The 107,673-nt window shown below is 55.6% G+C and overlaps 3 protein-coding genes across 3 annotated transcripts; 2 read left to right on the forward strand and 1 right to left on the reverse strand.

Moving 5' to 3' along the window:
* Positions 1-2,679: 2,679 nt before the first annotated feature.
* Positions 2,680-24,146, forward strand: REXO1 (RNA exonuclease 1 homolog). Its single transcript, XM_054717542.1, has 16 exons — positions 2,680-2,946; positions 12,660-14,446; positions 15,659-15,763; positions 16,667-16,877; positions 18,677-18,840; positions 19,188-19,319; positions 19,412-19,535; positions 20,218-20,331; positions 20,465-20,602; positions 20,764-20,877; positions 21,489-21,562; positions 21,781-21,891; positions 22,469-22,584; positions 22,735-22,873; positions 23,033-23,153; positions 23,254-24,146. Exons 1-16 carry the CDS (start codon positions 2,790-2,792, stop codon positions 23,340-23,342), a joined length of 3,696 nt encoding a protein of 1,231 aa, XP_054573517.1. The 5' UTR covers positions 2,680-2,789; the 3' UTR covers positions 23,343-24,146.
* A 3,460-nt stretch (positions 24,147-27,606) lies between these two features.
* ATP8B3 (ATPase phospholipid transporting 8B3) lies at positions 27,607-49,121 on the forward strand. Its single transcript, XM_054718367.1, has 29 exons — positions 27,607-27,638; positions 27,853-27,971; positions 28,438-28,529; positions 29,381-29,494; positions 30,569-30,667; positions 30,969-31,030; positions 31,532-31,604; positions 31,738-31,808; positions 32,254-32,336; positions 33,920-34,078; positions 34,487-34,575; positions 36,154-36,344; positions 36,443-36,656; positions 38,664-38,687; positions 38,773-38,937; positions 39,384-39,567; positions 39,651-39,763; positions 41,316-41,480; positions 41,614-41,725; positions 42,607-42,682; positions 42,909-43,026; positions 43,295-43,679; positions 43,772-43,995; positions 45,626-45,709; positions 46,335-46,568; positions 46,766-46,904; positions 47,108-47,235; positions 48,386-48,541; positions 49,098-49,121. Exons 1-29 carry the CDS (start codon positions 27,607-27,609, stop codon positions 49,119-49,121), a joined length of 3,729 nt encoding a protein of 1,242 aa, XP_054574342.1.
* A 6,285-nt stretch (positions 49,122-55,406) lies between these two features.
* ONECUT3 (one cut homeobox 3) lies at positions 55,407-73,460 on the reverse strand. The gene is made up of 2 exons (XM_028159315.2): positions 72,287-73,460; positions 55,407-55,696 (listed from the first exon to the last, which is right to left on the reverse strand). Exons 1-2 carry the CDS (start codon positions 73,458-73,460, stop codon positions 55,407-55,409), a joined length of 1,464 nt encoding a protein of 487 aa, XP_028015116.2.
* Positions 73,461-107,673: the final 34,213 nt, after the last annotated feature.

Below are 107,673 nucleotides of genomic sequence, written 5' to 3' on the forward strand. Positions count from 1 at the left end.
GGGAGGGGGGGGGGGCATAGGGAGGGAGATTAGCATCCCTTGGAGCATTGGAAAGCTGGTGTGAACTTTGAACCCCCTCCTAGGAAAAAGGCATCTCAGATTCAGGCAGTCTCCAAAGTTCTGAAGTAGGGCTGTGGTTGAGGGAGTGCAGACCCTCGGGGGGGGGGGGGGGCAGGATTCCCTGGCACCGTGGGCTCCCACCCAGCTTTCCTCAGGGTCTTGTCTTTGTGGCTGCCAGAGTCGCCCCTATTCTGAGCATGGGCTCTCACCTTTATTCAAGGACAGCCTCCTCCTTGCACCCCCTCCATCTTGTTCCACCCGTGTTCTTCTATCGGATTCTGTGCTGAAAGACCTCAGCCATCACTCCCTGGACCCCTGTCCCCGTCTGGCAGGCTTCCCTGTCGCTTTGCGGCAGAGTTCCTAGAAAGCAGGCTCAGAGCCAGTGTGGTTTTTCCCACTGCTGGCCCCCAGCAGGTGGGCTCTGCCCCACTCACCAATGGGCGCAGCCCCTCCCTCAGTCTCTCCTGTACACACTCCCACAGGCCCTGGAAACAGCTAGACGTCCCCTCCTGCCTTCTGGACCCTCCACTGGCACGCAACCACTGCCCCGCCCTGCTCAGGTCCCCCCTGACCCATCACTAGCCAGACCTGGCCTTCAACCCCAGACCCGACGTTCCCATCCCCTCCCCAGGCTGCCCTTCTGCATCACCCCTTTAGTCGGCAGCTCTATCTTTCCAAGGGTGCGGGCCAGAATCCTTGGGATTACCCTTGACCTTGATTCTTTGCCTCACCAACCACATGCAGTCCATCCGGAAACCTCCCTGAAGCTGTACCTTCAAAACATATCCAGAATTTGCCCATTTTGCCCTCTTCCTCTGCCTCCATCGGGCTCCAGCCTCCATCATGGTCCACCTGGAGCAGCTTAGCTACCCCAGCCCTGGTCCCTGGCTCCTACCCTCACCCTTACAGTCTGTCCTCATGGTATCCACCAGAGGGCGCAAGTGAGCGCTTGAGTCAGGTCCTGCCTTTGCCCATATCCTGACAGTTCTCCCACAGCAGCCAGCGCGTGTGAACATCTGAGGCCCCATCCCTCCTCTGACCACAGCTCTCCAGGGTTCTCTCTTTCCTCAGGATAAAAGCCCAAGTTCTCCCCGAGGCCCAAAAGGTCCTGCCCCATCCCACCCCCCTTTCCTCTCTGCCCTCACCTCCTCTCTTAACTCCTTGCTCACTGTGCTTCAGCCATACAGCCTTCCTCCACACTCTTCCTCCAACATGCCAGACACAGACCTGCCCCAGGGCCTTTGCATGTGCTGTGCTCTCCACTTGGAATGCTCTTCCCCTAGATGTCTGCTTGGCTCCTCTTTACCTTCTTCAGAACTGCTCAAATCCCACTTTCCCCATAGGACTATGCGGATCACTTCTTTTCCCAGCCCTACCCTGTTCTACTCCCCCCAATCCAGCACCTTCTGCCTTGTATCATGCTATCTCATTTACTTATTTCCTATGTCTGTCTTCCTCCATCAGAGTAGGGGGTCTCTGCTTTGTTCACCGATTTTCTAGCACTGTGTCTGGCATGGAGTAGATACTCGGTAAACATTTGTGGAATGAATGGCCAAGGCCCTTAAGGATGAATGGAGCACTTATGAGTGTGAGCACTCACTAGCATTGTCAGGACTCCACTCAACCCTTCTGTTGGTGGTGGAGAGGTGTGAGAGACCCCTGGGTGAGGGGTCTCAAGCTCAAATGCCCACAAGGCCAGTTAGCTGAAGTAAGGAGAGAGGTGGGCTGGGAGAGAGGGGACCTGCACAGACCTCCCCACCCTGTTCACAGGGGCTGCTTGGCAACTGCCATCTGGTGGGCCCAGGGTAGCCAACGGTTCATAGAGAGGGTGGGGAATGCAGTTTTTATGTGACATCTCTCCAAGTTCTAAACACGGGCAACAAGTTTACATCATTTAAAACACTAGTACTGAAACAAAGTGATAATCAAATATACCCACCCCTGTGTTCACAGCAGCACACTTCCCAATAGACAAAGGTGGAAACAACCCAAATGTCCATCATCGGATTAACGGCTAAACAAAATACGGTTCAGCATAGCATCTATAACAGCTGGCATAGAGCAGGTGCTCAGTATTTGGTGGAAAAATTAATGAATGAAAACAGGACTCCTCTGGGCCTGGGGATTAGAGTGCTGACATGAATACAGGTGGGAGAAATTAAGCACTGCTGCGAACCAACTGTATACCAGGGCGGAGGTGAGGGTTAGAGCGAGGAGTAACTGAAGCACTGGGGTTGCTAGGTGTAGGACTCATCTTTTCCAGCAGAGGGCGCTTTAGAAGAACATGCTAATGACGCAAATTAAACGCAAATGAGCCATAGGGGGGCTTTTCTCGTCAGGCGCGCCGTGGACAGCTCAGACGCCGAAGGGACCTTGGGCTCAAGATGGCGTTACTGCCGCCGCTGAAGACCGGGTGGCGGCGCCGGCGAGGCTCCCGGAGGCCTCAGGCAGAACAGTCTGCACCCTCCACCCCATCTCTCGCGCCTGCTTGTCTCGACCCAGGGGCTTACGACCCGCCTCGATTCCGCGAGATCAGGAGTTTCTGATCGGGCACGCTGTGGACAGCCTCTTCCCCGGAGCTTTACGGCAGCGTCCGGGGGCCTCTGGGGGCCTCGGAGCAAGATGGCGGCGTCGGGGTCTGTGAAGCGCGGGCGGAGGCGACCGCGACGCCAGTGAGGGGCCCGGGGACGTGGGCGGCTCCGGGCTGGGGCCTCCCCACGGGACGGACCATGCTACGCTCCACCGGCTTCTTCCGGGCCATCGACTGTCCCTATTGGTCTGGGGCGCCCGGGGGTCCTTGCCGGCGGCCCTACTGCCACTTCCGGCACCGCGGGGCCCGGGGCCCGGGCGCTCCCGGCGGCGGCGGAGCGGCGCCCTCCGCAGCAGGTAATGCCCGCCCGCTCGTCCGCCGCGGGCTAGGCTTCCCGGCCCGGGCCTGAACTCCATCGCAGGTGCTCCCCCGGCCCCCCAGTTGCAGCCCAGCCCCCTCCCCACACTCTTGCGGGCAACGTTCCTCCAGCCAGCACCGGGACCACCCACCTCGGGGCCCGGTACAAGTAGCGGGACCTCTGTAAGCCTCTGTTTACACGAAGTATAAAATGTAAACAATGGGAGAACATGCCCTCCTAGGGGTGTCGCGAGGGTGGAGTGAGATAACGCGGGGCTCGGGAAGCGAGCGAGCGGACACCGGTTGGCAGGCCCTGGACTCCTGCCCTAATTAGCGTCTGAGCTCCTGGGGAGCGGGGACCATCCCCACCGCTTCCCTGGACCTCACGTGTTGTGGCAGTCCTTGTTTATTTCCGCACTGATTCCCCGGCTGCGCCCTCATTAAGAGCACCTACTCTGTGTGCAGCCGCGTTGTCAGACGAAACTGTACAGGGAATAAGTCAAAACCACTTGACAAGAACGGGAGCGGTGGGGGGGGGGGCGGGGGGGGGGCAGGCTTCCAAGGAATGTCCTGCTTTGGGTTGAGCAGAGAATGTTAATGGACTTGCTTCTCTTTAGATATCATCGTGGCGATTGTCACTGTCATGGCAGAGTTTGGTGAGAGCTGCGAGGGATCTGGCAGGGCTGCTTGTAGGTCAGGAGGTGTGAGATTTGAGCAGAGACATTAATAACCTCTGGCCATAGGTTCTTTCTTTTCTCGCTGAGGCCACTTTTATCTCTGTGTTCCTCCCTGGAAGCTGTGCGTGCACGCCTGGCTCCAGCCCCCCAGGGAGCTGGGGCCACCAGGTTCCTGGGATTGAAGCTTGAGGCCTCCCAGAGGAGGAGCCTTCTCTGCTGCACAGGGTGGGTGGTTCTGTTGTTCCTGATGTTTCTGCAAAGATGGGAGTAGAAGTGAAGGTGCTGTGGGTTGTCAAAGCCGTCCTTTTTGTACTTGTCGCCAGCACTGAGTTCACGTCTCACACTACCTGTATCACTGGTAAAATGAACCCCAGTTTCTCCATTCAATCAGTTTTTTTCCCCAAGACTCAGAGTAATGTTCATTTCAATAACATTGGTGAGTACTGAAAAATCAAAAGACAAGGGCCAGCTTGCTCTTTGTCCTCCCAGCCTTAGAAACAAAAGGCATTGTGTCTTTTTACCAAAGTTGTGATCCTGCCACGCTGATTAAGTGGGATTTTGTTTCCCGAGGTGGCCCCTCCAGGTGGCCTAGGATCTGTAAAGACCTGCCTCTTGCCCGATCCAGGCGTGTGTATTTTGGGATTCTTTGCTTAGTGTTGATCCGTAGAGCAGTGAGACTCTGGGCACAGGCTTGTCAGAAGTGTGTGGTGAGTAGGTGGGATTTGTGGAGGGGCCAGGGAAGGTGGCTGCACTAGGAGGGACATGGATGTGTCATGTAGAGTGTGCATGTTACCTGGGCAGTACCTGAACGAGTCAATTCCCCCTCCCCCCTCCGCCTCCGCCGAGGGGACACTGGGCAATGTCTGGGCACATCTGTGATTGTCATGACTGGGTGCTGCTAGCATTGAGTGGGTGGGGGCCAAGGATGCTCCCCAACCCCCCACAGTGCCCAGGATGGCCCCTTTCCCTACACACACAGGTTTACCAACCCCAAGTGCCTGTGGTATCAATGTGATCAGTGTCCCAGCACTGACCTGTTATATATTTTGGGAATGTGATGGGGGAGCTAGCCAAGGCCTATAGGGATGGCAGACCCTGAAAAGCACCACCTCCCTTAGCTCCTTAGGCCCAGAGGCTAAAGGCACAGGAGCTCAAGAACCCTGGATGGGGTTGGGGACCACTGCTGTCAGGAGGGGGGGCGGGGGGGGCTTGGGTGTGGCACCCAAGTGAAGACATTTTGGCTTCACTTTCTATTGTGCAAAAACCCAGACGGAGGGGCCAGCCTGGCTTCCCACTGGTTAGTGTTATTTGCCTCAGGTATCTTTTCTGCAAACTAGATCTCAACAAAAGCAGCGCCGCATCCTCTCTGTCTGATACTCCTGAGCCGCTGCAGAAACCCTTTCTCCTGCTTTTTGGTCTTCCTCCACCCCCACCCCACCTCAGAATCCCCTTTACAAAATAATTTCCGTCAGATGTTTTTTAACCTGAGTGGTGGGTGCTCCGGAGTTGGATTTGTTATTCTTTGAGCTGCACATGTGCAGCAGGTGGAGCCTGGCTGGTGTGGTCTGATTTACGACAGAGAATGGAACACAGAAAGAAATGAAAAGTGGGAACGGAGGGGCCAGTCTGGGCAGACTCTGACTGATTCATGGAGGTGTTTCCTGGCCACCTTCCTCCTCTGTGATGGCCAGGTCCTCGGGAGTCCCTGCAGGGGTCAGCCTGCATCATTTGAGGAAGCAGGCACGTATGCAGGCAGTTTGGGGGAGATTGGTCCTGTGGCTTCTGGGCACTAGGTTTTCTGGGGACAGCTCTGTGGAGTGCCTGTCAGCAGAGCCTCAGGTAGCAGGCAGGATTGAAGGCATTCATGGGGGAACTGCTTTTCTGCTTGCTGCTTTGGTTGCTGAAGGAGAATAGGATGGGAAGCTGATGGGTGGGACTTGGTCATTTCGCAAGCTGTGGCCTTGGCCTGGACCCACACTTGCAGGTCATCTGTAAGATCAGGAGCTGGCCCAAGGGACCTCCAAAAGGGCTCCCCCAGGTCTGTGTGAATTCACTAGTATCTATGAACCAGGCTTTGAAAGCAAAGGGGGCGTGTCCAGCATAACAGATGTGGGCTGGGATCCAGAGAGAGAGCACTTGGCAGGTGGGATTGTAGGGAAGTTGGGCATGTGTCCCTATGCATGTGGTTACTGAGCTGGGCCTTGAAGGATGAGTACGAGTATTACCTGGTAAGCAGGTTGGGAGGCAGGCAGCAATCCAGGATTCTAGACAAGGAAACAGTACACTGGGAGACCTGGGATGTTCTTTTTTTTTTTTTTTAAATATATTTTATTGATTTTTTACAGAGAGGAAGGGAGAGGGATAGAGAGTTAGAAACATCGATGAGAGAGAAACATCGATCAGCTGCCTCTTGCACACCCCCCACCGGGGATGTGCCCGCAACCAAGGTACATGCCCTTGACCGGAATCGAACCCGGGACCTTTCAGTCTGCAGGCTGATGCTCTATCCACTGAGCCAAATCGGTTTTGGCAGACCTGGGATGTTCTTATGCTCTGTGGTTTGGAGGAGCGTAAAAGGGGGAGGAGCGGCTGTCCCCCAGCACCACTCCCATCCCTAACAGTCCTGGCAGGGGGCTCCATTGACACACTGACTTGTAACTTGTCCTTTTCTAGCACAGGCCCTGGGAGTGCCACCGCGGTCCAGCTACTCCGCCCCAAAGGTGGGGAGATGGGGGGACTCAGAGCCAGTTAATTTTGCTGTGTGGCTGCTGGTAACTGTCTGTCCTGAAGGAACTATCTTCTGATCACAACAGAGGCCTGTGTCCTCAGGAATGGACATGCCGCAGGCATTGAGGAGCTGTGGCTCTTGGCTGGTATTCCATTCAGTCATTCATCCCACAGACCTTTGCAGACATTTGTACTGGTCAGGGGGTCAGTGTGTTGAGCTGCTGGATAGAGGAGGCAGGGCCTGGAAGGTGATGGGAGGGTGTGTCTGGAGGGCCCTGGACCACATTCACTCCAGGCACATCCTGGTGATACTTGTCCCTCTGTGTCCTAGAGGCCAGTTCTGTCCCCACCTACTTGGCAGTCACACATCACAGTTGCTTGTCTGGAGAGACTGGTGTCCCCTCCTGTGGGAGCGTAGCCCAAGAGGGCCTTCACAGAGCAGGGGTGTGGGCTCTGTTTCAGGAGCCAGCCCTGTTCCCCCCTCCCCAGCACCTGCCTGCAGAGTCAAGTAATAAAAGCCACTGTGCTCATGTGTAACCCCTGTGTGTGGACTCTTTCTTAGGGGATGCAGCTGGCACCCCACTCGTCTTGGCCCCACGTCCTGTGACTGCCTATGGGAGTGCAGCCTCCGTCTCCCCTGACTAGGATGTGCTTTCCCGTCTTCACGCAGAACATGTGAAGGTGCTTGGAGTTGCCAGGTCACTGTTGGGGCGGGCGCTCCTGGGGGCCTGCACTGTAGAGGAGGTGACCCCAGAATCACCCATTGGAAAGAAAGCCCACGTGTCCCATGTGTTTGGGGAATTGGAGATGCACCGGGACCAGAAAGAGTGGGGGCACTCTGTTTTGAAGCTTTCTTTATTGGGCTCGCTGAAGTGATGCGTGCTGTCACGGACACGTTAGAAGGAGAAAAGGATACCTTTCACCCACCCCAGGGTGCCTGTCTGCCCTTGCGGCCCACCCCTCCGGCTCTTTCCTTGAGTTTTTATGCTGTCATGTATTTTGCATATTTTGAAGCATAGCCTGTCGTTAGGATCCAGGCTGCTAAGCCCCAGGCAGTGGGTGTTTCAAGGGCAGCCTGGACCCGGGATCCAGATTTGGGGAGCAGGGTGGTCTGGCAGCCAGTGTAATGACTGATGCCAGGGTGGCTCAGGGGATACAGAGTGGGTTTTGTGGTGGTCCCAGGTCTGGCCGGGCCCTCTTCCTTCACCTGGAGCTGGCTGTGTGGTGCCAGCTGCACTGAGGCCCTGGCCTTCCACTGTTTCCCTAGAGCTGAGGGTTGCTAGTTGAGGCTGTCCAGGGTCTGGGCCTCAAACCAGTATCCCAACTCTTCCAGTGTTACCGGCCCCAGAGGCAGGTATGTGGTCCCTGCCAAGTGGGAAGAAGGACCCCAGACCTGCTCCTCTAGATGCAGCCAGCCTTAGCAGGGGCATGTCTTGGATGTCCCCCATGTATACCTGGGAGCACATTCCTGGTGGCCTCCATGTTCCCTCCCCAGGGTACAATGGGCAAAATGGGGCCTCTCCTCTGGTTCAGAATGTGTGAGTCGCCAGGTGCCTTCACCCCTAGGCTTCATGCTCCTGGCCTGTCCATTGGAGTGGCCCATTGTCCAGGAGTAGAGGGTCCAGGAGCAGAGAGGCTGGGTTTGTGGGGAAGGAGTGGCGGCCAGCCCTCTAAGGACCTGGGGGGCCCTCCAGTGGGGATAGCCTTTGGGGGTACTACGTCTGCCAGATTCCACTTGCCAGAAAAGCCCCGAGTGTGGAGTACTCTGACCCTGAGCCCTTGGCCCCCCCCCTGCACCTATTCTACCACTGCAGCCTTGAATGTCCTGGGTCTTCTGGCTCCATCTCAAGGCCTCTGCCATTCAAGGAGGGTCTAGTTCCACCATGACTAGTCCTGTGTCCCCGCTTATCTCCTGTGCAGCAGGGACTGTCTCTCTCCTGGTGTCCCCAGTACTTCTGCTGGCGGTGGGAGGGCAGATCAACAGGCTGTGACTGCCACCTGGGTTGGAGGAGTCCCTGCTGACATCTTATCAGGTTTGAAGCTGGGGGAACCGCTGTGCAGTCCCGCACTTATCTTCAGTCCTTGGGCAGACTAGGGAGAGAAGGGGTGGGTGATGGCTGGGCTTTCAGAAGCCAGAGACAGTGGGTCACATCCTCCCCGAGTGGGGTCCTTACCAGTCCACTCAGTGTCTTGTCATTGGTTCCGTGTGCAGCAGTTAGGGAAGGGTGCCTGTGTTTTCTGGAATGGAGGGTGTGGTGGGAGCAGGGAGGAGCAGAGGCTGGGATAGGTCCAGAGCGGGGAAGCGTTTTTGTGCAGAGGAAAGATCTGGAGGGGTTGGAGGTGCCCGCCAGGACTGGGAAAGGCCTGTACCTGACTTGTTTGTGGGTCACCCTGTCAGGGTTCAGTGGTCAGCGGTGTTCTACACCGCCCCCCACCTTCCCCCCTCCATACCCATGCCCCGGCCTGTACATTTTTCCCATTCAGTGTCCCACGCCCCAGAAGATGGGGGAAGAGGCCTGATCTCTGCCATGCTAGACGCCTGTCCCAGAAACTGAGGGTCAGAGAGTCTGAGAGGGGACAAGGTCACTAAGGGAGCACCCTGGTGCTGGAGCCAGGAGGGGAGCCACATCGCTCTCTCCTTCAGCTGGGCCAGATCCTATGGGTGTGTGGTGCTGGGTGCACAGAGCCAAACACAAGGGGACGGTGAGCTGTGGGGGCTGGAAGAGGCCTCGGCTCCCCCTCTTCCTCCCTGACCCAGTGAGGGGCCTTCCCAAGGGACATCTCTCAGGTGACCCCCAGGCAGGCTCTCCACCTCACGGATGTTCCAGGAGCCAGGGAGCAGCCAGCCCCTCCCTCGCCCTGGAGTAGGGGCAGGAACCAGGTCTGGGCTCTGACTTCTCATGGAGTGTAACTCCTTCAGCCAGGCTTTTGGGTTTTTTGCTAGTCATTCCCAGATTGCTCCCTTTTCTGAACAACAGCCCAATTAATCTTGTTTACTGGAGGCATGCTTACTGGTGTGAACCCTCAAAGGAGAGATTTTGTCTTCCACCCAAATTAATCCCCAATAATTGGAGGACCTCTTCCAAGGTGCCTCTGGCCCTTCCCACCCTCAAGGTCACCTGTTGAGTTGCCTTCTGACTGCCCCCACCAGTGGGCTGGCAAGGCCCCCAGGGCATCAGGCAGCTGGCAAACGTTTTCTTGGGAGCTTCTCCAGTTCTGACAGGTGCCCCGAGGGACCTGGCCCTCCAAGGCAGGTGGGGCAGGGGGCTAGATGTCATGAACAAGTACCTTCTGTATTTTATCCCTCACCAACCCTCAGATAACCTTGGGGCAGCTTGGGGGAGGTGCCTGCCTCAGAGGCTGAGCTCTGGCCTCAGGCCTACAGCAAAACCCTTGGCCTGTGTGCTGGAAGCTCCCAGGCCTGTCTAGAGTTCTTCAGGCTGGTTACAATAGCCTTATGGTACAGGGGGGGGGGGGGGGGGGGAGAGACTGAGGCCCCAGAAGGGCAGGATCAGGAGCTTGACCCAAGCCTGCCTTGGGCGGTTTCTTTTGCTCTTTGGTGCAGTGGGTGGAGCAGGGAGGCAGCTTCTACCTGGGTCTGAGAATGCCCCACCTTAGGCGAGGAGCTGCATCCCTTCAGAGTGAGTGGCTCAGACCCCCCAGTGCGCTACCCTTCCTACCTTGCAAGCAAGTTCAGGGGCTTCCTGGGAACAGGAGGGGTGGAGCAGGTGTAATGGCCCTTAGGAAACATGCCAGTACAGGCTCCCATTGAGAAAGCCGGAGCTCTGCCTCCAGTCCAGCTGAGCCAGTGAGACCAGATGGTCTCAGGAACTTTGCAGGGTCCCCACCCTTCTCCCCTGCTTCCAGGCACAGTGCTGCCTCCACCTGGCTTCCAAAGCATAGGCTCCTGGGGGAAACCCTTTTGGTTCAAATCCAAAGTGGCTGAAAATCCCCAGGCTCTGCATTCTGACCTGACCTTGGAGAACCCTTTGTGGAATGGTTTTGCTTGGCTCCTGACCCTCATCCATTGGTCCTGCCAACCTGTCCTGGGAGAGGAAGGACTTCCCATTCGGTGGGCCCTTGCTTCCATTCCCCACAAGGAGGGCAGGAGCCGTCTTAATTGAAGGAGGGAGGTTAGGGAGCGAGGTGACCTGAGCTGGAGACCCCCAGAGACTAGCGCAACCTGACAGATCCCTCTGTGGAAATGCCCAGTAAGTGACCCCAGCTCTTGGCTGGTGGCCTTGGCCTGGGCTCCTGCACTCTGCTGGCAGCCAGGACTTGGGGGAGGGAGGGAACATTGGCTGTAGTCTGTTTATGCAGTTGGTGCTGGGCTGGGGTCGGTCTGCCGTTGGTGCTTAGGGACCCCTCCCGGGTTTAGGGTGGGCTGGGAGGGCAGCTTCAATCCCACTCCTGGGGTCTCTAGCCTTCCCTCAGGATGGTCCCTTTACCCTGTCCCTCACTGGAAGTAGAAAGATTGTGAGTCTTTTTCCTTCCTTCCTTCCTTCCTTCCTTCCTTCCTTCCTTCCTTCCTTCCTTCCTTCCTTCCTTCTTTCCTTTTTAAATATATTTTTATTGATTTCAGAGAGGAAGGGAGAGGAAGAAAGATATAGAAACATCAATTATAAGAGAGAACCATTGATTGGCTGCCTCCTGCACGCCCACCACTGGGGATCGAGCCCGAAACCTGGGCATGTGCCCTTGACTGGAATCGAACCCGGGACCCTTCAATCCACAGGCTGACGCTTTATCCACTGAGCCAAACCAGCTAGGGCAGGATTATGAGTCTTGACCCCGAATCCTTACACCCCAGCGTTCTCCACTGTGATAGGGAGGTATTAAGTGGCATCTCCTGTGAACACCCCACAAGGAGAGCCCCTGGGACTTTGGAACTTGTTCTGTCACTGGCATCTAGTCCTGTGTCCTTTTACCTCCCATCTCCCACCCCCCAGACCTGGCCTGTCCTCCGTCAGCTGAAGCATAGGTACATGGTTCCTTTCACCTTTCTGAATATAATTTCAAAAATGGAACGCAAGTTAAAAGCCAGATTACACATCTACAATGAATTCCTCCCTCATCCCCTCCCCAAAGGCAGCCCAGGCCCAGCCACTGTCCCCTGCAAAGCTTGTCACCTGTGGGCAGCCAGCCGCATGGACTTCTCCCTAAATGAGGCTGCATGAGTTTCCTGGGGCTGCTTTGGCAAGTCACCACACCCTGAGTACCTTCCACAGCACAGATGGATTCTCTGCCAGTCCTGGAGGCCAGAGGTCCACACTCGGCCTCACAGTCTAAGTCCATGGATGGGCAGGGCTGGCTCTGGGAGAATCAGTTGTCATTCTCCAACCACAGGGCATCAACTCTATTGGCTTTTTCTTTAGCGATGCTTGAGAATTATATCTGATAGAATTTCTAGTGATGAACACTGTAAACTCTGGAATACTTATGGTAGATTGGTATATTTGAATATGTACATTACTCCTTTCTTGCAATGTGCTGTATTTGCTCATATTTCATTGAAGATGTCTGTGCCTCTGTCGATAAGTGAGTCCTGAGGTTTGTGCCAACACTGTTGGCCCTGGGGTTGTGCTGAACTCTAGCATGTACTTTTTCCTTTTTACACCCTTGGGGTCACCCCATTGATTGCCTTCTGCCTCTTGTTTTCCATTAAAAGTGTGTGGGCGTCCCTTGTCCATAGTGCTCCTTAGTGGTGGTCTCCATTTCCTCACTTGTACAGACACAGCCCTGCAGGAGGATGTGTGGGACAGAGTCTTGCCTGCCTCAGACCCTGTTGGTTTTTGCTCCCCTCCCACCCTCAGCCCTGAGTCAGGGAGCTCTGGACACACTCCCATCCCACCCTGTCAAGCATCTTTGTGCCCTCCGACCTACCTGGATGTCAGGCCCCCTTCATCATTCTTCCAACTCCCAGATGCAGGAAGCAGTGTGGGGGTAGCTACCGTGTAGGGAATCTCATCACCATTTCACCCGGCTTCTGGATCTTCTCTGTCAAGTCTCCACCCCATTCCAGTTGTTGTCCCAGAGGCCATGACAGTCTCTTAACCTTGTGGCTGTCTCTGGGGCCAGGGTTCTATACCTCTCACCCCACTTACCAGCCTCTGCAAGGTAGGGCCTGGATGGAGGAGCGCTCTGGAATCCTTGTGCAGGCTGAGCCTCAATGGGGTCTGCTGGAAGCCTAGCCCTTGCTAGGTTCTGGAAGGCCAGTTATCTGGGTCAAGGCAGTGGCTGGTTGCTACCTCATGTGGCTGCTACTTCACAGCCTGCTCACCGCTGTTTCCTCCCTCTTCCTGTTTCAGGGCTTGGTTATGACCCGTACAACCCTGAGCTGCCCAAGCTCCCGGCACAGAGAGAAAATGGCATCCTGGGCAGAGGGGACGAGCCCCACTCAGACATCCTGGAGCTGGAGCTGGTCAACCAGGCCATCGAGGCCGTGCGCTCTGAGGTGGAGATAGAGCAGCGGCGGTACCAGGAGCTCCTGGAGACAGCCCGCGAGCACGTCTCTGCTGAGGTCCCAACCCTGGCACCCCATGGCCCTGCCACCAGCTTGGATGAGGATGCCTTCCCACTGTCCTTTGATTACAACCCTGGTGGCCGAAGCCTGTTAAGCCCCAATGCTAGCTACCAGCCCACCCCACTGGCCGCTCCTACTGAGCTGGGCAGCAAGTACTTGCTGGCTTCTCTGGACCCTGCTCAGGGCCGTGGCGGAGGGGGCAGTGGTGCTCTGGAGTACGTCCCCAAGGCCGTGAGCCAGCCCAGACGGTACAGCCGCCCAGTCTCCAGCAGCAAGTATGTGGTGGATGACTCCAAGCCGTCCACTGACCTGGAGTATGACCCACTGTCCAACTTCTCCGCTCGGCTGCTCAGCAGGGCCAGCTCCAAGGATAGCCGGGCCCCTAAACGACCCCGGGGCTCCCGTGCCAACAGTGAGCCCTACACACCCGCCCTCAAGAAGCCCTGCGACCCCTTTGGTGGCTGCGATGCCAGATTCTCTGACTCAGATGATGATACTACTGTAGCTCCGGGGGACAGGCCTGCCACTGCCACCCCCCTGAGGGCCCAGGCAGGAGCTGAGAGCAAGGGTCCTGGCAAGCCAGGCTCCAGGGAGGGCCAGGAGCCCGAGGAGGGCGGCCTTCGGGAGACCAAGGAGATAGCTGTGCAGTATGATGTGGGGGACCTTGGGCAGCCTCCCAAGGACCCTAAGGGGGCATGCCTGGCCAAGCCTGTCTCCTCCCCAGCCAGGGCCTCGAAAGAATGCAGCAGCCACAAGAAGGGAAGATCCAAGAAGAGGAAAAGTGGGGTGCCACCGGCCCCTGGCCCCAGGGATGGTGTTCAGAAAACAGACAGGAGTAAGGATGGAGAGCACAAGAGGCCAGCTGTGAAGCCCTGTGTGGACAAGAGGGTCTCACAGGCCAGCATCCCCCAGCGCAGGGCAGAGAGGCCCCAAGGGACCAAGAAAAAGCCATCTCTGGCCACCTCAGTGGTCAGCTCAGGGAAAGGCCGGACTGACCAGCTTCGGCTGCAGCCAAGCCCCAGCCCCACTGGCGGGGATGCCTCCCAGCTGCCAGACAGGACGGGGGGGAAAACCCCATCTGGGAAGCTGGTGGAGCGGAAGGCCCACTCGCTGGATGAGGGCACCTCCCAGGCTCCCAAGCTACAGAGGCGGACCCTGAGCCATGCAGACCTCTTTGGGGATGAGAGTGAGGATGAGGACCCAGGGCCCACGGCACCTGGACCGTGTCCCTCTGCCCTCCCCAACCTCAGCTCCAGCTCGGACTCGGACTCGGACTCGGACTCTAGCCTGGGCCTCTCAGCCACGCGGGGGCCGCACAAGCGCCTCAAGGCCTCCCCTCACCCCTCGCCTTGCCCAGCCTCCCTCTTGTTCTCATCATCCTCCTCCACATCCTCCTCCTCCACATCCTCTTCCTCCTCCTCCTCTTCCTCCTTGGGGGCAGGCAAAGATGTGGATTACTCTGCCCTGGAGAAGGAGGTCGACTTTGACTCTGACCCCATGGAGGAGTGCCTGCGCATTTTCAACGAATCCACCTGTGTCAAGATGGAGGACAGGGGCCGGAAGGCTCGGCAGGTGAGGGTCTGGGCTGGGCTCAGGAAGGCTGCTGGCACTCTGTCCTTAGAGTCTCCCTGTGACTGGAATCTCAGTGCAGAGGTGGAGATGGCTTCTTAACTCGTCCAAAATTAAGGGACCCTCGTGGCTGCTTGCTGTCCCCCTGATCCCTGTCTAGAAAGAGAACACTGACTTATGGCCCTCTGGCAGAGTTCTGGCTTACCCGGTGGGGCTTCTGTGACAGCGTCTAAGAGCATCCAGCAGTGGGGCACTGCCAACCCCCTCTCCCTCTTCCGTTTCTTTCTCCCTTCCCTACCCCCTTTCCTCCTCCTTCCAGACCCTCTTCCTGCAGTCCCTCCCCCTTCTTTCACTACTTTCTCTCTCGTCCCCTCTACCCTGTCTCCCTCTTCCCTGACCCCTTCTCATCCTCATCTCTTCTCTCTTCCCTCTCCCCTCCCTCCCAAACCTTTGCCAGCCCCAATCTGTTCATCCCATGTTCCCATATCAGCCACCAGAGGGAGCTTGCTTTATTTTATTTATTTATTTTAAATATATTTTTCATTGATTTCAGAGAGGAGGGGAGAGAGATAGAAACATCAGTGATAAGAGAGAAACATTGATCGGCTGCCTTCTGCACACCCCACACTGGGGATTGAGCCCACAATCCGAGCATATGCCCTGACTGGGAATCGAACTGTGACCTCCAGGTTCATAGATCATTGCTCAACCATTGAGCCACTCGGCTGGGCGAAACAGCAGGATAGATCAGCCCCTGCGTAGAAACCTTCAGCTTCTGTGTGGGGCCTCAGCGTCTGACCTCTGGCTCCTTGTTCCCTTAGTATTGTCCTCTTCACAGCCCTCTGAGGCATTGCCATCTGATTTCATCCCCTTGGTTCCTATGTTTCTGAACCCTGTCCTGGGCAGGGTCGGCAGACAGATGGGCGGAGGAGGGAGGGGAGCAGGAAGCAGTTGGTCTGCTGGGCATATCTGCAGACTCATTCCCAGTAAGGCATGGGAAGTTTGCTCAGGACTGGGCTGGCACCCAGGGTCCTTGGCTGGGAGGCATTGAGTTTGTTTCCTGAGCTGTAAGGTAGGGCTGGGTGAGGACCCACCCTTCCCACCCTACTCCCTATGTTAGCCTAGGAATCACACCCTTGACCCTCAGGCTGGCTGTGTAGGTATGGGTAGTGAGGCCAGGGAGAGAACCTTATGAGTGATGAACATGTATTCCAGCCCCCCAAAGAAGAGAAGGTGGAGGACAAGGAACAATTGGGTCTGACCACTCTGTTCCCTGGGCAGAAGAGGAGGATCTCTCATCTCACCAAGCAAGGCAAGGAGGTAAGGGTCTGCACTGGGGTCCTGGGTGGAGGCTGGCAGGACTCCAGCGAAAGGATCTCCTGTCTGCAGAACAAGGTCAATGGGCTTATGTGTCCTGGCAGAGAAGTGCCTGGGACCCACATCCAATCTGAGTTGTGCTCCATGCTGTGGGGAGCAGGGTCCAGAGCAGGGGAGAGAGATGCAGGTGAGCCCTCCCACAGGGTCACAGTGCCTGGTCCCTGTCTTGCTCCGAATTGTGCTGTGTGATCTTGGGCAAGTGGCCAAACCTCTCTGAGCCTCGGCTTCCTCCCCTTGGCCCAGAGACAGGAGTGGTTGTCAGGTCACTGTGGGGTACTCAGTTACCTGGCACAGGGAGGGCTGAGCAGAGGATGGGCCCCACGCTCTGGACTCGGAGCTCCCTCCTGTTGATTCAGTCCTGAGGGAGCCTTGGGATTCTGGAAGCCAGTCCAGAGAAGATCAGATTAAGTAGGGTTGGATCAGTCTGTCAATCTGATCCCAGGAGCCCTGGGATTCTGAAAGCTAGTCTAGAGAAGATCAGTCAAGTAGGATTGGCTTAGTGTGTCAATCTAATCAGAGGCAGGGATTTCCACTTGCCAGTGCCTGTTATCAGGGGTGAGGGCACAGCCTAGGCTCTTAGGCACCAGAGACCAGGAGAACAGGACCATGCTGGCACCCAGAAGTGGAGCAATGTGTGTTCCAGCCCCCCAAAGGGCCACAGTGCGGAGCTGGTTTCCTCCAGGGCATCTGCAAGCTCTGAAGGCGGAGCTGGGTGCATCCTGCCTAGCCCCTACCCTGGAGCCCCTGCCTCCCTGCCAGTGGCTCTACCATCAGCCTATTGCCCTTGGCGGACTGCTCTGGGTGCCCCTCACATACAGCTGGGCTCTGGAATTTCTCATCACCCAGTCAGAGCCCGTGAGGAGAGGCCTGGCCCCCCCCACCCGGTTCCCCACCGCCCAGGAAGTATGTTACCGGCGAGCTCAGCAGGCTCAGAAGGAGTCAGCCAGCTGGCTCCAGGCTGCCCAGCAGCCGGCCGAGAAGCCGACCTCCATCCACATCTCAGTTCCCGGAGAGAAGAGGAGGATTGCCCACGTCCCCAACCCCTGCCTGGCTGCAGGTGAGTCCCAGGGCAGGGGTCTCGGGAGGCGAGGCTCCCAGTGTACCTACAGTGGTGGCCTTGAGTAGGGTCTGGCCTGGCCTCAATGTGCTTGTCTATAAAATGGGAGAAAGTCTCCTGACTGTTAGCAGGAGCCTAGGGCAGGCCTGGCACAGTGCCCAGTGGCTTTGGGCCTCTCCTGGCTTTGGGGGGCTGGCTTTGGAGAGTCTGGGGGGTGTCTGTCTGCCAGACCCAAGCCTCCTCAGCACTGGCCTCCCGCCTCCTTCCCAAGCCCCTGACCCAGAGGTCACCCTGTGGCCCTCCCACTCTGTCCTTGCCTGGTCTTTGTGTCCCTGCCTCCCCCATGTTCCTGAGGTATTGGAGGCCTGTGGCCTGGCGGGGGCTGGTCTGAATGTGGGCACTGGGCTCCAGACAGTGGTGCTAGGAAGGGGGAGCTGGCCTGGGGATGTAATCCAAGGTCTCAGGCCCTAATTGAACTGAGCCAGCTGATCTGGGAGAGGGGCTGGGTGCTGTATTTGTTCCTCGTTCTTCTCTGAGGGGCACTTTTCTCCACTGGGCCTTGTCTGAGAGTGGGCCTGCACACTCAGTGGGAGTGTCTCTGTGGTGGTACCGGAGCTGAGGAAATGTGGCAGGTCAGGCTGTGGGAGCCACCTGGAAGCTCTTCAGATGCAGGCTCGGCCTCCCAGCCCACAGGTCTGCCCCACTCCGGGGTGTCCTTGCTGCTGGTTTAAAGACCCCCTTGGATAGCCAGCTGAGTGGGCAGTCAGGTTCCATGTGGTGGTCCTGCAGGTACTGGCATCTACAGCCTCCCCTGGTTTTCCCTGGTGTGCCCAGATTCTGATCCCTCCCTCCCCAGAGCGCCTGAGTTAGAACTTGACAGTGATAGGTATGGTTATGGGTTTTTAGCAATGGTTTAGGCCAGGGAATGGAGATTGCACTCTGAGATGTGTACAATTTCATAAACTTGCACTCAGCCATCCATAGTCACCACTGTGGCAGCCAGCATTCCTAGACACTACCTGGCTCTGCTGAGCCTTAGATGGTTCTCCTAGAGTTTTGGGAGACTCACCCAGTGCTATGCACTTGCACTGCAGGAAATTCTACATCTGCATGAGCCTAAAAGCTGAAAAGTGCATGTTCCTCCCTTTCTTCCCACGTGGCCTACAAGGCCAACCTTGGCATAGGATTCCCAGGAGCCAGGGACCTGGGCCCTCCATTCAGCGCCTTGGTCTCCTCGTCTGCTCCTGTTCCTTTATCAGGGCTGAGCCCAGGCTCAGAGCTGGTCAGAGGTCCCCTGCCCATACACTCAGGGATGCACCTTCCCTGGCCACACTGCCCTACCTGGGGCGGGAGACTGTCTGGTTTGTGACCTCATCAAAGGGAGAGAAGAACACAGAGGCAGCAGCAGACAGGCCGGCTGGGTCACAATGACCAGGCTGGGGTGTCCCAGACCCTCTGGTCCCCAGTCCAGGAACCAGGGCCTTTCCTCTCTCAGACGTCAATGCTTTGGAGTCAGGGGCCGGAACATGTGGCAGAGGCTCCCCATGCCCCCAGCCACTCACCGGACCACCCTGCCGGTCTTCACAGCCCCATTTTTGTGTCCCCCTTCTCGATGGACTTGCCCCAAAACAGATAGAACCTAATGTCCTTCCATAGCCCCTGTTCCCATCCCTTGCTCTTCCCCCTGTGCTCTGAGATGCACATCCTGCTGATGCTGAATGATCGCAGCTGCCTAGTGCTCTGCAGCTCGGTGATGGGTGCGCTGTCTTCCTGCACTCACATCCCCTGTCCCACACCAGCCTCCACAGGTACCAAGAGGACCCTCCCGGCCAGCAGCAGCCAGCCTCCCAATGGCCTCGAGCTGGGCAGCCAGCTCCTAAAGACGCGCACGCTGTCAGGCATGGCGTCCAAGACCACCAGCACCGTTACCCCCAAGCGCGTGGCACACAGCCCATCTTTACAGGTAACTGCCTCTCCAGCAGGAGCCAGGGCACCCCACTCATGATGCACCCAGCATCACAGTCTTCCTGTTTCCTTGTTTTCTCTTTAATTCACAGCCTCTCACTTTTTAGAGTAGTTTTGGTTCACAGAAACATTGAGAAGAGAGAGAAGACAGAGTTGCCATGAGCCCTCCCCCGCTTTGTCAACACTGGTGTGGTCATCTCTTGGCACCAGCCAGACCATGATGACCCCTGTGGTCACTAAGGCCCAGATTCCAGCAGGCTCTACTCTGTGTGGAGGGCGTTCCAAGAAGTGTGTCAGAGGGCCAAGCAGGGCGTGCCACCCTCGCTGTTTCCATGTTCCCTCCAGAGTTTAAAGAAGCCTATTATCCCGAAAGAGTTTGGGGGCAAAGTCCCCACCGTCATCCGCCAACGATACCTCAACCTGTTCATTGAGGAGTGTCTCAAGTTCTGCTCCTCCAACCAGGAAGCCATAGAGAAGGTGGGTGACCCTGGGGGTGTAGGGCCAGGTCCTGGGCAGGGGGGCTGGGACCCTCTGTCGGGGTGTCCGGGACTGAATGGTGTCGTGTGTAGGCGCTGAATGAGGAGAAGGTGGCCTACGACCGAAGCCCCAGCAAGAACATTTACCTGAATGTTGCTGTGAACACCCTCAAGAAGCTGCGGGGCCTGGTCCCCAGCACTGTGCCTGGTCTTAGCAGTAAGTTGGGCAGGGTAGGGCAGCTTAGGTGCTGCATCCCGAAGATCCAGGCCCTGAGGCTCCTGCAGAGGGTGGTAGGGACCCTCCCGGCGGCCTTTCTGCTGCTCTGAGTGCGAAGATTTTCAGACAAAAGGTCCCGGCTGTCAGGCTCTGTCTAAGCTGGCATTGGCCCCATGCCCTCAGAACAGCCTCTTCGCGCTCTTAACCACCCTGCTCCTCTGAAAGCGGGATCTCTCCAGCGAGGGCCTCCCGCCTGCTAATGGGGCTGCCTCTTCAAAGCTCGCCTGCCTGCTCTGTGCATTAACCCGGGAAGACGTTCGCGATGCCTCTCCAGGGCGCATTAAGCCATCAATGGGTGCTTCCCTCCTCTGTTCTCTGCTGTCCTCCCTTCCCCCCACCCACACCTCCTGTTCGAAATGGCCATTATATCTCTTTCCCTAGGAGGGTGAAAACCCCCACCCGGGGGGAGATGGAGGGAAGACAGGGGCTTCCAGGCAGCATAAGGCCTGCTGGTCCTGAGTTCATGTGGGGGTGGGGTAATTGGCCCAGGGTCACATGGGGTTGGGCCTCCCCTGTCTCTAGGTGGTAGGGAGCTGTCCAGGAAACAGAAGAGGAAGTAGGGGAGCTCTTGGGAAGGATGAGGGAGTCGAGCCTAGTTCACCCTTCCTCTCCCCCTTTCCAGAAACTAGTGGCCGGAGGGTTGTGTCCCATGAGGCGGTGCTGGGGGGCAAGTTGGCTGCCAAGACCAGCTTCTCACTCAACCGCCCGAGCAGCCCCCGTGTGGAGGATCTGAAAGGTAAACCTGGCTCCTCCAGAGCCTGGGGTCAGCGCCTGCCCCCCACCGCCACCCCTCCCTTCCACCCACGGCCTAACCCTTGGCTATCCCTAACCTCATTGTGGGCTGATTGCCTATCCTCGGTCATCTGCAGGGGCTGCCCTGTACGACCGCCTCAAAGAGTACCTGCTCACCGAGGACCAGCTTAAGGAGAACGGCTACCCCTTCCCACACCCCAAGCGGCCGGGGGGCGCTGTCATCTTCACTGCTGAGGAGAAGCTGCCCAAAGACTGTGAGTTGTCTCTTGCCACTGTGCTTCTCGGCGGGCACACAGGGAAGTCCATCTGGGCAGAGGGAACAGTATGGTCAGTGGGCGCAGACACAGAGGTTCAGGCCACGGGGGCTGGCCTGACTCCTCCTTCTCCCTCCTGTCTACCTCTCTGCACCCCACAGCCTCCTGCAGGGTCTGCTGTCGCTGTGGCACTGAGTACCTCGTGTCCCCTTCGGGCCGCTGTGTGCGTGATGAAGAATGTTACTACCATTGGGGGCGGCTCCGCCGGAATCGAGGTGAGATCCCAACTTGGCCCCCTCCCTTCTGACCGCCTCAAACCCTTTTTAGTTTCCCTTTGTTGTACTTGATGACAAAAGTAATGTAAATACCTTTCTGTCACAACATTTAAACACAGATAAAAGAAGGCCTCCCCACAACCTTGTCCCCCCCCTTTGCCCTTTCTTGATACATAGGCGCTTGTAGAAATACGTGGGCGTCTGGGAACAAAGGGTTTGTCCTGTCCTGCAGCTGCTGGTTTCACTTAATGGCCAATGTTACTGGGTTCTCCCCCGCAGGGACGCACAGGTCTGCCTGCAGACCCACCTCTGGGGACACATGGAGGGTTCCCTGGGGCACAGCATTCCCTTAGTCATGCCCCAAGGGAACCCACACTGCATGTGTACTCATTGCCAATCTGAGAAAGGGCCCTTGCGGGGTGAGGAGCTGTGCCTATCCCAAATCCTCCCCTGGAGAGCCCGCTGCCCCCAGGAGTAGGGCTGGAATCCTTGGCCTCACGGGCTGGGGTCCCCTCTCCTGGGAAGCCCCTGCCAGCTCAGGCAAAATGGGTGTCAGCAACTACCTGCAGGAGGCGTGGGGGCACTGCCACTGACCTCTGTCTCTCCCTCAGTGGCTGGAGGCTGGGAGACTCAGTACATGTGCTGCTCGGCCGCCATCGGCTCCACTGGCTGCCAGGTTGCCAAGGTAGGTCTCCCGGGCCCTGCGTGATACTTCCTTTCCCAGGAACCCCCACCCTGTCCTGGTTGGAGCAGGTTACCTTCAGCTGCCCTCTTCCTGTCCTTTGGTTCATCCGCCTTGGAAAGGGGAGTTCAGTCCATGCACAAGCCTGGCCCCAAGAACCCAGCCTCGTTGGCTTTTCTTCCCACCCTCTGAGCCTGCCACCCTCACATTCCTCCTCTCAGCAACACGTGCAGGACGGCCGCAAGGAAAACCTTGAGGGGTTCATGAAGACCTTTGATAAAGAGCTTCCAGAAGATGCTCACCCCGGAATCTATGCCCTTGACTGTGAAATGGTGAGTCGTCTGGCTGACCACAGGCCCTTGCTAAGGACTCATGGCCCTTATAGGGTGCAGGGGTCTTGCTACTCTGTGGGGCTGTCCCAGCATCTCTGCTTGAAGCTTTGGGCCAGTGCAGATTTCAGGATAAAGAGCAGATGAAGAGCTGTGAACCTAATTGTTAATTAGGTCCTCCTCCCTGTGGATCACGCTGTGTCTGTAACTCTAAGGCTCACTCACAGCCTTACCAGCATCTGCTCAGAAAGGGCTTTTCTCCGTTACCAAGTAGATGCTCTTACCTGACCCCAGCACACACCACAGGCTCTGGACAGCCTTATTCAAGGTGCCCTCTGCACTCAGATGTGCAGATTTCGTGCACACAATGCAGGTTTTGAGACAGGCGCCTGGTTCACACCTGCTCTGACCCCTAGGTAGGCCCCAGAAGGTCCTGTGGCCTGGGGCCAGCACCTCTGCTGCAGGGCTCAGGAACCAGGGGCAGCCTGGGTTGTGAGCACTGGGCTGGGTTGTCTGGCCGGGTGCCCGGGGAGGAAGGCGGGCCATGGGGCATGTCTGAACAGTGTCCTCTGGCCTGCAGTCCTATACCACGTATGGCCTGGAGCTGACACGGGTCACAGTGGTGGACACCGACATGCAGGTTGTTTACGACACCTTCGTCAAGCCGGACAATGAGATTGTGGACTATAACACAAGGTATGGTCTGACCCTCAAGGGCTTGGGATCCCAGGGGGATAACCCTACACCCCACTAGGATCCAGTCTCCCTGACCTTAACCCAGCTCCTAGGTTGGGGACCCCTGGTGTCCTCCCATTCACCCTAAGGTCCCTGCCCCTCCTGCCCCAGGTTTTCGGGAGTGACTGAGGCTGACCTTGCGGACACAAGTATCTCGCTCCGGGATGTCCAGGCCGTCTTGCTGAGTATGTTCAATGCTGATACCATCCTCATCGGACACAGCCTGGAGAGCGACCTGCTGGCCTTGAAGGTATCCTGCCCCCCAGGCTCTGGCCTCAGAGGGCGGGTGGGGCTGTGGGTCAGTAACCAGACAGACACTCTGAAATCCTCATAAGCCCTGGATGCCTTTGCAGCCCAGCCCTCCGGGGCCCTAGACGCTGAAGTCCCTGACAGGCTTGCCGTCCCACAGGTCATCCACAGCACCGTGGTGGACACGTCTGTGCTCTTCCCGCACCGCCTGGGCCTCCCCTACAAGCGCTCCCTTCGGAATCTCATGGCCGACTACCTCAGACAGATCATTCAGGACAATGGTGAACAGTGGGGCGGGGCGGGCTGGAGAGGGGTTGGTGGGAGCTCAGTGGGGCCCCAGGGCTGGCTCATTCTGACCTGCCCCCGACCCCCACCCCACAGTGGATGGGCACAGCTCCAGCGAGGATGCCAGCGCCTGCATGCACCTGGTGATCTGGAAGATTCGAGAAGATGCCAAGACCAAGCGGTGACTGCCGCCCGCCCCCGCCCGCCCTCCTGCTCCTGCCTCCCACTGCCCCTGGCACACCCTCTAGCCCCAGGCCTCTTCCAAACAGTGCAATAAATCTCGAGAGCTAACCCTGTCCACGTCACCAAGATGCGAAAGAGGAGAGCACAGGAGGAGCCACGTGGCACCCAGACCCAGCTCGGACCTACCTAGAGCCCAGGCCCTGTGTAGCCCCTTGTGCCTGCCCTGCGTCTGCCCAGATTGCTCTTTTCTGGAGCCTGCTGCTGCTGACAGTGGAGGCTGGACCACCCACCGGGCCCTGCTTGTGTCCCTAGCAGTGACCCTGTAGGCTGACCACTTGTTCCTCCCCCCTCACCTGCCGGAGTGTCCAGTGGGCCAGGCAGTCTTGTCATGGGTTTGTTTGGACAGGGGTTGTCTTTTTTTATTTTGTATGTTATTTTTATTATTTTTAATTTAAACCTGATGACTTGCAAAGTTGTCTTCCCCCCACCTGGAGGAGCAAGACCCTGGTGCTGCTTTCCTTCCTGGGGGATGGGAGTGGGGTAGGGGGAGCAATCAACTGGTGCTGCCACAGCCACCAGGACCCCAGAGTCCAGCCTAGCCTGGGCCTGGTTGGGTGGGAATTGGTCCCCCTCAACCCACCGGGACTCCCTGACCTCCAGGAACTGAGCCAGCCCCCAGGGCTCTGGCATCTGAACACTTCCCATCCGAGTCCCGCCTCTCTGGGAGCTGGCTGTCAAAGCCCACAGCCCCCTCCCCAATGCCCAACCCCCAGGCAGGGACAGAATAAATGTTTGTATGAATTTTAGATGCCGTGGGGTCCAGTGGTGTTCTTGGCGCCAGGTGTGACTCCACACGCTCCGCGGAGGTCATTGTCCCCATGGCCAGGACCTGCCCAATGGGGGAGCAGGACAGCCCGCTCTGGCTCCCAGGCTGCCCCTGCCCTGGGGGTGACAGACCGAGACCTCTGGGCAGTCCTGATGGTTGGGGCCAGTCATGCTCCCAGGCAAGTCCTGTGAGGGGCTGAATGTCAGAAACTGCATGGGGAGGTGCACCATTTGCCGATCCCCAGAAATGTGTGCGCAGTGCCCTGAATCCGCCCCGTTTGTGTCTTGTCGGGGTGGGAGGGCCAGCCAGACTGTTGATGATTCTGCTTTTAATTTATTCAAAGTGAAGAGTGAAGCCAGAAAAAGCCTTGTGATAGAAGAGATGCTGGGAATGCCCAGGTCCTGATGTGAGAGCAGAAAGGTGCTGGGAAGAAGGCTGCCAGGAGGCCCTGCCCCCTGCCTCTGGCTTTTGCTGAAGGCCAAGAGGGCAGCCCTGTGCCGAGGACATAGCAGCCCCTCTCCTAGGGCTTCCTGGGCCAGGGTTCCTCTCGGTCCCGGTGCCTGGAAGGTGACAGGGCTTGGTCCAGTCAGGCCCTGCCACTGTCACATCCCTCGGCGGCTCTTTGGTAAGCAGTTGGCTTCATCCTCCTCTTCTGTAAACGAGAGTTTTCTAGTTAGGTGGTGCCAGTGGCTTTACAGAAACCCGTTTCTGTGTGGTGTCTGTACCCCTCCTCAGCACGGAAGAGGGGAAGCTGGGAGAGGAGCTCCCCAGCTCAGGAGGCATGCTAGCTTTCAGCGTGCTAAACCTGTTGGCTCTTGGAGGCCGAAACAGGTTTCTCACTGCTCAGGAAGCTCCTCTCCCTGCCGTTCCTGTCCCAGGGAGGGGAACAGGTCCCCTGACTCCTCACAGCTGCACCCAGCAAGGTCTCCCCTAAAGCTCCTTTCCCAAGGTCTTTCTCATTAACCACTGGGGAGGGCAGGGTAAACATTTGTTGAGTGAGTGAATGAATGAGTGAGTGCATGAATGAATGAAAGAAAGGAGAGGTTTACTTGGCACCCCCAGAGGCCAAGCAGGACATGCAGACCCAGCTTCCAAAGAAAGTGAGTGAGAGGTTGCTGCTCTAATGGGGAAGGTGGGATCTTCGTTGATTGGTTCATTCACTCACCCAACGTGGGCTCACAGGTGATGCTGGTGCCTGGGGGCCTGCGCCCCAGGTGGGAAGAAGACACTAGGGCACAGGCACCACCACTGGGTCAGGACGGGGGCAAAGCGAGGGGCCCAGGATGGGGTGAAGTGCCCAGAGCCCACTGCCTTCCTAATTTCTGCATTTGAGGGGCTCCTAAGAGTGAAAATGTGATGAAACATGGAGCTTAATCATCTCCCATGTGCCCCTAAGTTTGTCCCTCCCCCTGAGTCCCGACTCTCAAGGGGACCCTAACTTTAGTAACCCCTTCCACACACCTCCCACCTTGGCTCTAGTTCTCCATCTCCGACCGAGGTTGCCCCAGCATCCACCCCCATCACCTCCTTTAGGAAAGTCCCCCCCAGAGCCCTGGCCGCCCGCTGAGTGGATGCACACCAGGGCGGAGCCCTATGGGTTTCCTCCTGGCATTAGGATGGTCACGGTGTCTCTAACAGCCTCCCCCGGCCCAGGGCCCAAGCCTGTGCCCTCGCACAGGAGGTGTGGAAACCTGCAGTTACCGCCTATCCGCGTGTCCTTCCTCCACCTCTGGTCCCACACAGCCCAGGGGAACCTCGCCATCTCCAAGCCCCTTCACTCAGGCCCAGCTTTACAAGGTCCCGCCCCTAAACGATAGGCCCCTTAATACTCCAGTGCTATTAAGAACTCCTCATCGCGCCCTGACTGGTTTGGCTCAGTGGATAGAGCGTCGGACTGTGGACTGAGCGGTTCCAGGTTCGATTCCAGTCAAAGGCATGTACCTTAGTTGCAGGCACATCCCCGGTGGGGCGTGTGCAGGAGGCAGCTGATCGATGTTTCTCTCTCATTGATGTTTCTAACTCTCTACCCTCTCCCTTCCTCTCTGTAAAAAAATCAATAAAATATATTTAAAAAAAAAAGAACTCCTCATCGCTCTAGCTGGGTAGTTCAGTTGGTTAGAGCATCATCTGGATATGCTAAGGTTGTGGGTTCAATCCCTGGTCAGGGCACACATAAGAAGCAATCAATGAATGCATGAATAAGCGGAACAACAAACTGATATTTCTCTCTCCCTTCTTCTCTCTAAAAATGTCAATAAAAACACCCCCTCTCTCCATTAGTGCAAGACCCCCACCCACTGACCCACTGCAGCCCCTCACCCACGGCAACACCCCTAGGCTGGCACCACTCCCGAGATGATCCCAGGCTCTGCTTCTTTCCTGGCCTCACCCATGGACCCATCCTACCTCGCCCCTACCCAGGCCCTCCCTGCAAGGCCCTGCCCTGACTTCTCTTGGCCCCACCTTCTGGAGGGGATTCGGACTCTTGTCTGTATAAGGGGATCTCTGTCTCAGGGAGGCCCCAGGGCAGGGAGGTTGGGCCTGGAATCCTTCGCTTTGAGGCTTCCTTATGTGTGTGTGGGGGTGGGGGTGGGGGGATGGCTAATGGGGTGATTGGGTGAGCTGAGTGGAAATGAGGACGGGGCAAGCACTAGGACGTCTTCCTACCCCAGATATGTTTTGGGTGAATTCTGGCCATCCCAGCACATCTCCAACCCCCCTCCGCCCCCCCCCCCAAGTCTGCACGGAGTCTTCCTGGGCTCCAGGTCCCACTGGCTGAACCTCACTTCTCCTTTGGGGAATAGACAAGGCACAGCTCAGGCTCCCAGGAGCTTTAGAGCTGGCCCTGGGCCAGGTCTCCCTCACGGCTCCAGGGAAACCGGTGACTCAGACACCAGCCATCCTGACCTAAAAGGGAGAGAAGCAGAGGAGAGAAGGTGAGAGATCTGGGATGGGGGACACCCCAGGTAGAGGGGGAGCCCAGAGAAGTTGCCTGAAGAAGTCCGGCCTGTCTGAGAACTGTGCACGGAGACCGGAAGGGTGAGGAGGCAGTGCCTGGGCATGCGGGAAGGGTGCTCCCCCCAGGGCAGGGCAGAGGGAGCAGCCCCGGCCAGGGCTCGGAGAGCTGCGGAGGGCCCTCTGGTGAGACCAATTCCTGGCACTGATGGGAGGCCGTGGGAAGTCTGGTGTCTGCCTCCACTACAGTTCACTGCCCTGAGGCCACGTGGAGACCTCTCAGAGCAGCCTGGCCCTTTGTACAAGCTTAGCAATTAATGAATAACTCTAGGGCCCATGTAATCAGTCCACAAACACTAACGGAGCCCCTCACTGGGCTGGGCATTGTGTCCTTTGTGGAAATGGGTTAAGAGGGGGCAGCAGGGAGACCCAGGGGGAGGTGGGTGTGGCCATCCCAGGAGAGGCAATGGTGGCCTGGCCAGAGGATGGACCTGGGGGTGGGCAGCAGCAGCCAGAGGTAGAATCCATTCTGGAGACCTGCTGTAATGGAAGTCAAGGCAACTTCAGCTTGGTAGCTGGAGGGACTGGTGGAATGGGGCTGTTGCAGGTGGACATGGGGATCAGTGGAGGCCCCAGATATTCAGGGAAGGACACACAGCCATCGGCTGGACCTTCAGATCTGGGAAGGTGGCAACCGATGGAGGTGGGAGGTGACATTTTGGAGAGGGCAGGGTAATGGACACTGTGTGGCAAGAGCTGGGCAACTGGTGTGACCTTGCGCCCTCTCCCGACAGCCCCACCAGCATGGGCAGCCTGGCCCACGGCGAGGACGTTGAGAAGGAGAACTCAGGTGCATGTTTTGGGGTCAAGGGTGGGGTGTGGGATCTGTAGAGTAAGCTAAGGGGCATTGCAGAGTATAGTGGCTGAAATATGGGGATGAGGAGACCCCCCCACCCAGTCCATTCAACAGGCCCAGCATGGAGTTCTCATTGGGTTACAAATAGTCCTAAGTCCCATAACTGAATGTGAGACTCCGGAATTGGGGGCTGCAGACCTGAAACAGCTGGGCCGCAGGCTGGGTGAGGAGCCTCCCCTCGGAGCCGGGCACCAGGCCTGTTGCGCCCCCTCTGTAGAAGGAGTGGCGTGAACGGATCTTCAGGGCCCGTCCTCTGAGCCTAGGGACTGGCCCAGGGTGGTGTTTGTTTACCAGCTCCCACATCCATGGCGGTTCCCCTGGGACCCATTAGACCTCCTCCGGGGATCCTTAGGCCGTGTTCACTGCACCCCATGCCACACCCTGCTCTCTCTGGCTTCAGCGTTCACCTGGGAGGTGAAGGCCAACAGCCGGACCTACAACGACCAGTTCAAGGAGAAGGTCTTCCTGTGTTGGCGGAGGAAGAAGTACAAGGTGGGTGGCCCCAGCCCCCCCCGCCCTCTGCTACCTCCTCCCAACCAGCCTCCTCTCCCGCACACACTGAGTGTTAATCACGAATGAATCACCAGTTTGGTGCTGGAGTTTCCACTGTTTCCTTAGCCCTACCCCAGTTCACCTCAAAATAAGAAAATACTGCCCAGCCGGCGTGGCTCAGTGGTTGAATATCCAATTGTGAACCAGGAGGTCATGGTTTGATTCCGGGTCAGGGCACATGCCCTGGTTGTGGGCTTGGCCTCCAGTAGGAGGTGTGCAGGAGGCAGCCAATCAATGATTCTTTATCATCATTGATGTTTCTTTCTTTCTTTTTTTTTTTCCAATTTTTTTTATTAAGGTATTATATGTGTACATATCTTACCATTGCCACCCCCCACCCCACTCCCATATATGCCCTCACCCTCATTGATGTTTCTATCTCCCTCTCGCTTCCTCTCTGAAATCAATAAAAACATATTAAAAAAAAGAAAAAGAAAATACGAAACCTTCAAATGACAATGTGTCCATCAGACTCTGCCTAAAATCCCCCTGGGTGTGTCTCACTTTGGGAAATACTGGGGTCACAGCCCTACTTGATGAATCTTTGCATTCAGTAGGGGCTCCATTACTGATGGCTCAAGGCTTTGCATTCAATTGGCACTCCGTAATGCTGCTGTGAAGGCTTTGCATTCAGCAGGCGCTCAGTAGAGCTGGCTCACGGTAGATAGTTAATACTGGCTCGAGGCTTTCCATGCACTCGTTGAATTATTGCCGATTGTGGTCAAAGGGCAGGGTGAGGCTAAGGTGGGGGCCTGGCCTGGGCAGCACCTCTCTGCTGGCTCTCATTCCAGGGCAACATCATCCACACAGCCAAGTACAACTTCTTCTCCTTCCTGCCCTTAAACCTGTACGAGCAGTTCCACCGAATGTCCAACCTCTACTTCCTCTTTATCATCATTCTCCAGGTGGGGCAGGAGAGGGGTGGCTCCGGGGGTCAGTACAAGCACCTGAGCCCATACCATTCCTTCCATCGGCTCACATTGCCTCCTCCAGGAAGCCTCCTTGACCAGCTTTGCCACATGGCTCTGTAGACACAGGGAGGTTCAAGTGTGTGTTTGTGCGATTGGGAGGAGGGGTCGGTGTCTGGCTCCTCACACACTGGGAGCACCCTCGTGGCTGAGTCTCCGCTGCTCAGTCCGCGGCCTGGTACACAGAAGATGCTCTCAGTGTATGTTCAATGATGAAGGTGCATGAGTGGCTCCTCTGGGTCCAAGGAGGGCACAATCCCTCCCGGGGATGGATAGCCGTGGCCACATGACCCTCTTGGCCTCAGCCCACTGAGCTGACCCCAAAGGGTAAGGAGGAAAGCAGGGTTGAGAGCAGTTCTCAGGACCTGCTGGGCCACTTCCCAGCACCTGGGTGGCCCTGCCAGGTGGGCAGATGTCCCACCTGGGCAGCTCCCTCTCTCAGTGAGTGGGCAGCTCACCGAGCGCCCGGACCCCCACTCAGTTCTCATTGCTCTGACCCCCTCTGCTTTTACCCATCGATGCAATAAACACACTGTGTGCCGGCCCCATGCTAGGCCTTGACGGTGGCCCTGACGCCCACTGCCATTAAATCACATGGAGGGGACCAGTGATGGAAAGCGGACCCTCTCCCCAACCCAGGCTGGTCTGGGCTCACTTGGAGCTCAGGCCTGAAGGGTGACTGGGAGGAGCAGGGTTACAGGGAGGGAAACAGGAAAGCCGAGGCTCTGGAGAGGGAACAGACTTGGGGCTGGTAGGGCTTCCTGGAGGATGTGACCTGGGAGCTGGGCCTGGCAGGGAGATGAGGTTGCTAGGGAGAAGAGGACACAGAGGGGCAGTTGTCCCAGGATTTGTAGGGGGAGGTGACCAGCCTGGAGCCCAGGGGGCTGGCAGGTGGGACACAGGATGCCAGGTTGAGAGGCTGGGTAGGAGGGCGGGGGGAAGGGGTTTGGGGCAGTGTTTGGGATGGTGGTTCAGTGTCGCCTTCCCGGCATGACCCAACCTCTGTGCCAGGGCATCCCCGAGGTCTCCACCCTGCCCTGGTTCACCCTCTTCGCCCCGTTCATCTGCCTCCTCATCATCCGGGCCACCCGAGACCTGGCCGATGACATCGTAAGTGGGGTCCAGGGTCAGTTGTGAGGGGGCTGGGGGCAGGGTGTGGTCCTTGACAGATGTCCCATAGCTCTTTGGCCCTCGGTGCCACACTGGGTAATAGGTGGACCGTGCTTCCTGTTCATAGTAGTTATCCCAGCAGCCCCCCTTCCTCCATCAGCGTCCCTGGACAGATGTGGCTGGTGTGGGCTCACTATCAGGTGGTGTGGGGCAGTTTAGGGGCATGGCTGGGGGTGGGATCATCCTGGGCGGGGGCAGGGCAGGGGCGGGGCCACCCTCTGACACACCTCCGTGGACTCAGGGCCGACACAGGAGTGACAGGACCATCAACAACAGGCCCTGTCAGATGCTGGTGGGGAGCAGGTGAGGCCGCTGGCGCTGTGTGCGGTGCATCCTGAGGACAGGGACTCCAGCACAGCTGGGGGGGGGGGGCATATCAGGGAGGGGTGCCCAGCAGAGTGCCCAGAAACCTCCTTCCCCAGGACATCCTGGTGGAGTCTGATGTCTCAGGGACCCAGCCCGCTGTCACCAGGCTAAGGGCTGGGCCCTGTGATGGGGAAAGAGGCTGGGACCTGAGCGTGATCCCTTGCAGGGCTGAGGGTTCCGCTGAAGGGTCTGAAGGGACTTGGATGCTGAAGGGGGTGGAGGAGGCAAGGTTAGGGAAGGTTGGACTTCCCGTGTGGGCTGAGAGTCCCCCACAAAGACCTGCCGGTGGGCAGGCAGGGAAGAAAAGCACCAGAGGGGCGGCTGCAGCCCCTGCCCCCGCTGTCCTTCCAGTTTGGGGGGCGGGGCGGGGGGAGGTTAAGGGTTCCAAAGATAGGCCTGGCTGGGCCCCCTCTCACACCTGCTGCCCACCCCCTACAGCTTTCTGTGGAGAAAATGGAAGGACCTGTGTGTGGGGGACCTGGTCTGTCTGCACAAAGACAGCGTTGTCCCGGTGAGCTGGTGTCAGCCGGGCTCAGAACGCCCCGCTCCCGGGGGAGGGCTGCCTCCCTGCTTGTCTTTCTCCTGCCCACGCCCCCCTCTCCCAGCGCTGTTTTCTTCCTCCTCCCCTCCCGCTCCCACCCCAGGCCGATGTGCTCTTGCTGGCCAGCACGGAGCCCAGCAGTCTGTGCTACGTGGAGACAGCAGACATCGACGGGTGAGCACAGGTCCTCACTAGGGGCTGGGGGCCTGGGCCGGCGGGCCTTCCCCAATGGCCACACAATGTGGTCCCCAGCCCACGGGGGTATTTGGGTCACATCCTGGGAGCCTTTGTGGGGGACCTGCAAGTGGCAGGGGCAGTCACATCCAGTCAGAGAAAGGGACCCACCTTCTTTGCACCAACATTTCTGGGGGCCCCCTGTGCTCCAGGTGCGGCTGTCCAGCACCGAGAAGGCCTGGGGTCCGGCCTTAGCCATTTCTCAAACGTCCTGCGTGAATGTGGGCCAGGCCCTCCCTCTCTGGGCCTCAGCCTCCTGATGGGCATCTGAGCCGCCGTAGGGGCTCCGTGAAAATGTCTGAGTGACTCTGGAAGGGGGCTGGGGGCGCCTTGCCTGGGTGCTGTCTGTCCCTCCCTCTCACCTCACTCCTCTTCTCGTCACCAGGGAGACCAACTTGAAGTTCCGGCAGGCCCCGGTGGTCACGCACCAGGCGCTGACCGATGAAAGGAAGATGGCTTCCTTCCAAGGTGAGAGGTGGCGAGTTCATCCACCCCATCTGGGCCTGGTCTGCCCCTCTGTGCCGCAGGCATGGGAGCTCCCCATTTCACTGGGTTTGGGGATGGTGACGGGGTCTACGGGGGTGTCGGGGGTTGAAATAATTTTTTTGTTGTTAATCCTCACCTGAGGATATTTTTTCCATTGATTTTTAGAGATAATGGAAAGGAGGGAGGGAGAGAGAGAGAGAGAGAGAGAGAGAGAGAGAAACATTGATGTGAGAGAGACACATCGATTGGTTCCCCCCCCCCCCCGCCCCCGCACACACCTGAACCGGGCCGGGGATCCAACCTGCAACCCTTCAATGTGCAGGCCGACACTCTAACCACTGGGCACACCAGCCAGGGCACAATAGCTTTTATTTTTTTTATTTTTTATTTATTTATTTTTTAAATATATATTTTATTGGTTTTTTTACAGAGAGGAAGAGAGAGGGATAGAGAGTTAGAAACATCGATGAGAGAGAAACATCGATCAACTGCCTCCTGCACACCCCCTACTGGGGATGTGCCCGCAACCAAGGTACATGCCCTTGACCGGAATCGAACCTGGGACCCTTGAGTCCGCAGGCCAATGCTCTATCCACTGAGCCAAACTGGTTTCGGCCACAATAGCTTTTAATAGGCCAGGTTATCCAGGCCCATTTCATGTCCTTTAAATCCATGTAACAGTCGGAGCGTTTGCTGTTATTGTTAGAAAACATGCTGCACCATTTGATCAGGCATTACATTTTACTTTTAAAACGTGATCACATTAAAGCAAATGTTTTTGGTTGTTTAATCAAAAAGGCAGCCTCTGTGCACACAGACAGGGAACCGACCCATCCGTCCCAACTTCTTATTTTCCACCGGGAAAGTGAGACTGTGGGTAAAGCTACTGCTCGCCAGAGCCCAGCAAGGGGGTTCCTTATTTTTTTTTTCCTGTCTTATTGCAAAGACAAGGTAATCAAATTGGGTCCTAGAGCAGAATCTTTCTCTCACACACAGCCCTTTTGCTCTTGATATTCAAGCGTTGGTTACATTTGTTTTCATGACATCTGAGAAAAAGCCTCGCTTACACGGAGGCCAGGCCCTGTGTGCCAGGTGCTGGCTAGGCCCCAGGGTCCCCAGCATGAAGGAGATGAGGCTGGCACCTCCTCTCACAGAACCCACAGGGATTCATGACACCACGGCAGGAACAAATGTCTGCTGACCTCCCAGGATTGTAACCCGGAGGAAGGGGACTCAGGGAGTGAGGTGGGGTGGGGGTGGGGACCTGATCTGGCTGGAGGGTCGGAGAGGGTTTCCCTGAGGAGGTGTGCGTCCTGGCACAGGGAAGAGCGTGCACAAGAACCCTGAGGCTTAGCAGAGCCAGCTTGGGAGCATCCAGGAGGAAGCTGCATGGCAAGGGGGTGGAGGTGCCAGTGGGTCAAGTTTGGGGCAGTGCAGGGCCCTTGAGGGTTGCTAGAGCCAGAAGGTGACAGAATGTTCCCCACACCCTGCCCCGCCCTGCTTTGGCGAGAGGTGGCCTGACCCCAGCCATGCCCTCGGCTCCCTGATTGCCCTGTCGCCCATAGGCAAGGTGGTGTGTGAGGAACCCAACAGTCAGATGCACCACTTTATGGGGTGCCTGAAGTGGAAGGGCGAGAAATATTCCCTGGACAGTGGCAATATCCTCCTACGTGGCTGCAAGATCCGAAACACAGACACCTGCTATGGACTGGTCATCTATGCCGGTACCGCCGCTCTGGGGCCCCTGCAGCATGAGCTTTCCTGGTGGGGGTGGGTGGGAACCCTGAAATTGTTGGCAAGAACTCACAAGGCCAGGCCTGGCTGCTGTGTGTCTGCTGCCATAAGATGTGGGGCTCCTGACATGGCTCCTATGGGGCCTGGGCTCTAAAACTGTGGAAATGTGCACATTGAGCCAGCACCCTTGTTACTTGGCTGGAAAAGTGGGGTGCTTGTGTGTAGATGGCTGGGTGGCTGGGCAGGTGAATGGATGAGTAGGGGGGGTGACAGAGGGATGGAAGATGGGATGGATGGATGGATGGAAGAGTGAATAGATGGACAGATGGATAGGTGTATATGTGTGCATGAATGAATGGATGTATGGATGGACAGACAGATGGATGCAAACCCTGCAGGTTTAGACACGAAGATCATGAGGAACTGTGGCACAATCCATCTGAAGAGAACCAAGATAGACCGTCTGATGAACAGGCTGGTGATCCTGGTGAGCTGCCTGAGCCCCAGCCTGGGGGTTGGGAGGACACAGAAGAGGGAAGGGAAAGGTCCCTATAGACAGAGCCCTGGTGTCATTTTTCAGGCCTCAGTTTCCCGCCGCTGCAAAATGTGCAGCCTGACCCTACAGATAGGTCTGTGGGCCAAAGACTCTTCTTAGAATCATGCTACGTAAAAAATGTCTTTATAAAATAAATGTTGATCCTGACATTTTTCCAAATCCACAGGAGATAATAAAATGCTCACCTACTCTCCATGGACATTTATTTAACAACTAGAGGCCCAGTGCACAAAATTCGTGCACGGGTGTGTGTGTGTGTGTGTGTGTGTGTGTGTGTGTCCCTCAGCCCAGCCTGCACCCTCTCCAATCTGGACTGCTGGCTCCCAACTGCTTGCCTGCCTGCCTGCCTGATTGCCCCTAACTGCTTCTGCCTGCCAGCCTGATCACCCCCTAACCATTCCCCTGCCAGCCTGATCAACGCCTAACTGCTCCCTTGCCTGCCCAATTACCCCCAACTTCCCTCCCCTGCAGGCCTGGTCACCCCCAACTGCCCTCCCCTGCAGGCCTGGTTGCCCCCAACTGCCCTCCCCTGCAGGCCTGGTCACCCCCAACTGCCCTCCCCTGCAGGCTTGGTCACCTCCAACTGCCTTCCCCTGCAGGCCTGATCACCCCTAACTACCCTCCCCTGCTGGCCAACTTGTGGCGACCATCTTTGACCACATGGGGGCAGCCATCTTGTGTGTTGGAGTGATGGTCAATTTGCATATTACCTCTTTATTATATAGGAATTCTCAACTCTTTGCCTAATCAATTTTATCTTTATTTTTTAAAATATATTTTTGTTGATTTCAGAGAGGAAAGGAGAGGGAGAGAGAGATAGAAACATCAAGGATGAGAGAGAATCATTGATCGGTTGCCTCCTGCACGCCCCCGACTGGGGATCGAGCCCGAGACCCAGGCATGTGCCCTGACCAGGAATCCCACCGTGACCTCCTGGTTCATAGGTCAATGCTCAACCACTGAGGGCTTCCATTGCTTTTTAGAGAGAGTGGAAGAGAGGGAGGGAGGGAAGAAGGGAGGAAGGGAGAGAGAGGGAGGGAGGGAGAGGGAGAGAGAGAGAGGGAGAGAGAGAGATCATGTGAGAGCTACACATTGACTGGTTGCCTCCAACAAGTGCCCCACACCCTGACCAAGGTGGGGATTGAACCTGCAACCCAAGAACGTGCTCTTGACTGGGAATCAAACCCGAGACTCTTCAGTGCCCTGGCCAACCCTCTAACCACTGAACCATGCCAGCCAGGGCTCAACTTGATCTTTTTAAAAATTGTTGTAATATAATTTTTAAAATAGCAGCCACAAAACCCCTGCAAGCCCCCCCGCCCCTCCCCGGGACTGCCAGCCACCTCCCCCAGCCCCACTCCCCCATCCTGATGGCAGGACTCGGGCCGGGGGCTTCTCATTTCCTGTTTGTCTTTTACGCTGGCTGTGTCCCTGTTGGCTGGTCCTGGGGTGTCTCGGTGCTGCCCTGGGCCCCTCCACATGCTCCACCATCTCCTGTTTGCTGAGCAGATCTTCCTGTCCCTGGTGCTGATCTCTGTGGCTTTGACCTTGGGCTTCTGGGACAAGGCGAAGGAATTCAAGGCCAAGCACCACTATGTGTCTGAGAAGCTCACGTATAGTGTGACCACCGAGTCTTTCTTCACCTTCTGGGGCTTCCTCATTCTACTCAGCGTCACGGTGCCCATGGCGATGTTCATCCTGTGAGTCCCTGCGGCTCCTCCCCACCCACCACTCAGCCAGAGAGAAGGGGGAGCGTGGGTGGGCTCTGGGCCAGGCCTGACCCAGCGTGTGTTTGCAGAACCGAATTCATCTACCTGGGGAACAGCGTCTTCATCAACTGGGACATGCAGATGTACTACGCGCCCCAGGACATGCCTGCCAGAGCCCGGAGCACCAGCCTCAGCGACCAGCTGGGTCAGGTGCAGTACATCTTCTCGGACAAGACCGGCACGCTCACACAGAACATCATGGCCTTCAAGAAGTGCTGCATCAACGGCATTGTCTACGGTGGGGCCTTGCCCGGACGTGTCCCTTCCCCACGGCGCTGCCCAGCAAGGACTGACCTTTGGGCGCAGGGGAGCCCTGAACTGCAATCACCAGGAGACCTGAGTGGGCCTCAGGGTCCGCTGACCCGCCCCAGCCTGGGCCCCACCCCCAGCACACCTCCCCAGATCTGAAGCTCAGAACTGCAGCCAAAGGCATCCTCTTTGGGGGTCAGCAAGCGATGCCTGTACCGGGCCAGCAAGTTAATATACATGTACACTGAGTGGCCAGATTATTATGATCTCTGAACGCATAATAATCTGGCCACTCAGTATATATATATATATAGCCCGGTGCATGAATTGGTGCATGGGTGGGGTCCGGCCAACCTGGCCAGGGGAAGGGGACATGGGCAGTTGGCTGGCCTGCCTGCTGGTCGAACTCCTGGTCGAGGGGACAATTTGCATATTAGCCTTTAATTATATAGGATATACACTGAGTGGCCAGATTATTATGCGTTCAGAAATCATAATAATCTGGCCAGTTAGTGCAAATTTAATCCTCACCTGAGGAAATTCTTTCCATTGCTTTTTAGAGAGAGTAGGAAGGGAAGGGGAAACGGGTGGGGGGAGAGAGAGAGAGAGTGAGAGAGAAACATGGATTTGAGAAACATTGACTGGTTGTCTCCTGCATGCACCCCAACCAGACTGGGATCGAACCTGCAACCCAGTTATGTGCCCTTGGCCAGGAATCGGACCCATGACCCTTCAGTGCTCGGGCAGACGCTCTAACCATTGAGCACACCAGTCAGGGTCAGCAAGTCAATATTATTAGCTTCCCCTGCCGCCCCGTCTCTGTGGAGACTCAGCTCAGCCCTTGTCCCCGGAAGGCAGCCTCCGCTGTGTGTGGACGCCGAGCTTCGAATGTCATAGCGGTTTACGTGTCACGAAATAGTGTTACCTTGGTTTTCACAGACCTCTGACGTGGATTCTGCCGTTTGAAATTCATGGCATCTTCACGTGTCACACAATAGCGTGTTCTGCTTCTGATTGTCACACACTTTCCTGAGGACACCAGTTCTGAATTTCATAGCGTTTTCATGTTTCACGAGACGATATTCTTCTTTCAGTTTCCCTCCAACCCGTTAGAAATGTGGAAACTCTTTTTAGCTTGCAGGCCACAGAGCCGCTGGTAAGGGTGCCGGGCGAAGTTCGCCAGCCGCTGGGCTAGTTTTTAACCAGGGGTAGAGCAGGAGCTGACCGAGGACCCGCTGGAGAATAATCTGTGCCACAGGCAGTCATCAGTATGAGGAATGGAAATGCCACCTGACCCCGAGCCAGGGCCTAGGAGGTGGGTGATAGCGAGCCCTGGGGTCTGTGGGAAGTGGCATCAACCGGGCTGGTTTCTCTGTTTTCCTTCTCTCTCTCGTGTTTCTGGGACCAGACTTTTATTTGAAATCATCCACTTTTTCAAAGTAGCCGGCCAAGTTTTATAAACCACCATGAATAGTTCAAACAAGATGTGCTCCCTGGGGCCGCATCCCTCTCCGGACAGTCTTTCTAAGACCCCCCAGGAGCCCTGGCCGTTTGCTCAGTGGTTAGAGCATCAGCTTTTGGACTGAAGGGTGACAGATTGGATTCCGGTCAAGGGCACCTACCTTGGTTGCAGGTCCCCCAGCCCCCGTAGGGGCACGTGTGGGAGGCAACCAATTGATGTGTCTCTCTCACATCGATGTTTCTCTCTCTCTTTGTCTCCCCTCCCTTCCACTCGCTCTAACAATAAATGGGAAAAATATCCTTGGGTGAGGATTAACCACAACAAAAAGATTCCCCCAGGAGATGGGGCCCCATCTTTCCCTCCTTTGTGCAGAAGGCAAAGCTGAGGCTGGGGGTCCTTTGTTGTTTAGGGTTCAGAGTCCAGACCCTAGGAAGACTGGCATTGGGGGTGGGGACGGTGGGACCCTAAGCTGTCTGGGGTGCTGAGGCCTGAAGCAGGGTCTTTCCCCAGGCCCAGACGAGGAGGGGGAGGAGGAGGAGGAGGAGGAGCAGACCCCACATAAGGTGAGTGCTGGCCCTGTAGCACTGGATGCGGGGGGAGGGGTGGCCGGGCAGCGACCTACCCAGAACCGGCTTGTCCCCACCCTAGCGGAACCCCTACCTCCGGAACAAATTTGCGGATGGGAAGCTGCTCTTCCAAAACGCGAGGCTCCTGAGTGCGGTGTGTGGCAACAGGGACAGGATGGTGCAGGAGTTCTGGCGCCTGCTGGCCATCTGCCACACGGTGATGGTGCAGGAGGAAGGCGGTGAGTGGGTGTGGGCCGCCCCCTGTGAGGGTGCTCAGACCCTGGGCTCCTGCAGGGTCTTCTGGTCTCAGAGGCTGTCCAGTCCAGCCCCAGGCCTCCTGTCATCCAGCCCAGAGGGTTCTCAGGCCTGTGTCCCAAACCCCACCTCTTCTGGACCCAGCGGGTGCCCACGCCCGGGGCTCGAGCTCCGTCACTGAACTGGGTGGGGAAGGCCATCTGGCCTGGGACGCAAGTCTCCACCTCCTTTCATTTGGCCCAGAGGTCGTACCGGCCCGAGAGACCATTGTCTTGTCGCTATCTGGTGAGCACCCACCGTGTCCACCCCGTCCCCTGGGCTACGGAGACGGAAGGGGAACCTGCCGCAGACGGGTGGGGGGGTCCCCAAAAGACAGCAGGCTCTCAGTGAACGTGCTCCCCCAGCCCACTCCCGTGGCCCCCTCCCCCACCAGACCAGCTGTTGTACCAGGCAGCGTCCCCTGATGAGGAGGCCCTGGTCACCGCGGCCCGGGACTTCGGCTACGTGTTCGCGGCGCGCACGCAGGACAGCATCACGGTGACGGAGCTCGGGGAGGCGCGGGTGTACCGGGTCCTGGCCATGATGGACTTCAACAGCATCCGAAAGCGCATGTCCGTGCTGGGTGAGCACCCTCAGCCCGGGATGGAGGTGGGCAGGAAGGGCAGTGCTTACCGACAGCCCACAGCCGAGCCTCTCCCTCCACAGTCCGAAACCCCGAGGGCGCCATCTACCTCTACACCAAAGGCGCAGACACTGTCATCTTTGATCGCTTGAATAAGAAGGGCTTGACAGAGGGGACCACGGAAGAGGCCTTAACGGTGAGTCCCTGTGGGGAGGGAGGGAGGGGGCGGGGAGGAGGAGAGGAGGAGGAGCGGAGGAGGAGGAGGAGGAGGAGGAGGATGTGCAGAGAAATTGCCTCAGGTGTCCAGGGTGCTCATGAACACATGGGCAGGGAGGAGCTGAACTCCAAGCTACACCTGCACGGGGCGGGGGCGGGGGGGGGCATTTTTTTGTAAGTCACACGAGGCTTCTCTCTGGTTAGGCTTTGGCCCTGGATACTGAGCCCCGTTCCCAGCCAGGCCCGGGTTCCGGGACACAGGCAGCCTTCCTGCCCCAAATGTTTTGTCTCTGTGGATAAAGCCCAAACCCCTCAGCCAAGCCTTCGAAGCCGTGTCTTTGCGCTTCCTGCTGACCTCTCTGGGCTGGCTCTTCTCGCCCCCCAGGGTGTTTCCCAGGATGCTAGTTTCCGGCTTGCAGTTTTCCTCATGCTCAGGTGATGCCCCAGGACCTTTGCACACACTGTTCCCTCTGCTTGGACGCCTTCCTCTACTCTGTCACTCAGGATCTTTTGGTCCTCAGGGCTCTGCCACCTCCAGGTCCCCACCTCCAGGGAGACTTTCCTACCTGACACTAACATGGGGCTGTCATGTCACGCCAGGTTACCCCTCTCTGGCCCAGCCCTGACCTTTTGGGGTTCCCTAAGGGTTTTGCTGGGTCCCCAGCATAGGGCCCGGGGGAGTGTTTATGCAAAAAATGCCCTGAGTGCCTCACTCAGGACTTCTCAGAGTGCCCTGCTCTGCAAGGATGGGGAGTCCGGGGCAGGTGGCTGGTCTCTGACTAAGAACTGAGCAAGTGCAGTCAGAACAATGGCCCAGAGCCCAGGAGCTCGGCAAGATGGCTTGGTTCAACTGCCCCATGGAACGGATAGGTAAACTGAGGCACAAGAGGAGCAAAGGCTTGTGTGGAGCTTCTGATGGCCAGGGAGCCCCTGTCATAGCCAAGCCCAACCTCTGAGGCCCACCTCCAGTCAAGAGCAAAAGCAAGACCTGGGGCAGAAAGCCTGGGAGATGGGGAGGTAGGAGGGAAGGAAGGAGCCCACAGATACCTTTCTTGGGGCCACCCAGTCCCCAGGGCATCCCCGGATCTCTGGGTCCTCTGGGGAGGGGGGTTCGGGGAGATGCTGGAGACCCACAGGATTCTGTCTGTTCCCTCTCCACCCCCAGAGCCCCTTGAAAAATGAGGCAGAGTGGGGAGCACTTTCCTAAGGAGGGTGCAGAGGCGGGGGTCAAGGGCTGGAGGAGCCCTGGCTGGGGAGGGGCCTGGCAGGGCTGCACTGAGCGTCTTCGGGGGTAGTTAGAAATGGCCGCACAGCGTGTAGGGAGCTCTGGAGATAGAATAGAACTGGACCTCTTGGGGGGCTGAAACTGCAACTAGGGAGCATGGCAGCACGTGAGCCCAGCCCCCTCTGGGGAGGACGGACTGGAGGGGATCAAGGTTTGGGGAGCCCAGGCAAAGAGAGAGGTGCTGGCTGGAGAAGTGCCAGGAGGCAGGGTGGTGACAGGGTGGCGCCTGCCTGCCGGGCGGCCCCAGTCCTTTGCCCGGCAGACCCTGCGCACGCTGTGCCTGGCCTACAAACGGGTCGATGAGGACACCTACCAGGAGTGGTGCCGGCGGCACCAGGAAGCCAGCACCCTCCTTCAGAACCGGGCCCGGGCCCTGCACCAAGTGTACGAGGAGATGGAGCAGAACCTCCAGGTGGGCGTGGCAGGGCGGTGGGGGGGCTCCAGCTCCCTGGTTCCAGCCCTGTGGGTCCCCAGCTCTCCCACCGCTGCCCGGGTAGCTGAGTCCCTGCTCAGTCTGTTCCCTGGGCCCCCACCTCCACCCCCAGCTGCTGGGAGCCACAGCCATTGAAGACAGGCTCCAGGACGGCATCCTTGAAACCATCCAGTGTCTCAAGCAAGGAAACATCAAAGTGTGGGTACTCACAGGAGATAAGCAAGGTAGGTCGCAGGGCAGCCATCCCCAGCAGGGAGGGAAGGGAGATGGGTGGGAGAGAAGGGAGATGGGTGGGAGGGAAGGGAGATGGGTGGGAGAGAACGCATATGGGTCCCAAGCATCACCACCAGCCTGTTCCACTTGTATGGGTTCAGCCCTGCCGCCCACCTTATCCTGGGAAAGGGAGAAATAGGGTGATCAGAACTGGTGGGGGTCCCCCAGGCCCCTCCCTCAGATGGGTAGCCCTGTGCCAAGAACTGCTGGAGTATCTGGCCCTCATGGCAACACCATGAGTTGGAAACTGGTTACCCATGCGTGGGAGAGGGGCCCAGTGAGTTCAGAGACCTCAGGGCACTTGCTGGAGGTTGCCCAGCCACTTAGGAAAAAGCGGGCGTGGAACTTCAGGTCCTTTAGCCCTGGCGCCCTGACTCTACCCCACCCACTGCAGGTTCTCTGGGACCCCCCTGGGCATGGGTGACAGCAGGGCCACATTAGCACTTTTGTGGCGGGAGGCACATACACGTGAAAGATTGAAAATGACGGTTTACAGCTGTGCTGGAATAAAGACAAATGTCCAGGCTGGAACACATTCACTTTTCTTCTTCTTCTGATTTTAAAAGAAATTAAGTCATTTCTGTGAGTTCCTAGAAGTGCCTGTGGGCTGTAGGCATGATATATCTAATGATGCCTGGCCTCAGACTCACTTCCCTCTAATAGCCCAGCCCCAGCCAGCCAGAGCTGCAGCCCAAGTCTCAGGGTTGGCTCTCATTGGACGGCCTGGGTCCCATGCCCTCCTCTGAACCAATCACCGTTGCCAGGGGGTGGGGCAGGGTGGGCATGGCCCTGGGCTAGGGGCTGCCAGGGGCTGAGCGAGGCTGGTTTTCAGAGACTGCAGTGAATATCAGCTTTGCCTGCCAGCTGCTGTCCGAGGACATGCTCATTCTGGAGGAGAAGGAGATAGTGTAAGGAGTGGGGGTGGGGATGGGGGTGGACGAGCTGGTGGGAGCAGGGTGAGGGCGGGGGATCGGGGACACCCATGGCTCAGATGTGGCCCTGGGGTCTGCAGAACGTCCTCAGCCTCCACCTGGCTGGATTCCCGGAGGGGGAAACTGAGGCACAGCTGGGGAGGGGATGGAAGGAAGCTAAGCTTGTGCCCGGCTGTGGCTGAGCCCCAGTGGGTCTCTGCAGTCAGATCCTGGAGGCCTACTGGGAGAGCAACAACAACGTGCTGAGTGGCAAGGGGTCCCTGAAGAACCGGTTCCTGCCACAGGTCAAAACGGCCATGGTCATTAACGGAGAGTTCCTGGTCAGTGTCAGCTCAGGGCTCACTGTGGGGCCTCCGGCGCGTGGGAGGGGCTGGGAGGAGCAGCAGACTGGGGGTGGGGTGGCGTGGACTATCGGAAAAGCTAGAGTGAATGCTACACCAAGAGATGGTTCTCAGGGACTGGAGCCATGAGGTCAAGGCTAGCCTGGGGTTGGGGCAGGGCCAGGAGGAGTGGCCAGTTGGGGTGTTCATGAAGGGAAGGGGTGCGGGCAGAGTGACGCGCCCCTCCCCCCACCTCCCTGCTGGCCAGGACCAGCTGCTGCTGTCCCTGAGCAAGGATGCCCAGGAGCTCGTCCAAAATGGGAACGTGGACGTGGCGGAGTCCCGGCAGGAGCCAGGTGAGCAGAGGGCAGACCTCCGGCAGGCGGGGCGCCCCTCTCTGACGTGGCAGACCCTGGGGATCCAGCTGAGGTGCCCGGGACTGGTGCCCAAGAACAAGCACCCCAACACCCCCGAGAGCCCCGAGGTGCGGCGGGAGCGGGCCTTCGTGGAACTGGCCTCGCGATGCCAAGCCGTCATCTGCTGCCGGGTGACACCCAAGCAGAAGGCCTTGATGGTGGCGTTGGTCAAGAAATACCAGAAGGTGGTGACCCTGGCCATCGGGGACGGCGTCAATGATGTCAACATGATCAAGAGTGGGTGGTGGGCACCCGGCCGGCCGGGGGGGGGGGAGGCCTGTGTGGGCTGGGGGTGGCCCAGGGCCAACAGGCTGCGTGTCCCCCCGCAGCTGCGGACATCGGCGTCGGGCTGGCGGGCCAGGAGGGCATGCAGGTGGTGCAGAACAGCGACTACATGCTGGCCCAGTTCCGCTTCCTGCGGCGGCTGCTGCTGGTGCACGGGCGCTGGTCCTACATGCGAGTGTGCAAGTTCCTGCGCTACTTCATCTACAAGACGCTGGCCAGCATGATGGTTCAGGTCTGGTTCGCTTTCTACAGTGGCTTCACTGCCCAGGTGCGCTGGGGCGAACAGCCCTTCGGGGATTCTCGGGGATGCTGGGCCCCTCTCATGGTTCTCAGGAGGGCAGCAGGCTCGCTCACACCCTGGGGTCCTGTGGGCAGGGCTGGCCTGAGGTCAAAGGGCCATGCAACCTTTTCCCTGGCTGCATCCGTCCAAGTACAGAGTCCAGGTAGAGGGAGGGCATCGTTCCTGCCCAGCCGGGTACCCAACAGTTTCCGGGGTATTTGACAGAGTTGAGCTGTGAAGCCAGGCAGGGCAGCTTCTCCAAAGGTAGATCTTTCTTGGGGAGACAGGATAAGCTTGAGCCCCAGAGAAGAGACGATTGTGGGGGCTGGGTCCCTGACTTCAAGACTCTCAACAGTAGCATGGTGAGGAACAGATGTGCCGCTGGCACCTCGGAAGAGCCATAGAGAGATGGTTTCCCCTGTGTGTAAGGGCCTTGTCTGAAGATGGATGGCCGAGGCAGGGAATCAGCTCCCCGTCACTGACACCAAGGCGTTTGAGAGGGAGCTTTACAGAGGCACCCTGGATAACTATACGTCGTTTGTTTTACTGTTTTGTGTCTAGATATCTTATTCTCTTAGATGCTGCTGCACCTGGGATTGTTTTCTGAATGGCCTTTGGGGATTGCTCATTGCCGGTGTGTGGAAACACAGATGGTTTTTCTGTAAATTTGCTGAATTCCTTCATTGGCTCCAGGAGGTTTCTGGTGGCTCCTTTGGGGCTTTCTGCATGTCATCTGACAATAGAGATAGTTTTCCTTCTTCCTCTCCAGTGTGGGTGCCTTTTATTTCCTTTCCTTACCTACTTGCTCTGGCTGGAACTCCCAGTGAGGTGGTGAGGGCTGGCATCCTTGTCTTGTTCCTGAGCTTAGGGAGGACAGAGTTCCATCTTTCTACTTTTGGTAACTAGAATTCTTCTGTAGGAAGAACCAACCATTCCTTCTCCCTCATTTATTTATGGAATTATTTATTTTTATTATTTTTTCAGATATAATTTTATTGATTTCAGAGAGGAAGGGGGAGGGAGAGAGAGAAACATCAATGATGACAGAGAATCATTGATCAGCTGCCTCCTGCATGCCCCCTACTGGGGGTCGAACCCGCAACCCAGGCATGTGCCCTTGACCAGAATAGAACCCGGGACCCTTCAGTCCACAGGCGGATGCTCTATCCACTGAGCCAAACCAGCCAGGGCTGAAACCCATATCCTTAACTGAACTAGATTCGCGCATTGGGAAAGGAGCTGGGCTCATTGTCTGTAGGGTCCCTTCCAAGTCTCTCACCCATCCATCAGTGACTCCATGAATCTAAAATGACCAAAAACCACATTCTTTAGCCATTTTCCCTCCTGTAGCTCTGTATGGAAGCCCTCCAATGAAAACAAATACCCAAAAGCACAGTTTTAAGAGAATTAGGCCCTGCTTTTCCTCTTTGCCTTTTACCTCCCAGCATCACTTAACCCAACCCTTGATTACAACGAATTTTCTTACTCACCTGGAATCCTCCACAGGTGCTGAGCTACCTTGGGTGGGTCTCCTCAGGTGAACAGCACATCTGCTTCTGGCCATTTGGCATCTGAAGGCTGACCACTGGCCACATTCTCCCCTCCCTCCCCTCCCTAGCCTCTGTATGAGGGCTGGTTCCTGGTGCTTTTCAACCTGCTCTACACCAGCCTCCCAGTTCTGTACATTGGGCTCTTCGAGCAGGTGAGCAGGCTGAGGCCTTGCCTCCTCCTTCCCTGTAGATACTCCTGTCTCTGCCACACCTTCTGCCCCTGGGGGGCTGGGGTGGGGTGCGGGCAGGGCTCCTAGACCACTACCATGTAACTGTTCCCACCGGAGCTCACCCCGATAGGGGGTGAAGTCCTTTTGCCCAGCTACCCCCGCCCTTTTGGGACCGCTCCCAAATCTCAGTCCCACTGTCTGCCCGTCTGTCTGCCCATCTGCCCCACAGTGGGGAGGGGGTCAGAAAAGATGGTTCTCCCGTTTGCCCTGCCCTCCCCGCTGAGAGGGTCTGGCTAAGTGATCCAGAACAGCTGGTCCAGTAGGATGTTGAGGATGATGGAAGTGTCTCCTGCCTGTGATGTCCAGGTGGGAGCCACCAGCCACAGGTGGCTAATGATGGGCACTTGAGGCATGCCTGGTGTGACCTGAGGAACGAGACTTTCCTTTTTTAAAAAAGTTTTAAAATGGTGGCAAAACACCAATAACAAAATTCTCCATCTCACCATTCTCATGCACATGATCCAGGCATCCCGAGAGCAGCCCAGCACGTGCATGTTGCTGTGCAACCAACCTCTAGGATCCCTCCCCCCACCCCCCCCACCCCCAGGACGTGAGTGCTGAGCAGAGCCTGGAGCTGCCCCAGCTGTACACTGCCGGCCAGAAGGATGAGCTCTTCAACTACTGCGTCTTCCTCCGAGCCCTCGTCCACGGCATGGCCACTTCCCTGGTCAACTTCTTCATGACCCTGTGGATCAGTCACGGCACAGCTGGGCCCCTCAGTGACTATCAGTCTTTTGCCGTGGTCGTGGCCCTGTCGGGCCTGCTGTCCGTCACCATGGAGGTAGGCCAGGCTGCTGCCCACCCCACCCCTGGTGGGAACTTGGGCACAGACCCTGAAGGTCTCATCACCTGGTGACCCTTCCTGAGAGGCCTTAGCAGGTGCCCCTTGAACCTGGGGGCTTGGTCCCCACCCTCCTCTACGTAGCCTTGCCTGGTGTTCCGGCCCCCATGGCCTTCCACCCCTCCTTTCCCGTCCAGGTCATCCTCATCATCAAGTACTGGACGGTGCTGACGGCGCTGGCCATCTTCTTCAGCATCTGCTTCTACGTGGTGACAACGTGGGCAAGCCAGAGCTTCTGGCTCTTCACTATCTCCCCCAAGACCTTCCCCTTTCTGTGTGAGCCCCCCACCCCCACCCCGCAGCAGGGAGTAGGGTGGCAGCCCTGGAAATGGGTGGGGCCTGTGTCTTTAGAGGATTTGCACAAAGGCCTTCTGGGGGTGAAGGTGAGGAAGGAGGTGGGGTGTCTGGAAGAAGGGGCACCGAGCAGGCTCTGGGGAGGCTTCACCCTGGGCCAGGCTGTGACTCTGCCCTGTCACCAGATGCTGACCGCCACGTGCTGTCCCACCCCTGCACCCTGCTGGTGGTCCTGCTGAATGTGTCATTAAACACCCTGCCCAGACTGGCCTTGCCTGTCATTTGCCAGGCCCTCAAGAAGCCGCACTCCAAGGTGAGGGTGGCTGGGGTCCCCCCCTGCACATTCCTGGGACCCATCAACCAGAGCTGGTGCTGGGAGCAGGGACTCCCAGGGGATACGGAGCTGGGGGTAAAGGGTCGGAGACCCAGGTGCACACCCAGTGCCCGCAGGAGGGGCAAATCATAGGCCCCAGGAGCTCAGGAAGGAAACCATACTTCCTGGGACGGAGGCGGCCAGCCTGGTTCCAGCAGTGACGTGGTCAGACTTCCACGGTGAATTATCTAGGACTTGGGGGTTGAGATTACAGAAGTGACCTGGAAAAGGTTTAGGCAAAAAGGGGAACTTAGAAACACCCCAAGTGTCCATCGATAGATGAATGGATAAACGCAGTGTGGTTCATCCACACAGTAGAATACTATTCAGCCTTTAAAAACAAGGAAATTCTGACCCCTGTTACAATGTAGACGAACCTTGAGGACATTATGCTCAGTGAGATAAGCCAGTCACAAAAGGGCAAATACTGTGTGATTCCACGCATAGGAGGTCCCTAGAGGGTTAGATTTATGGACAGAAAGTAGATGGAGGGAGCCAGGGGCTGGCGGGGACTCGTTTTTAATGGGGACAGAAGGTCAGTTTGGGAAGATGAAGTTCTGGAGGTGGAAGTGATAGTTGCATAACAATGTTAATGTGCTTAATGCCACTGAGATGTGCACTTAAAAATGGTTAAAATGGTACATTTTATGTCTATTTTACCACAAATGAAAAAATGTGCATGGGGGTTGGGGGGACTTCCTGGCTCAGGTAACAAAAAACTAGAAGGACCAGTTGCAGCTGGGCTGGGCTGGAGACCTGACTGAAATAGTGGCCAAGATATGGCCACAGACCTGCTATGTTCTGCCACACAGGCTGGAGACACGGCTGCCCCATGGTTAACCGCTCCCAGCTTTGCCATACGAGGGCACTTAAGGCACCTGGTAGCTGATCTAGAGTTAAGTCCCAGGGAAGGACTGTGATTGGCTGGTCCAAAGTTAGGTCCCAGGGAGAACTGTAGTTGGGTAGGGAAGAGCCTGGCCAATGAATGGTGACCAAGGGTGATGAATGGCCCCCGCTGGGAGCAGATGACCGAGAGTATTCAACCGAGTATGGGAGCCTGATGACCCTTGCTTGCCCCTTTGCTCTGCAGGAGGAGGAGGAGGAGAAGGCTGAGGAGATCACCGCGGAGCCTCTGCCCTACCTTTGCCGGCAGTCACGTGCCCGGCGCTCTAGCTATGCCTTCTCCCACCGGGAAGGCTACGCAGACCTCATCACACAGGGCACAAGTTTGCGGAGGTCACCAGGGGTCAATAGCAACCTTCTGGCTGGCCACACAATCCCATCCAGGCGTCACCCTCGCCCCAGAAGACGATGTCGTTCTTGGGGAGGAAGAGGCACCAGCACCGCGGGAAGGTGTCCCCCAAGGACACGCAGCCCACCCCCTCGATGAGCTCCTCCTTGGCCGTGGAGGAGCAGTTCTCTCACCAAAAACCTGGCTCCCTCCACACACTGGCAGTCTGGTTCTTTCCACGGGAAATTGCCAATGAAGCAGGCCGGCCCATATTCTCCTGAGACTCTGCCACCAACCAAGGAGAGGCCACCCCTCCCCCCCCCAGAGAAAGCCAGATGCCCCTTTCTAAGAGCCAGCCATGGCCTTCAGGCCAGTCATTTTAAAAAATATATATTTTGCCCCCCTCCCCCTGTTGTCCGTGATCACTGGTTAGGCTCACATGCAAGCACACAAGTCCTTTGGTTGATCTATCTCCCTTGTCCCCACCCTCCTCTACCCTCCCTCTGAGGCCTGACAGTCTGATCAATGCTGTTCTTGTTCTTCAGTCCATGTCGTTCATCCCTTCCCCCAGATGAGTGAGCTCATGCGACACTAAGAATACACTTATAGGAACCGAAAATGAGACAAGCAATAATAGTTATGCTGAGAGGCAAATGAATCAGTCTATAGTGAGTTTCTTTTTTCTTTTTTTTCCAAATTTTTTTATTAAGGTATTATATGTGTACATATCTTACCATTGCTACCCCTATAGTGAGTTTCTTTCTGGGCCAACAGTTCTTTTGAGTCCCGATTTCTATGTCCAACAGTTGTTTATGTGTTCATAACAGCAATGATATTTCAGTTCTGGATGGTGGACAAATGGTGGTAATGCAGGTCTGACCCTCTCTGGTTTGGTCCTGGGCAATCGGCAGTGACGCACATCTGCTGACTGCTAGTATGGCAAGGCATGGTCAGCGTCTTCCATCTCTGGACTGTTTCTCTTCTGACTTCATGGCTGGAGCACTCCTGTCAATTCCTCTCTGTTGCAGGAATCCACATGGTCTCAGAGTTGTTTTCTGAAAATATACAAACATATTCTCGACCAAAAGTTAATAAAGGAATATTTTCTATAAATTTGACTTGCGATCCTTTTTCATTTTTTTGCCCAAACGATTTTCCTTTGGCTTGTTTTGACACCATGTATGTTTTACCTGGGTGTCTTGCTGTTAGCATTACAAATGAAAGTTAATTTTCTAAAGTAAAAATTTTCTAGATGTAACTTATTTACAGGATATTTTCCTTACATTATATTCTTCTACCATCCCCCCTTTTTTGGTTTAAATATTGGAAGGCTTTTGGAAATTTTATGCTGTAATCTTGATAGCTTTTAAATTTTACTTTTTTTGCACTAAAATGTGACTGCTTTAGGTTCATTATATGTTACCAATTTTACCATGAGGTGAACTACCAATAAAAATTTTAGTTAACACTTTAGAGAGGGGAATGGGGGGGGGGTTGATGACAAATATGTGATACCTTAATCAATAAAGTAATTTAAAAAAATATATATTTTTTTGTTGATTTTGCAGAGAGGAAGGGAGAGGTATGGAGAGTCAGAAACATCAATGAGAGAGAAACTTTGATCAGCTGCCTCCCACACATCCCCGCATTCGGGATCGAGCCGCATCCAAGGTACATGACCATTGAACCTGCAGACCAATGCTCTATCCACTGAGCCAAACCAGCTAGGGCCAGGCCAGTCATTTTTAAAAGAGAACCAGCCAGCATCCGTAGAGGAGGAGAGAGAATCATCCACAAATAGAGAACCTACGGAGGTGGCGCCCTCGCCTTCGAGAGGCAGCCATCACCCATGGAGAGCCTGCCAGTGCCTCGTGGGAGCCAAGTCCCACCTGCTCTGGTGGGGCAGCCACCCCTGCCTCGGGAGGAACGGCACCCCCTCCCCACTATGAAAGGACGTCACATCCTTTTCTTTTTCTAATAAACCAGGGTCCATCGGACCCCAGCGCTCCTGAGGTCACTCTTTTCCTGTGCTTCTTTCTGCGATGCATCCTGGAAGGATTTCCTGGTTTTAAAAATCAAAACACTCACCTCTAGTGGCCAGATGGAAGATTTGCAGGAAAAGCTTTGTTTTGTTGTTGAGGATATTTTTTTTTCATTCATTTTTAGAAAGAGTGGAAGGAGTGGAGGGAGGACAGGAGGGAGGGAGAGAGAAACATCCTTGTGAGAGAGACACATCGATTGGTTGCCCCCTGCCTCTGCCCCAGGGGCTGGGCAGGGATTGAACCTGCAACCCGAGTACATGCCCTTGACCTGGAATTGACCCATGACCCTCCAGTGTGCAGGCCAGCGTTCTAACCACTGAGCATGCTAGCCAGGGCAGTTAAGCTTGTTTTATTTATTTGTTTATTTTCCCTCCTTCACCCTGGGGAAGATAATGCAGATAAAACTTCATTGCTCTCAAAATGGAGAAATGTGCTGAGCAGATTCTGCTTACCAGTCCTGGCTCCCTGGCTGCTGCCTGCTGGCCCTCCCAGGGCAGTTGATAAGGTCCGATTCTGGCACCAACCCAGCCTATTCCCCTGCCAGGCTGCCCTGCTTTCTTCCCTTCGAATAGACCACCTTACAACTCAAGCTCAGGAACGCAATGGGCACTGATGCCTCAGATGCAAGTCCCAACAGGATCTCTGTGGTCAGGCTTGGCGGCTCAAAGGCCTTGAGTTTTTCTCTGATGCTTTAAGGCTCCCACAGAAGGTGGCGCCCTGTGGGGTTGAGGGCCCAGGGATGGCTGTGGCCATGGAATAGGGCAGGGTTTGCACCGGAGAGGACTGGGCTGGTCCCCTCTGTTCCTCCCCATTTTCATGGCGGGTGAGCCCCCTGCCTCCCCCTCCTGCACCCCGCCACCTCCACACTGTCAGCCAACACACACGCCCAGGTGAGTGACTAGAAAATAATTTATTGGAGAAAAACAAAACAACAAATCCAGCACAGCAATGGTTAACAATGAAGATGATTCTTTTTTTTTTCTTTTTTTTTTTTACTTTTAAGCCTGTCGCCTGAGGGTGGGGTGAAGAGGGCGTGGGTCCCCTCTAGCCTTGGGAGGGACTTTGGATGACCCCAGGAGTGTCTCCCCTGAAAACAGCCCTAGTGTCCAGTCTTGATTGAACACTCCACTCAGGGCTCTCCCTCACCCCTGGCTGAGGGAATCCACCCAAAGACCAACCCGTGGGATGGGGGTGGGCTGGGGGGGCGGCCGTGGTCTGCCGGGGCCACAAGGAGGAGCCCAAGGATCTGAGGGGCTGGTGTGGCTTTGGGCAGAGAATGTGGAAACGGCCCACATTCCAGCTGACGCAGGGGCTGGGTGGCAGTGCCCTGGGGCATGTGCACCCCACCCCCATTTTGGGGGGGCTGATCCTCCAAACTGGCTTTTTGTCCTTCAGGGTATGAGGGACCCCCCTTCCTGGGACCTGTCTTAGAAGGTGGGCTATCCTGGTGGAAGGGTGGGGCCTCGTGCCGGAAGTGGAGTTCCAGGCTGGCGTCCTCTTTCCTGTGGGGTTGTGTGGGGTCCCAAAGCAGGCTGGAAGGAGGAAATGCAACCCCCGAGCCCCCAGGCCAGACAGAAAGGTGTGCGCCGGCCCAGCCCAGAGGAGGCTGGGGGTGTCTGGGTGGAGCCTGGCCAGGTGCCTGTCCTGGGTCGCTGCGGGGTGTCTCAGGAGGGTTCTTAGGATCTCGGGAAGTTGGGGTACACCCCAGCCTCACACCGCCCTGGGCGACAAGGCTCGAATTGATTGTCTCTCTCCTCTGAACAAGACACTTGGGAACTCATGCTAATGTGAAACCAACGGGGGTCCAAGATGGCAGTGACCGCCCCCTGCGCCCAAGAGCCTGGAGCAGGAGACCCGGCAGGCACCGGCGGGGCAGGTGGGTGCCAGGAGGGGAACCTGGTCTGGGTGCTTAAGCCCTGCTGTCCGCCTTCTTCCTTCCTCCCCACCGCCCGCCCGCTGGAAAGGGGGAAATCAACAGAGAGCAGTGCACAGGGGCCCAGACAGCACGGCTCGGGCACAAAACACAAGGATGCACATGGACTGGGGGCTGTGGCCCCGCGCCCGTCCCTACCCCCCACCCCATCCACTTAGTACATTATCAAGAAAGAGTACATTAGTCATGCATCAAATCAAATTCCATTTCGTCTTTTTTTCCATTTTCTTCCCTTTTTTTTCTTAAATTACATTTGAACACAGACCACATAGAATAATAAATACTCTTATGAGACACGACTCCAAAAACAAGAAGCAGAACACACCAGAGAACACAAAAGTATCCCTCTCTCTCTCTCTCTTCCTCTCGCTCTTCCTCTTTCCTAAAGGACTCGTTTAAATAAGAAATCTGTAAACGCCTGGTCCTTCGGTCCTGTGAGCTCAGTCTCTCGCTCTCGCTCCCTCTGTCTTTCTCTTCTGACCACCCAGCTTTCGCTGCCCCAACATTCACTATGTCTCCCACGGAACTCGTCAAAGAAATGACATACCATCGTCTGCAAAATTATAATTTTACGGTATAAAGCTTCAAGTCACGTATTCCAAAAGCTATCTAAGGATTTTTTTTTTAAATCACATAAACTATACATTAAATATTTTGAGGTATTTCAGAGAAAATTGTCAAAGGCTCGAAGGAGCTGTGCTGGAGGTGTTGTTCCCTGCATGGAGAATGGTCTTTGGTTTGTGATGACCAGCTGGGTGTTGGCGACAGGAGGGGTGGGACCCGAGGGGGCTCGGGGAGAGGGCCGGGTGCAGGCCTGCTGGAGGGGGACTGGCCAACCGGGGAAGGGGGTACAGGAGCTGGTGTGTGTGTGCATGTGCGCACGTGTGTGATGGGAAGGTGTCCGGAAGGGAACCGGGAATGGGAGGATGCTTCTGTGACCTGTGTCAGTGGGGCTTGACCTGATCTGACGACAGTTCACCGTAACTAGAATGTTCTACAACCAGAAGGATCCTCAGACTATTTCTAAATTCCCAGCAGGGGACAGATCGGGAGGCTCCTGGCCTCTTATCCTTGGGCCTCAAATGTCGGGGCGAGCAAGTGACTCGCCCAGCAGAGCGTCCAAGAAGCTGTGTCCCTGCCATCAGGGGCTCCGGCCAGTGGGGCCCGGGTGTTAGTGGGTGTGGGGGGATGGGGGTGGGGGTGGGTAAAAGGGGCTGTGTCCACCTGTGTTTGGGGGAAGGAGTTGGCTGCTGAGCCAGAATGGGCATTCTTAGGATAATGCCCCAACACCCAAAGGCTTTAGAAGCATCACTTAGATCCAGCTGCTTAAAAGGCCCGGACAATAGCGAGTCGATAAGGACAAGAGAACATTTCACACACATCTTTGGTTCAAGAAAAAGGCACTCATCGACCTCACTATCCTCTCTCCCTCTCTTTCACTCTCTTTGGGGGTGGGGGGGTGGGGTACCTAAAGGGCAGGGCTCAGGGCAGGCCCTTGAGCACACAGTCAGAGGCGAACTCGAGGGAATTCTAACAACCAGCACAAGTCCTTGGGGGGGGAAATCTTTGGTATCAGTGTGATTTTTCCAATCACGGACATGAACATTGGAGTGAGGTAGCCTTTACCTGGGAAGGGGGAGGGGCATTTCACTAGAAATGTCTCTTGCATTCTCAAGGGGGGCAGTGGCCACCTCGCTGGGAGGCAGCAGAGGACCAGGTCTGGGGAGGGTTCCTTCTAGCCTCTGGATCGTGAACCCCGAGGGGGTGGGCTCTCGGGACCCAGCTGCAGGCCAGTCTTGGAGGTCACCCGGACCAGCTGAGCAGGGGAGGAGGGTGGCGCTCATCTTCATTTCTGACCCTTCCTACCCCCTTGTCAAAATTTTTTTTGGCAAAAAAACGGAGCAAACAGATTCCACCTTCTTCTCTGTGGAGAGAGACATGGCAAGCACAGGTCCACCCCTGTTGCCCCTACAGGCCCAGTGCAGCAGCCCAAGTGCCGGAAGGCGCCGAGTGATTTCCAAAGGGTCCCAGGTAGACAGGAACACCATGGCCCCAGCTCCGGTGCTCTCTCGCTGTCCAGGGGCCTTCTCTGTGGAATCTGGATGTCTTCTTCTCTTTCCTGTGGTCTGTCTCTCCCTGCGTGTCATTCATCAAGGTGTCTACAGCTAAAGTGAACTGACAGAAGGGTGCAGGGGGAGGGGAAGCGTCTGGGGTTTACCGGCATGTTTGAAAGTGCCACCCCTCCAGTCTGGGATGGGGTGGGAGAGGGTGCTCGCCTATCGGTGCTGGGCGGTCGCCATTGCAGGGCCCCTTCCCAGACTTTAAGGCAAGCAATTCTTGGCACAAGGAATCCCGGCTGCCGCTAGGAGGGCAGCTGGGTTCTTGGCTGTGGTGGCAGGTCCGCGAGCCGATGGGGTTGGTCTTGGTGTTGGGTGGGGGCACTGTAGGGGTCTCGCTGGACATGGCGGCTTTAGAAGGGGCGGTCTGGGGGTCTGGGTTGGGGCTAAGCAGGGATGATTCTGAAAATTCCTTTTCTTTTTTTAAATACCCGGTTTATACTTCTAGTATGTGCTTCTTGACCCGCTTTCGGGGAGGACGCGGCGAGCCCTGGTTTTCCCAAGGCCCCTGTGCATCCTCAATTGAGAGGGAGCTGGGGAGCCCCTTTCTGCCACCCCCCCCCTCGGGGTGAGGATGGTGGAGGGGTGGGACGGAGGGAGGAGGGGGGCCCTTTTGTGCACTTGGGCTGAGGGGTGTGCTGCGTCCCCTCCCTGGGTGTGGGAGGCCCGGACTGCACCCCCTCCGGGTGGCCCCAGGGGCGGGTCTCCGGGCCGTCTGGGTGAGGTGGGAGGTGCGGGAGGGCAGCGCCCAGACCGCGGGCGCGGGGAGGGCGCGGAGCTGGGGCGCCTCACGCCTTGGAGAAGGTGGCGGCGCCGGCGGGACCCCCGGGGGCCGCGCCGGGCTCCTCGGCCCAGCGGTTCATGCAGCGGCGCCGCGCGTTCATGAAGAAATTGCTGACGGTGTTGAGCTCCAGGCCGAGCTGCTGCGAGATGGTGACCTGCATTTCCTTGGACGGCCGCTTGTTCTCCTTAAAGATGGCGATCAGCGTGCGGCGCTGCAGGTCGGTGAACACCAGGCGCTGCTTCTTGGGCTGCAGCGCGCGCTCCTTCTGCTGCTCCTGCTCCTTGCGCTTGCAGGCTGCGGTCCACGGGGCGCCGGGGGCGGGCGGGCGGAGACAGCGCCACCGCGCGGCCGGGTGGGAGGAGACAGGCAGCACCGGAAAGAGACCGCCCCGCGCAGAGACAGCGGGAGAGCAGAAACGTGGGAAGCACGGAGGGATGGAGACACGGCAGGGGACAGGACCGAGAGACATGGGGAGACACACAGATGTCAGCAGGGTGACATGGGAGAGACCAAGAGGCAGCAAGGAGGTGGGAGAGACACACAGAAACAGAAGAAGGGGGGCAGACAGTCATGGGTGAGGGGACAAGGACACGGGGCAGGAGGATAGGGTGGCGGGGAGACAAAGAAGGGGACACCGTGTGAGCACAGCTCTACAGACATGGGGCACCACCCTCCAATGCCTCTTCTGCGGGCTAGTCCCGTCCCAGCTCAGATCCCCAAACCTCTGGCCCCACCCCCGCCAAAGGCTCCCCGCCCCGGAGAGTACAACAATTGGTGGTGGTGGGGGTGGCTACCCTCCCCCTCCCCCTCCCCTTCCTCTCCCCTCCCCTCCCCCCTTCCCCCGCCCCCCGCAGCCCACACCTGGGGGATGTTGGGGGAAATGACTTGGAAATTGAATTATTGGGCTCACTGTAGGTGGGCAAAAGAAGCAGTTAATTAATAGGTCCTTGGGGTGAGTCACACATCCCAGTAACCTCCCCCTGGGACGATGGGGCACTCCAGTTCTCAGAAGGACTGTGAAGGTCCATGCCTCCTTCCCTGGGCTGTCACCTGCGGCCTGACCACCTCAGGGGCCCGGTATGAGGCTAACATTGGCGTCCACAGTCTGATTCCAGTATCTGAGCTGCCACTCTGTCCTGCCTCCCCTGCTCTGTGCCCCCCCCCCCCCCCGCCACCCCATCAGCAGGCTGAGACCCAGGCTTGGCCTTGCTCAAGTGCCCCAGGGAGCTGGGAGGGTCTGAGGAGGATGGGGGTAAGGGTGGGTGCAGGACCACCCCTCCCTCTCCTAGGGCCCCCTGTGCAGAGCAGGGAGAGGCTGCGGAGGCTGCCGGAGGCTGGCAGATGCTTGCAAAGGTGAAGCAGCAGCAGCTCAGGGGTGTGGAGCAGAGCTGGCACCTGTGGTCCTACTCTCCCTGCGCCCCCCCCCCCCCCGAGCTCCTGAGGGCACTCCTTCCTCAAATGCAGTAGGGGCCAGTGGGTGGAAAAAATGGGCTCTGTCAGCCTGAGTGGGCTACCTCCACTCAGGGGCTGGGGATGCTCATAGCTTCAGCGCAGACGCTGTCAGAGTCCTAATTCCTCGGCCACACACCAGTCCAGGCCTGCAGGCGGTGGGGAGTCTGCCCCATCTGCCTCCACGTGAACGCCACCCCCCCAGCTACTTCCCCAGCAGTGGCCGGTGGTGCAGGCGGTCCCAGCAGACCTCCACTGCCAGCCCCGCGGGGACCTCACACGGAGCTCACTCCTTCTGGTTCCAGGACAGTCTGAACCAGATCAATGTCGGCGCGCGTCCATAAACAGAGACGAATGTTCCTGGTGCGGTGGCTCACTTCTCAGGGACAACAGGTTCCCTCCTGTAAGCTGACACACCACTGCACTCCTTGTCTCCCTCCGTCTGACCCGGAACTCATGACACTTCTCACGGGCTGTTTCGGGCTTTATGACTAAATAAGAGTGATGGCTGGAGCTCACTGGACATTTTAGTCAAGTTTCTAATTGGGGGGCGGGGAATGGTTGGAGGTGAGGGAGATGATGATCTCAAAAGAAATACTGGTAGACAGAACAGGGAAAGCCATAATTAATATTCTCAGAGCGGTGTGAGAAACATACTGCATCCATGAAATGGGAACAGGATGGTGTTCCATAAAAAGGATCATGGAAGGGTCAGACAATGTGTTAGAATATAAATATATAACATAATAGCTGGAATAAAACCAACGTAAGGACTGGAACACACAGCTAAGCAAATATCCCTGGAAACAGGACAAGGCAGGTGCAGGGATGGAAAATAAGGGAAAGATAGTCCAGTTAGAAGATGAACTGAGCAGGTTTGTCATTTGGTCAAGAGGCAATCCAAAAATAGAGGAAAGTGGCACATAAATAATGAAGAAAAGAATGCAGGTTTGAGGGACATGAGAGTGCAGCTTAAAAGAGCCCATGAAGTGCTCAGCTCAAGGAATGAAAGAAGACACTCCTAAGGCCCCTCCTTGTGAAATGTTAGTGACCCAGAAAAAAGAGAAGATTGTAAAAGCCCTGAGAGAGGAAAGGAAGATACCACCCAAAGGACTAAGGCTCAGTGTGGCTTTGGACTTCTAAAAAATGAAGTGACAGTAGAGTGATGCCTTTAAAATTCAGAGGGACAATTATGTTCATTTAAAATGGTATAAAAATAAATAAATAAAATGGTATGGCCTGCCAAGCATCAAGCATGAAGGTGGGAATAAAGGTACAGTCAGGCATTCAACATCTTTCTGAGAAAGATACTGCAGGATGTGTTCCATCAAAATAAGGAGTTAAATAAAAAAAAGGAAGGGATTCAGGAACGTGGTTCAAACCAGGAGACAGGGAAAAGAGGTCCCCGAATGAGGGGGGGAGGGCCTAGAAGACAGCAGGAAAGTGCTCCAAGGGCAAGAGGGGAGCCGTGCCCAGATCAGAGCGGGAGCGCCACCGGAGTGTGTCGGGGAGATGACCCAAAATGTGTGGAAAATCCCATTGAATTATTTTTGCATTTTGTTGGAGAGTGTGGGAAGAATTTGTGATGGGCAATTATTAACTTATGGAAAAACAAACCGTTGTACAGGAAAGGAAATGCAATCCCAGTATTCCAGTTGTCAATGATATTCACTGAAATCATAATAATGTTAATACTGTATATTGATTTTGGCAAAATAATGTATTTGTAACTATATTGAAAAGCTGACAGAGGGAGAGGGTGTGATATGAATATGGGAAGATGGTGAGACAAACCCAGGGGATAAATAGGGTACTACATAGCCTTCTGTATACAAAACAAAGGAGAAAGAACTTATGTTCTTTTAAAATATATATATATATTTCTTTATTGATTTCAGAGAGGAAGGGAGAGGGAGAGAAAGATAGAAACATCAATGATAAGAGAGAATCATTGATCGGCTGCCTCCTGCACACCCAGTACTGGGATCGAGCCCACAACCTGGGCATGTGCTCTTGGCCGGAACTGAACCCGGGACCCTTCAGTCCGCAGGCCGACACTCTATCCACTGAGCCAAACTGGCTAGGTCTGTTCTTTTTTTGTTTTTTTTTAAATGTTCATTTTTTGGAAGGAAGTGTAAGGAACTGTTTGACCTCCCATCTCCTTGGAACTTGGGTCATGGGAGGGGGTTTCCCATTCTGTCAAAGGGAAAGCTGGGTCTCAGGCAGCGAGGCCAGGTAGGGGGAAGAGTCAAAACAGCCCCAGGTCTTTAAATCCCTGTCTCTTCAATCCATTCATTTACTCACTCATTCACTTAGCAATTTACTCACAGATTCATCATACATTTACAGAGATACAAATGCTCCTCAGAAAGCTCACAGGAACTTTACATGTATCTTATTTTTTAATCCTATAATAATTCCATAAGGCAGGGATTTTTCTCCTTAAGAATTCAGAGAAGGTGAGCCACTTGCCCAAGGTTGCCCAGCAAGCCAGGCAGGGTAGAACAGAACAGGAACCAGGGTTGACTAGCCCAGACAGGAAGGGAGTCTAAGACGTGGGTCACTCCTTTCCCACCCATCTCCCCTTTGTCCAATCAAGTGCCCAATGGGTGCAGAGGCTGGGGGAGGGGCCTGGGGGAAACAGAGTTGTGAAAAAACTTCCGCATTTTGTCCATCACAGCAAAAAGAGGCTCCGTTCACCCGCCCCCTTCCTTCCCAGCGTTCAGTCTAATTACAGCTCCTCACAGCCCCAATCGATCCAGGCTCCAGTTGGAGCTGTTTACCCTGAGCAGCTTTGTCATCCTTTCCATCCCTCACAGGCCCCCCACCAGCCTGGAGGCCCCTGCCGGTGGCCCCAAACGCCCCTCCATCAGCATCCTTCCTGGCACTCAGGATCCTTCCCAACAGCCTAAAGGCCACTGCAGTTCCTGCGCTGCCCAGGGCAGCCCCAAGAAGGGAAGAGGCCATGGGTATGAACCCCTTTTACGGAAGTAAAAACGGAGGCTGGGAGAGAATGACTGACCAGGAAGCAGGCCAGGGGACAGAGATCCAACAGGAGAAGTCTTGGACTCACCCGGGGCACCAGTCACCAGTCTGATTGTGCTGCCATTGTGATGGCCACCCGTTCCACAGTGATCTCCACTGGGAACTGCCACCTGCGTCATATCCTCTACCATCACCTCCTCTACCTGCATCCCTTCTCCATCCATCATCTTCTCCCCCCTCACCTCCTCCACCACCTGCATCCCTTCTATCTCCATTGCACCCTCCATCATGACCTCCTCTACCTTCAATGACACTTCTGCCTCATCATGCCTCCTACCATCACTGCCATCACTTCTCCACCACCACCTCCACCATCAGTATCAGTACTTCATCCCTCTCCCACCTCCATCACTTCCTTCACCATCAGTATCCCTTCCACCCCATCAGCTCCTGCACCTCCATCACCTTCACCATTACCACCGTCACCTCTATCAATAGCATTACCTCCATTTTCATCACCTGCACTGCTATCACCTCCCCTACATCGCTCTCACCTTTTTATTACCACCATCCACCTACTGTGTTTTCTTCACCTCCATCACTATCAACCCCACCAGCACCTCCACCACCATCTTCTCCATTATCTTCAGCTACATCACCAAACACCACCATAGGGTTCACCTGGAATGTGCCCAGCACAAAGGGACTCAGCCTGGGGTGGGGGGACAGGGAGTGGCCCCAGACACAGACCTTCACCACGAACGGTGGTTGCCACAACAGCTGGTGGAGGAACCAGCAGGGCTGGCTTGTGGGTTTGTTGGGGGAGTTGGGGCATCTGACACCCGCTCTGGGACCCTGGGCCAAGTCAGTCCCTTGCAGGGCCTCAGTCTCCCCATTTGCAAAATTGGGGCACTGCCTCCTTCAGACGTTTTTCAGTGAACATCAGCTGCTCCAAGCTCTCCCCACTTCAGTGAGCTTCCCCCCACCCGCGACTCAGTCCCCTCATCTCTTACTGCTGCCCCTCACTCCACATCACATCGGTCTCCTCCCTGGCCTGGTCCCACCTCAGAGCCTCTGCACTGGCGTCACCCCTGCCTGAATCTCTCTCCCCCACATTTCTTCAGGGCTTTCTCACTTCCTTCTAGTCTTTGCTCCAACATCTCTTCTGTGAGGCCTACCCTGACCCTCGATTTAATACTGCAACTCCTCCCCGCCCACACTTTTATCTTTTTGTCCACAGCACTTACAACGATCCACCCACTCTATCCGGAGGCCCCTTTAGTGAGGGTTTGGGTCCCAACTTTCTCTCCCATCCGCCCTTTGTGACCCCAGGGACTAAGAGCCTGATGCTAAGAACCGCTGGATCTGAGACCCTCGGATCTCAGGACATCGGTGCTCCACCCCAACCTGCCTCCCGCTCTGCTCCAAGTCTTTTTAGAGGCCGGACATCAGGAGGGTCTGGGCAGGCTCCCGGGCAGAGGCTTTGGGAGGATATTAAAGGAGACCCAGAAGAGACGGAAACCCCTTTCTCAAACCAGCCCGTCACCCAGGAAGGGCGCTAACTGGGGCCTTTCTGCAGCACCTGCCCCGAGGTTCCCGACGCTACCGGCAGAGGGCAGCCGTCCTGCACCAGCTCACGTAGCAGGGGCCGGGCCAGAGCCGCAGGCCCACGTCCAGGCCGGGGCAAAGGAGGTGAACCCTGGGACCCTCAAGTTCCAGATGAAAGCCCTCTCGTTTCAGACCCTCTGGGACTTGCCCCCACAGCTCCTCTCTCTTCCTGCTTCCAGCCTTTCTAGAAAGTTGCTGGGCTCAGCAGACCATCTCCACCCACCAGGACTCCAGGGGCCCAAGAGAGAGCCAGGCCCCACCATCTGGTGGATTATTGTGCCATGTCAGCTCTCTGAGCGTCGGTTTCCTCAACTGAAAAATGGTCTTAATCATGGCCTCTATCTTGCTGGGCTGTGGAAAGGGATTTAGCTAGAAGAGTCCCGAATACCATGGTGGGACTGGGATGAGACCCCAAACTCCTATCTGAGATTCCCTGGGAGGATCTCGGCTCTGGGACCCACTGTCCGGGAGGACATGAGGTTTCCCGCCCCTTTCAGGACAGGCCTCAAGCCTCAGCACCTCTTCTGGACTCTTACTGGAGAGAGGAGGGATGGAGAAACTGAGGTCAGGAGCAGGGGGTCGGGCTGCCCCAGCCAGAGAACTCTTACACATCCCTCAAAGCCCTGTAGCAGTGGCCTTTCCCCCAGGAAAACCTTCCCCTCCCCCACCCCCATCAGAGCTCCAGCTCCCTCCTCTGGAATCGGTCCACAGGAGGCTGCTGGCTGGGTGTTTGTCCAATGACTGATGCTCCTGGTGACACCCCAATTTGGGTAGTGTGACAGTAAGGGGACTCAGCCCAGACTCAGGACCCTGCTAGGGGAGACCCAGCTGGCCACTGCCTTGGAGGGCCAGAGGGACCCCTGGGAGCACCCTCAGCAGGGAGCACCCTCTCCCCAGCCAGTGAGGGAGCAGCTGGGCTGCTCACAGGCAGGTGGAGAAGGGGAGCCCAGATTCAGCCTCCTCAGTGGGTTGAGCAGAATCGGGTCTGCACCTCAGGAAGCTGGGATCCACCCTGTTCACCCCCATCATCTCCTGAAAGACACCGTCTTCTTCTGCATCCCCCCCCTCCTTCTCCCTGCTCCTCTTCCATTACGTCTCCCTTCCCCTTCCCCTTCCCCCTCCTGTCCCCTCTTCTCCCCTCGCTGCCTCCCTCTCCTAGGTTGGTCAGTGGGTCTTGTTCATCGTCTCCTGCTCATCCTTTCTATCCCTGGCCTTGAGCGGACTGAATGTGCAAGCATCTGTCTGTTCCTGGTCCTCTGAGTGTGACAGTGTGGGGCTGCACAGGGGCCTGGCTGGATGGAGGGCAGTATGTGGGCATGGGTGTGTGGTGTACTTTGCTACAGGGTGTGTGTCCACACACAACCAGTCCACACGTGTGTGAGCCTCTGAGTAACTGGGACAACCTGGGATGGTAACAGGGGTCATCTAGGCAGGACAGAAGGGCAGCAGCGTGGGGACCTGGAGGGACGATGGAGGGAAGAGGCCCAGAGCTCGTGGGAAAGACCTAGGGGCTGCAGAGCTCAGTGTGACATTGGCTTGTAGCTGGCCTTGGGGCACACGGTGTGAAGACCTAATGGTATGATGTGATACAACGGGGTGTGACATTGGGACATCAGGTGGGTGGAGGCCCGCTGTGTCTGAGTACATGCGATGCAGGCTGTGTCCATCTAGACCCCCTCCTCCAGCACAGCTCCTGTCTGCCTGGCTCCAGGTAGCTGCCCTCTCACCCCCTGGCCATTCATGGTCAGCAGGGATGGCAGGCCTGGGCTCCACAGGCAAAGTGGCCTTGACACACACTCTATGGACATCAGTTCCTGGTTTATCAGGTGAACACAGTGACCCATGACCCTGATATCCTTGTCTGTAAGTGGGGTGACAGCGGCCTCTCTGTGCAGGGGTCATGAGATCTGGGCAGTAAGTGCTGAATGAATGGGACCCTGCAGCCTCTTTCTTCCTTCCTCAGACATTTACCAATCTTGGTTCCAGAACAGGGCTGCCGCTGCCTCGCTCAGAGCAGCAGGAGGTGGGGGGAAGGGAAGTGGAGTCTGGGTGGGGAATTTGTGGGGGGAAGATGTGAGCAGGCCTGGGTTCTGAGAGACCTCCACGTGGGGACAGACCTGGGCAAGGAGGATGGAACTGGAGACAGAGCTTGGGTGTCTGGGACAGTGGGGGGGGGGGGCAGTAAAGTCAAGGGGAGGAGAAGAGACATGAGCCAGAGCGGCATTAGGAGGATGAGCTGCCCGCCCCCGCCCCCCCCCCCCCCAAGGCTGGGTTTGCCAGGGAAGGACAACAACAGGATGGTGTCCCTGAAGCTGATGATGGAGCAGCTGAGGGATAGTTCTTGTCCCTCTGTGTGGTGCTGTCTGTGCAGCACCCAAAGCAGCAACTGAGCATTCTTGTCTCCACCCCACCCCCAGCCTTCCTGCCCCAGTGTCTGTCAAATGGGGCAGAAAGGGTGGGGGTGTGGGAGCATGAGCTGGAGCTGGCTGTCCCCTCCCCTCTGGCCACCTCCAGTGCTCAGCTCTGGCTTCACGGAGCAGACAATTCAATACGGAGCCCAGTCTCCGGCTGGGATGATGACCGGTTTCCTTGGCGACAAGTCCCGCCCCTGGCCACCAGCTGCCCAGCCCCAGATGTGGGGAACATTGATGCCTTCCTTCACCTTGTGGCTTGTCCCACTGGGCTGAGCTGCCCTGAGCATCCTCTGCTGGCCTCCCCAGGCCAGAGGAGGTGGGTGACTAGCCCAAGGTGACACAGAGCTCACTCTGAGGGGGGCCTGGAGAACATGTGCCCACCCTCTCTATCCACACCCTGCACCCCTGAGGGAAAGGGGTTCCCATGAGTGTGTGTGTGGGGGGGCAAAGTCAGTGCTGAGCCAGGCCCCTGCCCTCAGATGAGGACCCCCGGAGGCCTTGGCAGCCCCTCATCTGTCCCCACTCTGTTCCTGCTGCCTCTCCACTCTGCCTCTCCTTCCCTCCCTGCTAGCTTGGCCTACACCTCCCTGCCCAGCCTCAGCAGGTACCTCTGCCAGCCTTCTGAGAGGCCCTCCCTCCCTCCCTCCTCTCCCCCAGATGAGATTTTAATGGCCACATTTTCAAATTAGTTCTGAGCCTTTCAATGACTTATCAGGAAAATAAGTGTTTCCACCGGACTCTGGGCCACCTCTCCTGGGCCTTCATCTGGAGGTTGCACCACCAGGTGTGTGTGTGTGTGTGGGGTTGCTCGGAGACTCCCCCCCCACCACTCAGGCACAGTCACAAAGGGGCAACCCACCCCACACACACACATACACAGCTTTTTTTTTTTTTTAAATGTTGAGAAGTCACAGCAGCCAACAGTTGGAAATGGATTTGAAAAAGATAACAGGAAAGAACCCAGTAATAAGAAAAAGAGCAGAGAGGCCAACGCAGAAACCAGGGGTGAGGGGAGCCCAGCATTTCAGTAACTGAGAAGCAAAGGCACAGAGCAACGCACGTGCAAAATGGCCCACCTCGTGGTAGTCACCACAGCCCCGGGTGAGGAAGAATCACTGGGCAGGACGGTGGCTGAAGAAAGAAGGAAATGGACAAAGGGAAGATACCAGGCAGCCGGCAAGGACGACCTGGAGGCGCTCTCTCTCCTGATGTGGGATGTTCTGGTGTCTGGAAGGGAACAGAGTGGACTCTCTCTGGTGTGTGTGTGTGTGTGTGTGTGTGTGTGTGTGTGTGTTGTGTGTGTGTGTGTGTGTGTGTGTGTGTGTGTGTTGTGTGCGTGTGCGTATTTCTTCAAGAAAAGGAGGAGAGGATTCAGTGCAACCTCTTTGTAGAAGAAGAAAAAATCTGGAGCCCGGAGAATGTGTAAACTTTAAGAAGCACTACAGCATTCTCAAAGAAGTGGGGACAGGAAGGTGGAGGGAGAGGGCAGAGGCTTTGTCGTTGCTTTTACTGCGGGGGTGCGGCGGGGGGAGCCTTTTTCTCTATCCACCTCCTGCTCCCTCTGGGCTGGGGAGTCCAGTCTTCATTTGGGGGGAATGAGGTGCGCACGGGATGGGGGGGATGGGAAGCGACGTGTCCAAGGCCGTCGCCGCCCCGCCCTCCTCCCTGAGCGCTACCTGGACCCCCGCCGCCTCCGCAGCCCTCCGCTGCGCGGCTCACCCGCGACGCCGCCGCTGGGAGTGCAGAGCCCAGCGCACCAGGACCACCGCTGCCCTGGGGAGTTCAGCCGGGAAGGAGGCGAGCCCCAGGCTCCCACCGGGCCGGCTGTGGTTCCCCCCCCCCCCCCGCCCCCGCCGGGATTCGGGCGCCCGCTGAGGATTGGTTCTCCCGTGGAGCGTGCACTGATAACCCTGAGGTCCGAGGCCTCGGATGTGCAGGGCAAGGGACCGGCTCCTTGGCCGGGCTGCGTGCACCCAAGGTCCTGCCAGACTGCGGAGGGCGGGTGCACGCTGGATTCTGTCGGGTTTGGGTGGGTGTGGGGAGGACCCTCCCTGGCGGGACGCCGCGGCTGGCTTCCCAGGCCGTTCGGGGTCGCATTCTCCCCGTGAGGGACACAGGCACAGACATCCGCCCCAACGCCTGCGGGTGCGCAAGGGCGCTTGGAGACTCCTGGGCCCTGCTGTGGCACGGGGATCCGGAACCAGGTCCCTAGCCACCCACTTGGGTCTCTGTGGGCGGATGCCACTCCCTCCCGAGCCCTCAGCGCTAGGACGTAGGGTCAGACAGCACCTGCCCGGACACCAGGACCAAGTGGACCTGTGGGCCCACCCTGGGGCCCATGGATGACTCCCAGTTACCAGCGCGGGTCTTGGGGGGAGTTCTTCCTGGCGCCCCCAGACCCGGGCGGCCTCGAATATGCCAGACCTGGCCCGAGGGTGGGTGGGGGTCCTGAGGCGGAGTCTGGACACGCGAGTCCTAGTGTGAATGTGGGTGCGTCCATTTGCGTCCCTGCACCTCGCTCCTTGGCCAGCCGCGCCAGGCCCTTCTCTTTGTCCTTCCTTCTACCTGCGGTGAGTCTGTGGCCTTCGGAGCGAGACTCCGTAGGTCTGAGGGGCGTCCTCACCGCCCCCCTCCCCCGCCCCCGTATCTGTTCACAGGGCGAGAAGCAGGAAGATCCCGTTTCCTAGCCACACCCACATCGATGCCTACTAGGAAGAAGGGAAACTGAGGCTGCAGGTGTTCCGGGACTGGAGGCGGTCACGTGGGTCTCCCGGGCCAGTCTCTCCCCTCCCCCACCAGCACTGCCTTCCTTATTGATCAAGGGCCATATTTAATTAAAAACTTGATTCAAACAGCCTGAGCTCCTCAGGTTCGTGGCTCCATACAAAGGCACCCGCTGCAGGGGCCCAGCCTCAGTCCTTACAGCTGCTCTGCGCTTCCCCCTCCCGGCCTGCCTTCCAGGTTCCGCTCGCCGGCACTGCCCTTCCACACTCCCGGGTAGGACATTTGGGTTTTAAAGGCTGTGGCAGGAGCTTGCTTCACATCTTAGGGGCTCTGGGAGCCACTGCCAGGACGCCAAGCAGAGGAGGAAAGAGCTTCAACGTGATCCTCAAAGGTCGGGGGGCCAGCCCAGCGGAGGCCGAGAGGACACCAGGGGTGAGGGCGGAGCCTGGAGACCAGCAAGGAGGCGGCAGTGACAGGAGCTGGGTCACTCAGACTAGCGTGGTGGTGGCTGATAGGGAGGAAGCACAGGAGTGGGAAAGATTGAGGAGGAGAATGATGGGGCCTTGGTTGGTTCTAGGACTTCATTCCTTCAGGATAAAGAAGCCAAAGGTCAGCTCCAGCCCCTTGGCCCTACAAAGGACTCCCCCAGACTCATCTGTGTGCTTGTCTGTGACGTGGGGGTGACCATCCACTTCTCTCTCAGGTAGGAAGGGACTATCGCTGGTCCTGGGCTCGGAGAGTGCTGGACTTTCAACTCTGGGCCCAGGACCACCCTGAGGGTCAGGCATCCAGGAGGGAGTGGCCTGGAGGAGGGGGAGGTTCACCAGGAAAAGCCTGGGGGTGGGAGGGATCCTGGTGGCTTGGAGTTGGAGGGGGCAGGGGAGGAATAGAACCTGGTCCCCACACACACTCCCTGAGGGTCTCTGGTTGGTCCCTGGGGGATGGGCGCAGGTGGGCCCACAATCCTGCCACCCTCAGGAGAGCTGTGAGGAGCACAGGCCTCCCCAGCGCCCTCTGTCCACTCGACCAAGGGTCACCGAGTTGTGATTTTAAGAGCCTTGCTACTGTCCTCACCTCAATTCACTGAGCATCACCCCCCGCCTTTGTCTCCACTGGGCTACCTGCCTGTAATGTTCCCATCTCTGCAGCGGGTGGGAGCCTGAGCAGATGAAGCTGGGCTTGCAGCTCCACCAGACTTGGGGAGCTGCAACCCCTGGCCCCCCTTTACTGCTGGGAGCTGGGTCTGCTCACCCTCATGCCAGAACTGGTGCCACTTCTCACTGGGTCTGTGGCTTTGGCAAATCCCTTCCTTCCTCTCAGCCCTGGCTGCTCAGTGGGCACAATAACCCCATTTGGCTTAGAAGGTCATTCTGGATGATTCCATCTTTCATTCTTGGTGGGCGCACTGAGAGACGGGGGAGGGCTTCAGCACCCCAGTAAGCTCCTCTTCTTCCCTCCCACTCTGTATTAGGGGCGAACCCTGGCAGTGTTCTGGAGCTGGCCCAACCCAGCTCTGTGGTCTGGAAGTAGGGGGCTGGTTTGGGGGGAACCCATATGGCTCTGCACACACAGCCCCACACCCAGATTCCTCCTACTCTGTGCATCCCCGTGAAGGCCTATAGTGTCCCCTCCGGACTCCAGGCCCTTTCCAGCAGCCCCTGCCTAGTCTCCATAGATCCAACGGAGCCAGGTGGCTGAAGGAAACCGGGACGCCCCCCAAGATAAGAAGTGGGTGTGAGGGGGTGATTAAGCAACATGGCCTCAGGGTGCAGGGTCTGAGGATCTCCATGGGAGAAGGTTTGACTAGATTAACCTCAGCAAGCACCTGCTAGCTGGTATCTGATTCTGCCCATTTCTCAGATGAGGAGACTGAGGCTCAGACCCTGCTCAGGATCAGTCAGTGTTGCAGCCCAGGTGAGTCCCCCGTCTCTAATCTAAGCTCTCTGCTGGGATGACTTTGGGGGAGGGGGCAGGAACAGGCTCTGAGAGGTGTGGAGGCCCCCTTGCAGTTCAAGTTAGATTTTTACCACCCCCTCCAGACCTCCACACCCTGACCACTGCTCTGCCCACCCACCGCCAACCCTGATGTCCGCCACCACTGCACGGGCCCCCATCAGCAACTTGGTTCCAGAAATGGCCCCCTCCCACTCTGGCCTCTATCATCCCTCAGCGACTCTGGGCTCTGGACTCACCAGTGGGCCTAGGGGACGGAGAGGGCCCTTCTTTCAATTGCCTCCATCTGATATTTTATTTTACACATATTTTTTTTTCTGATTAGTAACAAAAAATATTTTTTTCCTCCGGAGTTGCAATTTAAACAATATTTGAAGCCCGCCGAAGCTATCGACCCCGGCAACGGTGATGAATTAGAGACGGTAATTCGAATTCATCGACCGCCCCGCCCCTGCCCAGGAGCCTGCTGCCCCTCCCCCAGCCCCTCTCCCATAATTACTGTTGGAGACGGAGCTGGGCGGGCTTCGAAGAGGAGGCAGCTGAGAAGCTGCCGGAAATCGTAGGACCCTGGGATGGGATGGGGTGAGGCCCCCATGGCAGTGGGTTTGGGGGTGCTGTAGGACCGGCCTTGCCGAGACAGGGGGGTCCTAGAATCTAAGAAAGTCAGACCCAGAACCTGGCTCCCCTAATGCACAGACTTTACAGATGGGTAAACTGAGGCACGCAGAAAAGGCATGCGGGGGGTGGAGTAGCGGGGTGGGGGTACCCTGAGGTCTACCTGGTCAGATTTCTCGGGTGCCTTGCAGAAACAAAGGGAGCACCCTTCCCCCTCGGCTCCTGATCCGGGAGAGAGAGAGGAGGGGGTGGAACCCCGGCCCTGTGCACCCCACACAGAGGAGCTGCAACCCGGACCCTCATACTCTCACCTCCCTTTCTGGGTCTCTCTCTCCCCCCACACCCTTGGTCTCTCTCTTTTGGTCTCTCCAGTTCTGCCTCTTCCTGTCCTTTGTTTTTGTCACTCTGCTTCTCCTACCTCTCTCTGTCTCTTCCCTCTCCGTGTCTCTGCGTGTGTCTGTCTCCTCTCCTGGTCGCAGTATCGGAATCGGACACCCGGACGCGACAGCCCTGAGCCGGGCCGGCCCGCGGGCCAGGCTGGGCGCAAAGCTCCCGATGCTCCGGGGCCAGGAGGCCGCGGGGAAGGCGGGCGGCTTTCGCTTGGCCCGGGACGGGGAAGAGGAAGGGCGTAGAGGTCTCCCTGCCAGGGTTTGACAGGTGCAGAGGAGGAGCGCGTGGGGGCCCCTGGAGGCGCACGGGGCTGCCCCCTGCGGGGTCGCACCTTCAGGAGGGGCGTGCGCCCTGTCTCCTCCCTCTAACTGCCGAGATTTGCCGCCACTTAACTGCTTTTCATTTGCCCAGCGACCGGAACTAAAGGCCTGTGTGCCGGCCGGTGCTAATCACCCCGAGCCCCCCGCCGCCTCCCACCGCCCAGCCAGCGCCGCCGCGGCCCCCAGGGCGCCAGAGGTGCGGCAGCCCCCGGCCCGGCGTGCGGACCGTGCGGACCGGGAGGGTCGGCGGGGTCACCGCGGGGGCCGAGGCGGGCGGAGTGAGGGGCACTCCCGCTGACCGGTTCATTATCCCCACCCCCCGCAGCGCGGTCCGGCCCTGCACTCACCCTTCCCGCGTCCCTCAGGGCCCCATGCTGGCTCTTAGTTCCCCAAAGCGGACACCCAGGCTCAGAGGGCGAGGCGGCGGCTGGAGCTGCCTGGTCAGGGAGGCCAGCCCGCGGCCTCGGTGCCGCATCTGTAATTCACAGGCGGCGGGAAGGGTAGCCCAGACTTCGGGTCAGGACACCGGCCACGACTCCCCCCGCCCCCAGCAGCGGCACCCTCCACTGGGCTTTCCCACCTGCGCTTTGTCCTTCTGGGGCCCTGGGCTATCTTTCGGGCCCGAAATATGAGACTGAGATACCGCTAACGGGCCATGGTAGTTACATAACGTGACAGCGAGGAAAATGGAAAGCGGCGTGTGTTCTTTGGGATGCACCCATGTTGAACACAATGTCCCCAAAATATAGGCTCTGGGGAGGAGGTGGACGGTGGCAATATGTCAGGCGCCACGTGTTGCCCATTTAACAAGCGCCCCTTAGTATCTAATGCATTTGGGAGGTACCTTTGGCCAGAGCATGGGGGGGGGGGGGGCGGTGCTCGCTGCTGCCTGATGTCACCTACTCTGTTCACAGCAGGCTGTGGCTGTGTTGACATGACTGAGTGTCCCCTTCAAATACCACCCCCCCCCCGTCATTGCATGTGTCGTGGGGAGCAAGGCAGAGCCGGTGCCGCCCTTACACAAAACCGTGCAGGTTCCTGAGACCATTTCTCACGTCACAATAACCTCTCCACACACTCCGTCACCTGCCACATAAGGAGAGTTTATTCCCCCACTCCCCAAGGTGGAGGATCTAGGAAGCCCATAGGCAGCTCAGCTAGTCACCTCACTCTGCAGAGGGGGAAACTAAGGCTCCTGTATGGGTGCAGACTCCCCAGTTGTCCAGTATGGGGGGGGAGGGGAGGAAGGAACATAGGCCCCCTCTTCCCAGCCCCCCTGTCTGGGAGGGGCACAGCCAAGACCCCCCTGCCTCCCTGCTTGAGGGGTGCCTAGTGTAATCCCTGGCCCACGACATCCAGCCCCACTCGCCCCTGTGCTCAGAGAAGCCATCGATCCAGTGCCTGCGGCAGCCATTGTCCCGGTGGCTGGAGCATCTGCAGCCCCCTCCCCAGGGTGGCCAGGGGAAGACCACCCCTCACAGGCCCGGCCCCTGGAAATGACAGTGGGGCTGCTTTCCTGCACCCCCACATGCACCCGAGAGAAGGAGGCTTGGTCAGGCCACCTCTCTGGGGGCAGGAGTAGGGTCCCCAGAGGGGCTGGGGGCTGAGTGAGACAGACACAGAGGCTGAGAGATAGAAAGAGTGACAGAGAGGAGAAAGAATGAGGCGGGACGGGAGAAAAACGGCGAGCAAGCAAAAAATAAATAGCTATCAGGTCGCGCCGACAGAGAGAAGGGAGAAATGAGAGAAACATAAAAACAAAAACAAAAAAGCAAGGCGGGCAGGGGAGTGTGCATCCAGGCCCAGAGCAAACGCTCCAGCGGGCGACAGGCAGGGGTGTGAAGGCCTCTGGACCGCAGGACGAGGGTTCCCCGGGCCTCCCCTCCCCCGCCGGTTCTCCTGTGACCTTTGCCAGCGGCCGGAGATGGGGAGGGGGCTATCGATCGCAGAGGCTGAACCACAAAGATGAGCGCGCTGGGGCCAGGGGCTGAGCACCAGCCTGGCCCTGGCCGCCAGCGCGCCCTCACCCAGCGTGCAGCCCGAGCTCTCTGCCCCGGGGCTGGAGGCACCGCAGGGCCTGTTCGGGAAGAGGAGAGGGGCACCCCGAACTGACAGCGACGGCGTGTCGGGGCACAGCACCCTTACCCCCCCCCCCCCCCACACACACACACAATAATCGACCCTGCAGGATGCTTCCCGGACGGGCTGGGCGGAGGGCTATGGGAGGCGCGGGGGGAGGCGGCACAACGCTTTTCTCCCTTTTGGCGACGGTACAGACGGGCAGGGGCGCAGATCACGCTCTAACCTCCCCGAGCTGGCCTGAGGGGTGTACGGCCGGGACTTGGGGAGGCGGCTGGGGGGCTGCTTGGTTCTGGGGAGCCCCGAGCCAGCGTCCCGGGGTCGGGCGGCGCGCGCCGTGCTCCTACCTGCGAGGCGCAGCGCCGACATACGCTGGAACTCGGGCTCCTGCAGCCACTTCCACATCCTGCGGAAGGTCTCCCGGCCCGACTTGAGCTTGCTCCACGGCTTAGGGTTGCGCAGCAGGTCAGAGAGCGTGCCCTGCGAGCGGCACAGGATGCGCTGCGCGAAGATGGCTTGTGGGATGCTGTAGCGTTTCAGCTCCGCCGTGATGCGCTGCGCCACCTCCTTGGTGTTGATCTCCTCGGCCGCCGCGCCAGCCCCAGGGCCGCCGCCGCCGCCGCCTGGGCCGCCGCCGCCCGCGTGCGGACCGTGCGCCCCGGCCGCCGCCAGCCCGCCCAGTGGCGCCAGCAGCCCAGCGGAGCCCCCGCCGCCCGCGCCGCCGCCGCCGCCGCCTCCCGGCAGCCCGCGGGCCAGCGCGTCCTCGGCGCGCCCCAGCAGCGCGGCGTGCGGTTCGAAGGCGGCGGGCGGCAGCAGCTTGTCCCCGGCCAGGTGGCTCGGAGCGCCGTAAGCGGCCAGCGGCGGGGGCGGCGGCGGCGGCTGGGGCTGCGGGGCCCCGTGCAGAGCGGGTGGCAGCGGGTTGGGCAGAGGCGACAGCGGCGACCCCATGGCGGGCAGCTCTTTGCCGTAGGGCCCGTAGAGGTGGCCCACGGAGGCGAGCGCAGCGCGCTCGTCGCGCATGAGGGTGAAGCTGCCGCTCACGCTGGCAGCCAGGCGCTGAGGCGGGGGTGGCGGGGGCGGCGCGGCCGCCGGGTGCGGATGCGCGTGGGGGTGGCCGCCGTGAGCCCCGGCTACAGCCGCGGCCGCCGCGTGCTGGTGGAACTTGTCAGCCACAGCCGCGAGCGGCGGCAGGTGCTGCAGGGGCGTGAGCGTCGTGTAGGTGCCGCCCAGGCCGGGAGCCTCGCAGGCCATGCCCATGGCCGGGTGCAGCGGGCCCGCCAGCTCCCCGCGGAAGTCGGCGCCGCCGCTCGCGCTACCCGCGCCGCCCGCGCCCCCGGCACCGCCGCCGCCGCCGCCGTCCAGCAGGCTCGCCATGCCCGCTACCAGACCCGGGCGCCCGGGTGCCACCAGACCGCGGTGCTGCGTTGCCGCCGAACGCGCGTGGCCCGGGCTCAGCAGCTCGCCCGCCTGCGCGTGGGCCACGCCGTGCAGGCCCCCGAGGCTCTCCAGGCTTAGCTCCATGCTGGGCCGCCCGCCCGCCGCGCGCTCTCTTCAGCGCCGGCCCGGCGCGCTCAAGACCGCTGCATGGCCCCCGCCTGCTCCCCGGTGGCTGCGCGCGAGGCTGCCTGGCTGCGCGGCGCAGGGCCTGGCCTGGCTGCGAGCGCGGCCACCAGGATGTGGCGGGGGATCGGCGGCCGACGGCCGGGCCCGGGTCTGACGTCAGCGCCCCCGCCCACCCACTCCCCTCGCCGCCGCCTCCCGCCACCTTGCTCTCCGCCCTCCCGGGTCCCCTCGAGCGTCAGGCCGGCCAGAGTGGGCCTTCTGGGGTCCCCCGCTCTGCGCGGCCTCCTGGGGGCCGGACTTACCAGGGACTACGGGAGGGGGTCTGGGGACAGACTCTAGCGAGTTGGGGCTGGGGCCTCCTCTCTGGGTCTCTGATTCCATGTCCCTCCCCAGAGGGTCAGGGAGAATACTTTCCTGCCAAGGACGCCCGAGTCCATCTCAAGGGAGTGTGGTGGGGTTGTGGCTGACTAGGGACCTACGATCCCCTGTTCCCCCACAGCTCACCCACCGACCCCAGGAGGTGGATCCCCCGCAAGTTCAGCTCCCTCTATCCACACCCGCAGGGAGCCACGGCCCTCTCACACACTCTCTCTGGGGAGCAGTGGTGAGGAGAGGAGGGTCCTCAGGTCGGATCAGGGCCTGTTTGCGGGAATGTATGGAGCTGCTCCTGATTGTGGGCACCTGGTCCTCAGTTTCCTCAGCTGTACCATGGAGAACCTGGCCTCAGGGGTGCCAAAGGCCCCTCCCAATTCCAGGCCCTTCTACCTTCTTCCTCAGGGTGGGAGTGGCTTGGGGCTCACCCGCAAAGAGCCCCTGTCCTCCAGCACAGGCCAGTAAAGGATGCATCTCCTTTCTGCTTCCCCCACCCAGCCTGCTTCTATCACCCACTTCCCTGGGGTTTCTCTTTTGGGTTGCGGGAGCAAAGACCCTCCTTTTCCTCACCACCTGGAGACAGGTGAGGCCAAGGGCCCCCAGGGACTGGGAGAAACCAGGGGCCTCCCACACTCAAAGACACTCACAGGTGATCCCTCCAGTGGGGTCAGATGCAGGTCAGAAGGGGGGTCTGGAGCGGCCAGACCAGACCCCAAAGGTGCTCCCATCTCAAGGCCAGAGTCTTAGATGGGGAGGGAGCCCTCTGAGTCAGCCCACTCCCCACTTCCCCATTACATCTTCCCCCAGGGGGACCTTGGCTCATTTTCCAGAAGAGGGGAGGGATGGTAAAGCTATTAATGCCTCTGCTTGAATCCCCCATGCAAACCATGTAGGCACCCCGTCCGTCCCCACCTTCAATGGGATCCCCACCCCTGCAGTGTGGCTACACCTTGGGGACTTGATTGTTGGCACTGCAAGTCTGTGCAGGGCCCTTTCTGTGCCTCAGTTTCCCTTTCCTGCTTGCCCCAGTTGAGAGCAGAGCACCAAAGTGAGGGAGGACCTTCTCTGTGGTCCAGGGAGTCAGGAGACCAGGTGAGCCAGCCCCTGCCCGGGGTGAGGGGTTGGGGGGGGGGGCGGAGAACCAGACAATAGAGTGGTCAGATCCAAGTCCTGGGGTGGGGTAGGGCAGAGCTCCCATTAGTGCTGAGGACTCGGCAGGTAGTGGCTGCCTACTGTTTCCCAGGCACACACTCTCTCCTCCCCCAGCCTGAGGGGGAGTCAAATCACTTTCTCCTTCTGTCTCAGGACCCAGGTAGAACGGGGTGGTGGTGGGAGGGGGATAGGGAGGGCTCCCCCTTGGTTCCCATGTTGTGTCCAAGTGACACTGGACCCCATGGGCATTTCAAATTCAAGATTTGGATACAATTTCAGGTTCTTTGTCATTGCACCCATCTTCCAGGTGGGAAAACAGAGGTAAGAGAGATGGGTGGGTCTGGATAATTGAAGACTCCCATGCAGATTCCAAGTCGGGGTGTGGGAGGGCAGATTCTGGCTTTGCTGAGAGCCCCAGCCTGGGCGCCCCCATCTGACCCTCCAACAATCACAGATACAGATACGCAATTAAAAATATTCGTGGGATTTAAAAATCAGTCTCATAACATGATCACACCCCAGGCCCAGAAACCGGGGATCAGGGTCTCCATGGCTGGAAAAGCAAAGGTGAAAGCTGAACCCCCAAATTTCAACAAAGGGGTGCTTCGTGGGGGTCACAGTCAAGCAATCTCTTGTGTCCTTTTTATATTCTTCCAGCCCCATCCATGATCATTTTCATTTGTATAGCGAGCATTGTGGCTTTCTAGTCTAATAAGGAAAGCGTCCATTTTGAAGGAAGAGAGGGGACTGGTGGCTTTGAGGAGGAGTCTCCTCCCTCGTGCTGCCTCAGGGTCCCCTGAGCTCCCCAGTCTCGGACAGGCTGCCTGGACCCTGGGAGTCAGCTTCGGGCAGGACAGGGTCTGGCTCCCGAGCAGGCTGTGCTCCCACTGGGAGACTGAGCAGAATTTTCCAACCTCCAGAAAGAGAGGGAGGTGGCCCCCTGGAGCCCGAGGACCAGCTTCCTCGCCACCGGCCTTTTAGTAATTAGTAAAATAGAATTGAGCCTGCCAAGGGGCGGGCTGGTGGCTTGAGCCTGATCGATTTTGAATCATTAGGCAAATTGACGGCCAGGGAGGGGAGAGCTGGATGGGGGCAGGGTGCCCCCCATTCTCGACTCTCTGGGGGACCTTAGTCCCTGTGGGGGAAGCTCTCCCACCTCAGCATCCCCTCGAGGGGAATTGGAATTTGACCCCTGGAGCCTGAGTCTGCACTGCGGGGGGCGCCCCTGCGGGGCTGGGCTGCTCCTGGCCAACGCCCACCCTCTCTGTGTCCAGCCAGCCCTGGCAGAACGGAAAAGCGCAGTCTCCGTCCGCTGACCCCCAGCCTCCAAGCGCCGGGCGAGCAGCTGGACGACCCACTGGGGTTCAGGTCTCCTCCTCGCCCTGGGGGCCCAGTCATCTCCACAGCTCCAGTCGTCAAAACCCACCCTCCCGCAGCTGGAATCTCTGATCAGTTCCCTCCACCTCCCCTCTTCTCGGACAGGCCGCGTTCCTCGTCCTGGCTCCCGCATGCAGGGTGGGGGCGAATGCACCTCAAGTTCCTCCTCTCTGGGCCTCTCCAAAGCGCCTCCACGGTTGGCGGGCCCTGATTCGATTCGTCTCCCATGGAAATGACACTCACCGGCCGCTCGCACCCCTTCTTTTATTAGAGCGAGGTTTTAATAACTGGTGCCGACTAACGTTCCCCCAGGCTGAGCCCGGGATCCGCGCCGGCCCAGCTCCAGCCGCTCAAACCGGCGGTGCCCCACAGCCCAGCCGCCGCGCACCTGGCGGGGCCCCATTCCTCCGCCCAGCTCTGGCTCCTTCGTTCGGGCGGGGTCAGAGGACTTATTTGGATGTGGGGGGCAGGGTGTTCGGATTTTCCGGCCTGGCGGGGGTCCCGGCGAGGCTGCGCGCCTGACGCCCCAAGGTTTCACCGTCAGGACGTCGGGTCGCGGGGACATTCCCAGCGCCAAAGCTGAGGTTCAGCGACGTTGGGGTTTCGCCCCTGGCGGGCCAGTCGCCCCAAGCTTCCTGCCCGCGGTCGGGGGCCGCCGGGTCGGGTGGGCCCGCGGGTTAGACGCTCCAGCGGGATTGTTGGCAACAGCTGCGCGGGATCGATCCCCGCGCCCGCCCGGGCTCCGTCGCCTCCGCCGCGGTGCGCGGCTCCATCGAATCCTCATCGCTCCGGGGCCGTGCCGCCCGCCGCGCTCTCTGCAAACACGGCGTTTGTTTGCGCTGGGGCACCGGGGCTGGGCGTCCGCGGCGGGCAGGGCTTGTGTGTCTGGGGGCCTCGTTCCTTGGGCCTCTCCCCGAGCTGCTGGGCCTCCGCAGGTCCGGACTCCGAGGGACCCAGTCAGCGGGGGAAATCCATCCCCTCCCGCCCCACTCATTGCGCGCGGATGGGTGGTCGTAGGCCGAGCTGGCGCTGGGGGCCTGGGCTACGGGCTTTGGCCCGCACTGCTCCGTCCACGCCTCAGTTTCCCCATCTGAAGAGAGACACTCAGGGGCTGGGGCATCGCAGGGCCCTCGAGGTCTGCTCGCTCCCCTCCCGCTCCCTCTGCCCGCTTTCGCCTCCTCTGCGCGCCGCGGGTCCAGGGCGGATCGCGGGAGCAGGGCGGATCCCCAAGGTTGAAAATGCGGCGAGACGCAGTTGGAGGCGCAGCCAGAAGGAGCTGCAGACACGAATGAGCCCCCCTACCTCAGACCCAGACCCGTCCTCTCCGCCGAGATCACCCCCACCCCTTTGAGGTAATGAGGAAACTAGGAGTCTGTCCCCAAGTTTGCAGTTGGGGAAACCGAGGCTAGGCCAGGCAGGGCGCGGCTGCGCCTCCTGGAGGATGGGGAGGAGGACGGCGCGCGCGGAGGGGCCCCAGGACGCCCAGTACCCAACGCCGCCGACCGCGCCAGTCGGGCACCGCAGGCCGCGGGCTTCCCGGGCGCAACGAAACCCGCATCTGGCGCCGCGCTCCAGAGGGGCCCACGCGCCACCCCCACCGCGGAGCTCCGGCCCCTGGCAGCTGAGTGAGACCCCCGCCCTCTCGCGGCCCGAGTGCCCTCTGGCCCTCCCAGGAAAGGAGGCTCTGGCTATTAAAAATGTAAATCTGTGTGCATTTCATCCACCATGCTCTCCTTGGTAGAGAGGCGGCCGGCGGACCCCGGAGCCTGGGTCGGTTTGCGGAGGCCCCAAGCTGGGGATCCGGCGAGGCTGCAGCGGGGCTGCCACGGGGGGCCCTCCGGGAACCGCCTGGCCCGGGGTCCCGGCCGCTGGCTCCGCGGAGCCCGAGCGCGCCGGCTTCCATACCCCGAGTGCCCGGCGCTGGGTTCGGGAGCCCAGGACGCGAAGACACGGGCGGGGAGGACAGGCTTGGGCAAGCGCCCACTTTCCAGACGCGGAGCCGGAGGCTCGGGCCCGGAGTGAGGACCCCGCCCTCGGAGCGTCCAGCGCCTCCGCCCCAGGTGGCTTCCGGCTGGGAACCTGGCCCCGGCCTGGCGCCCCATTAACGCGCCATTTATCTGAATACACCCGCGCCCTTTCCGCTCCGCCGGGGACGGGGGAGGGGAGGTAGAGACGGCTGTTGCCCCACTTGACAGCATGGCTGACCTCCCCGTTCCCCTGCCGCCCTCCAGCCTGTCTCCTCTGCCGGTGCCGCTTGGGGCTGAGAGGCCAAAAGACCTCTCCGAGGTTCCCGGAGGGTTTGAGGCTGGGGCAAAGGGGTGTAGGAATCCACAAGTCGAGCATGGAGGCAGGGAGCTGGGCCATTCCCTTGATTTAACAGACCTGTCTGCGTAGCCCCCACCTTAGCGTGGAGGCCTCAGCCCCAGCCTTCCACGTGTAGCTTCAGGGCTTGGGGAGGCAGGGAGGGAGGACTTCCGGCGGGAGAGGACCTGAGACTGGGTTTTGTAGGATGTGTAGGTGTTCCCTCAGGTGGGGAGTGAAGGGATGAAAAGACCCTTACCATGTGGGAGGGAAGGAAGTGGAGCGGGGCAGATGGCTGGCATTAGCTCCACATTGCAGGCCTTCATTAAGGACACATTTGTTGAATGAGTCAATGAGATAAAGCTGGGACGGACAGGAGGGGGTGGTGTGGAAGCCAGGCCTGGAGTGCCAGGAGGTCATGCTCTCTCCTGCTGTTCGGGAGGCCAGCAGGAAAGGGTCTCAGTGGCCTTTAGGACTCCCTCTTGCATCAGGCTGCACAAAGGGGGGTCATCAGAGACATGGTGGGTGCAGAATGACTGACCTCCCCCTCCCCCAAGTGCTGGGTGAGGGGGGAGGAAGAGCTGTTTGTTCCTGAGCCCAGTAGGTGAGTCACTATGTGCAGAAAGAAAAGGCTTTCCTTTCCTTCAATCATCAGGCTCTCCTTCCTCCCTCCCTCCCCAGAGGGTGGGGGTGGGGATCCTGGTAACCTGGGGACGGGATGCTCACAGCAGAACCCCATTCTATTTGTCCCCCCACTCTGCCTGCTTTGAGCTGAGATTTAGAGAGCGGCGAATTATCCCCATTTTTCAGGTGAGGAAACGGAGGCACAAAGATGTCCCAGGATTTGTCCAAATCCCCAGCAGGTGAGCTGACCTCCAGTCTACAGGACTGGTCCCCGAGGGCCTCCTGCACCCTCACAATATGCTGAGCCCCAACGTGCATCCAGTTTGTGTGAATTATGTGGACACACTGGAGTGTCCAGCTAGCAATTGAGTTGTTCTCAGAAGCAACCCTGAATGAAGTCCCGGCTGAATTTGTGGGGCAGGGGTTCCAGCTATACAGTGTGTCCCCAACTAGGGTCCTTCCCTCCACTCCCAGCCCTGCAGAAATTTCCAGGGAACCTAGGACCTCCCAGACTGTGGCATTGGGGGGGGGGGGCAATGGTGAGGAGACCAGGAGGGACAGTCCAGCCTGCACTCGGGGAGAAGCCCCTATTCCGGGGCCTGTGCCCAGCAGCCAGGTGGTGGGGACAAAGTTGTAGAGTCTGCAGTGCCTCCTGCCATGGCTCAGCCCAGCCAGTTAGTCATTAAAGGGATCCAGAGGGGAAGAGCCACCTGGGCTCCTCCTAAAAAAGACCCCTGCTGTCCCCACCCCAAACTCTCCTGAATTTGACCCCTTGGGGAGCCCTCGGGCCAGGGGTGGGGGTGGGGGAAGCAGAGCCTGGTGAGGTCTGCAGGGGCTGAGGGTGAGGGTGGCCTCAGTTTCTCCTGCTGGTAAGGAAAGGGGGTTCTTTATTTTAATGTTCTTCTTTTTAATTGATGTTTAGACAGAGACTGAGGGGAGAGAGAGAGAAACATCAATTGGTTGCCTTCCTTACACACCCTGACCAGGGATCAAACCCGAAACCTAGGTATGTGCCCTGACTGGGAATTGAACCTGAAATCTTTTGGTTAGGATGATGCTCTAACCAACTGAGCCACCCCACCAGGGTAGAAAGGGGATTCTTGATGCTCCCCTCTTCAGAAGTCCTCCCCCTCTTCTCTTCTCCCCTCCCCTCCCCTGCCCTCCCCTCCAGGGCTAAAAGCTATGATGTTGGTTAGTCCACTTAATCAGCACCCACACCCCTCCACCCCTCCAAGCAGTGCCCCATGGCTTCCCTCTGTAATGGTCTCATAATGAATATCCACACTTTGGCTGTGTAGGAACTGCTGGAGTTCCCTCGCTTAAAAAAACAACAAGCACAGCATCACGTTTCTATTATTATTGACTCCTATGCATCTGGAGGTAAGACAGGCCCCCATAGGCAGTGTCTCCTGGGAATGGGCGAGGGGCTGGGGCGGGGAGTACCTCCTCCAGCCCCCTCCTCACCCTCTCAGCCCTCCACTGGGAGGAGAGAAACAGGAGGTTGGGGGCCCAGGCAGAGTGAGAAACCAGGGACATTTTCTTCCTTCACAGGCCCTGGGCGGGCTTCCAGGCCTGGTTGGCCAGGCCCCCTCAGGTCATAGCCCCAGCAGGAGCGGGAGGGGTTGGGGAGAGGTTGGGGAGGGTTGAGGGTCACCTAGTGACTCCTTGCTTGTTCTCCAGGGGAGAAAACTGAGGTGGAACCCTTCCACCTGCCAGAGCAGGCACCACTCAGCTGCCTGGGACAATGGAAGTCCTTTAAATCTCAGAAGCAGAATAAAAGGTGAGGTGCAGGTGGATGTGTGTGTGTGTGTGGGGGCGGGGCTGGCTTAGGGCCACTGTGGCTGATTCGTTTGCTCATCTCACGAGTGGGGAGACTGAGCCTGTGCTGGCTGCTCAGGGGGGTAGCTGATCGACCCACTGGGCTGACATCTCCCTGGGGTGCCCAGCGTCCAAGGAGACCATCCCCTGAGTGCCTTCTAGGTGCCACCAGCTTCACCCCCACAATAGTAAGAGTAGGTTCTGGATTCGAGCCCCAGTGCTTCCTTATTCACTTCCCTGCCCCTTTCAGAGCCTGCTTGTTCCTCTGTGAAATGGGCATAAACACCCATACACTGCACACTCCATGGCGCCCAATAGATGTTGAGAAAGTGCTTGTGGATGAGTTCAGCCACCAAGCCTGATCCTCACACTACACTGTGTGAGAGCCAACAGGTAGGAATGGCTGGGCAGAGGGTCCCTGAGGGTGGCTCCCCCCCCCCGCCCCCACCCCAGGCTCTGAAGGTCCATGCTGCTGCCTTCCAGGATCCTCTGAGTTGGACAGTGTGGACCCCACTACACAGGAGGTTCTGGGAGGAGGCAGCAGGGCCCCTGACGGGGAGCTAGGTGGCCTTGGGTTAGCCTCTGCATACCAACCCCCTGATTGTTTTGTTCCTTGGACCTTCCCAGGGCTGGGACTTTTCTGGTTCCTTTCACTGTGGCAGGTGTGATAGCACTGGGAGCGGAGTAGGGGGGCCTGGATTTGGCATCCTTAGGCATCATCAGTGTGTCAGTCTCAGTTCTCCTCCTCCACATCCTGGCAGGTGGGCAAGGCCAGGGCGGTCACCTATTTTATGGGTAAACAACTAAGGCTCCAGCTCCCTAGCTATCTTTTTTTGGTCAATCCTCACCTGAGGATATTTTTTCCCCATTGATTTTTAGAGAGTGGAAGGAAGGGAGGGGCAGAGAGAGAGAAAAACATCAATGTGAGAGAGACACATTGATTGGTTGCTTTCTGCGGGAGCCCTGACTGACCAAGCTGGGATCAAACCTGCAACCCAGGTATGTGCCCTTGACTGGGAATTGAACCCTCATTCCTTTGGTGCACGGGCCAAATGCTCTAACCATTGAGCATACCAGTCAGGGCTGTGTTTTTAAAAAAAAAAATTTAAAGAGAGAAATAAAAACATCGATGAAAGAGAAACATCAACATTGATTGATGGGCTGCCTCCTGCACGTCCCCTGCTGGGGAGAGCCCGCAACCTGGGCATGTGCCCTGACTGAGAATAGAACCCATGACCTCTTGGTGCATGGCTTGATGCTCAACCACTGAGCCACACCGGACGTGCTATAGTGATATTTTCCTCCCTGGAATTTTTTTGCTTAGTACCCTTCTCTCCCACCAGACTATGAACTTCCAGGAGGCAGGGACCTGTGCACAATAGGTGCATAGTAACTGGCTAATGAGTGAGTGAATGGATGGATGGATGGATGGATGAATGAGTGAATGAATAAATGAACAAATGAATGAACGGAGTTCCCTACCTTTCTGTTTCCACATTGCCAAGGGAAGGGAAGGCAAATTTTAAACAGCTCAAAGCTACATCTCAGCCTGAAGCTGCCAGAAACACCAGCTCCCTTGCTGACGAGTGTCTGGCTTTGTGGAGCAGAGGTGGGGGCTCCAGGCAGGGAGGAGGCTGTGCCAACCTGCTGGGCAGCGATCAAAACACCCCCACCCCATTCCCAGTCATGTCTCTGAAGACAAGTGTGATCTGCCGGTGGGGGACTGTGATGTGTGTGTGTGTGTGTGTGTGTGTGTGCGCGCGCGCACGCCTGTGTGCAATGTGCCGCCTCTGCAGCAACCAGGACGGAAAAGCCCTTTCAACACACAAAAGCTGGAAAGGCACATTAAGCCCATTATCAATATTTTGCCTGGAAAAAATACAAAAAGCATTTTCTTCTCTGAAAAATTAATAACCTGGAGGGGGGGACGTCTGGGTTTGATGTCTAGTGAGTGGGGAGAGGGGAGGCTTTGCTCTGCCCTAGTGGGTGCCTGGGTCCCTCTGAGCAGCTTCCCCACTTGTCCTACCTCTGATTCACCCCCACCTGTTCCTCATACTGACAGAGCCTCCTGCAGGCCTCCAGCCACAAGCTTGGCCCCCCAGTCCGCCTCTGTCCTCCCCTGGAGGGGGTCGTCCTCCCCAGCTGAGCTCCTTCTAACTCTCCCCAAATGGGTCATGTCCTCCCATCTTCCTGCCTGTGTTTCTGATGTTCCTTTGTCCCTCTGCTCTCCTTAGGAAACTCCTACTCTACCTGCAAAGCCCAGCTCAAATGCCCTCTCCTTTATACAATTTCCCCTCCCTTCCCAGATAGAACCCTTGCTGCCCTTCCCCAGCCCCAAATACAGTACCCTCACTGCCCCCAGGGACTCCCCAGCACTAGGTGCCTCTCTCTGAGGCCCACCCAGTGTCCTTATGTCTCACCCACAGCCTGGGGGCTCCTGAGAACTGGGTCAGAGCTGATCCCTTCAGGACCTCAGCTTCACCCCCGAAGGATGGGCCGGTATTTGGACAATGAGCAGGGCTCACACCCACCTCCCCTTAGGCCTGGAGAGAAGATCTGGATTCTGGCTGAGGAGGAGAAGCGAAGCCACACTCTTCTCACGTTTCCGTTTCCCTTTTTATAAAGCGAGGAGTTTGGATTTAAAATGTTGGAATCACTTATTTACTCACACATCCCCCAACATTTTCTGAACCCCTCATGTATGAAGAGTTTGTGATGTTCTCTAGACACAGAACAATGGCCGACGACCTTAGAAATCATAGTTTGGAAACAGCGTTGCTGTCTGCAGCTCTCAGCCCTCCCCCCTCCCCTCCCCCACCGAGGGTGAGGCATTATCCAAGGAAGCACTTGGGTCTTTGTGGGGCAATCCCTAGGGAGGCTCCAGGCTCTGGATGGCCTGACTGGCGGGAACCCCTCCCCAGGTCCAGAGGAGCAGGGAGCTGTCCTTGGTTCTGAAGCTAGAAACGGAGGTCTTGGCTCTGGGCATGGGCCTTCCCTCCCAGCCATCTGGATCCCCTCTTCTGCCCGGAGGTCAGACCTGTGTTCCCTCTCTCAGGCAGGCTGGATAAGCCTGGTCCAGTCACTTTGGGACTGTTTCTCCTCCAAGTTGCCATTATTTCATTCTGAGGGGCCCCCTCCAACCCTGTATGCCCTGTCTTATCTCCTTCCCCCCCACTTCATCTCCTGTGCTCCTACCCCATCCTACCCAGCCCCTCACATTGGCCCCACAGGGATGGGAGTACAGGAGCCCAGCTCTGCCTCCCCTTGTGTGGAACAAATGAGCAAACAAGAATCTTGGCACCTAGACACTGCGGTGTGACTCCACAGGGGCTCTAGTCCCTCTTTGTACCCGCCCCCCCCCCCCCCCCCCCCCCCGCCGCCACCTCAAAGTATGAGATCATCAGGAATATGGAGCCCTGCTCTAGTGGTCTGAAAGGACTTCCTGGGGGAGGTGGCCACAGCAGAACCCAGACAGGGAAGGTGTCATAGTTCTCCTTCCAACCCCTCCCCCCCCAAAAAAAATCTTGAGCTGAGCTTAAAAGGCCAAGGGGGTGGGGGTGGGCAGTGCCTCATCCACCTGGAGGGCAGAGAACCGAGCTCATTAGGGAAGGGGATCAGACACGCAGCTTCTATGGGGTTGGGGGAGGCCTGGGCGAGAAGGAATATTTTATCCGGGCGGCTGCAATCTCTCTTCCAAGGCCAACAGCCCTTCAGATATTGAGCATCCCTGTCGATGCCGCTAGCTGTAAGTGGAGGGAAAAAAATCGCTTAATGGGCAGCTTGAGTCTCACTCAGGTGGGTGGGTGCCAGGCCGCTGAGAAAAGAAGGTGATACTGGACCCTTAAAGGGGCCTCTGCCTCATCTCCCCACCCCTATCCATCTTGGCGGGGGGCTCATAGAGGGGGCTCCAGAGGCCTGTTAATAATCCTTCCATTGCTGATCCCCTTTGCTGAGTTCCTGCTCATGCAGCTGTGGACTCTCCGTGTATTTTCATCTCTGCAGTTGCCCGTAGAATCTTTATCGTGCCTACTGTGTGCCAAGCCTAGAGCTGGGCACAGGAGGGGGATTGCTGCGGACCCTAAAGTATGACCCAGATGAAAGGGGCACTGGTGGCTTCCCTGAGAAGGGGACATTTGCTCTGATAACCATAAGTGGGACAGGAGTTAATTGAGAAGTGGGAACAGCATTCCAGGCAGTGAGTACAGCATATGCAAAGGATAGGGGAGGGGCTAAAGTAGGGGGAACACGGTTGGGTTATTATTATTATTTTAATAAAAACAAGCACGTGCCCAGCTGGCATGGCTCAGGGGTTGAGCGTTGACTTATGGACCAGGAGGTTGCAGTTCGATTCCCAGTCAGGGCACATGCCCGGGTTGTTGTAGGCTTGATCCCCAGTGTGGGGCGTGCAGGAGGCAGCCAATCAATGATTCTCTCTCATCATTGATGTTTCTATCTCTCTCTCCCTCTCCCTTCCTCTCTGTAATCAATACAAATATATTTTAAAAAACACACAAAAACAAGCAGTTTTTAAGATAAGCTGGTGATGTTAATTTCACTGTATAGAAGGGAAACTGAGTTATGTAGATGTGAGTCCCCAACACCTCCTTCCTGCTCAGAGCTAATGAGCTGGGAAAACTGGAGGCCATAGGCAGGGGTCATGGGAGACAGACCCCAGGTCCCAGGGGAGAGAGAACATCAGACAGAGTCATCTGAAAGAGGAGACAATGGGAGGGCCAGGGTTCCCCTGTCACAGTTAACTTCAGAAAGGCTGAGTTACAAATAGGAATTTCTGTAGTCTTTGTTATATTTTCTAAGTGCTTTTGAGCAAGGAATATATGCATAGGGGACAATTTTTTCTTTTTTAAAGCAACAAAAAACATACAGGGAACCTTAAGCCTCCATTTTCATTTCACCTGCCCCGTTTCACCAGTCCCGTCTACACAGCAGCCTCTGTTCCTGGGTCTCATGTGTGTAAAGAATGTGAGCGTCACATATAGATATACACCCATTTCTTTATGCAACTGTGAGCGTTCTCTACTCACTGTTTGGCACCTAGCTTTTTCTTTTTTTAAAATAATAGACTGCTTTTTAGAATATTTTTAGATTTACAAAACAAAACCAAAACTGAGCAATGTATAGGGAATTGGTATATGCATTCCCACAACAAACACATACAGTTTCCTCTATTGTAACATCAGTGTGGTGCATTTGTTACAATTAATGAACCAATATTAATACATTGTTATTAAGTGTTAAGAATTGAATTGTGTCCCTCCCCCAAAAGATGAAGTCCTCACTCCAGTACCTATGAATAGGATCTTATTCTATATAATAAAAGGGTAATATGCAAATTGACCCTAATGGTGGAACGACCAGACGACCTCTCAACCAGTCGCTACGAGGCGCGCTGACCACCTTGCAGTCCCTTTTTCCGGCCAGCAGGCTCCGATCACCTGATGGAGAATGGGGAACCAGGGGTGGGTGGCAGTGGGGGGACAGGGCCGGCTGGGGGCAGCCGGGGAAGATGGCCCTGATCGCAGGCCAGGCCTAGGGACCGTACCTGCGCACGATTTTATGCGCTGGGCCTCTAGTTTGTAAACAAGATCTTTGCAGATGACCAAGTTAAAAGGAAAACATTAGGGTGGTTCTAATCCAATATGACTGGTGTCCTTATAAAAAGGTGACATTAGGGCACAGATGTGCACACAGGGAGGAGAAGGCCATGGGACCACAGAGGCAGAGATGGGGTGAGAGGTCTACAAGCCGAGGAACGCCAAGCATGGCTGTAGCCACCAAAGTCAGGAGAGAGAACCTGGAGCATGCACTCCATGGTGGCCTCAGAAGGAGCCAGCTCTGCTCACACCTTGCTCTCCGACTTCCAGGCCTGCAGAGCTGGGAGAGGCACGCCTCGGTGTTTCAGCCACTCATTTTGAGGCCCCAGCACCGCGGATCCTTTTCTTGTCTCCACAGTGTTGCCTTTTCCAGAATGTCCTAGAGTTGGAATTCTATCGTGTGCAGCCTTTCAAGCTGGCTTCCCCGCCCCGCCCCCTGCTGAGTAATATGCATTTAAGGTTCCTCCATGTCTTTTTGTGGTTCAATAGTTTATTCTTTTTAGTGCTGAATAATATTCCATTGTCTGCGTAGATTTATCCATTCACCCTTTGAAGGGCACCTTGGTGGCTCCCAGCTTTGGGCAGTTACGTTTAAAGCTGTTGTAAAAACACCTTTGTGTAGGTTTTTGTGTGGACGTGGTTGCTTGCTAACTCCTTCGGGGCAGCTAGCCTTTCACCAAACGTATGGGAGGGATACTCGGTGCTGCTACTGGTGCAGCTGTGCAGTGCTCTGTGGTGTGGATGGTCTGTACCTTACTTAACCAGCGTCCTATTGTTGCCTATTTAGGTTGTTTTCGGAATTAAGGCTCCTGGGAACACGGTCCTATGTCAATGTTGCCTCACCTCTGCACGTATACCCCCGGGTTAAATTCCCAACCGTGGGGACACAGGAGCCTAGAGAATTCATTTACCACTTACTGAGCACCTACTGTGTGTTGAGCATGGTTTTAAGGGGCTCAGGACGGAGTGGGGAAGGTAACATAAAAATTCTTGTCCTCACCAACCTCTCATTTTAAATGTGCCTTTTAAATTTTGTTAGAGACCGGCACATTGCCTTCTGGAAAGATTTACTCAAATTGACCCGATCATCAAAATTGTGTGCGTGAGAAATGGGGCTGCAAGGGGGTTCTGGTGCCCTTCTCCTCCTGGGCTGATGAAGATGGAGGTGGGGGGCACCTGACCCAGGTCCCTGGAGGAGCGGGAGGAGCTGATAAACAAGCACGTCAATCACTCGATCAGTCGAATTGGGTTAATAAAGCTGCCAGATGGAGAGATGGCTTCGGAAATCCATGCACCAGACCACATCCACCTGGGGCAGCATTCCAGGGCAGCTGATACCCACCAGGGCAGGCACTTGGTTGGGAGGGGGACACATCCTGGGGTGGAGGGACCTGTTGTCTTGACCCCAGCTTCTCCATTTATCAAGGGGGCATCCGCCTTGGCAATGGTACCTCGTGCCAGGCACGATTCAGACCAGTTGTCTCGAGGCTCACCCGTGATTGTCATTTTCTCATCCGTTCATCCTGTTCTGGCTCTGGGGACCAAGCAATGCTCAAGACCACAGGCCCCTGCTCTCAGAGGGTGCCCAAGGATGGCCAACTTTTATGAAATGAAAATGAAGGCTCAGAATCACCAGTGTTCTCCCAAGCGGCGGATCCAGGATGGCTCCTGGGGAGGTGGCACTTGAAGGGGACCTGAGATGGGCAGGGTCAGCAGGGGAGAGAGATACATACGTTCCTGTGGCAGGACTAGCAGGAGGCCAGGCAGGGACGGAGTGGCTGCAGAAAGCTGGGAGCTTGGACGAGAAAGAAAGGCGGTAGGGGTGGAAAGCAGAAGCACTTGTGCACCTTCATACACCCACACATGTGCAAAAACACACTCAAACCCATGTGTGCCCCACACCCCCATACATGTGCACAAACACAGGTACATGCTCACATGCACATATACTCATGTGACCAGTAACCACTGACATGCCTCACATGCTCAAACATGTGTACAAACATACATGTGTGCACACAAATATGTACCCATATGTATACACATATACTCACACACTAACATGGACAGCCCTAACCGGTTTGGCTCAGTGAATAGAGCATTGGCCTGCGGACTGAAGGGTCCCAGGTTCAATTCCAGTCAAGGGCACGTACCTTGGTTGCAGGCACAACCCCGGTAGTAGGTGTGCAGGAGGCAGCTGATCGGTGTTTCTCTTTCATCGATGTTTCTAACTCTCTATCCCTCTCCCTTCCTCTCTGTAAAAAATCAATAAAAAATATAATAAATAAATAAATAAACATGGACAAACACCCTTGCATATACCCTCACATATTCGTGCACATATATGCACATACACATATGCACACGCACCCTTACATACACATGCACATACATGCTAAAATACACAGTCACATACACTGACCAGCCTCAGCCTCCCTCCCTCTCCTCACGTTCACACACACTCATACTTATGTACATGTCACACATGTGCACACAAATGTACAGTCACTCACATGCTCCCACTCAGGCACATACTCACAGACATGTACACATCCACACACACTCGTACATTTATTCACACACTAAAATGCACAGTTGAATGCTCACTCACACTCATAGGACCATTCATACATTACAAACCTAACCAGCCATGTTAAAAATAGCTTATCTTTTGATAAAATCCAGCTTTTTAATCTTGCACGCAAATTGGCCCACCTCCGCCTTCTTCCCCCTCCCCACTCAATAATGTGGTTAAAATGAAAATTGAATTCTAGCATCTGCTTTCAGAAATATCCCTACTCTCACTCCACCCCCCACCCACCGGTCAGTGCTGCCTTCTTCAGCTGTTAAGAATTGGAAATGCAAAATCTGTGGAGGGAGACTGGAGACTCATCAGGTGCAGCATTATGTGACAAATAAAGTGAAATAAATGCAAACATTTGGGGAGGGTGACATGAAGGCTGCAGCTCTGTAAAGCATGTCTGTGGGTAGCACAGAGGCCAGGGACTCTGAACAAAATGACCACCGCTGGTTTTAGCTGGGGAAGGCTGTAGCCGAGGGATTGTCTTTTTCTATTTCATTTAAAGTGGTTATAGAGTTGCATTGAGACTTTCCTCCTCTGTAAAACCATGCTGATTTTTTTGGGGGGGGTGTGTTGTGGGGGTTAATTGAGATCATTTAAATAAATTTCCTAGCACTGGACTTGGCACAGAATGCATATTAAACTGTCATGTACACTAAATTTTTAAAACACTCATCCATTTGCATCAAGTGATCCAATCTTGTTTTTCACCCCTGAAGGAGGAAATATTTTTGGCCCCACAGAGGGAACCCTACCATTTTATTATAAACAGCATTTTAATTTTTACAATAAACCTTCCTTTGACAAAATCCAGTTTTTCCTTTGAATAAACTCAAGTGGTTTCTGGGGCCTTTGGAATTTTGTGTTTTTACTACGCTGGAAAGTTTAGAACACCACAAACCATCCCTTCAAAATAAACTGTCTTTTTAAATTTAATTTAATTTTTTAAAATATATTTTTATTGATTTCAGAGAGGAAAGGATAGAGAGAGATAGAAACATCAATGATGAGAGAGAATAATCAATCGGCTGCCTCCTGCACACCCCCTACTGTGGATCAAGCCTGCAACCCAGGCATGTGCCCTTGACCGGAATCAGGAATCAAACCCGGGACCCTTCACTCTGCAGGCCGATGCTCTATCCACTGAGCCAAACCAGCTAGGGCTAAACTGTCTTAAAAAAAAAAAAAAAAAAAAAAAAAGTCTGACACTTTGGGTCAGGACCTGCCCCTTCCTGGACTTCCATGAGAGGAGGAGCTGTGTAGGCAAGAAGATTCCACAGCTTCCCAAGCCCTTTAATGTCAACCTTACATTTTAGTTTAAATCATTGTCTTTCCTGCTCTGGCCAGTGTTTATCAGTGGTTAGAGCATCCATCCCTGCACCAAAGGGTCCAGGGTTCTATTCCCAGTCAAAGGCAGGTACCTGGGTTGCAGGTTCCATCCCATGCCTCAGGTCCCGGCAGGTGCAGGAGGTGACCAATCCATGAAGACACATCAATGTTTCTCTCACTCTCCCCCCACTCCCTTCCACTCTCTAAAAATCAATGGGGGAAAAATATCCCATGAGGATTAACAACAACAAAAATCATTGTCCTTCCTTATTGAGTTGTGGGCCATAGGCAGCAAGAGTGTGGGTCTCAGTGAGCACTGGATGAATGTTTTGGCCTCTTTTTTGGGGGGGGGGGGGGGGGTGGTCCTAGTGTCAGCCTGGTGTGGCAGAGAGAATCTGAAGGCCCTGAGTCACACCGTGTGGTTACCAGGCCCCCCTCCACCCTATAAATTCTGTGACTGGATAAGCCCAGGAAGGGGCCAGGCAGAGCTCGCAGATGCAGCCCCTGCGTGCTGGGCACCAGGGGGAGCTGGGAAGGGGTCCTCGCCGCCTCCTCACTCCCCACCCCGCCGTTCAGTCGCCCCCACCGCAGGAAGCCTTGTGACCCGGAGATAAGAAATGGGTCAATAAACTTTTTTCCAAGACCTACTGAGTTGCTTCCCTCTCCCGGGCCTCCTTCCCGCCTGCAGCTCCCTCCCCTCGCCGGGAAAGGTCAGATGGGAGGTGGCATCGACCCGCGCCCGGAGCCAGGCCCCTGGCCACGCTGCGGCCGCGCTGACCAACTGACCACGCGCTGCCCGGGAGCCTAGCTTGCCGCGGGCCAATGGGAGTGCGCCGAGCAGTGGTTGCCGGGCAACGCGGACCGGGAAGGAGGGGCGGGGCCCCGGCGGTGATGGAGCAGAGATTGCAGCGATCAATCGGGCTCCTGTGCGCAAGCGTGGTCCACGGCCGGGAGGGATGCTGCAGCCGGCGCCCAGTGGCCATCGATCGCCGCGGCCAGAGGCGCTTAATAAGCTCGGAGAAGGGTTTAAGGGAGGGGCTCGGGCGCCCCCGCCACCCACCTCCTCCTCCCCTGCTGCTCCCCTCCATAAGAATAATAACAATGACAGCAGCTCACCTTCACGCCGCTTCCTGCCTGCTGGACAATTGCACTTAAAATCCCCCAACATCCCAGCCAAGGTAGTCAGCGAGTGTCCGGCCTCATCCCAGAGGTGGACTCAGGGGTCAGATTCCCCAAGTTAGCATCCTGGCCCCACCAACCCCCAGCTTAGTGGACTTGGGCACCTGAGCTAGTCTCCCTGAGCCCCGGGATTCTTACCTGTAAAGTGGGATAGAGACGGCACCTGTCCGAAGGTCTCTGTGAGGAGTCCGGTAAAGTGCTTTGTTTCTCGGTGGGCATCAGCCATGTTTTGTTCTCAGGTGGGGACGCTGAGGCCCCAGAGGGGAAGTCACCCGGCTCAAAGACTGCAGTTGTTACAGGACAAGGCGGTCCCCACTCATCCTGTTACCCCTCACTTTGCTCGGCCTCGACTTACCTTCATAATATTCACGGAGTATTTACAGTGAGCCAGGCACTGAGCTAGGTGCTTTGCACATATTTAACCCATTGGCTCTTCAAAATTTCAGTGCAATGGCAAGTTATCTCCACTTCACAGACGAGGAAGCAGGAAAAGCAGTTTCCTAGCACCTTCCCTTCTCCCTCCTCCACCACCTTCTTTGTTTTCTCCTCCTCACACTTTCTCCTACTTTGCCCCTCCTCCCTCAATCTCCCCTCTCTCCTCCTCATTCCTTTGACTTATTGGGGTTTAAAGCCCAGAGGTTTTCCATAGCACTTCCTCCTGTACTTTCCTTCACTTGTCTTCATCTTTCCAAGATTGGGGGTGTACTTCGTAGTATTTTCCTGGGGTTGCTGTAACAAAGCACCACACACCGGGAGGCTGAAGCAGCAGATTTATTCTTGTACTGTTCTGGAAGCCAAAGGTCTGAGGTCAAGGTGTAGAGAGGACAGCCGTCCTTGCTGCCTGCCCCAGCCTCTGGTGGCATTCCTTGGCTTGTGGCTGCATCACTTCAATCTCTACTTCTGTAGACCCATGGTCGTCATCTCTCCGTGTCTATGTGTGTCTCTCTTCTTCTTAGAAGGATGACTGTCATTGGATTTAGAGGTCACTCTGATTCAGTACAACCTTATCTTAACTAATGTCATCTGCAAAGACTATATTTCCACATATGTCCACATTCTGAGGTTCTGGGTGGACATGAGTTTTGTAGGGCACCCTTTGACTTGCTATAGGTGGACACAGAGGGAGGGGGACATAGGGTGGCCTTCTCCAGGGTCCCAGGAATTTCTGGGTATAAGTGGCTCTGGCGAGGACCCCTGGGAAATGGTCACCAGGGCTTTACCAAGGTGGGCTCATGTCATCTCTGGCTGTCATGTGGCCTGTGTCTTTAATTTTATCACACAGGCATCCTTCCACGTCACTACAATTCCTCTGCCTTCATCTCCTTTAATAGCCACCCAGCATTCCCCACCACGGAAAAGACATCCACTATTTATTAATCCCCCTTGCTGGGGCAGCAAGGCTAGTCCCAGCCCACTTTGTTCTGGCAAATGGCAAAATAGCATAGGGTAAGCATAAGAGGCATAAATCCATTGGGGATGAGAACCCAGGTGACATAGACCCCACCCCTGCACCTCTACACTGTACTAAAAGCACTTAGAGTGTTACCCCACCCATAGGGAGCCAGAACCACCAAATCACAGGGATGGGGTGATCTGCTTCACTCTCATTGTACATCTTTCTTTTTAATTGAGGTAAAATTCATATGACATAAAACTCACCACTTTAAAGTGTACAATTCAGTTGTACTGAGTACATTCACAACGTTGTACCAACGTTGCTATTATCTAGTTTCTAAACATTTTCATCATCCCCAAAATAAAACCCCATCTCCATTAGCAGCCCCCACCCCCCTCATTCAGTCCCTGGCAGTCATGAGTCCATTCTGTGTCCCTGTGGATGTGCCTGTCCCGGGCATTTCACAGGAATGGAACCACACACCGTGTGGCCTTTGGTGTCTGGCTTCTCTCGCTGAGCGTCCTGTGTTCAAGCTTCATCCATGTTGCAGCGAGTGTCAGTGCTTCACTGCCTTTTTAAATTATTTTTTTGCATTGTGGTAAAATATACACGATATGATATTGATCATCATAACCATTTTTAAGTATACAGTTCTGTGGCGTTAGGTACATTCACATCGTTGTGTCCTCATTCCTACCACGCATCTCCAGAACCTTCTCATCTTCTCAAGCTGACACTCTGTCCCTGTTCAACACGAACTCTCCAGCCCCTGGCACCTGCCCTCCGCTTTCTGTCTCTGTGAACCTGACTCCTCTAAGGACCTCGTGTGAGTGGACTCACACAGTGTTTGTCCTTTTGTGCTGGCTTCTCTCACTGAGCATCGCGTGTCCAAGGTCCATCCACCGTGTATTGCTTGTCAGTGCTTCACTCCCTTTCGTGGCTGAGTGATATTCCAGTGTGTGCAGTGACCATGTTGTGTTGATCCATTCATCCTTTCATGGACACTTGGGTTGTGTCCACCCCTTGGCCATGATGAATCATGCTGTTGTGAACATGGGTGTACCTCCGTGACTTTGACCTCATCCATTTCCATGAAGCAGGTTTGGGGCAGTGAACAGTGATCCCTACATGGGGTCACACATCCGCATCCTACCCCACGTGGGACTGTGCCTCAAGATCCCAAAGAGAAGATGCCAGGGGGGTCCTGGACAGAGTCCCAAGTGCGGGATAGGACCCCTGAGCCTGAATCCCAGCGGTGTGAACCTGAGCAAGTCACTTACCCTGATCTAGGCCTTAGTTTCTTCATCTGTAAGTTGGGAGCAGCAAGACCCTTTACTTCACACGTACTTCGCCCAGGACAGGTTGCTGCTGTTGCTGCCGTTAGAATGATTTGAAATGATTTTTTGCTGTTAAGATGCTGCTGGACCGTCAGAGCCACACTCCCCTCCCGGGTCTGCCTTCCTCACCGCATTCCCAGCCCTATGGCCGCATATGAATATGAATGCTGTAGTTATTTTTGATTTACCCTGGGCCCCTGAAGAAATACATTTTCCTTCAATTATTAATCATTGAGGTGTGAGAGATACACAGGAATGAAATTAGCTCCCTGACCTTTGGGGAGAAGGACACGGGCGGTGGGAGGGGCAGCCCTGCGGGCAGAGGTCAGGTGGGGGGTGTGGGGTTTGGACGCTTGAGGGGAGGATTCCCTCAGAAGAGTCTGGAGAGGGGGATCCGGTGAAAAGAATGATGGTGGGGGCGGGGAGCCACTGGTCTCATTCCCTTTTCTCTCCTTTTTTTTTCTTTTCTTTCTTCCTCATGGGAACTGCTGAGGGGTGGAGAGTCGTGCTGGGTGTGGGTTGGGGGCTGGGCTCAAAGGCAAGGGGGACCTGAGGGAGGCAGGACCCCCCAGCTGGGCCTCAGTTTCCCCAGCAGTTGGAGGAAGGTTCTGTGTCTGCAAAGCCCCCTCCCAGTCTCTGCTATGAAGGCCTCATCCTTCTACCTTTCCTGGTTTACCCTTCACAACTCAGAGCTGACACCCCCGCAGCCCCAAGGAGGGTGACATCAGGGCCCCCAGGGAGCCCCCCAGTTCTGGGCTGGAGGAAACAGGACCAGACACAGCCCAAGGAGCCCCAGGGCTAGGGGTGTTGGGGAGATGCTGCCGGAGGTGGGGGTTGGGATGGGGGGCTTGGAGGATGAGGAGGGGTTGAGCAGGCATATTGGGTAGAGACAGAACTCAGGCAGGAGGACACATCCAGGTGGGGTGATAGCTGTGCTAGTGTGAGGCAGAGCAGGGAGGGCTGGCTGGTGTGTGGCTAGACTCAGTGGGACAGACTTCATGAACCATCAGGCCAAGCCTTCCAGACTGGCAATGGGAGCTATGGGATGGCTTAGAGGAGGGGAGGGGCGAGTTTAGATCTGGACTAAAAAGGTCCCTGGGAGCCAGGGGTTAGCCAGGGAGGAACTCATGAGGGAGAAGGGCAGGAAGTGGTGGCCAATGGGCCCTGGGAGGCGGGGCAGAGGAGGCATAGGTTCGGGGAAGGATGCTAATCTACTCGTGTCACTGCAGACCCTCCCTGTTACTTCTGGGATTAAACACCAAAGCTGTTCCCAACATTGCACACAGATCTCAGTCCTCCCCACGCACCCTCCTTTCAAAGGCAGGTGGCAGCAACTTGTCCTTGTAGTTGCCTCAATGCCCATGTGATGCCCAGCCTGCAAGCCTTTGCACACGCCGTTCCCCTCCGCCTGAAACCCTCCCCCAGCTGGAAGGAAAGGGAGGCCCCAGGAGTTGTTATAACTCCTAATTTACAGAGAAGACAATGGAGACCTGAGAGCTAAGAAATGCATCCAGAAAGAAAGAATGAAAGAAAGGAAGGGAGGAAGAAAAAGAAATGCATCCAACGTCACACAGCCCAGCGTGGAGGAGTCTGGTTTTCTGTCTTAATTCCATTGTCACCCAAAGCAGCTGGGGAGCATTTTGAAGTCTGTATGGGCTCGGAGGGGGCGCTGTTCCCAGGCCCTGGGGGCAAGGGCTGGAGCCTTGGTGGGTGGGGTGGGGTGCGCAGCCCCGGTTCTGCCTGGGGCCCGTGGTGGGGGGAGCCGCCTGCCCTTGTTCCCAGCCTGCTGCTGCGGAGCCGATCAGCAGAGAGCGATCGATGGTGTATTGAGCACTTTTCAAGCCTCGGTGATTTTCGTGGATTCAGTGTAAACCGCAGCCTGAGCCCCCACTCCCATCGACCTCGGGCAGGCAGAGGTACCCCTCCCCCTGACTGGCGCTGACAGCTCTTGCTGCTGGCTCTGTACCCCAGCACCCCACAGAGAGCCGCCCCCTCTCTTCCAGCAGCACTGGGAGAGAAGGACTGGGGGGCAGGGCACAGACAGGACCAGGGAAAGGGTAGGTTCAGAGTGAACAGAACCTGTGTGATGGAGGGGGGTGGAGGGAGATAAAGGCCACTGGAGTCCTGAAAGTTGGGGGACCAGCTGCAGGGGTTAGGGGTCCCTCAGGAAGGAGGCCAGGCTAGGAGAAGGCAGAGACTGGGCCTTCCGGCTTCCCTACCCCCAACAAGAATCCCTCCTTGCCCAGAGTCCTGCTGTTCTGGAGCTGTGCCAGCTTCAAGTCCAGGGCCTACTTCTGCTCTTGTGGCACTCTCCTGTAGAGTGTCATCCATTTACCCGCCCTTCCTCCCCGACCTGTGTGCCATTCTTTGCAAAGAATCCTGGCTGAGGTTTTCTCCCAGCACCTGCACAGGCACCGTAAGTATTTGGAAAGGAAGTTCCAGAAAACTTAGGGCTGTGCAGGTTAAACCCCTTGGTTCATCCACCTAGACGCCTGCTCACCCCCTCACTCACCAACATGCCCATCCATGTATTCATAGACATGTACCCATTGATTTGCTCAGCAACCCACCCATCCATATGCTTTTTCACCAAGACACTTGTCCATTTAGCTATTCAGCCATTTACCCACACAGTCAACAAGCCGTACGTACATTCACCAACGCACCCAGCGACTCATCCATCCATTCATCCACTCATTCATTCACTCACTCATCCAGTCATTGATTTACTCATTCATCCTCCTAGCATCCATCTATCCATCCACCCATTTGTCTCTCCATCTCCCATACTTTACATACCTATTCATTTATCTACCTGTTCACTCACCCATCTAGCCATTCATCCATACATGCATCCATTCACTAAACCATTCACCCATCTACCTATGTATTCACCAACTCATCCATTTATCAATGCACCCATGTATTAATCCTTTTAGCAATCCATGCAGACAGTCAACAAGCCATTCACTAAGACACTGAATGACTCATCCATCTATCCATCCATCCATTCATCTATCTACCCATCCATACATACATCCATCTATCCATTCATCCATCCATTTACCTACCCATTTATTTATCCATCCATCACCCATTCATCTATTCATTCTCCCACACATTACACACCTATTCCCTCATCTGCCCATCCATCCACCCATCCATCCATCCACCAAACCATTCACCCACCTACCCATGTATTCAATAACATCCATTCCTTCATGCATCCATTTATCTTTTTAGCCATCCACTGATCCTTCCTCCCATCCATTTACTTTTCCACCCATCCACATATGTACCAACCTATTACCCATCTATTACACACCCATTCATTTATCAACCATTCCATTCATCTGCTCATCCAACCACCCTCCTACCCATTCACTGATTCATTCACCCTCCTTCCACCCTCCATCCACCCACCCATCTATTTATCAATTTACCCATTCATTCACATTCACCACAAGCATTTGCTGGTCACTTCTTGGCCACCCTGATGCTGCACTCTGAGGATAAGGTGAGTCTGCCCCATGAATTCTCAGACCAAGGACATGTCACCCTCACATGTACAACCCGGGCCAACCCAGACAAGGGCTGACATGAGGGATCGCCTCATCTGAACACCCTTATACAGATGAGTAAACAGAGCCGGCACAGTTAGGGAGGCTAAGACCAGGACTGCCCGGAGCCAAAGCCAGCTGTCACTTCCGTGATGGCCTTGGCAAGACCTCGTGGGCCAACCCACAAGCATTTACCATGGTTGGAGCTCTCATTCCAACTCTTCTCCTCACGGCCCCAACTCTGGCGGCCCCTTCTCTCTGTCTCCACCTGCTCCATCACTCAGCAAATCTTTATTGAGCACGTATGCCTGGCCTTCAGAACACAGCAGGAAGAAAGCAGGCAGGGTCCCACACGGAGCTTATGTGCTACTGGAGGAGACAGGAAGAGAAGAAAAAAAAGCAAAGGAGCAAAGAAATAGAATAATTAGCTGCAAGGTCGATTCTAAAACTCTGTGCTCCTGGCTGGTAGGGGCATGTGTTGTGCCTCCTCTTCTCCCAGGCCCTGGATGTTGAGGACAGAGTACCTTGGCCCCAGACCAGGGTACCCTGGGAGGTAGCAGAGGGGGCAGGGATGAGGGGGAAGCCACATGTCACAGCGAGAGAAGGAGGCTGCGGCTCTGAAACCCCCTTCATAATTAATAAATGAAGAATATGGTTGTTAATCGATGGAGCTGTGAAGAGAATATTGATTCCCACCTCACGCTATATTTTTTTTGTGTGCCGCTTAGATTTTTACACCTCGTTTAGAACAAGGCTTCCCCGGGGAACTCTTAAAACCAAAAGATATTTGCAAGACTCCAGTGAGGAGGGCGATATCTAGGCTGCAAAAAGGGGGGGGGGGGAACTAGAGAAGCTGGGGGGGGGGGCAAGCAGAGAAATATTTACCATTAAAGTTGCCAAACCACTGTGTCTTTCTTTAAAGCCCCCATTTGAATATTTGATTAAGGATCAATTATTGTGGTATCGGGAAAGGTCATTGGGCAAATTCAAAGTAGGCCATGGGGGACGTTTCGGGGTGGAAAAAAATAAATCCTGTTATTATTTTATTGCACAAATGCTGCATGTCCATGGTAGTGGAATTATAGTAAAATGAAATTCATCCGCCATCACAACTAAAAATATCCATCTCACTGTTCCAGAGAGAAAGCTTGTGTGGTTTCTAGCATGCCCATGTGCATACCCATGTAAAATAATTGTACATACATATTAGAGAAGTTTACAAAAAGGGCTTCATACATTTTCTGCCACCTGCACTAAACAGTCAGCAGTTCTTTTTATTTTTATATATTTTTAAGGTTGGCAGTTCTTTCCAGTGAAAAATGTAATATGTCTCCAGGGTCAGAAATATTAGAAAGCACTGGAAAGTGTAATGGGGAAAATGCAATCATTGGTCATTTCATTTCTTAGAACAGAAATAGCAGTTTTTACTTAAAAAAAAAAACTTCTTACTTTGCAATCATTTTATTTTATTTTTTTAAATTTATTTTTTAATCCTCACCTGAGGATATTTTTTCCTTCGACTTTTAGAGAGTGGAAGGGAGGGAGGAGGGGGAAAAAGAGAGAGAGAGGCTGATTGGTTGCCTCCCACACGCACCCCAGACTGGGACCAGGGATTGAACCCCCAACCGAGGTACATGCCCTTGACTGGGAATCAAACCTGAGACCCTTCAGTGCACCAGCCAGTGCTCCAACCACCAAGCCTAACTGGCCAGGCCTCTGTGCAATAATTTCAAATGTACAGACAAGTTGCAAAGATAAGACAGACACTCCCCATCCCCCATAACTTTTCTTCATGGCATGTTGGTTACAACTGAGAGGTTGAGGCTAGGCGGACACTGCGGTACGTGGTGTACACTTGTGTTGGGTTTCCCCAGGTTTTCCACATCCTTTTCCTGTTCCGGAACCAAACCAAGGGGTTTAGACCTCTCTTATTTTGACCCAGGATAGGTCAAGCCTTTTTCATGAAGATATAACTGGGGAATCAAATACACCGTGTTTTATAAATAGGGGAGCAAAATGCTACTTGTGAAATTGATAAGCCAGGAGCTAGCCACCTTTTTCACAAGTTTTGATAGCTGGTTGATACAGACATTTAGATTCTTTCTAATTAAGAAAGAGTCAAAGAATTCTGCCATGAACATCTTACAACAATCTCTGCATGGTTGTGAGAGATGGTGGACACTGGGAGCGGCTTTTCTTTGGTATAAGAAAATAAGACACGACACACTTCATTGTATTTGTATGGTATCCAACGGAAAAGATGACACCTTAGTTATACTCAAACCTAATATGACTTTGATCAGCGTTTAATATAACAATAGTGTAACAATTCGTTGAAATGCAGCAATATATTCAAATCCCTTGCAAAAACAAGTGTCTCCCACCCCCCAGCATTCTGTTCTTAAAAATCCTGGCACATGAACTTGAGAATAATTTTATTTAGTTCTCCTTCACCCTGTGGGGGGGAAATCTGACTGCAATATTGATTGGTATTGAAATAAAAATGTATGGATTAGTCTAGAGGAAATTTATATTTTTACATTATTAGGTCTTTTCACCCAGCAATTGAAACAACATCTCTCCATTTATTTTATGTCATTTTTTGTCCTTTGATAATTTTGTATTTTTTAAGTCCTGCATGTGTCATGCCTTTTTCCTTCTGAAGCCTCTTATTGTTATTGTGAATGAATTTTTTTTTTTGGCTTTTTTTGTTAATCCTCATCTGAGGATATTTTTTCCATTGATTTTTAGAGAAAATGGAAGGGAGGGAGGACGGGAGAGAGAGAGAGCGAGAGAGAGAGCGAGAGAGAGAGAGAGAGAGAGAGAGAGAGAGAGAGAGAGAGAGAAAGAGAGAGAGAGAGGGACTAACATCAATGTGAGAGAGACACATGACACATGGATTGGTTGCCTCCTGCACCTGCCCTTGACCGGGAATCAAACCCTTGACCCAAAATCAAACCCTTAACCCTTTGGTGGGCAGGTTGAAGCTTTAACCGCTGGGCAACACCAGTCAGGGCATGAAGGAATTTTTTAAATATTTTTATTTATTTCAGAGGAAGGGAGAGGGAGAGAGAGATAGAAACATCAATGATGAGAGAGAATCATTGATCGGCTGCCTCCTGCACGCCCCACACTGGGGATCAAGCCCGCAACCTGGGCATGTGCCCTTGACCAGAATTGAACCTGGGACCCCTCGGTCTGCAGGCCAATGCTCTATCCACTGAGCCAAACCAGCTAGGGCATGCATCCATTCTTTTAACCCTGAGTTCGTTTTTGTTTCAGAATCATTGCCCTTCCTACCTTTTAGGCCTTCATTTGCCTGATGTAGCTTTATCCATTCTTTTTCTTTTTCTTTATTTGACTGCCTGGAGCCAGCAACCCAGGCATGTGCCCTGAAGGGGAATTGAACCGTGACCTCCTGGTTCATAGGTCAATGGTCAACCACTGAGTCACATCAGCAGGACCAGACAAGAAGTTTCTAATTAATTTTTTTTTTTTTTTTTTTTTTTTTTTGCCAATCCTCACCGGAGGATATTTTTTTCCCTATTGATTTTTTAAAATATATATATTTTATTGATTTTTTACAGAGAGGAAGGGAGAGGGACAGAAAGCTAGAAACATCAATGAGAGAGAAACATCGACCAGCTGCCTCCTGCACACCCCCTACTGGGGATGTGCCTGCGACCAAGGTACATGTTCTTGACCGGAATCGAACCTGGGACCTTTCAGTCCGCAGGCCGACGCTCTATCCACTGAGCCAAACCGGTTTTGGCTCCCTATTGATTTTTAAAGGGAGTGGAAGGGAAGGGGAGAGACAGAAAGAGAAACATCCATGTCAGGGAGACACATTAATTGGTTGCCTCCCAACTGGGGTCATGAATAGAGCCCGAAACCGAAACTGAGGTACGTGCCCTTGACCAGAATCAAAACGAGATTCTTCTGTCTGTAGGCCAACGCTCTAACCACTGAGCAAAACAGGCCAGGGCAGAAGTTTTTAATTTTATGAAGGCCACCTTGTCAATGGTGCCTCTCATGGATTCTCCCTTTGTATCTAAAAAGTCATCACTGTACCCACGCTCATCTAAATTTTCTCCTGTGCTTTAAAATAACTTAAAGTTTGGAAGAATTCTTTGTTTACAGAAGAGTTGTAGAGATAATACAACCCTAGCGTGTTTGGCTCAGTGGTTGGAGTGTCCACCTGCAGACTGGAGGGTCCTGGGTTCGATTCCAGTCAAGGGCAAATACCTGATTTGCAGGCTTGATCCCTCGGTTTTGATTCTGGTCAAGGGCACGTTCCTCAGTTTCGGTTCCGGGCTCTATTCATGACCCCAGTTGGGAGGCAACCAATTAATGTGTCTCTCTGACATGGATGTTTCTCTTTCTGTCTCTCCCCTTCCCTTCCACTCCCTTTAAAAATCAATAGGGAAAAAATATCCTCCGGTGCGGATTGGCAAAAATAAATAAATAAATAACATAATTAGAAACTTCTGGTCTGGTCCTGGGTGCATGGGGGGAGGCAGCCAATCGATGTGTCTCTCTCATATCAATGTCTCTCTCTCTCTCTCTGCCTCTCCCCCTCCCTTCCACTCTCTAAAAATCAATGGAAAAATATCTTTGGGTAAGGATTAACAAACAAACAAAAAAAGATAATACAGGTATTTCCCAATGTTAACATCTTACATCACCAATGACACATTTGTCACAACTAAGAAACCAACACGGACATTACTAATGAACTAAATTCCACACTTTATTCAGTTTCCCCAGGTTTTCCTCCCACGTCCCATTTCTGTCCCAGAATCCCACAGGGCATCAAAACATCTTTTCCTTGGAATTTTCCAAGTCACCTGGGTCTCTTGTGTGCACATAAGGTTAGATTTTGTTTTTTGGCCCCCTCCAAAATTAGGAATATTAAAAAAAATAAGTGAGTTTATCTCATTTACATTTATTTGTATACCAGAGATTTCTAGCTTTACTCTGATAATGTGGTTTTATTTTTTCTTCCATCAATGCCTCTTACTGATTGCTTTGTTTCTTTGATTGTGGTCAATGTTTTCTTGGATTCCCCCCCCCCCCCAGTAATTGGGGAATAATACAGCATTTTATAGTTCTACCAATAGTCACTTTTATTTTTATTTAAAAGTTTTATTTATTGATTTTAGAGAGACCGAGACAGAGAGAGAGAGAGAAACATTGATTTGTTGTTCCATTTATTTATGCACTCATTGGTTGATTCTTGTATGTGCCCTGACCAGGGATTGAACCTGCAACCTTGGCATATCAGGACGATGCTCTAACCAACCGAGCAACTGAGCTACCTGACCAGGAAGTAGTCACTTTTAGGTTAAAACAACAGTGACCTTAATTTTTCAAATAAGCAGTTTTATTAAAATAATAGTATCGCCCGACCAGCATGGCTCAGTGGTTGAGCATTGACCTATGAACCAGGAGGTCACAGTTCAGTTTCCCATCAGATCAGGGCACATGCCCGGTTGTGGGCTCCATTCCCAGTAGGAGCATGCAGGAGGCAGCCCATCAGTGATTCTCTCTCATCACTGATGTTTCCATCTTTCTCTCCCTCTCCCTTCCTCTCTGAAATAATAATAAAAAAGAGTAGTATCTATCTTGTAAACTTGAAACTAATATAATATTGCATGTCAACAATAATTATTGGAAAAATTTTTAAAAGAATACTATCTATGGTCTCCACGCCCATTAAAGATTTTTAGCTGAATCCTCAAACTCTTAATTTTTGGTGATACAATTGAGAATTTTTGTTCCAGTTTTTTTTTTTTTTTGCTATTAAATTATTATGTTTGTAAATTATGCATCATCTCTCAAAACATATATTTACTATCTGTCTTATAATCACATTTGTAATCATCCTACACACCCAGAGCAATATTTAATTGCTACTTCTTGGGGATTTATTTATCTTGCTTTCTTCTCCCCCAGCTTTATCGAGGTATAATTGACAAATACAACTGCAAGATAGTTAATGTGTACATCGTGGTAACTTCATATGCATGTACATTATGGAAAAGGATTCCCACCATCTGGTTAGCTAACCATCCATCACCTCACATATTTATATACACATAGATGTTTTCCTTTTTTAAAAATAAACCTTTATTTCTGATTATAAACATACATTCTCTGCTGAAAATGAGGAAAACCTAAGAAGACACAAATAGGAAAATTCGAATCATCACAGTCATACTACCAAGAAACAGCTATCAAATGAACTTTCATGTCTAACCTATCAGATTTCATGCATACTTTATGTGGGCTCAAATCATGTACCTGTCTTCAAACCTGCTTTTAAAAAACTCAAAACTGCCGAAACTGGTTTAGCTCAGTGGATAGAGCGTCGGACTGTGGACTGAGGGATCCCGGGTTCGATTCCGGTCAGGGGCATGTACCTTGGTTGCTGGCATATCCCCAGTACGGGTTGTGCGGGAGGCAACTGATCGATGTTTCTAACTCTCTATCCCTCTCTCTTCCTCTCTGTAAAAAATCAATAAAATACATATTTAAAAAAAAAAAAAAAACTCAAAACTAATAAGATTTGGTGGACATTGAACACTGTTTATATTTTCTTTAAATTTTTTCCCAGCAGCTTTTATCTCCTCTACGCCCTCTTGCACCTCCACCCATCCCCCCTCCACCCCCACATTCAACACACCGTAGTCCATGTCCATGAATCCTCTCTCTCTCTCTCTCTCTCTCTCTCTCTCTCTCTCTCTCTCTCTCTCTCTCTCTCTCTCTCTCTCTCCTTCCACCCTCCCACCCTGCCCAGAGCTGCCTACCTGCTCTCTGTCTATGAATCTGTCTCTATTTTGCTTGGTAGTTATATATTCTTGGTGAAAATTCTTTTATTGCCTTTAAAATGTGAGGTTATAGAACAAAATCTGAACCCAGCCTGCCTGATTTTTTAAATTAAATTTGTTTGGGTGACATTTTCCAACACGAACATGTAGGTTTCAGGTGTGGGTTTCTATGTTACAAGATCTGCAGATTGCACCGTGTGCCCTCCACCCAAGGTCAAATCTTCTCCCGTCACCACGTATTAGGACCCCTGATTTTTTTTTTCTTTTGCAGCTTGTTTGTTTTAATAAACTTAATTTTTAAAGAACAATTTCCAACTTATAGGAAAACATTTAAGACAATACAAAGAGTTTCTATAAACCACACTCAGTTTCCCCGATTATCAGCTTCTTACATGAGTATCATACGTTTGTCACAATTAATGAACCAACATTGATATGTAATTGATAACTGAAGTCCATACTACATGCCTGTTTCCTTCGTTTCCCCGAAATGTCATTTTTTTTTGCCCCAGAATCCCACAGGGCCTTCAGTCCCCCTGCTGTTTGGGTTCCTCTGGGCTGTGGCTGTGCTCAGGTTTTGTTTGTTTCCATCTGCATTCCTCTGTGTGTTTCCTCTTAGTCTAACCGTGCACACATTTCCCCGGTAGAAATGTAGGTGTTGCTTGTTTTACTGTCATTTTGCCTTAAAAAATGAAAGCCCGCCCTAGCCGGTTTGGCTCAGTGGATAGAGCGTTGGCCCGCGGACTGAAGGGTCCTAGGTTCAATTCCGGCCAAGGGCACATGCCCGGGTTGTGGGCTCGATCCCCAATAGGGGGCGTGCTGGAGGCAGCTGATCGATGATTCTCTCTCATCATTGATGTTTCTATCTCTCTATCCTTCTCCCTTCCTCTCTGAAATCAATAAAGAAATATTAAAAAAAAAAAATGAAAGCCCTTTTTGGACTATAGCTTCAGGCCCCTTTTTATCTGAGGACGTTTTCTTTGCTAGATTACAGGATACAGCTCTGTTTGGAAGCACAGTGCCCTGTGTAGTCTATTTTTTTCCTGCCTTCTGGAATAATCTATCAAACGAGTGATCCACGTGAATTTGATTTTCGGTAATGTGGATTCTGATATAACACCTAACGATTTAAAAATGTTTGTTCTGTTGTTATTTATTCCTTTCCATCATTCCTTAGCCCTGCCAGCCTGTGCTCATCTTAGTCTCTTACTTAGCATTGAATCCTTCATCTTTTTTTTCTGTATAATCCATGTCTTCTTTCATTTCCTTCAGAGAGCACGAAACATTTGTCATCTGTTTCCTGGAGCAGCTCTCTTAGCAACATGCGCTCCTATCTGCAGCTCTAGTCTCCTTGAAGGTTTGGGCTCTTTTCTTAGTTTTCATGAAATTTATTCTTATTTTTAGTTACCCTTAAGTAAAGGCAGAGCTGAGATGACTACGGTTTGCTAGAGGATTGTGTGAATATTCTTTGCTCCTGACTGCTGGCCAATCCTCCTGCAATGGAGCATTGAGAACTCTTATCCACGGCCAGTGGGGGTATAGGTTGGTTCAGCCACGTTGGAAGACTGACCATACCCACTTACTTTGGGTCCCAGCAATTCCACCCCTGAGAAAGTGACCCAGAGCAATGAGGGCTTATGTGCACACGCACACACGCACGCACAAAAACTTATGCAAGATGGTTGATAGTAGATTTACTCATGGACGCCCTCAACTAAGCATGACCCAAATGTCCATCCAACCCAAATACTGAAGAATGAATACATAAATGGTGGTGTATTCATACAATGGTGGAATGTTACAGGACAATAAGAAAACATAAGCTACCAATATACCGTACCTACATGGTGCATCTCCTAAACATGATGTTAAGCAAAAGAAGCCAGATATGCGCATTTCAAGAACTCTTGGAAAACAATTCTTGGTGATGGAGGTCAGAGTAGTGGTTACCTCCAAGGGGTACAGACTGCTGAGGCAGGTAGGAGGGAGCCTTCTGGGGTAAAGGAAATGGTGCAGATCTTCAGTGGGGTGGGGGTTAGTAGGTGTATCTATATGTAAATATTCATCCAGCTCTAAACAAAATCCAGTGATTATAAACTGAACACTGGAGGTCATTCCATTCAGCCTCATAATGGGGAACCTGGAGTCTGGGGGCAGGTGTTGGTCCCATGTTGTTTTCTGGATGTGTTGTTTAGCTCATGTCTCTGGTTTTCTGTTCACCTGAGAGACAGATGCTGTAGCCAGCTTCTGACCACAGCGGGGAGATTGCTTTGTCTCAATATGGGAATGCTCTTCTGTGGTCAGCAGAAGAACAGCCCCTCAAAATGTCCCCATCCTAGTCCTGGGACCTGTGGACATGTCACCTCCTGTAGTATAGGGACACTGCAGACAGAATTAAGTCAAGGATCCTAAGGTTGGGATGGGATGACCCTAGATTACCCCAGACGGGCCAATGCCATCCCAGGGTCCTCAGAAGAGGAAGGCAGCAGGGGTGAGAGTCAGAGATGGAAGAGGCTGAGCTGCTGGCTGTGAAGATGGAGGAAGGGGCCATGAGCCAGGGATGCGGCACCTCTAGAAGCTGGAAAAGGCCGGAAACGATTCTCCCTGGACGTCTGACGTCCAGAACCATCCGAGAGCAAATCTGTGTTGTCTTACACCACTGAGCTTGTAAAGATTTGTTACAGCAGAAATAGGAAACGAATA

The sequence above is a fragment of the Eptesicus fuscus genome, chromosome 6 (genome assembly GCF_027574615.1).
Source record: "Eptesicus fuscus isolate TK198812 chromosome 6, DD_ASM_mEF_20220401, whole genome shotgun sequence".
Classification (NCBI taxonomy): domain Eukaryota; kingdom Metazoa; phylum Chordata; class Mammalia; order Chiroptera; family Vespertilionidae; genus Eptesicus; species Eptesicus fuscus.

Excerpts from the sequence above, each read along its gene's own strand:
- REXO1 (XM_054717542.1), top strand. The coding sequence starts at position 2,790 with ATGCTACGCTCCACCGGCTTCTTCCGGGCCATCGACTGTCCCTATTGG. Across the intron at positions 22,585-22,734 it reads ATTGTGGACTATAACACAAG|GTTTTCGGGAGTGACTGAGG; the intron begins GTATGGTCTGAC and ends CTCCTGCCCCAG. Across the intron at positions 23,154-23,253 it reads ACAGATCATTCAGGACAATG|TGGATGGGCACAGCTCCAGC; the intron begins GTGAACAGTGGG and ends CCCACCCCACAG.
- ATP8B3 (XM_054718367.1), top strand. The coding sequence starts at position 27,607 with ATGGACCTGGGGGTGGGCAGCAGCAGCCAGAG. Across the intron at positions 36,345-36,442 it reads CCCATGGCGATGTTCATCCT|AACCGAATTCATCTACCTGG; the intron begins GTGAGTCCCTGC and ends GTGTGTTTGCAG. Across the intron at positions 46,905-47,107 it reads CAAGACCTTCCCCTTTCTGT|ATGCTGACCGCCACGTGCTG; the intron begins GTGAGCCCCCCA and ends CCCTGTCACCAG.
- ONECUT3 (XM_028159315.2), bottom strand. The coding sequence starts at position 73,460 with ATGGAGCTAAGCCTGGAGAGCCTCGGGGGCCTGCACGGCGTGGCCCAC. Across the intron at positions 55,697-72,286 it reads GTCGGCGCTGCGCCTCGCAG|CCTGCAAGCGCAAGGAGCAG; the intron begins GTAGGAGCACGG and ends CGTGGACCGCAG.